The sequence below is a fragment of the Nannobrachium achirus genome (genome assembly GCF_963921795.1).
Source record: "Nannobrachium achirus genome assembly, chromosome: 20".
NCBI classification, from domain to species: Eukaryota; Metazoa; Chordata; class Actinopteri; order Myctophiformes; family Myctophidae; genus Nannobrachium; species Nannobrachium achirus.
In genome coordinates, this window is record NC_137827.1 from 29,549,679 (window position 1) to 29,680,542 (window position 130,864).

The 130,864-nt window shown below is 42.8% G+C and overlaps 2 protein-coding genes across 2 annotated transcripts in view; one reads left to right on the plus strand and one right to left on the minus strand.

Moving 5' to 3' along the window:
- meis2a (Meis homeobox 2a) overlaps positions 1-1,848 on the plus strand; it is a 132,919-nt gene extending 131,071 nt beyond the window's left edge. The window contains exon 12 of the mRNA XM_080750064.1: positions 1,346-1,848. Coding sequence (XP_080606190.1) covers positions 1,346-1,668 — 323 coding nt within the window. The 3' untranslated portion in view covers positions 1,669-1,848. The remainder of the gene's footprint in view (positions 1-1,345) is intronic.
- An 18,030-nt stretch (positions 1,849-19,878) lies between these two features.
- On the minus strand, positions 19,879-101,894 carry cdin1 (CDAN1 interacting nuclease 1). The gene is made up of 12 exons (XM_080750350.1): positions 101,846-101,894; positions 100,220-100,350; positions 87,883-87,928; positions 86,630-86,694; positions 84,380-84,440; positions 74,591-74,663; positions 65,155-65,234; positions 64,534-64,583; positions 61,676-61,743; positions 58,918-58,983; positions 58,013-58,118; positions 19,879-20,372 (listed from the first exon to the last, which is right to left on the minus strand). Exons 2-12 carry the CDS (start codon positions 100,318-100,320, stop codon positions 20,195-20,197), a joined length of 894 nt encoding a protein of 297 aa, XP_080606476.1. The 5' UTR covers positions 100,321-100,350; positions 101,846-101,894; the 3' UTR covers positions 19,879-20,194.
- Between the last annotated feature and the right edge of the window lie 28,970 nt (positions 101,895-130,864).

Genomic DNA, 130,864 nt, shown 5'->3' on the forward strand with positions numbered 1-130,864 from the left:
CAAACAAGTAGAAATCAGCAGAGCATCATCAGCATTTTCCTCTCCCTCTTTCCTCTGTCTCTCCATTCCTCCCCCCCCCCCCCCTCTCTCTCTCCTTTTATCTCCCTCTCTCTCCATCTCGCTGCTGTCTCCTGCCGTCTCTGTGCTTTAGCTGCTGTCGTCATTATACTCTGAGAGAAAAAGAAAGAAAGAAAAAAGATCCATACCGCTTCACATCTAAGAGCAGCACTTTGTTTTGGTTAAAAGTACTTCTTATTGAGGGGTAGGAGAGAAAAGAAAAAACAAGCTTTGAACGGTATTCTTAGACTGGCGTGTTGTGATAGTTAACTGAGCGCTAAATTATTTAATAACTTCTTTAAGGGAGTCTAAATCAAATATGTTCACAAAAAGCCACCATATCCCCATGAGGAAACGCCTATTCAGTTTGTCACTAAATTCAGCGGGGGAATTGACTGTTCCGCTTGTAAAAGTATTAACGCTTCTCCACATCAATACGGCTGGTGGGTTTTCCTCGCGTCTTCCAGGACGCTCGCAGTGTCTGTGACGGCGGAGGATCGCTTTCCGACCTGAGAAACTGACCACAACACTATTGGGCATCGTAAACCACTCACCAACGCCGAAAATAGTCTGGCGCAATAATGACTCTCTTTGACATGCAGAAACAAAAACAAAAAAAGCGCCGGAGTCAATGGATCGTGTCATAAAACCTTCGTTGGTCAAGCTGTACAGTAACTAAGTTGAACTGAGACAGTGTTTATGGAGAAAGGACCATGCAGAGATTAACTGCTTTACCATATTGCGGGGGTCTTCAACGTTTTCAGGCCAAGGACCCCTTAGTTGAGAGAGAGATGAAGCAGGGACCCCCACAACCTTTTCAGAGATTTCATATAGTTTCATTGTTTGACAGCGCCATCATCAGTGTATTTTGGATTCACTTCAATTTGTATTTTCAGATATTTAACTACTTGAATCGTCAATACTTTATGAAATTGACCTTTCACTCTGTCCTTATTCAGCTCTTTTTCCCCTATACACCAAACCTCTTTGCTGAAAATAGCCGATCTACAAGCTCACAGCGCCTCGCAGCACGAGGCGTTGTGAGCTTGTAGATCAGCTATTTTTGGCAAAGGTTCGAAGAATATGGACACTAGGGTTCAAGTGGTTAATATAAAAAATGAAGAAAAAAAAGGTTTCTATCACTCAAAGATTTGGAGGACCCCCTGTAGTAAATCTGAGGACCCCCTAGGGGTCCCGGACCCCCTGTTGAAGACCCCTGCCATATTGTATACTGTGTGAATGCTGCCATTTAGCTGACTTTCTCTTTCTCTCTCTCTCTCTTCCCCAGGTCTGCCAGGCATGCCAGGGGAGTACGTACCTCAGAGCGGTCCTATGGGCATGAGCATGGCCCCGCCCAGTTACACCCCTCCTCATCAGATGTCCCCTCACCCCTCGCAGCTCCGCCATGGACCCCCGCTCCACCCGTACCTGTCCGGACACCCCCACCACCAACACCACCACCACCACCACCCCCACGCCCACCCCGCCATGCTGATGCACGGAGGACCCTCCCCGCACCCAGGAATGACCATGTCTGCGCAGAGCCCCCCCTTGCTGACTCCTATTGACAACAGTACTGGAGGACAAGGCCTGGATATCCATGCCCAATAGTTATTATAAGGGAACTTTTTTTGCTACCGAGATGACAACAGCAGCTACTACGAGAAAAGAGGAAAAAGAATAAACAAACAGCAAACCCAACACAATAAAAATGCTATTTTGAGACTATTTTTCAAGAATGAAAAAAACAAACCCTTTTGACCAGAATTAGACACTAAAACACTAAAGAAACAGAATTCCAGATGAGCTGTGATGATTTTTTTTAAAAGACTTGTCAATTTTGTTACTTTCATCCAAACGGAGGACCAAGCTGGCAAGAACACTTTGTAACGTCTTGAGCTTTTGGTAAAAGATCAACGGAGGACGTTGATTGACGTACATGTGTGCAAAGGAATGGACAAATGCACACGCATGCACACACACACACAGACACACACAGACACACACACTCACTCAAGAAAAAACAGACACACTCTCGCCCTCTCACGCACATTTTCATAAACATGTTCAGTATACACTTTCATGTAACGCGCGCTCCAACGCTCCGAAAACAAAACTTCACTCTGGAAGAAGAAAAGAAAAAAATGTCAAAAAGACTCCAAGAGTTATAACTACTGTAGTATAAAAAGTATAGATAACTAAGTTAAAACTTTGTGCATTTTTTTTTTCGTTGAACACACGATTTATGTTTTCCTGATGAGCTAGTTCTAGAATTAAAGGTTAACCCTTTCTCTACTCTCTCTCACACTGTGTGTGCTCCAAAACCTGGAGGAGAAACTGTCCCTGGCAGCACAGCACTATAAGAGAAAAAAATAAACAAGAAGATGGAACATCTAAAAAAAAAAAAAAAGAATCACACACAAACACAAAAAAGGCTCCAAACGACAGAGGGCAATCAGGTCCTGTCCCCCCCCACCATAAGAGCAGGGCATGACGGGGAAAAGGCTGCTATAAACCACACCGGATCTCTCCAGAAGATTCAGTCTGAACATTATGTCATGCCCCGCTTTTTTTTGTTTTTCTCTCTCTCTCTTTTGGTTCATGAATGAATGTTGCCCTGTAGGTTTTAACGGAAAAAAACAAACATCTTAGTTTGAATTGCCCAAGCACTGGATTGTGTTGGTTTTATACATTTTTATTTTAATATTATTATTATTTTATTTGTTTTGTATCCTGGACTCTCGTTTGTAAGAGCCTATTGAAGGAAGCTTAAATAGTGGAAAAAGCAACATCCCACAGCGCTTCTTTTGTCTACGGATCAACATTACTTGCCAATGAGGACAATACTGACACAATAGTTGATTCTGTGGCGCTGGAAGAAGCAATTGATGGTTGATGCACCAAAAAACCTAAAACAAAAAAGGTGGAGAAAAAAATAAAAATAAAAAAAACTTAAAAAAAATACAAAAAAACTTAAAAAATACAAAAAAAAAATACAAAACAAAACTTAAATTATGAACTCAATGCTTTTTGGGGGGGAGGGGTGTGGGAAAGCTGAGAGAGTATTGTAACAAAACTTCGTACAGAGTTCAGTCTATTAATTGTTTCATGTTAGATATTCAATGTGTTTACCTCAATTGAAAAAGAATGTTTTTTGCTAGTTTCAGATCTGCTGTGGCATTGATATTGTATGTCCATGAATTCCTTCCTTTTTCAGCACGTGTTCCTCACTAGATAAGATGCCGTCTCCCTTAAGCTTTGTCAGAAATACATTAAATACTTGTATGAGGACTGTGACGTAATGTTTAAAAGGTGTTCAGTCACAAATGCTGTAATAAATATTTCATTTTTGATTTTTTTTGTTAGATTTTTGTGTGATTAACTGTGTTATAAACAAACCATGCCCAGTTTTTTTTCAATAATAGTTATATAATAACAATTTCTTAATATATTATTATTATTAAGAAACAATCATATCGTCACTGTCGGGCAGAAACCTCGTATCTCCAAGTTTCAAATTTGTAAATTTTTTCACAAAGTAAAGCACTGCTTCATCGTACAAGGCCATCGCACAAAAGTAGTGAAAACAGCTGATCTACAAGCACACAACGCCTCGCGGTGGCGTTGTGTGCTTGTAGATCAGCTGTTTTCACTAGTTTAAATCATTTTAAAAATGATAAATACAAAACAAACGGTTTTGGACATACAAGGTTTCCACCCGACAACGACGATATATTATCTCCCTGGCTGACTGTTTGAAAGTTCAATTTGTGTACACAGCATCATAAGACTGGAACAATTAGGTTCCTATTTTCTACGCTCCATTCAGAAAGACCAGTTAAATCTCAGCTGCCCATTGCTCTCTAAAATGACAATTATAAATTAGGGTTGAAAGATATTTTGCCATTGCAATCTATTCAGGCAAACGAATGTCCTCCATGGTGATAAATAGCTCTCTGATGCAAATGAGGAGCACAGACATGTGAAGCATATAGGCTTGGTGGTGTTTGTGTTTACTCTTGAATTGAAACATCTATTTGCAACCATCTATAAGCAACACATTCACAGTCACCGACACTCAATCTTACACCAAAACATTAGCTGCAAATTATAGAGTATACATGTATCCCTATAGGTCAGTGGTTCCCAAACGTTTTAGGTCAAACCCAAAAGAGAAATCAGACTTTTGCCTGGGACCCACACTAGTGAAAACAGCAGATTGTAGATCGGCTTGTAGATCGGCTGTTTTCACTACTTCTTAAACATTTGTTGTCTAATTTATGGAATATTCTTTTATTTATTAATGAAATTAATTAGAAAAAGTATTGCTTTTTTTCATGAAAATCTAAGCTTTTGGGGGTTTTCTTTTTTTAAATGTCTTGAAATGATAATAATTAAAAACACAATGTAGCAAACAAAGAAATTAAGGAACCCACAAAAATGTGTCCGCACCCACAAATGGGTCCCGACCCAGCGTTTGGGAACCAGTGCTATTATAGGTGCAATGGCTGTCCCTTGTAAGAGCCATGCTTGGCCCACATAACTGTGCGCCCATGTTGTGGAGCTATCTATCGCTCTGCAGCGACGCCTGTTGGCGTAATGTGGCACGACCGTGCATGGCCTCTCAGGCTATCTTTGATAGGCTATCTCTGTCTCTTTGCCTGTTTGCCTGCGGCCATCGAACTCATAGCCTTAAACCAGAAATGACAACATCACTTTGGCTGAAATATTCTCTGTCCTTCAAATAGGGATTTAAACTTTTACTGTGTTGTTGGCCTCTCATGTCTTGCAATATTTTTTCACAGCGGGCACTGAAAATAAATGCATCATTAGGTTTATTGATTTTAGAACAGGATAGGAATTACTTAATAATTGCAGAAAGTGTAACATTAAAATAATACAAATATCAAAATAATAACAATAATAATACGTTTAAATATAATGTGTTTTATAATTTCCGCTTTGTGCACCATACATGTTGTGTGTAGTCCGAATGTCCTTCAACTAATGGATGTTAGGTCTTTGTGAGATCTCTTCAGGCTACAGCAGGGCTTTCCCTTTTTATAAACCTGTTCGCCTGTATTGTAGCCAGTGGCTTGCTGGAAGGACACATCGTTCACATTTTCTAAAGCAAGCCACCATTCTTTATTTATGTATTTATTAGGTTATATCATAAATAGACTAATATTCAAAAAAAATCTAAAGGGGGGAAAAATATTAGTTTGCAGATGGAATTGCTTTGGACCGTGTTTGCTTTTATTTTACATTTTAATTCACAAAACCAAATGACGAATTGCATCATTTTGATAACGTGTTCTCATTTGATATGACACACGCATGGTGTTTGATGCACACTTGAGCGCGTTGATTTAAATGATAAAAAATATTCTCGTTTTTTATAACCATTTTAATTCTTTTTTTTCTTCATCTTAAAATTCTGTATACCTTAGAGGCATTATCGCTTGAATGTAATGCTATCTATTTTTGTGTCTTTCATTTTTGGCCAATATAAATTCAGTATAACAAGGCCCAAAACCCTTAAACATATCTAATTTGCTCCCTGTGCGTGTACGCGCAAATTCCCCCACAGAGTTCGTTAAACGCAAAAAAACAAAACAAAATGACAAAACTCATATCGCGTGTTTCCATTTATTTATAGGTCGGAAAACTGTATATTTATCATGTGCGTTACACCACCGTCCTATTGATGACCAGCGTGCTCATCCTGTCAACTACCATTCCAAATCTAAAACCTTTTCATTTCTTTCTTTCTTTCATTTTCTTTTAAATAATACATCATTCTATAATGTGGATGAAACGGAAGGAAAGAAGAAGAAATCCCCCGTTTTGTGCGGAGATTATCAGATGAAAAAGAGAGAAAACGCAAGGATTATTGTGGACGGACGAGGAGGAACTGGGGTGATGCGTGGTGGTGGTGTGTGTGGGTGTATGTGGGGGGAGGATTTTAATATTAATAGTTTTTTTTTCTTTCCTTTCTCTCCCTTTCCGATGAGACAGAAGGTAGATTGCCTCTGCTGCTTTCCTTTGCCGATTCGGTGTGACAGGGATGATGGATGATCTAGCCGAGCTAAACAACTCCTCCCCTTCATCTCCTCGCTGTCAAAGCCAGTTCGGTGCTCTGCTGCAGGAATAAAATAAGGAATATTCCCTCTCTGCACACCGCCCAGAGGCGTCCATTGGGGTATGGCAGCTGCCATACCTTGGCTAACATGGGGAAACACATAAAATGTACTTCTTAAAATGAATTCGTCGTGCCTGTTGCTAAGGTATGGCAACATGACTGGTGATGACCGGTCATGTTGCCATACCTTAGCTTTTGCTGAACTGACGCCACTGTGCTGCAGGAATAAAATAAGGAATATTCCCCCTGCACACCGCCGCCGCTGCTGCTGCACAATGCATGCAGCCTGCGCCCTCTTCCTCCTCATGCGGCTTGCAACAATATTAAATGTCCACATAAGAGTGAGTGAGTGAGTGTGTGTGTGTGTGTGTGTGTGTGTGTGTGTGTGTGTGTGTGTGTGTGTGTGTGTGTGTGTGTGTGTGTGCGCGTGTGTGTGTGCGTGCGTGCGTGTGCGCGCTCGTGCGTGTGAGAAGGGAGAGAGAGACAGAGAGAGGCAAGATGTTAATAATGCTTATGATGATGATATCGCCCCTTTCTTCTGAAGAGCATCTGGTAAAGTAGGCTATTCGATCTGCGAGGGGAGAGAGAGAGAGAGAGAGAGAGAGAGAGAGAGAGAGAGAGAGAGAGAGAGAGAGAGAGAGAGAGAGAGAGAGAGAGATTCTGCAAATATTTAGTACTTTTATAGATGCACAGATGCATCTGCTCATGGCTTTGGAACAATGTTGTTTTTTTATTTTTGTTAATATATATATTCCTATTTTCTATGGAAGAAGTGCTGATTTGGATAGTGGTCATTAAAACGTGCACAGAGTGTACAGGGGGTTTGAATGCGTGTCCTTCGCTCTGCAGCTGGCTCTACCCAAATGGCTTGCTTTGGGGGACCGCTCCCCCCTTTCTCTCTCTCTCTCTCTTTTTTAGAGCGGGTTGTTGTGCATGTAGGCCTGTGTGTGTGTGTGTGTGTGTGTGTGTGTGTGTGTGTGTGTGTGTGTGTGTGTGTGTGTGTGTGTGTGTGTGTGTGTGTGTGTGTGTGTGTGCGCGCGCGCACGTTGCCCTCCTTTTTTACATTTCAGCAGTTTTCTCTCCTCTTGCCATAAGGTGTTTCTATGACTACGTTATGTAGGCCCGTGAGTGTGTGTGTGTGTGTGTGTGTGTGTGTGTGTGTGTGTGTGTGTGTGTGTGTGTGTGTGTGTGTGTGTGTGTGTGTGTGCGCGCGCGAGGCTGGGTCAGAGGCGGGGGTCCCTGGGAGAAAAGGCTGCATTTGGGTGATCATTTATCAATGTCAGCCGCATAATGATTCTCCCTGCAGTCCCCTATTGATGAGGATAATTACATTAGCTCAGAGTGACTGATCAATAAAAGCCCAGGGAAAATGGTTTATTATAGCACCGCCGAAAAGGCTTTCTGGGGGAGGGGGTGGTGGTGGGGGTGGGTTGCTGTTGTTTTATTTTATAAAAGTGGGCAGGGGGAGAGTCGAGAGTAACGGAGTGGAGAGAGATAATCGAGTCAGAAGCAAAACTTCATTTTGACGTGGCTTTCGTTTAATGATTTTGCTGTTGCTCGGACTATACTATGCGTCACTGTCGGGCAGAAACCTGGTATCTCCAAGTTTCACATTTGTACATGTTTTCGCAAAGTGTAAAGCCCTGCTTCATCGTACAAGGCCGTCGCACAAAAGTAGTGAAAACATTTTTAAAATGATAAATGCAAAACAAACAGTTTTGGACATACAAGGTTTCCACCGACAACGACGATAGATTTCTTTCTTTTTTCTTTCTCCCAGTAGCTGTAATGCATGCAGGATATTTTTTATTGGTGATGCATGGTATTGGTATGATTTAGAGTGGTCTAGATTTAAAGATGTTTTTCTGTTCAGTGAAATTGTTAATAAGAGGTCTATAATGTGACAAGTGTATTAAGTCATATAGACCTGTACATTTTTAGGTGACTTAAGATGTTAAACTCACATTTTTTTTGTCTTCGCATAGTGACAAATAGCACCATGCAGTCACCAGTCTTACAGCCAGGAAAGTGGTTAAATAAATAAATAGACAAGCCAGTATAGCAAAACAAAACACAAAAAGCGAGGCACGGTTATTTTTTAACCTGGCCTTTTTTTCTCCACATGTTGATGTTCCCATGATGTGAAAAATATAGGTTACAAAAAACACACGAAGGCCACTGTTTAGGTCTAGGGGAACGAATGTTTGACTGCGTGCTGTTGTAGGCCACTTTCTCTCTGCGCTCTCCATCTGTGTGTGTGTATGTGTGTGTGTGTGTGTGTGTGTGTGTGTGTGTGTGTGTGTGTGTGTTCTTTAATTGTCAACAACTTATCCCCTGCAGGAATGTTGCTAACTCTTTCGCCTGCTTCTCCGTGGTGCTCCATGCCAGCTCCCATTTACCACTGATGAACGTGTCTGCAGGAGACAGCTCCATTATCTATTTATCATTTATGATCCCAGCGTCTCCTCCATATACAATGTATACAGTACATATGTATGTACAGCAATATGTTGGTATAGGACCAAATGCGTGTTCCCTTTGAACGGGCCTATAGCTTCTGTCTACTGTATATATATATATATAGGTAATAACACATTTATTATAATTATTTTATGAATAAATAAAATATAGTCTATTTATAAATAATGATCATGAATTAACAATATTTGCCATTTAACTAAGAAAATGAATAGCTACTTAACACGCATGATTAGAATTACAATAAAAAAAATGGGGACATGTTTAAATAACCTAAGGCTAAAACAAAAGTGAACACTTTTATTTTCTAATAGTAATAGGCCGTGTCTGCCTACACAACAGTCGGCTGTTAAATTCAAGATATTTTCTTAATAAAAGGATACACAGAGCGTTAACATGTGTGATCCATTGCAGTGCCTTCAGATCCCAGTATAGCTTAAAGCCAGCACATCATACATTATCTTAAGATATTTAAAATACGACTATAAAAAAGAGAGGCGAGAAGCCTATACTACTGTGGCTATTTATTTGGCATTAGAAGGGGAGAAATGAATGGCTAACAGGATACTATTGAGGGTTTTTTTGCGCTTTGCAAAGTATAGCCGGGTCCTCACACACACACACACACACACACACACACACACACACACACACACACACACACACACACACACACACACACACACACACACACACACACACACACACACACACACACACACTCCAGCCGTGCTCGTCTTCTTCAAAATGAGTGACAGATTTGTTTCCCCCCTCTCAGCTCCCGTAAAACTTAATGATGTAACATTGTATAATTAGTCAGATCACACGTAGCTGCAGGGGTGGCGATGGGCAACTGAAATTGCAATGGCCAGTTTGGGGAGCAGGAAAAAAAAACTAAAGGGGCATTTATGTATTTGTTTGAAGTGCAGAATAGATAAAACGCAATAAAATAAATAAGTGGAGTTTAGTCAAGCCGCGAGGTACACACTGGCCTTTATTTCAATCAGTTAAGATTTAATTAGGCAAAGCCCTGGGCCGGACGATCTGATATTTTCTCATTACGCTTGTTTTTACGCCGAGTGTTAGATTGGCCTAAAGGTTGTCAACATTTGACCAATTCTTCCACTTGGAATGATTAAGGTTCACATAGCTTCAGGATCCATAAGATCTGCAAATAAATGTCGCGTTATTGCATTATATAGGACAGAGCCAGAAGAAGTAACAGCGGTCGAACATATTTATCGTCTGTTTTTTCCCCCCAAGTAGAGTTTTAGAATAGGCGGCCTAATCATTGTATGTATTTAAACCAAAAAGGTTAGAAATATCTTGCGGGTAGCTCAGAGCAGCAAAGTGAGACATTTCACGAGAACGGTAAATAACAGGAGGAGGGCTGGCGATGGGGGAGAGAGAGAGAGAGAGAGAGAGAGAGAGAGAGAGAGAGAGAGAGAGAGAGAGAGAGAGAGAGGACATGCAGAAATAGAGTGCCAGGTTGGAAGACACGGAAAGAGAGAAAGACACGAGGGAGAGAGAGAGAAGAGAGCGCGCAGGGTGAAGCACAGAAATATTGAGAGCGAGACTGAAAGAAAGAGAGAGAGAGAGAGAGAGAGAGAGAGAGAGAGAGGTTGAAGATTCTTCCCCCCATCCTCAGCAAAGCTGCAGAAAGCGGACCCCTGGGTCCACTGTTATTACATCATGGCGACCCCTTCTGGAAGCTAAAGTAAATGTTTAAAGGAGCGAGGAGACAAAGCAGAGCTGTCTGATGTCCTCCTCCTCACACTTGTTGTGACACGCACTGCTGTGGGCCAATGTGGCTCCCCCCTCCACGCACGCACACACTCACACACTTGGAAATATTGAATAATAAGCATTATGTCGGCCTGCTACAATTTCTCAAATCAACTTAAATAAATAAATTGTTTACCCTCATTCATATTCAAATTCAAATCAGGGGGAAAACTGACCTCCCTTTATAGGTGACCTTTAAAGACTTCTGCAGACCGATATACTTACAGGTAATATGCATGTATTAGGTGGCTCCATTGATAGTATAATCGATGAAGATGGATCGTATATAGGCTATAGGGTCAATATTATGTTTTTACACCGGGGACTTGTTGCCAGGCTCTTCTTCCCTGCGTATGCGTGCGTGCGTGCGTGCGTGCGTGTTTGACTTTGGTCTGCGACTGCGTATGCGTTTGCTACAGAGGCGTCAATTGGGTATGGCAAGATATGGCAGCTGCCAAACCTTGGCTACAGGGGGAAAAATAAAAATACTTTTTAAAATAAATGCTATCGTGCCTGTTGCTAAGGTATGGCAACATGACTGGTGGGCGCGCGTGCAAGACACCAGTCATGTTGCCATACCTTAGCTTTTTTCTGAACTGACGCCAGTGGTTATGCTACAGTGGAAAAAAAAAACGAGCCCCCGCAACCAGGGACCACCAAACCATCTCTCCCCATGCATGATACAGCCGTGTTGAGGGGAGCAGCACCACTGAAGTCATCCAGCTCTATGAGACTGAAGGAGGCCTGCTAACACTGGCATCATTAATCACGGCCCCACTTGAAGATTATGACTTTAAAGGATAGAATCGGTAACCATTATCGTCTCGGATGGCACTCGAAACCGCTCCTTATTTTTCAAAACAAAGTAAAATGGTGGAGCCTCATACAAAATGACGGGCGAAAAAGGAGAGGAGAGAGAGAGAGTATTGGGGGGGCGCTAGGCAGCAGACGAGGAGGAAAGGGAGACCGTGTCACTCAGACGAGCTTACAGCCTAACATTTCCTCCTGAGGAAATATCAAGGAGACACAGAGAGACAGAGGGAGAAAGCATTGATTTGATTGCAGTTTCTAATAGCTGGAATTATTGTTGTTGTTATTATTATGATTATTGTTATCATTATTCATAGCCTGCTACTACCAATAATAATAACAATAATAATAATTGGTGAATCCTATTTATCTATTTAGGACGTATAAATTACATTATAAATAGGCTACGGATAAAACCATATTCGCATTATATTTTTATTAACGCAATTAGGCAAACGAATATTTCGTTTGGAATCTAAATAACGTGTCATTTGCACAAACGTGAGAAAAAGGATTTCATGAGATTAACATGGAACTAATTTAAAGTCAATTGAAATAAAACCTTAGTCCTGCATGGTCGTGACTAAATGGTTATACGATTTGAACCAACATTAGAACAAATCCAATCAAATTAGTCGCCCACCTTTACTCAATTAACGATCTCCCTGCAAAGAGAGACAGAGAAGGGATGATCACTAGAACATCAATGAAAAGACCTGAAAGCAGTGGCAAAAAAAATAAGATAATAAAATTAGGCAGTTTACAAAGAAATATTAAATGTGCTATTACAATTAGGCATATATAGGCCTATATATATATTTTAGCCGTTTGTAGCAAGTTATTTGCTTTCATATAGCACAGTGTAAGACTAATCGTTCAGATAAAATGCCTAAAATGATTTCTGAAAGAAAATAGTTCAAGTAATTTGTATTCAGATTGGGGGGGAAGAAAAACGTCACGGAAAGCAGCCCATAAGGCCGACTATTTATTTATAATACTACACTAGTCTGCTCAGATATTGCCAGGTGTTTTGCACGTCCAACCAGCCAGTGAAAAGTCGTTGGCATTCGCCTGCCATAGGAAACGATGTTATTTGAGAAGAAAAGGTTTCTTCATGATGAACGGCAGCCTCCGCCTGAGTTGGAGGCTATGTGTGTAATGTGTAGCCTATAGGTTATGTGTCAGAGGAATAGAAAGAGACAGAGCAAGCAAGAGAGAGACAATATAAAGTATGCGGTTGGTAGTATACAATCATTAGGCAAAGGTGCAACTTGCAAGAGAGAGAGAGTAGAGGGGAGATGGCTTTGCTGCTTATCCTGTGGTGGGAAAAAGTACTCACATGTCTTACTTAGGTAAAAGTATCGATACTGTAATGTAGAAAAATACTCTGTTACAAGTAAAGGTCAGGAATTCAAAATGTACTTGAGTAAAAGAACAAAAGTATTCACATGAAAATGTACCAAAAGTAAAAGTACAAAATGTTGGAAAAAAGCACATCTACAAGCTCACAACGCAAGCTTGGAGAACTGCTATTTTCATACAGCCCATGTATAAAATAGGGCTTAAGTGGTTTATGTATGTTTTATAATATTATAATTCATATCTGCAAAGTAACTAGTAACTAAAGTTTTCAAATAATTGTAGTGTAGTAAAAGTAATAGTTGGATCCGAGATGTAGTGGATCATAAGTAAAAGTATTTGAAATTGGAAATACTCTTTGTAAAGTACAAATATCTCAAAATTGTACTTAAGTGAGTAAATGTACTTAGTTACTTTCCAGCACTGATTCTCTGCTTATCTAATGAGTTAACCCAGTGACTTATAGCTCCAACATTTCCTAGCACAGGGATTTTCCCTGGGTTGGCTCTGACCATATTTGGGTCGGCATCTCTCATTATAGCTCACAGGTGATGTGAAGAAAGGGAAAGGTGTCTGTGTGTATTTTCTGTAATTCTACCAGAAACACATTAAAGACAATGGAGAAATAGGAACACTGTTCATATAATGTTCTGAGCAGATTTTATGTGATTGTAAAAACAACTGCCTGTGTGTGTGTGTGCACAACATGCATGCTTGAGTGTGCATGTGTGAGTATGTGCAGTGATATGTAGCCTCCCTATACCACACCATGGTGTCTGAGTCTGGGGAGGCAGGGCTATAGCAGAGAGATAGCAGGGGCCCTGTTAGCAGTCGGAAGCTTCAGCGCTGAAAAGCAATAGCTTGTGTCAAGAAGTTTTTTTTAACACATCACTGCAGCTGGTGGGAATAAATAGCATCAGGGGATGGCCGAGTTGTGACATAAGCCTATTTGGGTCCGTGTTCACGGGGAGCCAAAGCCCCCCCCCCCACACCAGACAATAAAAGCTGTGTGAAATGACTGTCAAACAAGTGCAACTTTGTTTCTCAACAAGGGGTATCAGCTGCTGTCAATATTCAGATAGCCTTCATCTGCCAATAATGACAAGTGGCTGGCTAGCTATCTTATCTGAGGCCAGGTATAGCGCCCTACCTGGGGGAATAACTGCTTTGCGATAAAGAGCGTCTGGGCCAATAGAAAGGCTCTTGTTTGACGACGAAGAGTTAATGGAGGACGCCACTGGAGACAGGAAGTCTTCAGAAAGTGAAAAGCACTTTATTGCTCACCTGAATGGCCTGGCTAGGGTTTCCCTCGAACCCAATGGGAAAACCACATTACAGGTCTTTACACAGGGTCATTACAACAGGGCATCGGGGGGTTCAAGTGATCCATTGCATTTGAATGACAAACATCACATCTCCCCATTCATTGCACCCTCTTGTGTGATCTGACTATGATCCCCTGTGGGGATGGGGATACTGTCGGTGAAGTGATGTGATGTGCCGGAGGTGCAAGATGTGCAGAATCCTGATCTACTCTTAAAAAAATGATAATCACGCCTAGTGTGAAGTGAGCGGTGCTATTTATGAGTTCATTTCATCAAGTGTCCAATGGGACCCTGGGCGTATAACCAACTTTGAGCCGTCTGTGCCAAGAGGAAGGCCATATCTAGACCAGATGTCGGCCACGCTTCAGTTTACTTAAGCCCCGGACATTTTTTAACACGTTTTTCCCATCGATTTTTGCCCGGGCAAAGCCAAATGTTGGAGCTATAGCTCCTGTTCCAGGAGCACCGCTCCAAAAAATCCAGACGCTATAATAAAATGATCTGCCTATTCACTGCTGTACAGTACATTTGTGTTGGCCCCTTTCACATGATCACTGCCTCCTTCCAGCAACAGGTTCATGGATCCATAACCCACAGCAGGCTGCAACATGACATCATCGCCTCTCTAAAAATGAACTGCAACATCGATCCCTCATGGGCCGACCTCCCATAAGTCAAATATAGAAGATACAGGATATGTGTTTGGATGGAGGTGTATATTTACCTGTCAGCTGGAACTCAAGGACATGGCTGTGGCAAGGTTGTATCCAGCAGCGGCCCCAGAGTGAAGTGTTTTTGGGGTTGAAAATGAGTTGTAAAAGTGACAAACGACCAACATTTCTCAGGCTGGGGAGCACTGGAGCTGGCACGATGCTTGCAGCCAAACAGTTAATTGCTCAGCACAGTGAAGGACCAACAAAATGCTCATAAAGCATCACAGGGAGAGAAAAAAAAAAGAAGTGGAGAAAAAAAGATGAGTCCACTCAAGCTCCTTCCCTTCTCCCTTCATGCTTCCTCCGGCTAGACTGCCGTCTCTGACCCTGCCCTCCACAATTTTCCAGCACAAAAATATTATGTTGCCAGTGGCAACGATTTAATAAAATAACCAATCACATCTGCCCTTTCAAATACTTCCAAAATTAAGCTGAGGCCGCGAACATAATGGAGGATTCCTCTCATCTGTGTTAGGATTGCAGGCCAGGATTTATTGCACGGTGATAAATGATCATATGGCTTGTTTTGACAAATGCAAGGGTACTCATGAATGAGTGTGGGCCTGGTGGCGCGCGCTGCGCCGGGCCCACTGTTATCAGCTGGATTAGTGGTTCTGATGATGTCCTGGATTCAGGCTCTGCTCTGAGAGCCAATCAAAGGCTGTGGTTGATGCATCCCATAATAACCACGCTCATTTCTCCATGGCCACCACCGCCCCCGTACTGTAGTTCCACCTCCTCAGTACATTTATTTCATAATAACGAGCTCGCGACAGCTCTCATCAGGCTCACACACACACACACACGCACAGAGAGTAGCGAACGAGTGAGCCTGGGTTTGTTTTTCCTGTATCAAATTCTGTCTCCAGCCCTCTCCCCCTTCCCTAGAACTACTGCCAGAATCATATTTTCCTACGTCATATTGCTAATCTTGTAGAACGTCAGTAGCGCTCCACCGCTGACCACGAACCCTGCCCACAGCGCTCTCTCTGCTTCAGTTACCATTCCTCTATCCTATGGCTGCCATCTAGGTAGGATGCCTCCCAGTCTCACCCATCTCTGTGCAAGCGTGGACCTGTGGATGTCACCAGATCTACACAAACCCCCCCTACCACCTTCCTAAGAACGGGAGATGACACGGTATCTGGGTCACTTCTGTCATAGTCCAAATGCCACTCATGGGGGCTGACCTTTCCAATGGGCGGCAGTGGAGCAGGCAGCGTCCATGCGGGCTGTCGCCCCTGCTGTCTCACAGCCACAAAGGCATGCTCCCACCATTTCTCTTTCCCTTTCATGCACGACAATGCAGTTTACAGCGAAACGGACAAATCAAAGCTGACAAGCAAATATAGCCCCTGTAAATATGGCTGATATATGGCATCTCGGTTAAACCGGGAACATTGTGGGCTCTCAACAGCTGCAGACACCCAGCGTAGCACCTCTCACTATAGGAGGAACTACAAATAATGCCTTCCAAATGTATTTGAAGGCATGGCGGTCACTTCCAGTTCCGCTCTTTTTACAAATGGGAACTGGAGCTCTAAAGCCATATCTCAATTAGCAAGAAAGCCACTCAACACTTTTCAAAATTCTTTAACTTACAGTAGCGATGCTGTCTGAGATTTGGGTTTCATCCTAACGGAAAGTGACTTGAGTTACCAGGAGGGGTTTCAAATGATACTCTGAGCTGCTCATTTAAGTCTGTCAGACAAATGTGGGTATTTCCGTGGTCAAGCCCTGGGTGCAAGTGATCTGGAGTCACGTCAGTGCTAGGAGAGACCAGGGTACTCAGATCTTCAGACCTCTCAAGTCCCGATTATGGGCTGTGTTTCTGCTTGTCCCACACTGTCAGTGACTCATACGCTACTGAAGTACACGAGACCCCATACTCTACTGCCCCCCACCACCCCAACTCCTTGAGCAAATTGGTTTCCCATCAAACATACCATTGGCCTTCCACCCTGTCAGTCAAACTTTCTCTGCTCTGCCTTTTTAAAAGCACCAAGGCAAGGACCATTTTCTCATGATCCATTGTTGTTCTTTAAAAAAAGAGGCCTCATTATAGTGCAGTGCTTGCTATAAAAAGAAAACTGAAAATGAAAGGAGAAATAGAAAACAAAGCTCTTAACAAATCAGAATCCATTCCAGTTCAGTACTCCTTTTTCCCCACTGCTGTTATTCAACCACGTTAAAAAACAAACACTTTCTAATTCTAAATGGCTCAGCCAATCTCAACTCTTCCGAGCACGGTTTTATTTATTTCCAACCCTGTGATGTCTGGCTGTCCAGAGGAGGCCGAGAGGATCCCCTCTTAAGAGCAGTGTGCTGCCCGGGGGGCAGAAACAGGCCACAGCTCTCCACATAAATAACCCAGCACCTTGGAGGAAGTCCGTTTGGTGGTCTGCTGGAGGGATGGAACCTACCCCTATGTCTCTCCCTGTCTCATTCTCCCCCGTCTCAGTGGGCTATCTGGCAGCTTGGCTGAAGAGGGATAAAACAGCAGGATTTTGGAAGGGATCGGGCCAAGATGTACATCTGAGTGGGTATAGTGGATTTCCAATAGCCTGCGGGTCCGAGCCAGATAGACTGGACACAGCGAGGAGCATCAGACTGATCTGACACGCGGGACTCTGAGATTTGACTTGGAAAGAACAGTAGAATGCCGAATGAAATGTGTAACTAAACAGTTTCCCAAATCGTTTCTTGGCAAATTCTGCAGTAGGCCAAATTCTAGTAGTGATTGATGGTTTCAAGTTATCCTCCTTCAGCCAGCATAGAATATCCCTAATCCCTGCGTGTTACTGAACACCCACATTTTTATGTAATGATTTTTTTTACTGTAGTGTTACTTGAAATTTGTGGGTGAAGATGTCAGAGCATTTTTGCTAAGTGAGTCTAGTTGCTGCTGCTCCCAGTGGATGTAGCGTGTCTCCAGTATCTAAGCCCAGGATCACATTACTCCAGGGCGGAGAGGCTCCTGGCCTCAGGAAGCAGCCTCTCCAGTGGCCTTATTTGGAGAGCGCTCGAGTGCCCCATTGTTGTGACAAGAACAATGAATCTAAAAGGAGACAGCAGACAAGGGCAAGGAAAACACAAAATAAAGACGTCTGGCTCTCAAAAATCATCAGATGGGACCTTTTCTTCCTATATTTGCGCTCGCATCATGGAAACCTCGTCAGCTGACGCGGGTGGCGGGCCCTTGCCTTTGAAGTGGGTTTAAAAAAAGCTGTATTTGGTTTGCATTGTGTGCAGAAACTAATTTATAGGAGTTGACCCCCGCTCCTCTTTTGTGCGACAGCCATCTTGGAAAACAATGGCAGGAAGGCTTGAAACCTAAGAGGAACTGAATCTGCTGTTTTCCATTTTTTTCTGTCCTTATTCAACACAGAAATGTTCCCTCTCAGAGTAAAATGTCTCTGTTTTTGTGTCCGAGAGGAGCCATAAACTGATGTCTAAGCATTCCACGAGCAGGCAATAGGGCCTAGTTTAACTGGACACATGGGGACAGTTGTTTTGTACCACATGGAGCAGGGGGCCTGACAGAGGAAGCCACGGCCGCCTGGTGACCCCGCGCCGACCCCATCGGCCTCCTCGTGGAGGGATCAAGGCCTAGATGGGAGCCGGCTAAAGGTTAGAGGTTTAAGGGTAACAAATCAAGCAACACTTTACTGGTATTTAACCCCCCTTACCCATATCTCTCCAACTCTATAGCTGGTACGCACGCACGCACGCACGCACGCACGCACGCACGCACACACACACAGAGTAAGGTATTATGCTCTTGAGGTGGGAGTGTCCCTCTCTTCAATGACTGTATGTGAGCAGTTCAGGTCTGGGTATGATTAGATTGCAGTGAGGAGGATGAGAGGGAGAGATGCAGAGAACAGGGGTGAAGGAGAGCTTATGATGATCTAACTCCTACTTCACTCTCTCAGCCCGAACCCGAGTCTCTCTGCAGGACAAACAGTACAGCGTTGACTGGAGGAGCCATGGAACCTATGGATCTATTCCAATTCTAAACTATACTATATCTCTCCACAGAGGAGGTAAAAAAACATGGTAAAATATATGTTTGATTCAGTCTTTTAGCTCCAATATGCTGTAACATAATAAAACATGTTACGTATTAGCGTCTCTGATGTGATGGCAGGCTCTCTAACTTTTCCACTTACTTTGGTCTTCTTTGTAAGTGACCAGAACAAAACGTGGACCCCCAGTGCATATCTGCCTCTAAAAACATCATTCAACTTTACGTTCACTTCTGGTTCCTCTGGCCCAGCTGTGTTTCTTCCATTAGGATTTGCTCATAAAAGGGACCGAGCCGTAAACATGTGCTACAGACGACGATTGCTCGGTACCCACTCTCCGCCATCTGCTGTGGGAATCAGGTGTTTTGATGTACCTGTACCACTTGTGTGGTTTATAAGCAGACTTCAATTGTTTCACAGACTGTATTCATTGTTTGTATTCATGGCAGGACATGATTCAAAATGAAGAATTATCTTATCCTTTATTTATACATTAAAAGCATAGGCTTACTGTACATACATCAAACACTTTGAGTAGAACAGAACATAAACACATGAATTAATTACATACTTTGTCATATTATTGCAGGAAACAGTCTTGAAACCAAACAGAAATGCTTCTGATTTCTCCACCAACACTGTAAGGATGCGAGTTAAATTTATCGCCAACCATTAACATTCACAATGAACAAATTGTACAGTGTACGATGGAGAGGTCATTGCGGGGTCTCCGACCCTAATCAGAATTGGATCCCGCCCCCCCCCCCCTGCAGATTGACTGAGAGGGCACTGAGTGACGTAGGTGAAAGTCTGGCCTCCGACGCACCCCTGAACCGCACCTCTCTTATCTGCCTACAGAACGGAGGAGGTGCAGGAGAAGGAGGGGGGAGGGAAGGGCGACGAAGGACATGGCTTTTGGGTTTTGATAAGGAAAAGGCCGTAGTGTCCTGCCACTGGCCTCCTGGCCGTCCACCTCCAGCGGGCCACACAGGGGGCAGAGAGTTGACCGTGACCAGGAAGCCCTCCGAAGACAGTGTTCTCACACAGAGGGGTGGTGAACCTGACCCTAAACCACCGGACCTGGCAGAGGTACAGAAAAGTGTACGTGTGTACGCAGTGGTTCGCCGAGGCGGGGTCAGGCTCGCAGAGACAGAGGGAGGGCGAACAAGAGTGCAAGCGAGACAGAGAGAGAGAATGGGAGAGGGAGGGTGAGGGAGACAGAGTGAGTGCAAAGGAGAAAAAGAGAGAATGGGAGCGGGAGGGAGGAAGAGAGTGAGAGACAGAGGGAGACACACAGAGGGTCAGTTGGAGTTCAGAGGAGATTTTCTTTTTTTCCGCCAGTAGCCTCGTGCTGCAGGAAAGCTAAATTGTTTCCGGGTCCACGTATCCACCTCTCCTTCCTTTCTCTCATCCTCCCGTCTCCCTTCCTTCTCTCTCACACCTCACTGACCTTTATTTTTCCCCTTTCTCCCGCCCTCTACCTCCACCGCAACTCCGTTATCCATCTCTCTGCTCCGTGCTTCTGTCTGGTGCCACCCCGCCGTCCTGACTGGGGCCGAGACACAGAGTGACGATATCAGTGGGGAAGCAGTCTTTGAGCAGGATGCCTCTGTCTCTCTGGCAGTCCAGCTCTCCTATGAAGCCGTACCAGTAGATCACAAGGCCCGGTCCAAACCTGTAGTGGAAAAAGGATACATAACAATAACGGTCAAAAAACACAAGTGTCTCACCTCCACCGTCACGTCAGTATGAGAGTCATAACAGAGAGACATGCAGACAGAACATTAGAGAATGAGAAACAGTTAAGGAACGCAGTGAGAAAAGAGATGGAAAAGAAGGAGGAGCTAAGAGTGACTGATTGATCCGCGAGAGAGATAAGGTCGGCGAGGAGCATTCCTTTGATCTCTGTCCAGGAAACTTGTGCTGAATCAAACAAAAAGCCGCCAGGGAGATAGGATCTTTCTGACACACTGATATGCACTCGATCATATTACAATAGGCACAGAAATAACAATATTCAGACAAATAACAAAAGCTCCAAGCGCGGCCTCAGGAACCACTCATCGGAAGCCTCCGGCGCTCCAACAGAGAGTTCAACAGAAAGGCTGAGGCCTAAACAGCACATCCGCCGAGCTTAGCCCGTCCAGGCCAACATTAGCCAGTCCAGCAGCATCCAGCTGTTTCATTCACTTTAAAAGCCGAAGCAACTTTGCCTGAGTTGGCGAGCGTCACAGTTCCCAAAGAGCTATAAATAATAATGACTCACGGAGCAGCTGAGAAGTCAAGTTCAGACAGTATTTGAATGTAAGGTGTTTCTCCTCCGCCTCCTTTCCTACTCCTAGTCTCATCCTCTCATCCTTCGCAGCTTTTGTGTCTTACAGGCCCTATCGTATATCTGAAGGGCCGTTGAAAGTGCAGAGGCAATTAAAATTGAGTATTTTTTTCCCCACTGAGGATGCGCAACGTTATTTCACTACTCCTCCTGACAAAGGCGATAAATCATCTTTCAAGCTATTTATTATGCCCCGAAGATCCGCCGGTGGCCCCCCTTTGCCTCGTATAGATCATACCTATTCTTTGAACTTTAGCTGCCATGCATAAAGACATGTCACAGTTGAACTCTTGAGAGTCGAGAGCCGCCTTGTCCCCCCCCCCCCCCCCCCCCCCCCCCCCTCACACAAAAACAGATTGAGGGGGTTGGGCCGTACGCTGGTCCCAGACACCATCCTCAGACAGTTAACAGTGTCTTGGGCTCTCCTGAGACCCAGACAGGAAGCTGTCCGAAGGGCCACGGAGAACATCAGGAAGTTCAGCCTCAAGGTAAAGTGCACAGAGAGAACTTAACTCGTCATCAATCATTTCCTATTACAAAATACTGAAATATTAAATACCCAAACACCCGGTGATACTCACATTAATAACAATTACAGGAGTAGTTAGTCATCCCACGGTGATAGTTTATGACCCTATCCAAAATAATCAGATGTATAACCTTTGAACTTTTACAAGAAATTTTAACAACATCAATAAGCGACACTGCTGCTGGAATAGGTTGTCATGACATCGTCACCTTCGTGCGCGTGCACTGCGCCGTGCGCACACACACACACACACACACACACACACTTTTTTTTTCTTCCACTGAGCCTCGAGGCAGTACTTGTGCTACATACATATGTGCACAGAAACAGACAGACACATGCATGAGAAAATATGCGAGCGAGCGCGCGCGCACACACACACACACACACACACTTTCTCCAACAGGCCCTTAAAGCAATACATGCTCCCGCACCCCGTCCTGCATTCCGTGTTTTACAGTGTGTGATTTACGGTGCTGTATCTATGAGCGAACGGGCCAAAGCTAACAGCCCCGGAGAAAGCCCACAGATGCACACTGCAAGTTCACCACAATGTCACACACATAGCTCAGCCTCTCAGCACTACGCACAGGGCTCTAGGCCCCCTTTCTCTCTCTCTCTCTCATCATAGCCCAGGTCCACCACTGCACACATGGACCGCCAACTCTTAATATGGAAATGTTATGGAAACAAAACCTAAACATTTACATTAGATGACTTTAGAAAAGGGGTTACGACGCTCCTCTTTATATTCCGCCGCTACGCTTCTACGTATTCCCCCACGTTTCTGGATGGGAGTGGGGATGGGAATGGGGAGGAGGGTGCGCCGTGCGGAGGAGGGCGAGGTGCATGGTGGGGAGTGGGTGGGGGGCGGGGTAGTTCGCAGAGAGGGGGAGAGGCAACCTTCTGAAAAGGTTAAAACTGTACATCAACAGATAAGGCGGCGGCGTGCGATACATCATGTCCCGGGCCTGTCAGGGAGGCCAGGCACAAATTGAAACAAGCAAAATTATAAACACAGGGGAGCAATGTCACCAAGGCCTTCTCCATACCGTAAAGAAAATAAATCGTCGTTGTCTCGTGGAAACCTCGTATGTCCAAAACCGTTCGTTCTGTATTTATCATTTTAAAAAAATGAACTGAACTAGTGAAAACAGCCGATCTACAAGCACACAACGCCTCGCGGCGCGAGGCGTTGTGTGTGCTTGTAGATCGGCTGTTTTCACTACTTTTGTGCAACTGCCTTGTATGATGAAGCAGTGCTTTACTTTTGCGAAAAGAAATTGCAAATTTGAAACTTGGAGATACAAGGTTTCTGCCCGACAGTGACGAAATGGACTATGAATCCGACTCAGAATTAATACAAGTCAATACCGCGGGACCTTGAGGTAAAATCACAGAGACGGGGCCAGAAACAATAACACTGGTTCTGATGGGGGTGGGGTGAAAAGGTAGGGAGAGGTCAGCGGGTCAAGGCTGAGTATGATGACTGCGGCACGAGATTCACAAGAAAAAGTTCTAAGCGGCATCCAGGCACGATCAGCGGAGGGAGTAAATATAAATATATGGGGGAGGCCCCCTTTATATACTTCCTCGAAAAGTTACAAGGGCTGACGCGGTGATTGGAGGCTTGGAGTTGAGAGTTTGTAGTGCTAATTGTGGCTTATTATGTGGGCTGGATCCTCTTAACCTGGTGCGTGCTTATTATACGCAGCGCTTCAGAGTACAAGTCAGCCATCTTCCAATAAACACCTAACCGTGTAACGAGTTGGTGAAATTGTTTGTGAAATGGAGCTAATTTCGGTGAAGGGGGACGCTTGACGAGCCTGGGCGTGGACCGCCGCTGCCAAGGCTTACTGTCGTTAGTGTTAACGAGCGGGTGGCGGTTGCTTTTTAAAGCAGGTGCCGGGTAGCTAACAACGGCAGCTTAATGAGAGCAAGGCACTCTGGAAACAAAAACCCTCTGAAGGAGACGAGAGAGTGTTATTAGTGCTGCCTGCGTGCGCACACATGCACAATACACATACAGTGCACACACACACACACACACACACACACACACACACACACACACACACACACACACACACACACACACACACACACACACACACACACACACACACACACACACACACACACACTTAATGCATAAAGAAAATTCGTGCAGGAAACTTAACACAATTGACAAGACTAAGTGTACGTTGTATTTTAAGTGCTTAAATACAGGAAAACAGTCTCGCAGACACACGTGCAATGAGAAACAAAAAGGAAAAAGAGAGAGGAAGTATTCTAGCAAAACATAAATTGCCAAACGAGAAAAACAAATAAAGATTTCAACCTTCCAAAACTTCATAAATTGATTTCAATCTCTATCGTTTTTTTTTAAAGTCTGAGCATCATTCCTAAATGGTTGAATAGCATGGTCTAAAATGGCCTGCATTTAACATTCCTACAGAACGGAGATCAAGGCTAATTGCATTTGTCACGTTCGGTGAGAAAGTCTAGAAAACTGGACTCCTGAAACTGGAAACCGTTCTGTCAAAATACATTACGCAACGTGACAAATTATCAATAAAATCCAGACGAATTTACGTGCGACTTTGACACACTCTCACCTCGTTCCACATACCACGCAGGGCAATTTTAACAAACGCCCCTGCAGTGATTTAGATAGCGTAAGCCTCCGCACGGCGGTGAAACTCGGCAGCTCTGAGGTCTCCCCACAAAGACCTCTTTGTCTCGTGCGTTCGTACGTCAGGCCACAAGGTAGGTAGAACCGGTAAAGGCGCTGCCAAACATTAGTTTTAGCCTGTCATTTCTTTACTTTCTCTCCCCTGAAATACTGGTCTGGAACCTGTTTGACGTCCTGCAAGTCATCTGATTTATACTGGGTTGCGTCGGAAATAGCCGTTCTGCAATTTCGCAACGCGCTGTGAGCTTGTAGATCTGCTATTTTCAGTGTTCGACACCAGCGTGCCACTAAGTATAAATCGGTGTGTGGAGGTGGGGGTGGTGGCAGGTAGACAGTTGTGAGGATGCATAGAAGGAAGAAAGTGTATGTGTGAGAAAAGGGGGGGCATAGTACAGCAAAACAGGAGCGTCAATTGGGTATGGCAGGGGTATGCAGCTGCCATACCCTGGGTCCAGGGGGGAAGATACAAGTTAGTTCCAAATATGAATCCATGAATGTCTCTTTGTCTATCTGTGCGGGTTATTATGTTGGTAAATTACAGTAAAATTACTACAAATGCCAAATTTTACAAAATGGTCACTTTAACAAGGTGTTATAATTATATTCTCCACACTTGTATTCTCCCCAGCTTGACAAAATGGTATATTCCCAGGTTCCGCAGGTCAGCTGCGCAGGTGCAATGCATTATTGTTAATTGTGGCACGTTTACTAACATGCTAAGTTTGGCTGCACTTGAAAAACCATTCCAGGCTGCCATATCCAGCCCAAGAAACCGTAGAAACCTGTTTTCTTTCTTCAGACATTGTGAACAGCGCGAGGCGTTGTGAGCATGTAGATGTGCTATTTTCACAATAGAACCGTGTTATCCAAAATGTAATGCCTATTTTCCATGAGGACTCCCATCTTTGCCATACCCTAGCTTTTTGCTGAACTGACGCCACTGCAGCAAAAAGACAGAGTGTGTGTGTGTGGGTTTTGGTGAGAAATGGGCCCGGTCCATGCTGTCACAACAGTGGTCAGTCCTGGCTATAGGCGGCTGATTAATAGGGGTTTATTTATAGGGTGTGAAGTAGGTAGTGGATAACTGTGTTTGTGTCTGTAAGGGGGGGGGGGGGGGGCAGCGATCCAATGCCTGCACACCAGGTGACAGGGTCCTCCGTGGTGTCACTATAAGTCTGTCTGCACATCCAGCTTGGCTGCGTTGGCCCCCTAGCAGCTGCAGCAGTGCTGGAAGCCTATAGTAGGTCAGACAGACGGATGATAAAGACAGCCCCTGATAACACGGACCGCCACGCACACAAACAGGATATTTAAAGGCTTGTCGTTCTGCCCGGAGGGGTGGCCTCGAACAGGGAGGTAAATAAGCCCTGGCTACATGCTGAACTATACCGAACATCCTACTGTCCATAAATAACATGCTGTGAATGGGAAAGAGTCAGTCGCCCCTAAGACAAGTTATTAACTATGAATAGAAACCGCCCCCCACCTCCCTTCACCGCTTTACAGCAGAGGAAAGGTTCAATTCCGAAGCGCAGGTATCCAAAACAAAAACACAAGGCGGACGTGATAGCAGATGATCTGCAGACTAAATGAGTTGCCCGGGCGTGCGTGAGCACCATAATTAAGAGGGAATGGAGGGCTATAAAGAATAAAACATCCTCTGCCAGGTATAATTCTCCTCGGCGGTTTTATGTGTTCTGTCAGTGTGGTTTGGAAATGGGACGTGGATTGTTGCGGCTCTTCTTCTTCTGTGACGGCTGTTGGTATCGGATGAGCTTGCGGTACACAATGAAAACCTCAGGGTTCGTTCAACTCCTATAGCAAATGTTACCAAATGGATGGCCCTGTAAGGGTCCATTGTAAGGGTCCATTTGGTTACAGGTGTACACTCTAGGACTTCAACAGGGGGTCCTCAGAGTTACTACAGGGGGTCCTCCAAATCTTCCAATCCTTTTTATATTAACAACTTTAACCCTAGTGTCCATGTTCTGAGAACTGTAGCCAAAAACAGCAGATCTACAAGCTCACAACGCCTCGAGTAAAAGTTCAAGTTTATTAGGTAATGACGGCTCAAGTGGTTAAATATCTGAAAACACAAATTGACATGAATCCAAAATACACTGATGATTGTGCTGTCAAACGATTAAACCATATGGAATCTATGATCAGGTTGTGGGGGTCCCTGCTTCATCTCTCTCTTAACACTTTCCAAGCCACGGGGAGCCCCTTAATATTAAAACCGTACTATATCGGACTTCCTAGGGGGGGGGGGGGGGGGGGTCCCAGCCGCTTGTCTTTTCCCGTACTTTCCCGTATTTACCGAAATAAATGATTTTCATCCGAAAATCGGCGATCGTCTAACCTTCCCTAGTCACCACTCGTGCATCGATAGCTCATGGCTGGTCTGACATGAAGCAGAAGTGATGTCATGGCCCTTTCCTTCTCCAAGGCACCTTCCCCCATTCGGTTACTGTCTGTACACGAGTGCTTCTACTGCAGTCGTGCTGGGGGCTATGCTAGCGAAAATTTTCAGTTCTACTCTTGAGTCACACGTGGATTATTTGAGGGGACATTTACGTGAACGGATCGCGCAAGCGAAACGCACGGGGACATGATGCGTCAGCCGAATCTCCCACTCTAAGCCAATGCAGATTGAGTTTTTCACTGGGAACTGGGGTGAGTATACAACGGGGGATCGCGGTATGGTAATGGGGGATGAAGACCACGTGATATAGCGCTGGATGTCTGGTAAAATGAATGCGTTCAGATCATAATATAATAATAGAAATTTCACGGCTAATCTACCAACAACCATTCTATTTCGGACGGCAAAGAGTTAACTAAGGGGTCCTTGGCCTGAAAACGTTGAAGACCCCTGCTCTAGGAGTTACAAATGGATAAACACTGAGGATTCTACTGCGTAAATGTGTGAGTGAATGAATGGCGTAATGTTGCCGGGCTAGACATAAGGGAGTGTGAGTGTCTGTAATAATGTGAGTACTAGGGGGCGTGAGCAGGTCAAGTTGAGGGAGTGTGTTGTGAGTTTATGTGTGTTGTAGTAGGAGGTAATTTACGCCCACCCACCACTAAGGGACATTCAATCTATAACCCTGGGGGAAGCACCTTGTGTGTTGTGATGATTGTTGTGTACATACAGGTATATACCAGTACATCAGGGGTCTTCAACGTTTTCAGGCCAAGGACCCCTTAGTTGAGAGAGAGAGATGAAGCACGGACCCCAGCAACCTTTTCATAGATTCCATATATAGTTTCATCGTTTGACAGCACAATCATCAGTGTACTTTGGATTGATGTTTTCAGATATTTAAACACTTGAACTGTCAATACTTGACCTTTCACTCTGTACTTTTCCCCCTCTACACCAAACCTCTTTGCCACAAATAGCAGATCTACAGGCTCACAACGCCTCACAGCGCGAGGCGTTGTGAGCTTGTAGATCTGCTATTTTTGGCTAATGTTCTCAAAATATGGACACCAGGGTTCAAGTGATTAATATAAAAAAGGAGGAAAAAGGTTTTCTACCACACAGTAGTAACTCTGAGGACCCCCTAGGGGTCCTGGACCCCCTGTTGAAAACCCTTGCAGTACATACATACAAGGGTGGCAACTTAGCACACTTTTGCTATCAAAGTAGCCATCAATATTTCCAGGTTGACGATAACAAGGAGATGACAGAGAGCAGCTAAGTGAGGCTTACAGCATCAAAACAACATTAGACATGATGAATTGACTTTAAATGTTCCTTTCTAATACAACACGTCCCTGCAGGGGTTTTCAAAGTTTTCTTTATGTCATGGACCACCAAATTGACTTTAATTAGGCCATATCAAATGATCCTGTCCTAGAGACACATGAATTATGTTTGGTTATAAATGAAATTAAAATGTCTAAATGCCCATACTCAAGAAACATTTTAATAGCGAGACGGATTATTAGAAGAGCCACTCGTGTTTTGTAATAATTAAAAACGTATTAAATGTAACGTATTAAATGATAGCACATTAAACGATTCCTCATATTGCTGGGTACCCCTGGGGATCCCCGGACCCCACTTTGAAAGCCACTTCAGTAGTAAACACTGTGTAGTAGGGCATTCACCAAATATTCGAATATTCAAATATCAAAGTCACTATTCAACGTTGTTCACCGAAGTCGAATATTCGCTTTTTTCTTTCTTCTTTTTTTTTGTCAATGCCCCTGGTGGATGAATTTGTTAATTCTCTATACCAGGGGTTCTCAAACCTTTTTAGGCTGTGACACCTAAAATAAACATATTTGAACTGGGGACCCCCACTCTGACAAGCACTTGGAATTGTATGTGTGTACATTTAATGTGACTCGGTTCCACAGATAAATATCTTAATATTTGCTTACTAAATATTTAACAGTTTGGCCAGTCCTGTCGAATATTCGACTATTCGAATACTTTGAGGTCGAATAATTCGAATACTAACACTATTCGTGAATGCCCTAGTATGTAGAACAGTAGATTCCTCCAACGGCTCATCGTGACCGTCTTCTCATTTTCCTAGCACCCCTCTATATCTCCCCAGGAGCCTTCATCCTCCAATCCCCCTAACACTCTCCCAGCACTATCAGCCGTCACAACCCTGACGCCTTCTGCAAACCCTGGGACACTCTATCTGCCCCTGGCATATTATCACATTCTCTGCCCTCATGGCCAGCCAGTGACCTCCTATCACCTCCACCACCTTCTCACAATTACCTACAATCTTATCACCCACCCACGCACTGTCCTGTTCTGTTTACGAGAAGCTGTATTGATAATTCGGTTGACACACCTGGGGCTGTCACAGTTATTACATAATCGTCTAATCGCAATTATTTGACATAATCGCAATTATTTTGTCATAATCGTGAATGTTGAAAAATGTTCATACATTTTCAGAAATAGTGGAAATAGCAGATCTACAAGCTCACAACGCGTCGCATGTGAGCTTGTAGATCGGCTATTTCCACTATCAATGTTATTTATAAGTTGTCAAATATGTCAGTCATTTCTTTGTGTATTTTAGGTTATGTGTCATATCTGCCATGTGCATCTTCAAAGCCTAAAATCCAAACAGAAATGTAATTATCAATGACAAAAACACAATTAAAATCATTAATCGCAATTATTTGAGTGACAATTATATCGGCATGTAAAATGTCATATCGTGACAGCCCTAGACACACCAAGCTGTGAATGAGTTCAAATTCTATCTAAAAGCTAAATATTTTGTTTAGAATTTTGGAGGTTCACTGCACTTCTGTGAGGACAAAAACGCACCAATTCACAAAAAGATTAAAATGTAAACACCATTTGGATTGGATTAGGATCAGAATGTTCCAAAATCAAGCTTCCCCAAAATTCTGTAGCCCGACGGGGGAGGAGTTAATGAATGTTTGGCACTTGTTACATCTCTAGATCTACGGTGTTCCGGTCAAACGCACACTGACACACTCTGGGCTCTTGCGGATGAGACGCAAACCCAAACAAGGTGTGGTCTGGCCACGGGCTCGTCTGTTTGGGGTTCAGAACTGTAATTTTGGTCCCAACAGCACCAAGGATACCGTGTACAAGAAAAACAAGCCGTCACAGACAACTTCATGATCCCCTTTTGACAAAACAGAACAATACACAATTCTGGTGGTTTGGAATTATAGGACAGCGCAAACCTCAGCTCCCACAAACCCCCCCCGACTAAGAAGACTTATGATTCTGGTTTATACAACCTTTCACTGTACTTTCGATATTATTCTTTCGCTAAACCTTGTTTGGTTCTCTCTCTCTCTCCCTCTGTCTCTCTCTCTAAAAGTCTACCTTTCTAGTGTTAATCCTCCTCACTTTCTTCATTTCATGCTCTCTGCAGCAGGCTTAACAGTCTGGCAGTCAGCATGCCCGTGAAGCTTCCCATCTCGGATATCAGTTCCCCGTCCCTCCATAATGGCCCTCTACATCACTAGAATGGACTGACCTCTTCAATTATGACACACTGAGTGGGTATTCATTAAGACTTGATGCTGATGCTCTTGGATTGAATTGTATTATGGCTGTGGCTGCAAATGGTATCCTCTGCAATACCGATAGCATAGAGTTGGACCAGGGTCACCTTACAATTACAATGTGATTACAGTGTCAATGTGCTATGTGTGTGTCAATTCCTTTCGGGAATAATGTTTCACGAAAGACTTTGGCAGAGTTCGCAATGTTTTTTGTTTTCTTAAAACAAGGGATACAAAAGTCACGGAACAAAAGACAAAATAAAAGCCTCGTCTCAAGAGGCGCTCACTGTTTTCAGAAAAAGATTATTACTCTCCCAAACCAACACTGGCCATAGCGCTAGTTTGGAGACGTATCCAGAAAGCCCCTCTGGCCTTTGATGAATCCCCATGTCTGTAAGCTCTGCTCCGAGACAGGAAGCTCCCCGCGGTGGTGGTTTTGTGTGTGTGTGTGTGTGTGTGTGTGTGTGTGTGTGTGTTTGTGTGTGTGTGTGTGTGTGTGTGTGTGTGTGTGTGTGTGTGTGGAGGGCTGGGGGTAGGCGTGGGGGTCTGCAGACAGAGAGGATCACAGCGTCGGGGGGATACACGCTCCTTTAACCTGTTATTGTGAACTCCCAGCAGCCCCAGCCGATAATTACCTCCCATCTCTGGGGAAACTCAGTCAAAGGCAGGCGAAGGAACGGCCATTTTGTTGTCTGCCGCCGTTCCTCGATCGAGCGCTAGTCCGCAGCCCCGGCCCTAATCCCTAGCCCTTATCCCAGCCGGCTAATGTGTTTTCAATTTGGGATGATCCCCCCACTACGGCCACAGCCCTAATCAACAACAGTTTGCACTGTAACCCTATCTGCCTTCGTAGGGGCTAGTTTGGCTGGCCTGGGCGCCTGCAAACTGATGTGTCCAGCAGAGAAATGGTGTGAGTGAGTGTGTGTGCCTCTGTGTGTGTGTGTGTGTGTGTGTGTGTGTGTGTGTGTGTGTGTGTGTGTGTGTGTGTGTGTGTGTGTGTGTGTGTGTGTGTGTGTGCGTGTGTGTGTGTGCGATATCATGTTTATATATGAGGTCATAGCATGTGTGCATGTGATATGCGTTTGTGTGTCTTTCTCATCTTGCTAATCTATGGAGATAAACATACACATCCAGTGTTGTTGACCACACACGGACATACAGTATACAGGCAAGCACTAATTTGAAGAAAGTGTACACCTTTGATGACTTTATAAAATAAAAGTAAACCACACACGCAGGGTGGATCTATCTAAATGGTAACAGGTACTGCATGTTTTGGAAACACATTTTAGAGACGTCCATTATCCCTGAAGACCGCATTCCGTTATGCTAATAATTAAAATAAAATAAAAAGAGTCCTTTCCTCTTATAGTGATCAGATTACATACGAGATATATGCTAATGGTTTATTATTCAAAATTAATTAATTTCACAACTACCACTAAGGATATCTCAAGCTGTGGCAATTGCACAACTTATACACTTGCACATTTGGTGCACATTGCCACTCCAAGACTAATCCTTATTGCTGTACATGGGATTGGAACTTCAATTCTATCAACACAATATGCTGTTTGTATTAATGCTCAATCCCTCTGTGAGAAGCGTCTAGGTTTAACTTTCCTCCTCCTTCATTGGAGGCTGAATCAATACTGGGGCACGGAGAGGCAGGTGTGAATGTTTGTTGTCTAAGGCCTTCTGGCCTCTGCATCTACGAGACGAACCCAGGCCCAAAATTAGAGTGCGGCCTCTAATGTCTCCCTGGGAGAAAAAGGGGGTCTGGCTTTCGTCCAAGTCAGCACCTTTGGAAGTGCAGTCGCGTTACCACCACTAAATCAACATGTCAGCACCCAGCCCTCTGAACTTCTCCACCCAGACTCTATTGCTTACAGCTACTTCACACACCTAATGAATCGGTGCAAAAGGCTGGGGTGTCTGCTAAAATGAAAATGGAAAGAGATATGGGGAGGAAAGAGATGGGGGGAAAATATAGTATATGTTCTTGTTGGCTCCATTTCTTTTGGTCCAACATTTGAGACGAAACAGTGAGACAGTCATAGAGTCAGATATTCAACTTGTACAGAGAGCTGCCATGACTAATTGACTATACCCATCAAAAACGGGATAGCTTCTATGTCAATGTAGATGTTTTCGCTGGCTAAAATAGCAGATATACAAGATCACAGCGCATTACTTTGTGGCGCGCTGCAAGCTTGTACATCTGCTATTTTTGAACATGTCTGAAACATCTCGAAAGTGTGAGAACAACCGATTCAGAAGGCATTCGTAGAATCTGCCTTAATGGGCTAAAACTAAACCATGCCAAGTTATGGTATCCCAGCCATCAACCTTGGCCTCTGATTCTGAAATGGAACTGTCCCAGTTTAGCGTGGGGGGGTGGGTGGGCATTTAGAGATGGACGCAGGCGAAGGGCCACAGAAAGCGCCGTGCTTACTCGGCAGTTTGTTTACATTCCTGAGGGTAATTTTAGCCCCCGGGGGGGACCAGGGCAGGGGGGGGCGACATGTCGTTGGGGCTTGTCAGCGGTTGACCGGCCAGGCTGGTGTGTTGGCGGCACCTGGATATGTGGGTGGTACATGAACACACGCACGCACGCACGCACACACAGACCTCCTACAGACAAGAGCATGTCTGATATCTCAGGCAAAGCCAATATATTTTTAAATCACAATTTACATTTAGTAGATTTTTATTAATTAATTACACACAAACACACACACACACACACACACACACACACACACACACACACACACACACACACACACACACACACACACACACACACACACACACACACACACACACCCTACAGACAAAAGCATGTCTGATATCTCAGGCAAAGCCAATATATTTTTAAATCACAATTTACATTTAGTAGATTTTTATTAATTAATTACACACACGCACGCACACACACACACACACACACACACACACACACACACAATTTCAATATCAGCTCACAACATATCACTTCACATTGTGAGCTCGCAGATTGGCTATTTTCACCATTTGTGGTACAATACCGTATACAGGGCTTAAGTGGATAACCCCTATATCCATATTCTAGGGGGGAACAACATTACCCAAAAATAGCAGATCTAGAAGCTTGCAACGCGTTACGAGCTTGTAGAGTTACTCAGGCTATTTGTGTTACTCAGGTCCGTTGCACTACCAACAGCGGGTTTAAGTGGTTAAACTGAAGCCTGAGGGCAAGTTAGAGTCTGGTGCTGATGAAGAGGATGGCTAGACCTCTTATCCTTAGCAGAACAGTGGCTATACATGTGGGACAGGCCCACCGCAGAGCAAACATTAGCGCTGGTCCGTGCAGGATATCCCCTGTGTTTTCTCTGATGATCTGGGGTGCAAATCAAATTTCATTGTAGTTTTTAAAAATTTGCTATGCAAACAAAACAATGATCCCCACTCAAGCCCCTCAGCAAGAGCTTCTGTGTGTGAGCTGGGATTTGCCCTTTTATTACTCACAGCCTCTGGCCAGAAGGCAAGTATCTATATATAATACTATATATCAAATATCTATATCTAGATATATAGATATAACATATTTTTAAATTATTATTTATATTATTATATATTTATCTTTTGCTTCTACTAGTTCTTGTTAAAACGAGAGTTAAAATGCTATACAAAGTGGGCGCCTGCTGGCCCACTGGTCCAGGCGCATACCACTTAGGCATTGCCACATAGGCATGGATGCCTGGCGCCGTCGCTGGTTCGATTCCCAATCCGGACGACCTTTGCCGCGTGTCGCTCCCCATCTCTCACCTATTTCCTGTCAGTCTACTGTCCTATTAATAAAGGCATAAAAGCCCCCAAACAAATCTTTAAAAAGAAAAAAAAGAAAAAAAAATGCTATCCAACGAAACAGATAAGCGGGACAAGAGCGGGGAGGCGAAGCTAAAGCGCTAAGCTGACGGGACTTCTCTGGGTCCGGTGGTCTCGTCTTGGCTCCTGGAGCCGGAGGAAAACGCCCCCGTGGCCGAGTCTTTTTTTTTTTACTCGAGGCTGAGCTCCCGTTTCCAGCGACTTTCCGCGGCGGCGCTCGTTTATAAAAATGAATGGCCGAAATAATCAGTTGTGTTTTTTATTCCGGCATCTGTGTTCGGTCTGCATTCGACTTTTAGCCGGCCACGGTGCGCTCGGCGGAGAACAGACTCAGTCCTTCCTCCTCCGCTCCTTTCACGTCTGACTGATTTTCCACATGTACTGTAACATACACACACACTCCATATTTGGGCGTAGCTGCATTGGGACCTCCATATATGGTTATGGCTGAGACATGGATGGTGGTGACGTGACAACGTAGTGACATGAGTCAGAGGTCCGCCCGCCCTTCCCTAAGCCAATGTTAATATGGGATATATATACAGTACGTAAAAACATACTGAAGAGAGATAGACACACACACACACACACACACACACACACACACACACACACACACCCACACACACCCACACACACCCACACCCACACACCCACACACACACACACACACACACACACACACACACACACACACGAGAGCGAGACCGTCTCAAAGCTCAGTGACGGGACCCAGCGAAACTAATTAGGCAAGGGATCAGGCTGGAAGTTAAATACTGGGCTACATGTAATGAAAGAAGCAGAGTGGGGGACATGGAGGGGTCAGGCCCACACCAAACAGTGGTCCTCAGGCAATCTGGTATTGATTTTCACTTGTTTGGGGATGAAGCTGGACAGGGGGAAGGAGGGAGGGAGCGATGGGGGAAGAGAGAGAGAGAGGTGCAGTGGGGGTGGGGGGGTTCCAAGGGTCTAGCGAGTTGTCAACTTGACAGTTTAACCCCTATTGGAGCAGAAAAAACAAACAGAGGGATCTCCGGGGCTGACAGCGTTGATCCGTCGCACCGATGACACTGCAAAGCCCCACACAATGCCCACACTGAGGGCAGGAGGAGTACAGAGGGAAAGAAAGGGAATAGCTGATATAGATATGCACGGGCACATTCCCTAAGCCTCAAGGAGATGGGCCAGCACACTGCTTAACCACTTTCAATGTGGAATCCCTGTGTCTGGCATGTCATTATAGGTGAACCTTTTCAAAACATTTGTATTTTTTTTATTTTTTTAATGTTCAAAATAAATAGTGAATAGCAGATCTACAAGCTTGAAGATTAGCTATTTTCTCTATTTGGTCTATGACAAAGAATAAAAGGGCTTAAGTGGGTAAAACCAGGAAACCCTACCTACCTTACAAACAGCGTGCGCCATTGAATGGCTGATTACTAGAATAAACACACTGGTGGAAAAACACAAGATACCATCAACCAGGTTGCACTTGTTGCTCGTTAATCCAAAAAATAAATAAATTCATTCAAATGCAAACGGACAAGCAAACCAAGCTTTTGAATGTATTTTTGTTACATAGATAAACTAGATAGATACCTTTATTATCCCAAGGGGGAAATCCAGTCCTTGATTCATTATTTCATTATTCATTATTTAGCCTTGAGCTAAAAAGATGGTTTGAAGGTGGTTCCAAGGTATGAATATTCACTGTATCAATACGATACACTGTTTATCTATTGTACGATGAATGTGAGGTTGGGAACGTGCCTCCGATTTGTTTGCAATTAATATTAATAACACCCATTCCACAATATTTTAAAGAATATCATATGAATGATTTTATGGAAACGTATAATAAAATAATTTCTGACTGATAATCCAACATTTCCATTCTGGTCCTACATTTCAAAAGGTTTTGTTTCTTTCTTATCCAACAGAACGGGTGATCGGCCTCTATCCCCCCACAAGCGTGCAGACATGGACACACAGATGTCCGAGATCCTCTCCCTTGTCAGTCACTCTTTGAAGGCCGTCACCCGGAGCACCTTCTCTCTCATGTCCCTAAACACTCCAAAGCCCTTTTCACTTTTCCCCTCAAACAGCCTCATCGCTCTGTCAGGATGCCAAAGGGGACTCCATTAGCCTGGCCTCGCCTGGAGCCCCCCCAACTCTCTCCGTCTCACTCACACACACACACACACACACACACACACACACACACACACACACACACACACACACACACACACACACACACACACACACACACACACACACACACACACACACACACACACACACACACACACACAAGGCAGTCCACATCAAATTAGAGTGGCCCCTATTATGGCTTGGGAAGGTGCCATCATGACGGATGCTACGGGGTCCCTCACTTGTCAGAAGTTGTCAGACAGGCGGGGAGTCTGGATACACATAGCTGACAGGTAATCTTAATGTCTTCAATTAGCCCAATTAGGCCTGTCATAAACAATTCAATAAGTGCCTGACCAACACAAACAGATGAACGCACGCACAGGCGCACGCAGGCACACACAGACAGACACACACCCAGGCCTGGGAGGCATTAATGAGAAGCGTAATGGGTATATCAGCGGTAGGACGGTTGACTTGTCTTTTGTTTCCAGGCGGGATGCGTCCCCGTCCCCACTGCTCTCAGCTGTGCACTGCTGGCTGCTACCTGGTCAGTTCAAATTGTACTATCTCCTTTCATTAGCGCATCGCTGGCTGAGAATCTGAAGGGCCATGACAAAATTCATTTAAGACGAGTGGGAGCAGATTGCCTGAAGCAGGTGCTATAAGGGAGATAAAACAAAAGCGGCGCTTGTGTGAAGCTCTCCGTGTGTGTGTGTGTGTGTGTGTGTGTGTGTGTGTGTGTGTGTGTGTGTGTGTGTGCGTGCACGCGTGCGTATGCAAGAGAGGCTCTTCCCTGGTCTTCACATTCTGTTCTTTTCCTTGCTATTGTAAATGGGTAATGACACAAAGGTGCTTCAGAAAAAAAGAAAAAAGAAATGGAAGGAGAGAAATCCGCCCAGTGCACACTTGGAGGGTTTTCCAAACTGTGGCGAAATCTAAATATTGTTTCTAGCATGACTAAACAGGCCAACACCTCTCTTTGCGGAAGACGTGCGATAGCTGACATTGTTGGGTTTCGATCTCTGGTCTATACTATCTAATCGCAGTACAACGGCGACACCCACACGACATATACAGCCTTTGTGCTCTAACACGTTCTTAATGCATTTATTTGTATTCGCTATCAATTAATTTTTCCAGTTACACAAGGCACGTTTCAGGAACTGAGAACTGTTTAAAATCACAGGGAACCCACAGCTTGCGCACACAAGACACAGGCAAGGTCAGCATCAATATTTGAACAAGAATTCATAACATCAACACTGCCTTGATGTTATGTACAGAGGGCCAGAATGCCCCACATCAAACACGCACACTTTGACACTTTCAATGGTCCTGACTTACAATGCTTTGCTCTCTAAGCATTAACCACATTAACCCTGGTGTCCCCATGTTAGGCAAACAACAGACCTACAAGCTCACAACGCGTCGCATGACTGGCATCAAACGATGCATTGGGAGCTTGTAGAGCTTTATTATTTGCAATTCTACATATGACGAAGGATATACTGTAAGGCAGGGGTCTTCAACAGGGGGTCCGGGAACCCTAGGGGGTCCTCAGGGTTACTACAGGGGGTCCTCCAAATCTTTCAGTGATAGAAACCTTTTTTGTTCTCCTTTTTTATATTAATCACTTGAACCCTAGCATCCATATTCGGAGAACTTTAGCCAAAAATAGCAGATCTACAAGCTTGTAGATCGGCTATTTTCGGCAAAGAGGTTTGGTGTAGAGGGGAAAAAGAGCAGACTAAGTACAGAGTGAAGGTGAAGTTTATTAAGTATTGACGGTTCAATAATCCAAAATACACTTTTGACGGTGCTGTCGTGCTGTCAAAAGATGAAACTATATGGAATCTATATTCACAGGTTGTGGGGGTCCCTGCTTCATCTCTCTCTCAACTAAGGGGTCCTTTGACTGAAAACGTTGAAGACCCATGCTGTAAGGCTTAAAGCAGTAAAGGGCAATGTTGTGCAACGGCACAGAAAACAAAAATATATATATTCACGGAAGGGGAATTCTGCAGAAACCAAGGGAATATCCCCCTAACGGGACAAATCCCCAGAGCAGGTGTTCTTATAAAGAGTCAACCTGTGGTAAAGCTAAACCTGCCGCTATCAACAAGATCTGTGACGGGCCTCTGTCTCCGCTACTGACCCTCACCTCAACTGACGGCTGGAATGTCATCTGAGGAGACACACACAAAAAAAAAAAAAAAAAAAAGAAGAAAAAAAAAGAGTGAGAAAAGCTGTCACTGAGAAGTTGTAATAGGAAATTGCTCTTGGCAACTATTTGTTCAAGCAGCAGATTTTTCTTCCTTTTTTATGCCAACCCAGCGAGCCCCCATTGGAAAACAGGGCAGGTCCCCCTAATGAGTAATCTATTTCAAAGCAGTCGTGTCTGGGCATGACAGTTTACCGAGAGGCTTGAAGAACTGGTAATTACCAGTGTTACGGGGCAATTAATGCATATTACACTGCGGCACTCATGGCGGCGACTGTCAGCTCCCCAATAAAAATGAGCACTCTTCAGCTAAAGGGTGACATTAATTGGGCCCTTAATGACTATGCAGAGGAACCAAGCCAAATAGGAACAAAACAGGGGACTTGCTCTGACTCTAGGAGAGGGCTGGAAATTGGACTAAAAATGAGATTAATTGCTGTTTAGAAAAAAAAAAGGGAAAATTTGTGGTGAGGGGAAGGGGGAGAAATAGGTTGGAATTACAGGGTGCAGAGTGCAAGGGCTGCTCATCGAGATGACAATTCCATTAATTATTTTATATTTTCTGTACCTTAAGGAGGCGAGGCAGGCTTACGGCCCATTTGCAGGGCTCGGTCTTCAGGTTTAATGCTCTTCATGCCGAATGCACAGCTGGAGATTAAATGAACATGGAAGCCTTCCCAGCATCACCCACACATGCACACATGCCATTGTGCATTCACTCAATAAAGTAAATACATAGATTATTTCTACTGAATTCCAAAGAAGCACACACAACGCAAAATAAGGGAACCCCAGATTTAGCTATGGTGATGCATCTCAAAGCGATCAGGTGGCAGTGCCCATCCTTCATGTGAAGCAGAGAAATAACCAGATTAAAAAGGCAAAAGTATTCAGAGTGTTCACTTTTCTCGCTTTCCCTTTAAAGCCTGAGGCCCAAAGCATGTCTTTCCACTTAAAATGGGCCATAAAAACATTAACCAAGCCTTTCATCAAAAGTAAATGTGCCAAATTGCAGGCCCTCCGCCCCCAGAAATGTTTGTTTAGAGGGAGATCAAGGATGCGGCGAGCACATAAAGTAATTCTGATTAATGTTGCTAAAGCCAGGCACGTACTGAACACTACCTGAATATGCAAGCCCTCCAAATCATAAAAATATCTGCATGCAAAACATGCCATCATTTGCATACATTTTAGATTTTTGATTTCCTTGCTATTTAAATATGCAGTTAGAAATAGTCCGGAGCTGCCTCTTGCGCTGTCACGCTGCACACTCACACTGTCATTGGTCCTGATAGAACTCTCCCGCTTCAAAGGGGGCTTTGCAATGGAGAGGAGAATGAGCAAATATTTGAATTGCAAAAACACATCATCTTCCGAGGGGAGAAAATTCGAGACAACTTTTTAGAGTTAACGGCACCCCAACCCCCAACATGCTTACCCTCTGCGCACAGAAAGAAGAACGCATTCATACTAGCGTAAGCACTCTCCTCGCTAATTTAGCATATCCAAATTTGTGTAATGGGATGTGACACATTGTAGAGGGGCTTGAGGAGGGGAAAACTATAATTTGAGGAGAGAACCATAAAAATATTTTAAGCTGCCCTTGTATTTAACAGGAATCCATCGGACAAATCCAGGTTCTCAGACGACCTGACACAGGTTTGATTACAGACTGAAGTGTAATTACTTAAGCTATCTTCTGAGAGGCTAGAGAGAGCTACACATTACGCTAGGTCGCTATTTCAGCAAAACAAAACGGGAGCCATTACACTCTCCAGGAATACCTTTCTCCTCGGTGCTCAGCACCATGATCTCACAACCGTTTAAACACAATCGCTCTATGAGAATATCTGGCCGTTTCCAACTTCTGCAGAAGTTCTGGGAAAAAGAGCAATAAATAACCTACATGACAAATCAATAATATATGAATCATAGCGTATTTGAAAGTATGATTTCCCCAATACGATTGCCAGGGTAAATACGACCATTAAGCCAAAAGTTACAGGACTGGCCCGAGAAGGCCATGAGCAACATTAACAGCAATAAATACCCATCTTCAGACATCTGAGAAAATATCCCAGCACAGGGGAAAATACTCATCTTTTCTGTTTATGATTGTACATTTATTTACCACAAGTACCTTGAATTTAAATGGAGGAAAATGTGAATTGCGCTAATATATCCACAGGAAATCTGTGGAACACATGCAGAGCTATGCAGCTAAATAAACTATGGAAAAAAAATAATTACTTTTTTTTTCCAATTCTGTCAGGGAAATCATATTATGCCACTCTTACAGTATCTGTACATTACGGATGATTTACAAAAACAAACCTTATACTGTGAGACAAATAGAATGTGGATCCCTATAGTAATTAGAGGGTCCAACAAAACACACGTTACAGCCACAAGTTAAAATCACATTTAACCACCACTCTAAAACACATAAGTCAACCCGGTAATCATTGAGCCTTTAAACGCTGAATTCATGTCATCTCCAAACACATTGTTATAGCATTAAAGTTCTACACGATAAGCCAGTGGTTCTCAACCTTTTCTGGATCAGGGCCCACTTGGAAATCTCAAAAGCGTTTTGCGGCCCCACCCACCTGGCAAGGCTCTTGAAGGCTGCCGCGTTAAGTGGTCACGACGGATGGGCTGCGTGCATTTTCAGAGCATGTTTATTTCAAAGTGTTATGGTTTGGATCGATGGAACTATCACAGTATTCCTATTTATCGGCAAATATATTATATTTTTTATTTTTACATTATTGTTATTCACATGATATTTGTCTTGGGTACCCAAGTAGATAACTTCACTGTTGATTACAGTTTTGGCAGCTGTTACGAATTGCATTGATTGTAATGCTTCCTATTTATATGTCATTTCCTGTTGTCTTGGCACAACGTTGACGAAGACCGAAGGGTCGAAACGCGTACGATGCTTCTGTCCAGTTGAGGTAAATAAAATCATGTGAAAAGGAGATTCCTTGAGTGCTAGCGACTTCCTCTTTGTCTTATGCTATTTTCAGCCGTGCACCGAAAAGACTATCTAACTTGGAGTTTTTGCGGGCTTTCTGCTATATCTTTCTCTACTATTTATCGGCATCACAATCACATTTTCAAGGTTTTAAAGAAAATGTTTACGTTATATTTATAATTTATTTATATTATCATCCTCAAAAAAACTTTTTTTTTTAAATTATTTGGGGGCCCACATGAAATACTCTCGTGGCCCGCTAGTGATCCCCGGGCCCACAGGTTGAGAACCACCGGAATATACCCTCCGCATTGCACCTCCCACCGTGCCCAAACCCTGCCCTGGCCACGGGTTCCTCTGCTTCCCGTGAGCAGCTTGCCTACGTGTAGACAACCTGGAGACAGGTCTGAGCAGAAATCAAACCAGGGTGATGGATAGCTTTACTGCACAATGACCTCTGTCACTGGGTTCTTGCCCTAAATCAATGCCGGCGATAAGGGCCCCGTGTGCCTACAATGCTCACCTTGGTATGTTCACCAGTAAGACCTTATCTGTGGCAGGAGGAAGTATGAGTAATAACCAAAGACAAGCCACGACAAAACCACTAACCCCACCTTGTCAAACACAATTTACAATGTATATACACCCCCTCTCATCTGCTGCTGTTAAAACAGCAATTATGAAAGCCAACGAGATATGGGACTAAGTAAGTGTTTGGAGGCTCAAGCCCGGTTCATACTTCGTTGTACGGCGGCCGGTGTGATGCGCCGAAAATAGCCGACCTACTGTCTGTGTTTTTTTTCCCCTTCGGTGTCACCTAAATGACACCGTCGTATGATGAAGTATATTGTGGTTACAATATATCTGTTGAAGGTCTCGGTGAGAGTGCTTTGCCGCTAGCTTTGGTTCCAAAGCAGGGCTCATATTTTGGTAAGCAGTCTGAGAGATGGACCCTGGACCCTAAACACTGACCTACCTACCCTACTTACAACACACACACACACACACACACACACACACACACACACACACACACACACACACACACACACACACACACACACACACACACACACACACACACACACACACACACACACACACACACACACACACACAAGATCCCTAGTTTTCAGTGGCGTCGGGTCCATGTGGGACAGACTCAGTGTCAGTGATACATGCAGGGAAGGGTTGGAGGTTGAAGTTGAGAGGAGGGCCGACAGGAAGGAGAAGCAAACACTTTGGGAAGATTACAGCGTCGAGCATGCGGAGACCTTTCAGTAGTTTTTCATTTGCCAGTGTGTGTGCGTGCGTGCGTGTCTGCGTGATTGTGACAAGAGAGAGCAAGAGTGAGCGAGCGAGGCAGCGAGAGAGCAGCAGAGAGGGAGAGTATAAGTTTCCAGGCAGTCGCATCAAAATGGGAAGAGAGACCAAACATGACATCAAACGTTGCAATTAGCTGACCCCTTTCTCCCAGAGTCAACGGTTTGAAAAGCCCCGCTTTAAAAGCCCTGATTAAAATATGTTTGCTTTCTCATTCGAAATGACATTTGACAAGGTTAGTAATATTTCAACTAACTGCAATAACATTCTCGTGGCCGTGATCATTTTTTTCCATCTCTTCGCAGGGGCACAGGTAACCTCGGAGCGAGTTTCCCATGAACTCAGCGCTGCGATCCGAAAACAAAAACGGCAGAGGGGAAAGGGGGGGAAAAAAGAGAAAAGGAAAAGAAGGAGAGCGGTTTAAGGTTTTTACGCGAGCGTGTTTAGTTTCACCCGGGCAGCTGAAGCAAAATGTTTTGCGATCATTATTCAGAGAATTTATCCCCTTTCTAATTCAAACCACAACGATTACTCAAAACAGAGCCAGTAGTCTTTTCTCTAACCACCAGCACCAGTCCTTAGCGAGGGACTCAGGGGGGCTGAGGACTGTCAGCAGCTCAGGGGATAGGGTTCCTCCAGCCGCTAAAACCCCTCATCACCAAATTAGGAGAGGTGTAGTCCCCTGGCCCCTCCGCTGGAAATGTAATCAAGAAACATAGTTTTCAAAATAAGATTTAAGTTAATGATGAGGGACAGCAGATATGTAATAATACTTTCTGGACGGGACGGACGGCGTCACACCGACCTTTGGTTAGGTCATAATAGAGGCTTTGTTTAGAGTTCATGTCAAGCCAGAGTAAAAGAGAAAACAACAAAACAAAGCTAAAATAACTAGAAAAAACAGCGAGTATGTAAACTTAAATAAACCAAACTCAAAAGTTGCATTAGACAGCGCTTGCAGAACTGGAGCTCTGACAACACACCAGGAAGATAAAACCATGAATAAGGTCTTCGAAAGGGGGAGTCGATTCACGGGATCAGAAATGGACAGGGCCTGACTCCGTCTGAAGTTAATAGTTTTCACATCCATTCTAGTCGGAGGAGAAGCGAATGCGAAGTGTCGGGCCGGACAGTAAGCCAGCCTAGGCTTAGCCGCAGCTGTGCTCAAATTGAAGTGGCACTTTCTATCAGAGGCCTTTCACCAGACAACTCTATTCTGCCCTCTCTCTTCTAACCTTCATGACACACAGACGCCAATAATAAAAAAATAAGGGTGGTCATTTAAAACGCGCAGCCGTCATTGAAGAGACAGACTCTGGGTTTAACATGGAGTGGGAAGATCCGCGGTGTGAACGTGCCAGCTGATGGAGTTATCCCTCAAAATGAGAAATAGATTACTTTGACGTTTCCATGGCCGCCATTCAAAGGGGGAGGGCAGCTCAAAGCTCAAACTCTGGGCAGAGTTTATGTTTCACTTGTTCAAAAAAAAAAGGGGAAAAAAAAGTCCACCCCTGTTATCTTGCATCAGTACAAAAAAAAAGGAGGATGGGGTATCGTCCGTTTCAACTTCCCGCCTACGATGAAACATTACATCGACGGCGGACAGAGCTGGAATGCGGATCATACTGCTCCACTCTTAACCCCTCAAGCGCTGGTCACAAAGGACTGTTCTATGGAACACAACAAGAAGAAACAAAAAAAGAAATAAGCAGCTCAACGTTCAAATGCATTACCTGACGAGGACTCCCGGCTCGAGAGCATCATTTATCATAAGAACTTTTAGATTAGTGGCCAAGTGCCTTTTATTCTAATCGTTTATATATACGTGCCACGGCATGGAGAGACAAATGCGTTGACCCGATAGATCTTGTACATTAGCCCCCAGAATTGATGAGTGAAATCAGAAGGTCAGCGCTTGGACGCCGGCTGCTCATGTGTCTTTGATTACACACTCCCACTGAGTACTAGGCAGGCAGAGATGTTTAAGCTATCAGGCAATCAGACCGGCGAGAGACGTGAAACTCAAACCAGAGACGGGAGAGGAGAGGACTGCATGGGAACCAGAAATGGGGAAAGAGGGTCTCAACGAAGCTCTTCAACAAATGCCAGGGTTAGAGAGGAAATACTCACTTGTAACTTCTATCTCGGTTTTTCTGGCAGGCGGATATTGCAGTGAAATGAAACTGTAATATAAAGCAATGTTCATATAAAAGCGAGTGACTCTGTATCTGGTACTTAAACGGGCTGACTTATGGTGCATCAATCAAAACAATCGCTATTGGAGGAAAAATAGATGCAGTATGTATTGCATTGCTCTACTGAAGCTATTGTGAAGTTTATCCCCAGTGCTAATTTCTGTTATCTAAAGGTGAGGAAAAGATACAAAGAAATAAAAGGTTTCAAACACAAGAAAATGTTTTAAGTTAAAATTTCAAAAGAGTATTTCTGCTCTTGATGTCAACAACTATTCTTCAGATATAGTCTAGATGTGATTTGGTTTAGTATGTTTTTATTTTCAGCTTTGCTTACAATCATTGTTATTATTTACAGATCAAATAATGTTAGGCTGCTCACTAATTGCGATTTATTGAGGAACCGCTATGAACAAGAAAACAAAACCTGTGGATTTGACTTTCTAAGGTTGGAGTGTAAAGAACGTCTTTCTAAGCCTTTCATCATAATGTTGTCCAAGGTCAACACACAGTCACACACAAGACACACATACAAGTACATTACATGGAAACCATTCCATGCAGTAACTGTGTGGCACTAGAGTGGAAAGGTGTGTGAACGCACACGTCTGTGTATGTAATAGGGATGGGACGATAAGCAATATTATCGTTTATTGTGATAAATAACACTCACAATAATCGTATCGTGGAGATTTACTTTATCGTGATATCGTCCTCCGTCATGCACTGGGATCAATTCACCTTTTTATTTGCCGAGCTGCATATCCGGTACCACTTAAACCCTCTATAATTGGTAAAAGGTACTTATAATATATGTACTTGATACAGTCTTTTTTCACACTCTATCAAATGTCTTTGCCAAAAAATGCAGATCTACAAGCTCAAATCGCGATTTCTTTTGTCACAATAATCGTGATATGAAATTTTCATATCGTCCCATCCCTAGTATGTACACAGTATGAATGACATTACGTCTGTTAGCTTGCACCAAATACGTTCCAGATCACCACCGTCCACACACTACAGTAAGTCATTCAGAACTCAAAAACTGGTAAAAGATGTCAACTGGTAGAAATAGAGTTTGAAAGCCAAACAGGAAGCTGAAATCACTGGAAAAAGAGAGAAAAGCGTGGGCGGGGAAAGAGGACAAGGTTACGTGAGGGACAGTGGGCCTATAAAAGGAAGCCTACCGTCTAGGTTATCTATAAGGAACCACTTATCACCAGCGCCCAGCCCCACACTGTGACTGATGGGCCTCCACAGACCGTGAGGAGAACGACACTATCTGGTCCACACAGCACTGCTCTTTAAACACAAGGGCAGAAATATGAAGCATTGTTTTCTCCCGTGCCACTTGGTGAACGCATTGTATGCATACTGTGTGGTCCGTGTTCTACTTGAAAATCAGTGGTCTTCAGCCCTTTTCATATCAGGGTCTACCATTTCATCACCATTTGATGAGCGCAAAACGTATAATATTTTGTTATCATTGGATAAGATTGGTGTGGTACCATAGGACTGATAACAGGTCAATCAAAATAACAGTTCTAACTAACTTCTATAATTGTGTAGACTTCTTGTAAATTAAGTAATTCAGATGTTTAACAATAATGTAACTCTTGAGAGAGTACACTGAAACCAAATGGACCTGTAAGGGTCTATAAGGGTCCAGGGTTAGACTCTCCATCATTTAGCTGGGGACCACATGGAACCCCCTCAAGGACCAGTGGTGGTCCCTGGACCACTGGTTGAAAAGCACTGCTTTAATTTGTTTCTTTATTACCAAGAACCACAATTATGGTATTAAAATGTAAAATAAACTCGGTAACCACTTGATTAACGTGATGTGCAAACTCATCGACTTTATGAAAAAGCTCAATTACTGAAATCTGATGCAAATATACTACTAACAAGAAGCACTGAGTAACCTATACCATACACTGACATGTATAGACTGATACTATCTGAGGGGGAAACAATCCCATGTGTGTTTAATGCCTCAATGGATAGATCAATAAATCACAAGAATACCCAGGGAAAGGTAATCCTCCCCAAAAAGCTGTTAAACACTTGCTGTGTCATGAAGCCAGCACAACCAGAACTAAAATATGCATTCCTCTGTCTTCACCGGAGAGAAATAAAAAAGACTCATTCCCCTCTACGCCTAATGCCATTCCTTAAAACCAAAAATGTTTCAGCAATGTTGGTTGATAGAGGAACAAAAGTCATATTTTCTGTTCAATTGAGTATATTTTAGCTGTAAAGTCAGGTTGTGGCATTGGGTAGGGAGTCGGGACCCGTTTTTTCCCCCCCATTTCATTTCCTGTGACAAACCACAGAGCTTATGGTTCATTTCTTTCTTTATTGCTTGGGAAGACATTGGAAGAATCATCTGATGCCTTCTAGACTCCATCGTCATCATCCATCGCTAGAGGGTGTTGTTTGTCAAAAAGAACTGATCTACAGGCTAACAATGCGTTGCGATCAGTTCTTTTTGACAAGTAACACTGTTGTACTCAATAAGGCAGGTTTGAAAGTCCTGTGATACAGATGCATGACATGAAACACAAATGCCCCATTTTAAATATTTGTATGTATCTCACTATCTTTATGTCTACCATGTGAGTGTAGGGGTGTTCGTTATGCGCGTGTCTTAAGAAAATAAAAAAGATAAGCCACTTTAAAATCCTTTTGGCCTTCAATGGCTTCCGTCAGCGTGGTAAAAGAAAGCCCAGTCTTGGTACAATAACAACCGCCCTATAATTATCTTCCCATCTTCAGCCATCTCTCTATAAATTTCTATAGATGTGGACGTGTCCGACAGCAATATGTGTGTGTGCAGGCGGAGAAGGCGTACGGTAAGCATCCGCATGCACACTATTTGTCACAAGGCTATCTGTGTGTCAGGAAAATAACACGACGCATATTCAGTCGCACTGGGTACAATGCAGCCTGAATGGGGGGGGCGTCGTAGGACGTAGTTTACTCAAACCCATTCCAGCCATCACAATTCTCCTGTTGGATTGAGTTTTACAAAGAGCCATTCTAATCCAGGCCCACTCCTCTCTGCGCCTGCAGACAGGATCTCGCAAAGATGACAAATGCTGCCGACTTCTTCCTGGAATGAAACCCGGAAGGTCAACTAGAAGGGAAAAAGAAAAGACAGAAAGAAAAGGAACGAAAAGGGAGGGAAAGGGAGTACAACTGAGAGAAGGGAAAGGGAAAGAAAAACACGCTCTACGAGTCTGATGACATAAATCACGAAAGCTGCTAAAAAAGTAAGTTCGTTAAATAAAAACAACAAAAAAATGTTTTTTTAAAGAATAGAAGTTCCACAGCAAAACCGGAATTTCTGGCACAGACAGAAGACAGAAATGCCCGTGACTCAGTTTACTTGCGTCTTTCCCTCCCATCTCAGAGTGCTGAAGGCAAGCGGGTAGGCGGTGCGGGAGGGGGGGGGAGTAAAGGGGGGTATATATCACCAGGGTGCCGCTTTGTGTCCTGCTCGTCGTTTCCACAGCGGCTGTGTCAAAGCTGCTAGCAGGCTCAAAGTTAAATGACAAATTTGGATAATGCACAGACACAACCCAGCTAAAATAAATAGGTGACATGGGGGCTTAGCCAGAGCTAAATCCCGGGGCTGCTGGAGACCTGAAGTGCACGGATTACACCCCAGACGCCTTAGACAATGTGCCCAAATGTGCATCCTTAAAAGCATGAAATCCGTGGAGCAAGCCGACATGTCATTTGCTGTTAGTATTTTAAGTTCCTTGTTACACCTCAGTGTGCTGCTGTGGCCCAAAAGAAACACTGGCAAAGCCCAAGAGGAACCTCCATTGTGGATCTCTATTTTTCTAGCTGCGAAATATTCACCAGGAGGATGTCATAACAAAGGAAACAATAAAAGAGGCCACGTTCCTGCTCGGCAGGGGGTATCCACCACATTATAAATAGGAGGAAGACAATGACACAGGCATTGACACTTCACCAGAAAATGCAGTTGGATTTGTTTACAAATTAGTGAGCTGGGCCAAATCAAGCCAGCAACAACCTGGATTTATTTACCATTAAATAACAATTTACTTGTAAATGTAAAGGAATAAAAATAGTTAAGACTCTCAAAAAGCCAAGTCAATCAGACTCAACACAGGTGACCCTACTGAGAAATGACATACTGTGAGACGCAGAGAAATCTAATACTTATGCCAATACGTTTAACAAAATACATCCTATTAGTGAATCGATATAACCCTACTGAAAGAAATACACAGGCTTTGAGGACAAACCACCATTATGTGGAAACCTATCTCAGTCTCTCGCCCCCTCATGTCTCTTTCTCTTGTCCACATCTCTGACTTTAGGGTGAGGTTTATTAGTGGCACGGCACAGGTCTTGAAGGTGTCACATCGCCTCCCAAGAGGTGCCGGTGCCCGTCCTTGGGGAAGGCCCTGTAATGTCCAGCCTCATTGGATCAGCAGTGGCCACGGCCCCTGGGCAGCCTCTCTCAGGTGACATCCCCTATCTGCTCTGTCTGCATGATGGCCCCGCTTCTGCCATGGCTTATGTTACCTACCGGGTGCATTCACCCAGTCTACCGCATCCGTCCCACATTACCTGTATAGCTTGCATGTACACACACATACACACACTGTAAAACCTATGACATATTTTAAGTCTGAGCGTGTATAAATGTAACCAAATTGACCAGTGATGGTCCATTTGATTACATTTGTACCCTCTCTACAGTATGTTACAAATGAATAGATTTACTGTGTATATTCAGATTTACACACACACACACACACACACACACACACACACACACACACACACACACACACACACACACACACACACACACACACACACACACACACACACACACACACACACACACACACACACACACACACACACACACACACACACACACACACACACACACACGCGCGCTTCGAATTTTGGTAGAATTTCACATGAAGTCTGCGACTTGTACAATTGCTAATTTATTTGTCAATTGTCAAATTTGTTACAGTATATTTTTACATTTTCCACACAGTTTTTATGGATTGTATATATATGTATATATGCTATGCTTTTTAAGCAGAGACAAGAGTTTATGAAAGTAAATGATGAAAAAAACAATATAGTTAAACAAAATGTCTGCGCAACTGACTATGCACAAAGATAACTTGTCCTTACATCTCAGAGTGTCTAGCCGTAGTATTTCATTCATGTTCAGAGATAAAGGCATTAACAGCTGAACTCAATAAAGCTTGTCTACAAAATAGCAAGTCATTACTGTATTAATTAGTCATTCCTGGTTTTACTGCTTTGGGAAGTTCAACAAAAATGATGGACATATCCATTAAAAAGGAATATATTATGCAATATCTAGCATCAAGGAATTTAATTTGATGTCAAGGCAATCAGATTGAGTATGCCTGAGCTCATAACAGCATTATCATGCAATTTCAGCTGTAAAACCTACGGCATACAGTACCAGAAATAATTGGAAAAAGTTCTCCAAGAACTGGAGATGTCTGATCCTGGCTGTGTCAACTAATATAAAACATCATATAAATCAGCTTTTATCTAGCTGTTAGCCAATATGCCAGCAACCAGATTAGTAATGTTGTAGTGCAAGTACTTGGATGGAGTTCTGAGAATAACGACTTCCACATTAATTGCCATTTTGCTTCCATTATGCATGGTGGAAAAGTGCAAAAACAAAAGACAAACCCTAATATCATTTCTCATAATCTCTCGCAAATCAGATTTGATCTGAAAATGATATGCACTTTTGGAGTGTGGGAAACTGCTTATTATTAATTATGGGTGGACATATTTGTATCCAAAATGCAACATCACATACGGTTTCAAAATCTCAAAGATGAAACGATGTGGACATTGTGTGCACATGCATCAACATCAACAAATTTCCAAGTGGTCAAGCCGGATGATGTATAATGGCAAACCAAAAAAGTCTTAACCCCCATTTCATACGGGGGAGAAATGAGCCATACTGTCCCATTATATTGCCATAAATCATTTTTTTGTGGACGGCTGACAGCTTTTTATCAGATCTAACCTTTTCAAGCCTCCATTAGGAGCGCTAACATTTTCAACTCTGACACATTTTGCAGTTTACGAATCTCACAGCTGATTAACTTTGGGAAGGGGCAAGCCGGCGACCACGCTCATTTCCACAAAGGCCGTCCATCGTCTCGGCCCAAGAGGAATGGAGGGAGGGGAGGGAGGGACAGGGTCTGAATCTAATTATTTAACTCCACATTTACCCTTTAATCTACTGTTTTGCGCTGCAAAATGGTTTGGTTGCAGAAAATCTCTCTCTTATCTCGGGGTAAAATGTTCAATGTGATAAAATCTATTATTTGAAAAATATGTTCCACTGTACACAAGCTAAGCACTGCAATGAAGGCACCGCCAGGTTCCCTGGTAATCTGACAAACATCGGTTCAGGGAAGACAATCACCAGGCTCAAAGAAGCTGTCACATTTTCTTTTGTTGTGTGGTTTGAACTTTGGTGTGGAAGGATGGGGCACTGGATTCACGTTGATATTCTGACAATGAATTGGCAATCATTATCTTGCTTTGTTTTTTACAGCGTGCGAAAATACATTTTCTATATGAAAGCAATAAGGACCGATCCATTATTAACCGATTCATCTTCCTTCTGCTTCTCCAATATAAATACACAGATCTCCAATGGCCATAGGGGAGTGATTCTAAAAACCACAGACTGACACAACATACTCACTGCGAGCAGCAGAATGTCCTGATTCATCATAAACAACAGTGCCAGTGATGTGACACGACACCTACTTAAATCACAAGTCAAACATAATTTCAACAAACGCATGAGACTCATAACAAATGCAAAATATCAAGAACAACAAGCTTTACTGGAGCGGTCAGTGTATGGATAGGTCCTGAATTCATGCGAGGCAAGTGAGACCGCTGTATGATTAGACAAATGCAAGACTAGATCATTTGCTGCTAGAGGGAGAGTTATAGGGGCACCTTTGCCAACCATAATTGATTTAAGCGCGCCATGATCAGGGAGGGGCAGTTAAGGTGGTGCAATGCCAGCGCACATATTTCATTACATGCTGTGTTTAACCTTACCCACTTCTCCTAAAACACACAAGAGGCTCATTATGTGTTTAATATTCACCAGCAGGTGAATAATTTTTATGCAAGTCTGATAGTTGGGAGAGATGGATAACTCAATTATCTGAACATCCGTCAGAGCAGAGGGCTTCGTCGGCTCTGGAACACCACCAGCTAAGATTGATGGCTGGGAGACACCAATGGCTGCTGCTCCGCCATCTCATCCAGGCACTGGGCCTGAACATGCCATTTGATTCGGCAGAAGACCGTTTTTCTCTCCCTTTTCCCCCCTCCTTTTCTCGGGAGCCTTGTAGGTGAAGCGCCATTACCCCTCACTCCACTGAAGAGGGGTTTATTATGAGGTTAGTGCGTTGGCAAGACTATTGTTTGGATGATAAATGCAGTTGGTGAGGGCTTTGGACAGAAAATTTGTTATGTGGGGGTGTTTTTTCTCCCTTCCCTTTCTTCTCTTTCTTCGCTTCCTCCCAAAGACACATGTCACCATTGCTCACTTCGTAGAGCTCGAGGGAAAACCGGTTACAATTAACATGGAGCTACAGGCACAGCATTTTGGTTAGAGGTAAAAAAGTAAAGACGAAATTCATGAAAATAAGCAAATCACTGGTAATGTCAGTCAGGGGCAATGATGTAATTACAATATGTTATGCCATTTCAGGCACACACACACAAGCCGTCGGACTTTAAAAACCCATGAAATGATACCGTTAATACGAAAAGGGAGGATGATGTCACCTCATCTTCCTCTCTCTCCTTCACTCCTAACTGGGTTTAGATCTTTGCGGCAAACAATGCCTTGACCCTGTATTCATCGATTTCCATGTTCTGCATACACATGCACTCCTGCGCACAAGCATGTGCAATCAGAAATGTACCGTACATGCATGCGTCCACAGTATCCAGACACACACACACACACACACGCACACACACACACACACACAGCTGCTAAGGAAGCAATGCATCCCCATCTACAATACATTAATTAAGTATAACAAAAAGAGAAAGAGGGTGCACATTTTGAAATGTCAGCTAGTAAATGTCAATTAAAAATTACAAGGGTGCTGCTGGAAAAGGTGGGGTCTGAACTGAAGGGACTGACATTTTTTTTTGACACGACAGCGTTTATCTGACCGGGCCGCCGGCTGACATGATGGGATCTACGTTGTCAGTTCCTTAACGCACTCGGACAAGGCCGCTGAAATGAATGTCAATAAAAGGCACCCATAGGCACAAATCTTAGGCTCAGTCCAAAATGTCCAACCAGTCCGTTTGTATCCTGATATCTTCATTTGATCTAGAATGCCATTGTTACTGTATCTCTCAGCCAAGAGCGGGGGGACAGACAGACACATGCCATTTTCCTTAAATCCAATACAGCAGGGGTATTCAACAGGGGGTCCGGGACCCCTAGGGGGTCCACAGAGTTACTACAGGGGGTCCTCCAAATCTTTGTGTGATATAAGCTTTCATCCTCTTTTATATGAACCACTTGAACCCTAGCGCCCATATTCTGAGAACTGTAGCCAAAAATAGCAGATCTACAAGCAAAAGAAAAAAAAAGAGCAGACGTAAGTAGAGAGTAAAAGGTCAAGTTTATTAGGTAATGACTGCTCAAGTGGTTACAGGTAAATATCTGAAAACACAAATTGACATGAATCCAAAATACACTGATGATTGTGCTGTAAGGGGTCCCACTCCCTGGCCTGAAAACGTTGAAGACCCCTGCAATACAGGGAAGCACATGGACTTGCGGGGAGGCATGTGGCGCTCTGGTTGTCGTGCTGCCTGTGGTACTAATCATGCGACCTAATGGGAATAAAAGATTCCCTCTTAAACTGGACTCGTATATCATGTCATGTTTGACTGACTGAGGCAGATCTCATTCAAGTGTTTTCTCATTAAAACGCTAGCAACGTCTCTCATGGTCTAGGAATGTTCTGGAGTCGAGGCCAAAGCCTTTTTTTTTCTCGTCCTGGTCAACAATTTTCTTACAGACCTTTAATGAGGCCAGCTAAAGAAGACAACCATCAAAGATGGACCCTTCTCAGAGAGTCACACCTCAGTGCATCTGAGTTCCGGGGGTCGCTAGCATGATCAAATGCTGCACAGATTTTCCTTCTGCACACAACAGGGCTTTTCCAAATAAAACTACATTAGACAGAGGGAATAAAATACACTGTTGATTATGACCTTGGCATGGTCCCCTGGTTCATTTTAACTGCACATTGTTATTGGATGAATCATCCAACCCTGGAAATCAGATGTATGGTTTGATGGCAGCTGCAGAGTGGACAAGGAAGTAATTTCTCTATAAACACGCTCAACATTCTCTAATTGAGGAATCACTATTGATGTTCATCTACTTCATTTAGTTTTTGACATAAACTTTCTACTGATGGCCAAGTAATCCAACTGTTAAATAATCTCCTAGAAGCACTTTTCAATGCTACTTCCATTGCAACAACAGCCTTTTACAAAACTTCCTGACTATTGTCTGTCAAAAAACCTCATAAGTCCAAAACTGTTACTTTTCAGGATTCAAATTCAAAAGCTCAAAACTTGCAGATCTGCTACTTTTGATGCTTTTGTGTGACACTGTAGCAGAGCATGTAGGTACAAGGTAGGGCATTCATTTAAGAAAAAACGCAATAAGATAAAATATGGAGATTGGAGGTTTGATTTCTGCCCGGCAGCAACGATATACTAATTTTCTTATACCAATGTCAACTTTCATAAGTTGACAATTGTGTGGCTGTTGCAGCAAGGTAAACTGCACAGATTAGCTGCATGACTTCATGTCCAACTCAATATGGCCTATATATGTAATATCTAAGCACTGGTTCAGCATTTGCTCACTTGTGCACGTGTGTAAGTCCCATAGGAGACTCAAAAAAATATATCTGCATGCTGACCAGACCTACACAGGTGCTTGTCTCTTGCACAGGGATGGGTACTTACTATCTATACTATAATTTTGCGAATGTCTGAGTGAGTGTCTGTCTGTCTGTCTGAGTGAGTGTCTGTCTGTCTGTCTGAAACAGCGTTTCTCCTCAGTGGCTGGAGCAATTGATCTGAAATCGCATCACCATTAGCAGATGAACACACCTAACATAACTGTGAAGCCCGTTTGTCACTTTCACAAATCATTTACTGTATATTCGCATTTTTATGGTGTATCTATATCTATTTAGCCTACAGTACCTTTTGTGACCACACATGTTAAGGGAGGGGCGCTGTTGTTCAGGCCATGCACAATCACACACAAACCCACACACACACACACACACGGGGGGGGGGGGGGGGGGGGGGTTCTGGCCCTGTTACAGATGTTGTCCAAAAATCATGCAGATCGGTACACAGTATCTCTGTAGCCGTTAAATGGAACGGGTATTTCTTACATTGATGCTCCTACATATTATCATGCAAGCACCAGTTAAAGTTACTTTCCATCCCTCATATACTGTATGCACAGTGCACATCCCATAACCCACACACTGCACATCATTTTGGAGCTCATATCTTTGAACGGGTAAGGGCTAGTTAACTAAACAGCCCGTTGCACACGCTTACAGTGTCTCTGGATGCACCACATACATACAAAACCACACCTCCCCATACACATTAAAGCAGTAATAGACACATGCTGTATACGTGTGCAGATAGATAGATAGATAAAATAGATGAGATAGACAGTATGACAGAGAGAGAGAGAGAGAGAGATTAATTCTCTGCCTGACTGTGCCTTCTCTGTGGACACAGCGCCTGGTGTCTGGGACCTCCCAGCACTCCAGAGCCATGTCACAATGTGTGTCAGCCGGCCGTCTGACACACTGAGGGGGGGTTGGGCGGTACCAAGGCCAGTAGAGGCAGTCTGGGTGACATTTGAGCTCAATGTTTCTGGAAGTCCTAGCCTAGTCAAGGCAGAGAGAGAGAGAGAGAGAGAGAGAGAGAGAGAGAGAGAGAGAGAGAGAGAGAGAGAGAGAGAGGAAGGATGGGGAGGATACAGATGAATACCCTTGCCCTCCCAGGTTCTCTCTCTCTCTCTCTGTGTTCCATGGCCTGACAACAACGAAGAGTCACTAAACTTGTTGAGGTCTCCATGACATCCAGTACTGTGGCACAAGCAGCGACTGACTTTGGCTTGGAAGTGAATTCCAAGCCAAAGTATAGTGAATCAATAAAAAAGTACGTCTTGAAAGCTTTTTTGGGGGGGTTCTACTTTTAACTTGAAGAAAATGAAAAATACCACTTTATTTATAACCCTTCAAACCTTTACACACCATTACACTGGCAATGCTGCTGGACTTTTGTTTTAAAATGATGAAACAATGTTTTCACTTTGGGGAAAACATGGCTTCCCTGTGACGAGAATGCATAGATGCCAGGAATTTTCTCATTCTCTCTACATTCTCTCAGGAGACTATGACATGGCTGCGTATATTGTGTAATGATGTGTCTTACTGTACCTCAACGCACGCACACACGCACGCACGCACACACACCCCTGTTCCCCCAGTGTGGGACCACGAAGGCTGATTCCTGTCAAAAGGTTCTCATGACAACAAATGCCAAGGATTAATCACCCGTTTTCCCTGCTTCCCTTTGCAAACAATGCGTGTACTCTGGAAAACAATCCTGCTCAGACAGGCCATTCAGACAGCGAGGGACTCCAGTGACCATAGTGGAGGTGGCTGGGGCTCCACAGTGCAGTGTTGGAGTGGAGAGGAGGAAGGACACTGAAGTGCAGTCACAGATGTAAAACGTGGAAGTTTGGGGTTTGTGTGGCATGATGGTGAAGGAAGTGGTTAGTTCTGTCATCAAGATATGAGCTGTTTACAGAGCGCTGAGAAAATGATGATGGTGAGTGTGGTCAAAAGAAAGGAGAAGTTGATAAATGATTGGCAGATGGAGTGCAAACAGTGCTGTGTGGCGCAGTAAAGTCAACAATATGCTTGCTAAAGATATAACAAAAATCGGACCTCGGTTCGAAGTGGAGCGGTGAATTTGAGCAGCTATACCCTATGTGTGTGTGTGTGTGTGTGTGTGTGTGTGTGTGTGTGTGTGTGTGTGTGTGTGTGTGTGTGAGTGTTGAGCATAGACTGTAGAAAAATATGGACGATGCAAAGCCATTGGTTTCTATGCAGCGCAAATGGCCCTTTTCTACCCCCTTGGAATGGGTGTCGCCATCATAGAATTGTAAAGGCCTCAGAGATGCTATTGGCTGCCAACGGTCAAGTGCAACCGCAGGGATACATGGGAGAATGTGGTCGGAGCCTCCCGAAATACAGCACACGAAGAAGAACACAGCCGGCTGGTATCAGTTTAGTTGGCCACGCCCCCCTCCCCCGCAACTTTATCATTTATTTTAAAATAAATTGGACCACATTTCGACAAAACGAATATGATGGTGATTGAAAGGCAATTTTTAACTAGCGATAGGAACCATACAGTATTCATGACAATGTTAATTAAGGTTAGAAAACGAAAGGGGAAAATGAATGGGATCCAATGGAGAACAATTCTTTTTGCGATCGGCCGGGGGGGAAAACAGCGCAACTAGCGGCCAATCATAGGAAGTTTTACTTCCGTATTGGAGTCATTTTAAATCGGCAGAACTATGCCCCTGGTGTTGAGTGTGCCTGGCCTGCTCAACAGCGCCCCTCCTTTAACGTGTGTGTGTGTGGTCAGCAGAGGTATTGACAGGCTACAGACATGTCCACCCACACATATAGCCACGGACATAGCTGTTTATAGGGAGCCGGTTTCACCGCTCCAAAAAATTTCAATATAGAGGAAGAGAAGAGAAGACAAGAGAAATGTATACAGTAGGTTACCTGTTCCAGTAGCTCCAGAACTGCTCGTTGAGGTATGTGCGATGACTGACATCGTCCCCAAATGAGGCTTTGCTCTCAATCCAGTGGACGATGTGTCCTTCCACAGCTTTTTACACAAAGAAACACAACAGCAACAATCAGAACTGTGAGGAATAAAGTCACACAAGCTAGATCTGGGGGGGACAAGTGGCATTTTCATCGGTAATGGACTTCACAGTTTCTTTCTGCAGTTCACTTAACCCATTTAGACCTAGAATTATTGAATGCTTTAACTATTGAAAAATAGCAGATATACAAGCTCACAGCGCTGCGAGCTTGTAGATCTGCTATTTTTGAAAATTCAAGATTTCTTTTTGCAAGTCTTTGAATATATATATTTAAAAGCGAACATTTGTAACTCAAATATTTGCTTCTGGGGGTCCCTGGAACAACATATTTTGAGATGGGAGTCCGTGGCCAAATACCTGCAATTTTGGGGGTCCTTGACAAGAAAAGGTTTGAGAACCACTGATTTAGAGGAAGGATTTAGAAGTCGGGTCAAAGATCAGGTCAAAGATATTCAAAGACTTGCACACATGTTCACGTTTTTTCAAAAATAGCAGATCTACAAGCTCGCAGCGCGGCACTCGGTGCCGCGCTGTGAGCTTGTATATCTGCTATTTTTCAATGGTTAAGGCATAAAATAGTGGTTAAAGTGGTTCAAATCTAACGCGACTCGGGCACGTTCCAGGTATTTGAGTGTTAAAAATCAAGCATAATTTGGTTTCACTCACACAAAGCTTGACAGTTGAATAATCATATTTGAGAAAACCGTTGAAGGAGTAAAAATTCTAAGCTAGCTGAGCTTAGCAAGGCAGCTGTTTCAGATGAAATAAAATGTTGACATTTGTAATGGAAATACAAACCAATTGGGACCTCCAGAATAATGTCAGGCGTTTTGTCGTAGCCCTTGGCTCTCAGCTGGTTTTCATCTACAAGGAACAGAAAGTGTAGCATTTCAACATTTAGCTACAGTACGGCGTATCCCAGTTAAGATTCAGAAAATAGTTATTCGGAGCACACTGGTAGGTAGGTAATAACAGGATAACAATGTATGCCTTCACTGCAACAGCTGAATATACACTGAAAATGCCTGTCAAACACATATCCTCGGCTACTAACCTCGCACCTTTTTATCCAAGGTGGTGATAACAAATCCCCCAGTGTTGGGAAAGCAGAAAACACACAGTAGAGGACAGGAGGCGCGGTCAAACCATTAGCTACATCTGCCACTTATTTGCTGCCACTGCACAAAAAGTCTGTAACGCCCAGTGACGGCGCCGCTATCCAGTTTGCAGTTTGGTCGGGCTTCATAAAGTATAAAGGCGAGGGGACAAGGTTGGCATTACAGCGCCTGTAAGCCTGACCCCTGCCTGCACGGGCTGCAGCCATTGTCCTTGACTCCTGGCGCGCTTCGGCCATTATCCCTACAACACCTGATTTCTCCATTAAATCTCAGGCTGACCAGGTCATTCAATTCCAGGGGCCTGCCTCTTCGTCTCCAGCCAAGCTCAACTAATGGGGCATGGAGGGGGATCTAGGGGAGGTGGAGAGGTGGTGGTGTCAGCAGGGGTGTCGCACCAAATTCTGGGCCCTGGGTACAAGGATTCACTGCGGGCCCCCCATGAATGTTCTTCATAGGGTGAGGGACTCATTTAGACAGGGAATGCATTATTACGCATTATTTCGTGCTTTAACTATTACAAAATAGCAGATATACAAGCTCACTGCGAGCTTGTAGATCTGCTATTTTTGAATATTTCAAATCCTTCTAAGGTTTTTTGAAAAAACTATGTTTCTATGTCAGTGGTGCTCAAACCTTTTCATGCGAAGGATGGCCAAAATGATATGGTATTTGGCCACAGACGCTTAAAAAATACATGTATTCAAATATCTGCACATATTTTCATGACTTTTCAAAAATAGCAGATCTACAAGCTCGCTGTGAGCATGCATATCTGCTATTTTTCAATAGCTAAAGTATAAAATAATTAAGGCCCCTCCACCTTGGGCCCCAGTAACTCAGTCCCACTTTTCCCCCCCTCGTGACGCTCCTGGGTGTCAGCCAGGGGTTGAGGGAGAGAGCCGAAGGTCTCAGGAAGGCAGCCAGAGGCCTGTGGTATGGGAAAGGGGTTAGGGTGTGGGGGGCTTTGCGGACCCTCTCCTCACACCTACTGGGCTGTTGACATTGTCATGCGGCGCCGATCGCCTTTTTACATCACCTTTGATTAAAATTAATGGCCCGTCCCCACTGTTGGGTAGCTTATTTCCAATCCATTTATCAGACGGGGTGAGGTTGCCTCAGTGGCCCTTTCGCCCCGCGAACTCTGACAGTTTTAGAACAGTCTGCGGCACCAGCCCTGTAGAAAGGTCAGCACTTCGGGCCCAAATAAATGATATGGTCTTAATGACAGAGGGAATGACTTTTATCCTTCATCACTCATCTGACCGGGGGGATGCGATGGGATAGGGATGGTGATGCAATGGGAAAGGGTAAAGAAAAAATTCCGTTTCACAATTTCACACCTGAACACTCTCTACCATGCCTTAGTATTCCTCAACGTAGCTGGTGTGTAAGAGAAAAGAAAATGGCCAGCAAAATATTTGAAAAACGGCAAAGGCTTCATCTTAAAATAAATGTGAGGCACACAAAAAAAAAAGAAAACCCTTGATTAACCGTATATAAACAAATGACAAAATCCTTAATATTCTAAAGAACAGTATGACTATTCCCTTCACCGAAATATCTCTTCAATGGCAATAAAAATTGTACCAAAATTCCTTTCCATGTCCATTTGTCCTTCAGCAAGCTAGGGCAAGCAATCAATCATAACACAAAACATGTATCCCAGGAGAAACTGCCCTATTTTGTTCATCTAAGAAGTAGGGATGGGACGATACGCGATATTATCGTTTATCGTGATAAAAAAACACTCACGGTAATCGTATCGTGGAGATTTAACTTATCGTGATATCGTCCTCCGTCATGCACTGGGATCAATTCACCTTTTATTTGCCGAGCTTCATATCCGGTACCACATACACGCTCTATACTTGGTAAAAAGGTACTTATAATATACGTACTTGATACAGTCTTTCTTTTACTCCCTATCAAATGTCTTTGCCAAAAAATAGCCGATCTACAAGCTCACAACGCGTGGCATCGTGACGCGTTGTGAGCTTGTAGATCTGCTATTTTTTGGCAAATGTTCAGGCTGCAGGATAAGGGATTTTGATTATCGCGACAATATCGTAAATCGCGATTTCTTTTGTGACAATAATCGTGCTATGAAATTTTCACATCGTTCCATCCCTACTAAGAAGAGGAAGGAAAAAAAATTACACGCTGGCGATGCAACCTTAGTCGATGTGTACATCAGAGCCAAACAAACATTAAGGACTGCTTTTGAAGCCCTTATTTCTTTAAATATTCATTATGGGCTAGTAGATAAATTAAAAATTCAGGGATATTTGATAACAGTTCCTGGTCGTTAGCCAATCAATGAGAGATAACACCCGCCACATCAGTCATGTCCAGGTCTCCATTTACCTACAGTAACTTACAAACAGCGTGACAAGAGGAGCTTGGGTAGCACGGTGTAAAGGGTCAGAGGGATGGCTTACCTAGAAACGATAGCTTCCTCTCCTCCAGCTTGTCCCGTAGCAGTACCTCGTGCTCTTGACCAATAGCACTGAGGGCATGGAGTCAAGGATTCCAACGTAAAGTGATCTACAAGCTATTCCGGTGGTTCTCAAACATTTTCAACATGTCAAGGACCCCCACATTGCTATGTATTTTGAATTAGGGGTGGGCGATATGGAAAAATACAATATCACAATATTTGACCAAGCAGTATCACGATACACGATTTTATCACGATTCTTTTTCACATTGTTTTTTATGGTTATTTTTCAAGTTACTTGACAAAAACTATACTCTCTGGGTTCCTTTTGGGAGGTCTAATTTGAACTTTACAAGTATGTAACTCTGACAGTATACAAATGAAACCAAATGGACCCTTACGGGTCCATTTGGTTTAATTTGTATACTGTCATTTTGAGAACCACTGATGTATTCTATATTCTACAGTATGAGACGAATAGAATAAAATATTTAAGCAAACACAAAGAGTTCATCTCAAAAACGGAATGCTGAAGAATCAGACCATTTTTACCTGTCAAATAGGTTGCTATGGAAACCACAAGCATGCTGTGGCTTGTGGGTTGCTGTGGTAACAATGTGAAGAGTGCAGAGTTGAGAAAGTGCATGCTCTTGTGAGTGTGGGTGAGAAAGAGAGAGAGAGATAATATAGAATATCGTCACTGTCGGGCAGAAACCTCGTATCTCCAAGTTTCAAATTCGTACATTTATTCGCAAAGTAAAGCACTGCTTCATCATACAAGGCCATCGCACAAAAGTAGTGAAAACAGCCGATCTACAAGCACACAACGCGTTGTGTGCTTGTAGATCGGCTGTTTTCACTAGTTTAGTTCATTTTTTAAATGATAAATACAAAGTGGGTTTTGGACATACAAGGTTTCCACCCGACAACGACGATATGTTCCCTTTAATCATGTTCTTTCCCATGTACAGTAGATGTACTTTAGTTTACCCTATGCACAGCAAAGACACAATTAAAAAGGTTTTCCGGTCAAATTCAATCAGCTTTTGCAACAAATCTCCAAAGTACATTACCCAAATGAGCAAGACAAAACTTTTAAGGAAACAGAAGATTGAACAAATGCCAATTTGGCAAAAGGCAAACAGCCCCTGGATTACTCATTCCAGTAAAATATATCAAAATGCTTTTACAATAAATGCCATTCTGAATCAGGAGACACGGCAGCAGTTGCACACATTCTGCATTCGCGAAGAAGGCCAGATATCATATGCATAATTAGCTTTTTTTGAAAGAAAGAAAAAAAAAGAAAAGAAAAAAGATGTAACTCCTGCAGGCATTATACCACCCACGACACACACACAAATCACTCAAAAAGGCCTAGCGATTAATACATGCATACCCTAAGCAGCACACGTGCATCAGAGCCAATCTTCTGATGTGGAGATGGAGGCGTTCCAAAGCAGTGGGGCGGTTATCATGAACTCTCTGTGGCGGAGTGAGTGAATGCAATCTGACACTGAAGGGAGGAAGTGTGAAAGAAAGGTAAAGAGAGGGGACGAGGATGGAGGGCAGGGCGGGACAGGGTTGACTGGCTACGAACAGGGGACCCAAAACACAACCCCCCCGCCACACACACACACACACACACACACATGCAAGCATGCACAGACACAATAACACACACTCACACACACACACACACACACTCTTCTCCCCATACACACAGTCGCTCCTGGTCTGCTCCCCAGCTGTATGCCTCTAAATAGCCCAGACTCCCAGCCCCACCCTTACGGTCCAAGCCGTGCCCTACAACACTATGGAGAGACTGTAGCAGTAGCAGACAGTAAAGGAAAGAAAAGAAAGAAGGAAAGAGAGAGACGGGGAAAAAAGGTGGCAAGTGGAGGGAAGGGGAGATTTTTCTTCTACAAAAGGAATAAAGCAGTGGTTCTCAACCTTTTCTGGCTGCGACCCCCAAAATAATCATATTTGAACTGGGGACCCCCCACCCTGACGAGCACTAAAGGTTGAGGAATTACATTTTGTATAACACGGTTCTATTGTGAAAATAGCAGATCAGAGGAGTTGTGAGCATGTAGTCTGCTATTTTCACAATTTCTGCGTCTATTAGGTATTAAACAGTTCACTTTAGAAATGTGCATACCCTCTATAAAATTACATTTTATGCTGGCTTGTTTACTGAGTGAGAAAACAGTGTTGGACATTGGGAGTGGGGACCCCCAAAAATAATTTGGGGACCCCCGACCCACAGGTTGAGAACCACAAAGAAAAAGTAAAACAGCTAAAAAAGACAGACGAAAGATGAATTAAAGATGGTTTATGTTGGAACGACACGTCAAGAACTCTCCATGGTGCTGATGTGTTTCAGAAAATGTCACCACTAAAATGCAACAGCGTAGTGAATCACTGATGATCAAACACGAAAACAAATGTGATAAATGTTAATTATTATGTCATTTTCCATTATTATTATTATTATTATTTAAGGGCCAATGAATGGAAGCATTGGCAAACAAAAGAAAGGGGCATATATGATCATAATATACCACCAAGGCTTATAAACCAGATCTTTTTTTTTTGTTCTCCCCCCAGTGGCATAGAACATTGGACCTGCTTCACTATGTGAACATGGAGATGCATTTAGATTAGTCTCCCCCCTCTCCTCTCCTCTCTCCCTCCACCTCCTCCCAGCGCCTTGTAACATGATGGCGGGGCGGCAGGCGGGGATGAAACACTTCCTCTCTGAAGCAGAACTTTTATGTCAGGTGAAGCCAGACACATCTCATCCCCTTCAATAGCTCCTCGTCAATTTCAGACTTAAAATTTTATGGGATAGGATACTGTTTGATGCAGTCTACCAGCGGTCCATAACAGCAGTCATTTATTGTGCACTGAAAAGAGAGAGAGGGGAGGGGGGGGGCATTATTTCGTGAAGGAGAGGGGGGGGGGGGGGGGGGGGGCATTATTTCGTGAAGGAGGGGGGGGGGGGGGGGGGGGGGGGGATACACCCGTGTGTAACGGTGCCGGGGAGGGAGAAAACACGGGAGACACCGGCGCGGATTGGCAGGCATGACCGCCGGCTCTCACGTGGTTTCATCGGCAAACATGAGCCTGACACCCTGTCTGTCAGCCAGGTGGTACAGCAACATTAACACTCCTGACTATACGTGAATTAATTCATTTACAAAAACAATTTAAAAACATGGGAAAGGTAGTTGCACTATTTCCAGTAAAACACAGCACTGAGTTAGAACTGTTTGGAAGGAAATTATTATATATTATTATTATTTATTTATTACATAAATTCATTCTTAAATGTACCTGTAAATGTTTCTTTGTTCATAATTATTATTGTATCGTGCAACTATATTCTTTTAGTTTTCAAATCCACAATGTGATTACAGCTTGATAAAGTACAGTATTTGTCCGTCTGTCTTTTGATTTGGAGAATAAGACACTTACCTGGTAGATGTGATTGGCTAGAGTTTGGTTTAGGATTAATGATGGCTCCTTAAGCATGCTGTTGAGGACTGACTTACAGGCTGTGAACAAGACAAGCAGAGGGAGGAGGGAGAGAGAGAAAGACAGATACACACAGTGAGACACATTGCCATGCAAATGGCACCAAAAAGGCATAGTTTGTCTAACCTTTACACATCATGCGCACTTTAAAAATGTAACATTGACTGGAGAGCGACAAAGACAGAGTAACAACAGGGAAGATATAGACACTTAAAAGAGGTTTAACATAATTCACCACACCACTGTACGTGTAGTATATCTGCCCTAGTCCATTGGCTGGCTGCTGGAAGCCCGTACAGATCTTCCATAGATAAATGTTTCAGTCCAGAGCACATGAGCCCCATGTAGTTTATCTATGTTATGAACGATGACTATTTTGCATCTTTCATCCCCATCCCTGCTCCACTAACATTATAAATCAGCATGCGAGCCCGCAGGATTGATTTCCTACTACTGCAACAGCAAAAAAAATCCTTAAATCATTTCTTAAAAAGATTTGGATTAAATGGATTGTATCATTGTGTGACGAAATGGTCCAGGCATGCCATTTTAGTGATATACACACACAGTCCTAAAAGGCATTACTGACAATACCAGGAATGTTTCTATTCACATTTCAAGCATGGATGGATGGAGCCTATACTAATACTGCATAGTGCTTCGTCCTAAGCTCTCCTAGCACAGATATAAATGCTAACAACAGGACAGCTAATTTGAAGATTTATAGAAACATATAAGAATAAGGAGTTAAAAGGCTCCCAATGAAATAAAGTCAGCTTAAAGGACTCAGGTCTAGCTTTTATAAGTGCTGACTTGTGATCTATGAGCCTGTATTAAATGAACCTTATTTTGAAAAAGATCTTTACTAGAAAACATAAAACCATCAGAACATCCCCTCCTCCCCTATCTTGTCTTGTTTTCCCTCTCTCTTTTTCATAGGTACAACCCTTCCAAAGACTATCAAAACCTCCGGCGCCGGTAAGGACAAATACGGCACCACGATACCTCATCTACTCCCCCTTCAGTTGAAATAAAGACGGAAGTGGGTGGGAGGGAGATCCCACCTCCGTCAGCGCTAAACCTGATTTATACTTAGTTGAGCACTTTGTGTCATGCACCGCAAATAGCAGATCTACAAGCTCACAACACACCAACAGAGCGACACGCCGTGAGCCTGTAAATCCGCTGTTTCCCGTGCACGACAGGATGCGCAACCAAGTATAAATCTGTCTTTGTGTGCATCTCTCTCCCCACCTTTCTTGCACACTCCTTTCTGTTTCTCCCCCATCCATGGCCACCCCCTGCTCCTCCTCCTCATCCTCTCTCCTTGCAAGGTACAGTACATGGCTGTGCTTTATTTCTTTGCTCATTTTTCCTCTGAGATCGGTACCTTCGCACGCAGATCCATACCATGTTTCCCATGCGGTGCGGGCGGCAGTGAAGAAAGAGGGTTATATTTTCCCCTTGAGTTAGGACACCTCATGACAAATGATAATGGATAATCAATAAAGCTGGGAAATATGAGGCAGCAAACTTTATGAAGCCGGGAGACATATTACTCCCCAACAACACTGGTTTCCCTTAACAAAGTCACTACTCGACTGTGCCTAATAATCTGAAGGAAAATCAAAGGCCCCGAAACCACATCAGCAATATTGGCAACTTATTCCACTTTAATGGCATTTTGATTGATTTTTTTCCCCTTCCTAATGGTCGTTTTATAGATTTGACGCTGCTTCTGCAAAACAGTAGTGTGTAATAAACCTCCCTGAAGGCAAACGTTGGCCATTAAAGCTCTTGTCTTACTAGCGCTCATAATTGGAGGTTGACCACCACCACATTTCGGTCTCTCACATAACAAACACACACACACATGCATTCCTCCAGGTCTAGACTTCTCTCACTCAGTCTGTTCAGGGCTCTTCAATGTTTTTCTGTAAGATGGCTGTGATAAGCGATATGGTTCCCTTCCTCCTGCTCTCTTTTGAGGGATGGGGTTAAAAATAGCCATAAAGAGGTGACCTTGGCGCTGACATTGTGGAATTTCAGCCAAGCATTGACCTGATGAAAATGGAAGGCCAGGCCGCTAATAAATCAGGCTGCTTTTAAAATGAGTTTACCCTAATGCTCATTCATCACAGGCTGTAATGCCATTTGCAGGGCCCGGATTCGCCGCTGTGCGCAAACACCGCAGTAAATAACAACAGGGCCCTTGCATCTCTCGCATCACTGCAGCCTCCCGACATGAGCATACATTTATTAGGAAGACGCCTCTGCCTTGCATGGCAGCACTAATCCATGCCACCCTAAGCTCTTCCCAGCCACACGCACAGGTCTTTAAATATACACACAAAAACGGCATTTGCAGACTCGACAACAAAAAGAAACGCGCACAAAAAAAAGGAGGAAAGCATAATCTGAGGAGCCCCACATGCGGAGAACAAAGCCCTGCGGCACAACTTCGCACCTTGTAAACATTCTGCAAATTTACTGTAATTGTCCCATGTTGGCATAAATTCTGACTGAGGCGCCGCATCACATCGTCAACATCTGAACAGCAGGAGGAACACAGTGGAGGGGAATAATAGATGGGGGAGACGCTACGCCTCCATTGGGAATTGCTAAAGAAAACAAGCCAGTGTAAACAAATCACAAAACATCCTGGTGTTAGCCTTACTGCATTCATACACACCTACCACAACAAGATAAGCTGTACATGGGGAAAGGTAATAGCGACATAACCTTGGCTTGATTTCTCATCCCTTACTTGTGTCATTTGTAACAACTCCTCTTTTTTTCTCCACCAGGGTGAAAAAGTCATTATCTCAAATACGAAAAAATGGCGAGAAATCTCATTAGACGGCAACATTTGTTGAGGGAGGACCATAATAAACAATAACGGATGACGATCGTTATTGCCCCTGACACTGATGAGCTCCTCTGCAAGTTTGTTTATTAATTAAAAAACCCACTTTTTTTTCTAGGGTGTGTGTGTGTGTGTGTGTTGGGGTGGGGGTGCATGTGTGTGTGTGTGGGGGGGGGGGGGGCAGTTACATCCTCTACGCCCCCCCCCTTGTTCCCATACACAAGCCATTGAGCTGTGGAGGGGCGCTCGTTCATCAAACTTCATGGAGCAAGGGAGAGACGGGTCCTGATAATGCGCGCCGCTAAAGCTGATTTTCCATGATGAATCTCGGAGCATATAAATTGGCTAATATCTGAAAACATTTACAGATACTAGAGGAATTGACTACTTGTGGGACATGATGGATGAGGCTCTCAGACGCCGGCCGACAGCTCTGCAAATCTCTGCGGCTGCCTAAAGCCCTCATTTGATTTTCCAATTTACTCCTTTTAAATTTATCCTCCTGTATTGAAAAAAAAAGAAAAAAAAAAGGAGATGGGAAAGAGAGAGTGGATGAGTCAGAAGAAGAAGAAGAAGGGGGGGTTGGTTATGGGGGTGTTGTGTTGTGTGTGTGTGTTATTTTTATGTCTGTGGCTGTGTGGTGGTGCTAGTTGATGATATGAGCTGGTATCTCCTGTGCAGGAGAAGCCCAGTCCCTGTAGAGGTTACTGGGGCAGAACTGATCTGCTTCCACCTGATTCTCCCTGATAGAAGTGAAATGAGACTTTGCGCGCACGGCGCGCGTGTGTGCGTGTGTGTGTGTGTGTGTGTGTGTGTGTGTGTGTGTGTGTGTGTGTGTGTGTGTGTGCTCGTGCACGCACGTAAATACGTACGCACAGTAGTAGCAGTAGTAGTCGTAATAGTAGGTCTGGGCTAGCTCTGCCATATAGAGAAAGGCTCCCTAGGTCAGGCCATTAGACTGTGTCGGAGGAGGCTGACTAGAAGCTCCTCTGCTGAAAAGGAGTAATTAGTATACTTGTCAAGTGAAGTGCCACGCCGCTGCTTACCTCCCCTACACCCACCCTGCACGCATGCTAGCATGCACACATACACACACACCATGAACCGCAAAGACATACACACACACACACACACGAGTGCGCACGCACATACTTCGCTGCTCCTTCCTTACTTCCTCCTTGCTAATGAAGGGCCCTTGCTCTCATTATGTGAAGAGAGACTACAATACACGCACGCACGCACACACACACACACACACACACACACACACACACACACACACACACACACACACACACACACACACACACACACACACACACACACACACACACACACACACACACACACACACACACACACACAGGAATGATGTGTGAGGGAGGAGAAGGAAGCAGTTAAAGAAGCTGCAAGAGGAAGAACCATAACAACTAGAGATGGGACGATACGCGATATTATCGTTTATTGTGATAAAAAACACTCACAATAATCGTATCGTGGAGTAGGGCTGTCACAATTATTACATAATCGTCTAATCGTGATTATTTGACATAATCGTGATTATTTTTCATAATCGTCATAATCGTTTACATGTCAAAAATAGTGGAAATAGCCGATCTACAAGCTCACAACGCGTCGCTTGTAGATCTATTTTTTGGCAAATGTTTCCGCCACAGGATAATGGATTTTGATTATCGTGATAATATCGTAAATCGCGATTTCTTTTGTAACAATAATCGTGATATGACATTTTCATATCGTCCCATCCCTACTAACAACAACGCCAGATACTGAAGGCTGATTTTTACTTAGTTGCTCGATTTTCGGTGCAGAACATGCGAAACGGTGTGCAACCAAGTATAAATCAGGTATGACCGAGATATTCTACTTTTGGAACATAATACCGTATTCAGTTATCGACACCCCTGATCTGCAAAGCACTGATGTCATTATGAATTCTGTCACAGAACTGAGGGGAACATCGTGGTGGACCCACCACCAGTGTTCTCACAGTGCGAACATCAAACGGTAAGACATTTATAACCTTGCCTACGCGGGCTTCTGTAAAGGAATGTGACAATAAATCTCAAAAGGCAGCCGAATCACATAGTTACAAAACATGGAGCAGCAATCTAATCTGCCGTTGGGCCTTGGGAAAATGGAAAAGGTCAAATAGCTTGCAAAATTGCCTTCACAAAAAAAGAAAAAAGGAGAGAGAAAAAAAAAGTACTATGTGCTATGTCTAAATCTAGAGGCACATCATCAGCTCATGTCAGAAGAAGAATACAGTGAAAGATGAAGAGATAGAATAGGAGGAAATAAAACACAGCAGGAGCTCCACAAATCTACTTTTTGAAAAGTAACGTCTGTTTGAGAATCAAAACAAGGCTGAATATAGTGAAAGTGAAGGCCATTGGTCGAGAGCTATAGAAAAAATAAATAGGATCCTCTCTTCTAGGGCTGTCACGATTATGACATTTTACATGACGATTAATTGTCACTCAAATAACTCCGATCAACGATTTAATTAAGTTTCTGTCGTTGACTATTACATTTCTGTTTGGCATTTAGGCTACAAGTTGCACATGGTAGATATGACACATAACCTAAATATACAAAGAAATTACTGACATATTTGACTACTTTATACTTAAAAAAGAACATTGATAGAGGAAATAGCCGATCTACAAGCTCACAACGCGACGCGTTGTGAGCTTGTAGATCTGCTATTTCCACTATTTTTGACTTAAAAAAATATATAAATATGAACTTTTTTCAACATGGAAACGATTATAAAATAATCACGATTATGTCAAATAATTGCTATTAGACGATTATGTAATAACTGTGACAGCCCTATACAGCTCATAGAAGACAGATACATAACTGATAATACAGTACAATAGATACTAAATAACATGGTGTCACGACAGACGCCATGTTATTTTGCTGTTGGTCGTTCGGTTGGTTGTTTGGCATCTCATGGTGAGTGCTCTTACGACTCGCCCCCTCCCTCCAACGCAGTCCTGCTTTCATGAGACAAGGAGCATTATGGATGTTGATATAATATTCAATACGTGATAAAACTGCTTTGAATGTATTGATTTATTTACATGTGCCACCAGATAAGCTTTCGTCCCTGCCTGACTGATGCGCTCTCCAATACTTTACCAGCCAAGAGGGGGGGGGGGGAGTGAGTGGGTGGGTGGGTGGGTGGGTGGGTGGTGGAAGTAGAGGTGGGAGTGTGGGGGGGGGGGGGGGGGGGGGGGCAGCAGCCAGCCAGCAAAACAAAACAACAAGGAAAAGACAGAAAACAATTTAAAACTCTGTATCGATCCAGCGCTAGTGATTGTACATATATTCCACAGTCCCAAAGGCCCCATTCCTGTGTCTCTTAAATGCAAAGGGAAAGAGAAGGGGAATAAAAAAAGATGGTGCGAGGCAAAGGCAAGCCGCTCACCCAGTTGGGGGTAATGTCCCTTATATAGAAGTCTATTGATCTTCTCAGCCCGCCTGCCCGCCCTCCCACTGGACACACGCACACGCACACACACACACACACACACACACACACACACACACACACACACACACACACACACACACACACACACACACACACACACACACAGGGCTGTGGGGCGGGGGCATGATGGATATGCCTGCCAATAGCAGTGAACCAACCTGTTAGCTAATTGCCAGCAAAGACAATTATCCTTGCATTGTTTCATAATGGAAACACATTACAAAAGTCTAATATACACACAGGGAGATTGGATGATCTGACCGTGGTGCCCATGCAGCCAGCATTTCATTGCCACAGGGCTACGCAGGTCGACCGCTGAGACCCAGAGCCACTGAATAAACACAACTCACGCTCACAGCCACCTGCTAGCGGTGTAGTGGAATTCTGTTTGACTATCTGGCTATGTACCTCGCTCTCGTATGCAACTGCACTCTTCAAGTAATTGAAAACAGCAATAATAAAAAACTAAAAAAAACTAAAATAAAACGCATTTGATAATAAATAATTGTATCATTTTCATAAGCCTAAACTGAACTGTATGTTAAATGTGCTGGTCGCATATCCAACAGTGGTTGGAAAAACTGTGAAACCAGTTTAGGGGCTGCAAGCACCACTGGTTTCTATGGCAGTACAGTCAAGTCCAATATGGTCACAAACAATATAGTTTGGGAATACTGTCATTCCCATGATCAACCAGGCGGTTTCACCAGCAACAAATCTATTCGGAGCAACATATCGTCGCTGTCGGCCAGAAACCTCGTAACTCCAGGTTTCAAATGTGCATGTTTTTTTGGTAAAGCTCTACTTCACCACACAAGACTATCGCACAAACTAGTGAAAATAGCAGATCTACAAGCACACAACGCCTCACGGTGTGAGGCGTTGTGTGCTTGCAGATCGGCTATTTTCACTAGTTTTAAATGATTTTTAAAGTGATAAATACAAAACTAACGGTTTTGGACATACAGGATTTCCACCCGACAACAACGATATTCAAGCCTGGCTCCAGTGTATGGAGATGGAGGAGTAAGTATTTTGCTGGTATCTGAGACTGAACGCCTCTCCTGGGCGGATGCCCTGTTCTACAAGCTGCTCAGACTAGTATTTTGACAGGCAGTGGATAACGGTGGGTCCAAAGCAATCACATCTCTGACTTTGACAAATGGCTGCGCTGTGGCGAAGTTGAAAATAACACACATCCACTTTAATCTCTTTCTTGATTAAATCTGAGGCACGTCTTTTCGACATCATGTGATTCCCGCTCAAAAGGCTAGCTACCACATACGCACGTGCAATCGTCGGGATGAGTCTATTGAAATTATATTGAATTGTGTGCATGTGAAACTGGGAGTATTTTTCTTTGCGAGAGAGGAAGACAGAGAAAGTGAAAATGAATAATTTCTTTGTCATTCTACAGAATTGGTAAATTAAAAATGGCATAAGGTAAAAAAAAAAAAGAAAGAAAAAAGAAAAAGGAAAGAAAAGTGTAAAGTAACTTTAAATATCAGGACCGTAATCATGACGCCAAAGTAGCACACTTGAGAAAATATCCAGCCGTGAGAGAAAACAGATCATCAACCACAACGAACCCGACAATTACTCACACACACAATTCCTGGACAATTTCTGTGAAACTTTTCAAGCAAAAATATTTGTGTCTGGAATCTGGCTCTCCCACACAGTGTGTCCATCAGCGCTGCCCAGAAACCGTTTGCTTTTTCTGCCACACTTTCCCCCTCAACTCAATTTCCTTAGTGGAGGGAGGGAGGAAGTGATGGGGTGGAGAAGGTGAGTGAAGAAGAGATGGTGAGGGCTGGGGGACGGATAGCATAAAAAGCGGGGTGTTGGGGTGTATAAATACTGTAAGCCAGGGGTCTTCAAAAGGGTGTGCGGGACCCCTAGGGTGTCCTCAGAGTTACTACAGGGGGTCCTCCAAATCTTTGTGTGATAGAAACTTTTTTTTCTCCTTTTTTATATTAACCACTTGAACCCTAGCGTCCATATTCTGAGGACTTCAGCCAAACATAGCAGATCTACAAGCTGTGAGCACGTAGATCGGCTATTTTCAGCAGGTTTGGTGTAGAGGGGAAAGAGAGCAGACTAAGTACTGACTAAGTATTGACGGTTCAAGTGGTTAAATATCTGAAAACACAAATTGACATGAATCCAAAATACACTTGAGGATTATGCTGTCAAACGATGAAACTATATGGAATATATGAAAAGGTTGTGGGGGTCCCTGCTTCATCTCTCTCTCAACTAAGGGGTCCTTGGCCTGAAAACGTTGAAGACCCCTGCTGTAAGCTGACGAGGTGAGCAAGCATTGAACCAATAGTTGAGAGGTGGGTGGGTGGTCCTGCCAGCGATAATTGCCAGTCATGTGCCCGAGTCATCTGTGTTCATTTAACAACTTTCAACCTGATGAATTTTGGGCATGACATTATAGGCAAAGATTTTTTAATTGGCAAAAACAACTGATCTACAAGCTCTATGTAGGTAGTTATGTGACACACTGTGAGCATGTAGATCATCTATTTTCACTTTTTGTCATACAATAAAGTATACAAGAAACAAGTCGGTGGCATGCATCCAATGTAACTAACGTAGTATACTTATAGTTCTTATTTAATGGTATCACTTTTACATTAAAAGTAGTGTAGTGTTTTGCAAATTATTTGGGGTCCCACTTCGGCCCACCCTCACGGCCCACCAGTGGGCCCCGACCCACAGTTTGAGAATCACTGGCAGTGGTTAACTCTGGGAGTCTCAAAATGGGTACACTCTCAGGGTTAAATAAACAGAGGATCTCACTGTGTCCAAGTAAACGTGGTCTGTCTTTCATTAGCCTTGGACAAGCTGAAGATACACCAACTTACAGTGGTCGCCAGAACTGGAATTAGAACTTTGGAGCAATCATTACAATTAAGACTGAGAGGAGGGGATGATGGGAAAGATAGCGAGGCAAGCGGAAAGCTGTTACTCACCGACTTCACCCTCCTGCTCCTGAAGGAACCTGTCTAAGATGAGACGAGCCATCAGCGCTGGGGACAGGTCCACCTGGACACAGATTGAGCAAGGAAAAGCAATAGCTGAATTAGGCCTAATAAAAGCCAGGCAATAGCTTCAATAGAGAGTTGGGGAAGGTTATCTCAAAATGGAGATGGTTTAGAAGACCTATTCTCCTAGAGAGAATGGCGCCATTGTGAGACCTTCAGAATAACTCCCACATATCCAGTTTGAAAGGAAGTGTGAACATGTTTCAAAGAGATTTCAAACAGCTCGAAAATTACGCCACTGAAATAACACAGCCAGTCAAGCCCTGAGCTGATGTCACATAGCTTAGATAATAATGATTCTAATGGCACTAAATTATATTGTCCTGTTTCGAAACCTTGACCCAACTTTCGACAAGCCCCTGCGCAAATTGGTCTTTTTTGAGCCTTGCTTTGCACTAACCTTTCCCACAGGAACAAGAGAACGCTTATTATGCCGCCAAGCTATACAGCCGAAATGCCCTCACCTCTGTCAAGACCAAATAGAAGACAAAAAAAAAAAAGAAGACGGTAGTCTCTCATCTCATAAGAAAAGCAGCGTAACAATATTGCCCAGGCTCCAGACACTGAAGAGCTTTAATCGTAGGGTGATTATTAAGGCAAGAACCAGCAGGACATACCAGAGGGACTGAGGAAAAAGCAATCTGCAAGAAGAAGGGGATGCTTCATTTTTTTCTTTTCTTTTTCTTTTTTTGAACAGTTGAGAGGTGAAGTGCTTGTTTTGAGATCAGGGAGAAGTCAGGACAGAGAGATGAGCAGTACAAATGCTACTTTCCACACCTAGTCACACCTTGCTGACTGTACAATATCAAAAGCTAGAACCCTATCAAAACATTCCTTCCCATTCCCCATAGTTCAGACAATAATAGAATGGCATGTAAGGAGATGATGTCATTTGCTAGTTTCTGGAGGCTTTTATTTGGCCGATATTGGCCTATCAGCTATCAGTGTATGTTGTCTGATATAATGTACCTGTACATAATATGAAAACCTTTTATTACAGAATCAAAAGCAGAAAAATACGAATGGGGTAATTTGGAAACTGTTCTAATATCAGTATCAAAATCTTTTACTCCATAATATCAGTATCGGTCGGGCTCGGTACAGTACAATACAATTCAATTAACAGCCAACACAAAACAGAGTCTAAGACTACATCTACAAATTTATGTATACAGCATGCATGGTGTTTGAGTGAAACAATTTCAACATTGTATCTGGGCTTTGTCTAAACACAATATTGTATGCAAATAAGAAAATACATAAAATGACTCGCTGCTATACTAATTACTTACAAAATCCCACAGCCTCTTAACTGTTGAGGGGAAGGAAGAAAAACCCTAGCAGACTTTGCCTTTCTCGGCTACTTCATTATGAAACACAACGTTCTTGCAGCCGAGAATTTTTTTTCTCTTGTTAGCATAATTGGGGACCAAAAGTGGATTTGCCCTCAGCCTGTAGTGAGATTGTAGTGTTTTATCTTTCCTGTGATGCATCATGGTAGTGCTGGAAGCAGAGGAAGCTTTCCGTCTCTGCACAAAGTATTTTTCATTAGCGGTCCTATTTGTTAACAACTCCATGATATTGCATGAGCAAGGCGGCTCGCAAAAAAAAAAAAGGCCAAACATGTCTATAATTATTACAGGGTGAACAGACATCATCTTCATCTTCATTAAGACCTCATCTGCAATAGCAACCCGGAGTTAGCTTACGTAGCCCGCAGCTAAAGCGCGCTCCTTTCTCTGTTGTGAAACCCTCCCCCCTTTCTTTCTCCCTTCTTGGTTCATCCCTCTCTGTGCTCATTAGGGATGGGACGATAAGCGATATTATCATTTATCGCGATAAAAAAACACTCGCGATAATCGTATCGTGGAGATTTGATATATCGTGATATCGTCCTACGTCATGCACTGGGATCAATTCACCTTTTATTTGCCGAGCTGCATATCCGGTACCACTTAAAGGTGATACTACCCAGGGGGCAAAGGAAGGTGTGCTGCATTTGCCCCGACATAAAAGGTTGTCCACCAGAAATATTATCTATGACCCAGTAGGATCACAACCTATATGGACAACCCGGTCAATTTGTACGGCAAAGTTCCAATATGGCCGCCTCAATATTAGCCCCTATTAGTTTTAATGGGGGGTGAATAGGGAAAAATTTTAAACTGAGGGATATTTCCACAAAACTTCACAGGTTGATCAATGGTATACATATGAACATTTTTTGTATTGCAAGTTTCCATGAAATCCAATATGGCCGCCACAATATGGCCGCCATAATGTAAGGACCCAGAAAATAGGTTTTGCCTCTAACTTCTGAACCAGATGAGCTAGAAACGCAAACTTGGTGTCTATTTCATGGTGTCTGACCATGGGAGACTCAATGGAATAGCTAATTTTATTATTGGGTGTGTCTGGACCTTTATTGTGCATATTTGCAAGATGGTGGACTCCCAAAATAGAGCTTTAACATAATTTCTACCATGATTGTTGACTGCTTTTGCAAATACAAGCAATATGAATCCATTTGCTAAGATTTATGGCACAGAAGGGACTTATACCTGTATTATTCTTGAGTTTGCATGTTGTCAAAATGGGTGTAAACGAGATATTATATTTCCTGTCCGATTCTACTGTATGTAGTTGTAGCAATGACTTCAGATAAAATCAGAGACCAAAACAATGTATCTTAGAAATTATTTTTTTATTAAAAAAAATTAATAAAAAAAGAGAGAGATTATCTCAATGAAATGAATGCAACTGCCTTTTTGGGTCTTTCACACATAGACATGCACATGCTTTCCAACAACTTCAGCTTCAGGGAAATTATAATGAACACATGATTAAAACAGGCTGCATTATAATGCAAATAATTGCTAGTCACTATCACTGTCATGTGTACCTATCCTGCTGCATCTTGTCTCCAGTCCTTGGCAACGACACCCCAAGTAGCATGCAATTCCCTTCTTCGCACATGAAAAGTTTTTCTGGCAGCCTTTGATACAGCTACATGATATTGCCTTGTCCATTGATATAGGCCAGGCTGGCTCTGTAGATGGACAGGGGACTGCCTTCCCATGGCGGCAGCATGATATAGGCATCTATATCATGCTGCCACCCACCTCCTAGACCTTCCAGAGCTGTGGGTGAGAACAGAGCAGGATGCATATCTTCCTATCCATCACATGGTCTCAGCCCTTGGACTCGCACAGTGTCGTGCCCTGCCCTTTATTCACCAGCTATCCCTTTTTCACTGGAAAGAAGGCATGGTTCAAGACCAGCATGGGTCTAGATCTCCCTGCACTTCAGGAGTTTGGTGAAAATTCCTCTTATTCCCTCTCAGAGGATGTCAAGAATCAGGCTAGAGACCTCACAATAGCTGTATATGCATCAAAAGCTGACCATTCGGAGGACTTTGACCTGGCAAAGCTGAGAGTGTACAAGTTCCTAAATATCCGATCAACCCTGTTGAAGCTGCTGCCACCTACAGAAAATGCCTTTGGCCTGCACCTGAAAAGAGCTGCTCTTGCAGCCATAATAGATAAAACTGCACACATCGCGAAGCCAGACATCCCTTGCTTCACTGAATATGGATGGTCTCTCAGTGATGGGAAGGCAGTCCCCTGTCCATCTACAGAGCCAGCCTGGCCTATATCAATGGACAAGGCAATATCATGTAGCTGTATCAAAGGCTGCCAGAAAAACTGTTCATGTGCCATCCATCCATCCATCCATCTTCAACCGCTTATCCGGAATCGGGTCGCGGGGGTAACGGTTCCAACTGAGACTTCCAGATTTCCTTATCCTGCGTAACTTCCTCCACTCCCTCTGGGAGTATACCGAGGCGTTCCCAGGCCAGTCTGGAGATATAATCCTTCCATCTGGTCTTAGGTCTGCCACGGGGTCTCCTCCCAGTGGGACGTGCATCGAGGACCTTCCTAGGAAGGCGCTCGGGGGGCATCCGTACTAGATGCCCGAACCACCTAAGCTGACTCCTTTCCAAGTGAAGGAGCAGCGGTTCTACTCCAAGTCTCTCTCGGGTGATTGAACTTCATGTGCGAAGAAGGGAATTGCATGCTACTTGGGGTGTCGTTGCCAAGGACTGGAGACAAGATGCAGCAGGATAGGTACACATGACAGTGATAGTGACTAGCAATTATTTGCATTATAATGCAGCCTGTTTTAATCATGTGTTCATTATAATTTCCCAGAAGCTGAAGTTGTTGGAAAGCATGTGCATGTCTATGTGTGAAAGACCCAAACAGGCAGTTGCATTCATTTCATTGAGATAATCTCTCTCTTTTTTTATTAATTTTTTTAATAAAAAAATAATTTCTAAGATACATTGTTTTGGTCTCTGATTTTATCTGAAGTCATTGCTACAACTACATACAGTAGAATCGGACAGGAAATATAATATCTCGTTTACAGCCATTTTGACAACATGCAAACTCAAGAATAATACAGGTATAAGTCCCTTCTGTGCCACAAATCTTAGCAAATGGATTCATATTGCTTGTATTTGCAAAAGCAGTCAACAATCATGGTAGAAATTATGTTAAAGCTCTATTTTGGGAGTCCACCATCTTGCAAATATGCACAATAAAGGTCCAGACACACCCAATAATAAAATTAGCTATTCCATTGAGTCTCCCATGGTCAGACACCATGAAATAGAGACCAAGTTTGCGTTTCTAGCTCATCTGGTTCAGAAGTTAGAGGCAAAACCTATTTTCTGGGTCCTTACATTATGGCGGCCATATTGTGGCGGCCATATTGGATTTCATGGAAACTTGCAATACAAAAAATGTTCATATGTATACCATTGATCAACCTGTGAAGTTTCGTGGAAATATCCCTCAGTTTAAATTTTTTCCCTATTCACCCCCCATTAAAACTAACTAGAAGCTGGGCCGCCCTTTGGGCGGCCCATTCATGCCCACAATGTAAATAGGGAATGAATGCCCCGCCCTTTAATGCAAACCCCATTATACCTGTTGTCATAGGACCCGTTTTGACCATCTGTTTGCCTGTGTCCATTTATGCCCATATATGGAGATATCTGTTATCTGTCTGTCTGTCAGCGTCCATTTTATGTCCATATATGGAGATCACTGCAGATATAGTTCTGGGTCCATTTTATGCCCATATATGCCCATATATGGAGATATCTGTCTATTTGCGTCCATTTCACGCCCATATATGGAGATCTCTGAATCTGTCTGTCTGTGTCCCTTTATGCCCGTATATGGAGATCTTTGTGATTCTGCGTAAATTTTATGCCCATATATGCCATTTGCGTCCATTTTATGCCCATTTATGGAGATCTCTGTATCCGTCTGTCTGTGTGTCTGTCTGTGTCCCTTTATGCCCGTATATGGAGATCTTTGTGATTCTGCGTAAATTTTATGCCCATATATGCCATTTGCGTCCATATAGTTCTGGGTCCATTTTATGCCCATATATGCCCATATATGGAGATATCTGTCTATTTGCGTCCATTTCACGCCCATATATGGAGATCTCTGAATCTGTCTGTCTGTGTCCCTTTATCCATTTTATGCCCATATATGGGGGCATTCATTTTATGCCCATATATGGAGAACGCGCGTGCCCGTGGGACGAACGGTTCTCATATGGGGGCATTCATTTTATGCCCATATATGGAGAACGCGCGTGCCCGTGGGACGAACGGTTCTCGAGATACGCGGATTACCTACATACATACACACTCACAGAGATTTTTTGTTGACTTTGTTGACTCATGTGGCGTACGTGATGTCAGAGCCTTTTATGAAGTGATGTCACAATGAGTCAGAGTTTTCGCCGATTTCCTCAGAAACAGCCTGATGTCAACAATCAACCCCGCATAAGGAGATTCCGAACGTTTCGCGCCGGTTCGGGAAAACCGCGCGCCGGGTCGGGTCGAGGCGCGGCACTGCACTCCGTGCCGCGGCGGGGAACGCGCGTGCCGAATCTGAAGCCGGTGGGACGAACGGTTCTTGAGATACGCGGATTACAGACAGACACACACGCAGACAGACAGAGACTTCTCGCATTTATAGATAGATAGGGGCTAATATTGAGGCGGCCATATTGGAACTTTGCCGTACAAATTGACCGGGTTGTCCATATAGGTTGTGATCCTACTGGGTCATAGATAATATTTCTGGTGGACAACCTTTTATGTCGGGGCAAATGCAGGTTTCCTAAAAAAAGGCTGGTTTGCCCCCTGGGTATACACCATGAAATTTCACTTTTCCTATTTTAAAACCTTTTTTGGGGTCCCACTAGCACCTTCTATCCTCACAAAGTCCCATTTCTGACCGTTGTGTCTTTCCCTGGTTTTGAGAAGGTGAAGGTTAAAAGTATCCCATGGGTTCTCAAAACAGGCTATCCAGATTTGCTGCCGATTGTGACGTCATCTGCCGATTGTGACGTCATAAAAAATAAAAAATAAATCAAAAACATTTTTTTTTTTCAAAATCATTTTTTTTTTATCATCAGGGGGGGGGGGGGGGGGGGGGCAGTTCAGGCCAAAGGTGGTACTGCAGCTGAAATGCTCTGAGAGCCATTCAAAATGAGAGACGCTCTCTATTCAGGAGTGGTAATTTAGCCTCAAACCTTTTGAAAAACGTTTTTGGGACATAAACAATATGACATAAATACTTTTTAAATGCATGGTGTATCACCTTTAAAGGAGTAGTTCACCCCCAAAATGACTTTTTTTCTATTGATTACTCAGGCCATGGAGAGTAGAGATCAATAATATTTTTTGGTTTTTGTCACATTCCTAAGACAAAAATGTGATAACAATACATTTACCCCCATTGATTCCGGATGGTGACCCGTTTCGAAACGGGTCACCATCCGGAATCAATGGGGGTAAATTTAATCGAATCAAAATTTTGTCTTAGGAATGTGACAAAAACCAAAAAATATTATTGAACTCTACTCTCCATGGCCTGAGTAATCAATAGAAAAAAAGTCATTTTGGGGGTGAACTACTCCTTTAAACCCTCTATAATTGGTAAAAGGTACTTATAATATACGTACTTGATACAGTCTTTTTTTTCACTCTCTATCAAATGCCCTTGCCAAAAAATAGCCGATCTACAAGCTCACAACGCGTCGCAACGCGGCGCGCTGTGAGCTTGTAGATCTGCTATTTTTTGGCAAATGTTCCACCACAGGATAATGGACTTTGATTATCGCAATAAGATCATAAATCGCGATTTCTTTTGTCACAATAATCGTGATATGTAATTTTCATATCGTCCCATCCCTAGTGCTCGTTTCCCTGTGCTCCATTCACACCTCTGGATAACAAGAGAGCGTCGCATCCCGAGTAACCCACATCAGGGCTGACACATGAGAAATGGCGACATTACCATCGCCGGGCCCATTCTGAATAAGGACTACCTGATTAGTTCAGGTACTTGCGTCTCCCTAATTTTCATATTAATCATGGGGTCCATCTCGCTTCTCAAGTCAGATCGCAGCACTTCACGAGTTTAACATGTGACTAAGACTCACGGGCGCTTGAACACCCGCTGAAAATAATTACTGTTCAGTGAAAACTCTGGGTCCCGGTTTTATTAGAGCTCCAATGCTAATGGTTGTCACGGGCGATCTTTCTGCCTCTGGCCTAGGCATGTATGTTTAACTGACCTTTACATGAAACACCACATAAAATATACAAAAAATAGCAACTTTATTCTTTAGAATCCATATTCATAGTAGTTATGGTGGTGGGGGGCAAAAAAAGATAATCCATGAATAGTTCTCATCATTGTTAATCATTTCCCCCTGTTGGAGATATATTGTCTCATAAAGGGCTGAAACTACATCAATTAGCTGTCTGGGAGACCATGAGTGCTTGGTTTAAATGTTAAGTAGCGTATTAAAATGACAGTTAAATGGTTCATAGACAGTTATCTCTGAGCCCAGTTTAATCCTTTGGAGGAAAAAAAAATCATATGTCAATTAAATGGAGAATGAGTAATGACAGTTAGCTTTGAGGTGTCACTGATGCATGCAAACTATTCTGATTTCAGATTTAGAAAGAGAAGCCTGGCATCTCATTGGCTCATTTAAATATAGAACAAAAAAAACATTAAATTGACATTTAAATGTTGAGAAAAGGATATGTACAATTAAAATAAGGAGCCCCCCACCCTCCTACACACACACACACACACACACACACACACACACACACACACACACACACACACACACACACACACACACACACACACACACACACACACACACACACACACACACACACACACACACACACACACACACACACACATATATAATGATATAAATATATATAAATGTACATACACACACAACTTAACCAGCACTTAATGCAGCAAACATTTTGATATTATATCAGTTAAACACTATGTGTAAATAAACATACAACATTGATGTAATTCTCCCCTTTATATATATAAATCAATTTCCTTCACCGAGTAAGAAATGGATGTGGTAGAATCTATCGTGAAATCTGACTTAATGTTAATCTTAATTTGCTAACTAGCAGAAATGCATAGACTAGGTCTGGGCGATACGACTTCAAATCAGCATCAAGATTATTTCAGACTTTTACCTCAATAACGATTAATCATCAATTATAAAATTATTAAAAAAAAAGCAGATCTACAAGCTCACAATGCACCACGATGCGATGCGTTGTGAGCTTGTAAATCGTCTATTTTCGATTTAGTCAATTATACAAAATAAAAAAGATTGAAAACTTGTGTCGATTTGTTGATATATAATAAATAAATAATATAACCATTAACCGAACATACATGAGCAAGATTAAGTCAGTTAATGGTTCTAAATATCGGTTTTGATATATTTTCGGTTAATTGCTCAGCCCTAGACACTAGTGACCAAAGAGCAGATTCAAGCTGATAATAATATGCATCAGCTTGGCCAGGGGTAAAGGTCTCTGCACAATGAGTCCAAAGGGATTTTTTATTGGTTAATCAGTTTTTAAACGCATCTGAAAAAAACGAAGGACTCAAACTGGGTCGGATTGGATTGAAAAAAATGACGTCCACCACATCGCCTGTTTCAAAGAGGACATAGAAAAGCGTGTGATCATAATAAATGTTTTTTTGTCCATTGTTTACATGCAAATAAAATGGGCTCTGTAAGCAAGGGGCTTAACGGTGAGGGGCCCCAAGTACTGGCTATGTTCTAATAACTACCCAAACATGCCACACTCATCTTTTAGAGTTTATGCTGCAAAAAATATATCTCAAATGCAACTAATACATCAAGAAAGAATGAAAAGGCTAAGCTGAGCTGCTGTTGCCAGCAATCGTGATGAAGTGAGGAATTGACCACTGGCCCTGCCATCACCTGTCCGCAGTTTGCCGGCGGCGAGAACATCAATTTGGAAAATTACATAATAAAACACCAAAAGTATTTTCACATCTGCCTAAAGGACGTGAGACCTAATTACATTAAATAATTGATAATAGGGCGGACCATTTGACCAATTTTCATAATCACTAACAGACAAGGGTGGGGGTGCTCATAGGCTGCAGCTAGCTCTTTGAGTAAAGGGCATTGTGTATTTTCTAAGCCAAATTTGTTATGCACTTGCAATGGAAAATAAGGTAAATACTGACGTAGGCGAAATTCTTGAAGTGAACCGAAAAGGACAAAGGAAAGAGGTCACGCCATTACCTCATTGGCCAACTCCAACAGGACAGGAGCAGTGGGACGTGCCTTGGCTTCAGTCAGATACCTTCATTAGGACAAAGAACAACAGCAGAGAGTTAAAAAAAAAAAAAAAATAGAAAAAAAAAACATGACCCACAAAAGGCAGACAGAAGGGGAGAGGGGACTTGATCAGGCCAGCCAAGACATGTTAATGTCCCTGATGACTTTGCCCTAGGTGGCATATGGCTGGCTTGGTGCAGTTAAAACAACACTGCTTGGTGAGCTTCAGATTTCCTTCAAGCCAGACAAGCATGTCGTCGCTGTTGTCGGGTGAAAACCTTGTATGTCCAAAACCGTTCCGTTTTGCCTTCATCATTTTAAAAAATGATTAAAACTAGTGAAAATAGTCGATCAACAAGCACAAAACGCCTCGCACCTTGGCGCGTTGTGTGCTTGCAGATCTGCCATTTTCACTAGTTTTGTGCAACAGTCTTATATGATGAGGCAGGGCTTAATTTATGAACAAAAAAAACATGCTAATTTGAAACTTGCAGATACAAGGTTTCTGCCGGACAGTGGCGATGTCGTCGCTGTCTGGTGGAAACCTGGTATGTCCAGAACCGTTACTTTCCAGGAACCTCTGTTCCAATGGATCCATTGTAGTCATCATCTAGTCACAAGCTCTTACGTGTCACTGGTTAAATACCGGTATCTATAAAACCCACCCAGACTTAAGTACTTTCAACCTGGCGTCCCTATATATTTAGTAATTATGAGCGCTTGTAGATAGGCTATTTTTGCGACAAAGTATAACATTTATGAAAAAGCATAACAAATATCGTCACTGTCTGGCCAAAACCTTTTTTGGCATAAATCAGGGCTATTGAACATCCTTTACATCTGATAGTTAGTTAAAATAATATTGAACCAATGGAAAGTAGTAAAAAGTGCTTGGGACAAAACCTCCTAACTCCACACTTTCTGCTAAACCAGCTAACTCCACCCGATTGGCCTTCTCTTTTTGTCATAAATATGAGCTATTGAACACCCTTTACGTCTGTGTGTTGGTTAAAATAATATTGAACCAATGGAAAGTAGTAAAAAGCCCTACGGCCAAAACCTCCTAACTCCACTTGAGCTAATTTTCCCGAAAATTTAAATTTTGGAGTTAGGAGGTTTCGGCCTGACGGCAGAGATATGAAATATGGAGATACAAGTTTTCTCCCACTCCCAGACAGCTAACAATATGATAGTTTGTTAACTCCCACAAAACATGCAGCTGCCCTCAGATCTTACCCAGATCATCTCTGAGGTTTGCTGTAATAAGTGGATTACAAGTGCATTATCCAGCCTCGTATCCACAGAACAATGGCTTAATAAGCAAGATAAAGGCTAATTGTCATATGCAAAGAAGCTTTCTCCCCCAACGGCCTGTTTTTTTACATTTTTGTTATTCATTCATTAAGTGAATTAAGGATAATCAGCCCATCGTAAGCCTGCATAAGGCAAATGTCCACTTGCCATTTATTTTCCTATTTACCTAAATGTTCTTCTTCACTTTGACATGGAGAACAAAGCGGTAGCTTTGTGAGGGCTAAGCAGGTGCAAGCAGAGGTCTGGAAGGAATCCTGTGGGTGGTGATTTGTTTGGAGGAGATTATATCTGTCATGGTTGCCCACCTACTCCCAACCCTGTCCACTTCCTGTCACATGACTTTAGCAATTCCCTTCCTTAGAGAGGGAAAGCGGGAGGCAGAGTGTGTGTGTGTGTGTGTGGGAGAGGGAGGGAGAGAGAGAGAGAGAGAGAGAGAGAGAGAGAGAGGGAGGGAGAGGGAGAGAGAGACAGAGAGGGAGAACAGTAACACAGAACACTAGGGCTGTCACAATTATTACATAATCGTCTAATCGTGATTATTTGACATTATCGCAATTATTTTGTCATAATCGTGAATGTTGAAAAATGTCAGAAATAGTGGAAATAGCAGATCTACAAGCTCACAACGCGTCGCATCGCGACGCGTTGTGAGCTTGTAGAACGGCTATTTCCACTATCAATGTTATTTTTTAAGTATAAAGTTGTCAAATATGTCAGTAATGTATTTGTATATTTAGGTTATGTGTCATATCTACCATATGCAACTTCAAAGCCTAAAAGCCAAACAGAAATGTAATTATCAACGACAAAAACACAATTAAATCGTTAATCGAAAATTATTTGAGTGATAATTAATCGTCATGTAAAATGTCATATCGTGACAGCCCTAAAGAGTAATACCTTTGATAGTAGCTCTCAATGACCTCTGGAGCGTGGTGTCTTGACATGGTTCTCTTGATCCTTTTCTGTCCCAAAAAATATATACCGTCACAAAATTAAGCGCATAGTAAAATGCCCTGTGATAACTGGTTGCAACACGAACTGAACCCATGGGTAAATTTGCATGCTCTCAGAAAATGTACACTTAGGATTTCACAGTGTAAATAAAATATTTTAACAATATCAATTGTAATATAGAAATGTCCTCTAAATCTAAATAATAACAATAATATATGGCATAATGACAATGTTTTATTACAGTGTTGTATATAGTCTGAGACAAAAACCATAATACTTTTCCTGTACGCCTGAACATAACGCCAGAGTTGTTCAGCCTAGAAAGCTTTATTGTATATGAACAGGCATAGGAGAGCCCGGGTCATAGTCATTTAATTTCAATAAGTTTGCCCAGGGTCAAAGTGAGTCGAGGCAACCTTGTTCAACCCCCAACACCCCCACTCCTCTGTATTCAAACCTTGTATTCATTTCCCCCTTTTCCATCAAACAATGACCCCATTCCACATCCCACGCACCCCGACAACATATTTCCATGCAATTCAATTGCCATCTTAAGTGAAAGGGGGGAGGATGATAGAGGATAGAGGGGAAGAGCATTGGTTAAAAAACAACTTATTTAAAAACTACTACACACAAAAAAAAAAAATGTAATTCCGCGGGGACGGGTGGTGTGAGTGACACCTGTCACGAGGATGATAAATGACTCCATTTTCTGCCTGTGCTGCCTTCTGCCACTGGCGGCAACGGCCATTTATCATCATCTGCTGTCAGCCGTGGAAAGCAGCAGTGACAGTGCGAGTCAGCAAACATTTAGCACACGCAGCCGCACTACACGGGGAAATTATTATTGTCAGAATAATAATGGTTTAGCATAATTTATTACAGGTCCACCAAATAAGCAGGGGCTAGATGTTATTAGACAGATGGATGGGAGCGCTTGGCAGACATCCACTGAGACGCAGGCAAAGGCAAGGGCCCACAACCGACGTGAGCACGTTGGAGGGAGGGTGGAGGGAGGATGGGTGGGGTGGGGGGGAGGAGGGGGGCCGCAAGGTAAAGGGGTGCATGGGTGGGGGTTGAGGGGGGCATCCTCCGAACCAATCGGAGAGCTGGCAGTTCAATTACAAAGAAATAAAGGGACATTCATCATTCAATTAGGCACCTGTCAGGGCTCACAAAGGAAGAAAACTTCTAACCTGGTACTCCAGGGAGAAGATGCTCAGAAGAGTGGACTGCGAGTGACTGGAACAAATAAAAGAAGGACAAAGTTAATTACCAGAGTGCATTGCACAGAGACAAAAGGGAGAGGGGGGGAGCTTCAAAGCTGGGGCCGGCTGCCCTGTAATCTAAAAGAACATGAAAACAAGTGTGGCAAAGTTGTTCCAGATGAACACCTCCGACAAAGGATTCCTGCCGCGATGGTCTGGGGGTGGGAGAAAGAGGGGAGGTTGTGTGTGTGGTATGAGATGAGAGAAAATATAGCTAGCTGGGGATCTCTCCCCCATGCAGCCAGCCAGCCAACCCCCGAATTCACTCACACCACCTTCAATCACCCTCTCTGCCCAAAGTAGACCATCATCAACACATTTTATACCAATGTAAAACCACACACAAGCAGTAACGGTCATAACACGGCAAATGCGACAAAATGGAAGAGAAATGAAGCTAATTTAGGTGAATAATTGATAGGGTTCAATTCCATTAGCTGAGGCTGCACTCAGTGGAAAGGGTGAAACACACAGTAAAATCTTTAGTGTTAAATTAGCTCAGAGAGTGCGCAAATTTAACCAAAGGGACATTTAGGGATCAGTTTGGTTACATATAGGAGTTAAACAAACACTAAGCATTTTACTGTGTACTGTACTACTGATCCCTCTTTTGGGGGGCGTTTCCCTGAATTAATGAAGGCTACACAGTGTTTATAAGTGCACAATACTGTATGTTTGTGTGTGGAAGGGGGTGGGTGGGGGTACAATAGATAGGAGAAGGTTTGCCTCCCTCACTGTCAGCCCTGGCATATGGGACGTACTGGAACCCTCCCACGGCAACTGATGGGCTTTGAAAATGGAAACTTTCACTGCAGGAAGCTGGGACTCCCAGGAGTCGGTCAATTCCATGGGTTGCCATAAGCTACATTCATCTCCAGCTCCAGTCAATGTCAAACACCTGGCAGAGCAGGGAAACCTGGAAAACAGGCGTCTCCGATGGGGATTCACAGCTCCGACGGTGCCCCCCCAAACCCCCCAACCCCTAACGCTTCCTTTGAATTGAAAATAGTTAAAGCAATGTCGGATTTCCTTCTAATTGGATGATACATAGACCCACCCCACATATTAACAAAAGAATGTAGGAATGCATTGGGAAAGCTCAGACAAGACTCGGTGATGGCCTCCAGTGGCTTTGTGTCTCTATATACTGCTCTCAGTACATTTGATTGTTAAACTTAATGGACTTTTCTTTACAAGTCACCTGAGAGTGGTATGTAAATAGTGACTAGGAGCCCCAGCTTCCTATCTACATTGAAATATTGAGTCCATATAGGCTTTCCACATCAATCACAGTAAACCATGAAATGACCGTGTGACGTGTAAACAAAGACAGCAAAATCTCAGGCATCAATTTTAGTCTGGAGTCTCAGTCTGAGACCATATCTTAATAAAAGCACTTCAACCACTGGAATAGTTTAGCAGTTTATAATAACCGAAGCCCAACAAAGCCTCCATGTTAGCTTCTCCAGATGTCTGCTGTAAACAGTTTTACTGCTCTGGCTACAAAGCAGCTAATGCTCGACAATTCAAAGCCCCTGGAGCTGCTTGGCCCCTTGTCATATGGATGTGTACCGTCAACCACCCGGCAATAAGCAAAGTTAGAAAACGCGACTGGGAAGGAATAACAAAACAAAAGTAAAAAGAAAATGTTTGAAGACAGTGAAAAAAAGAAAAAGATCTCTGAGAAAACACTGCAGCCTCAGCGTTAATTTACAATGATACATAGGGGCTGAGGGGCCACTGCAATTAAGTGGGCCATTAAATGGTCAACTGTCAACATGTGGACACTTAAGGGAGAAAAAAAAATCTTCTTCCCCACTTCAACCTTGCACCTGAGCATTTCACCAACGTTACAGCATTATGCCTGATTTATACTTTGTTGAACACCGGTGTAGCGCATGGAAAATAGCCGATCTACAAGCTCACAATGGCCGGCAGCACGACACGTTGTGAGGTTGTACACCTGCAATTTTTGTTCCGAGTGGGACCCCCACCTTCCCCCTGACGGAACAGACATCTGTTAGGTTTTAAATGGATTACTCTGTATAATGAGCATGATTACTGCCTAATTGCTAAATCTTTACCCTGTTAAGTTTAAAGAGACATAAACTGCTCTTAATATCTGGGAAAACATATCTGTTTCAAACGGTACGGAATTTTAAGGACTTTTGTTTTTCTTACTTGGCTGATTCTGCCTTTCACTCAACATCAAAAATTATGTGGAAAAAAAACTACAAAGCATCCAAATAATTATTCTAATTACTTGGTTAGATATCAGGAGGACATTTGAAAAAAAAAAAAAAGAGAGAGAGAGAGAGAGAGCAAGCAATGAAGAGATGAGTGCAGCTGATAACTGGATCGAAACCAAAGGGTTGTCTGGATTTTATAGAGTCTGTCAAGTTTTACACTGTGGCCATATTGTATAATGCCCCCTTTTCCATTTAACAGACATTAATAGTAAGTTATTGCAGGCTTTACATTAATGTATATTCAACCTGTGCTCTCCTGGGCACAGTCTGCTCAATCCATGCTAAAATATGGAGCCACGTGCAGAGTCTTACAAAAGCAATCTGATCTTCTTGCCTGCTGAACAGTAGCATTATATTTCCAATGTAATTCATCTCCGCTCTGCTTCATAATGTGGGGATTTAGGGGTTCTATTCTATCCGAGTGATAATGGATAAATTAAAATGAAAAACACTCTGAGCAGAACGGTCAGGCTCTGTATACATCAAGTATTATATTATGCTAAGACTTAAGGAAGTTAACATAAAAGAAGCAAGATTTACTGCTGGATAACGAGGTTGAAGTGACAAACATCTTTAACATTCTTTACTGATTCCTTTAAGTAATTAATTCTAAAGTTGCAACCCTCACTGTCGCAATCCACAGGCAGAATCCCCCCCCCCCCCCCCCCTTCAAATTGGTTCAACATGGATAAAAATAAAACAATAAAAATAAATAATGCTCTTTTATTATGCTCTCTTATTTCAGAACGAGTTCTTGGCAAATAAAATCCAACCTGATTTAAAAAAATAAGACATCATGAAGATATCCATTCCAAATATATTCTTTCCCAGGCCAGAGTAAACCCTAGCATCCCTATTCTGGGCATGTCATAATAATTGAACATTCAGTGGAAATAGCTGATCTACAAGCCTGTAAACCGAGATTTGGTGTAGAAGGGAGAAAAGAACGGGACCAAGTACCCTGGGGGACCGCAGTCAACAAAGTATATAGGTTTAAGTCGTTAGCTGCTAACAGTATCTATCTAGGTTATATCAGTACTGTACCCGAGTTGACCTGAGGCCTGACTGCACTGTAGATAATCAGAGATAAAGCGTAATTACTTAATGTCTAGATAAGACGGCCAGATAAATGAGCCTATCTGTCCCTGTCCTTAGTTTATCTAGTGACTGGAGTGAACACAGCTAAAGTCTTTAAACCTAACAATACACATTTGTGAGACCCAAAATGACCAAACAAGTTCAACACTGCACTGGTTGTGAGGTGTAAAAAAAAAAGTCGAATTGTCCTGTGTTTCAACCTCGCGTCCCTATTTTGGGCATGTCATTATATCCGAAAAAGTTTTTAAATAGACATTCTACACTCTACAGGCTCACGGCGGCTAATTTTGAAGTGGTAAAATAAACTTCAGTTCATACATTTCTGTATCTATCAAAAAGTTATTCAAGTACATTTATATTTGTTTGCCCTTTTAGACAAAATATCTGTAAATCAGTAATCGTAATCGGTGCTCTAGGTCTAGGACAGGATCGGCCAAAACAATATGGCATCTGTCGGATTCTGCTTAATATAGCTGTATGATCATTTAAAAAACAGTGAAAGAGTCAATAACAGTGCAACACATCACTACATTGACCTCTGTGCGAGGGGGGGCCTCCCTCTTAGATGTAATTTAGAACATGGAGAAACAGAAGGTTGGGAGACAGAAGGGTGGTTAGGGAATCATTCACTCTCAACCTAATTACCCTTCCCTACAACGTAAGACAGGGCATTAATATGCACTGGCACCCAAAATAGTAAAGCAGCAGATTAGATTAAAACAATTAGGGACTTTCACTTTGTCAATGTGCTGGTACGGTTGTCTGGTCAGTGCTTTAGGCTTTATTAGGCAGGGCAAGCCACTAGCTATGAATGTAGCGCAGTAAAGACTTTGAGTGTCGCATCACGATAAGCACATTGCTGCCTCAATTCAGTTTGAGTTCATCACTGCTTTCAATTTTGTTATGTCGTAAGCGCGCGTACATGAAAAACAGCAGTGGAAAAAGGCCAATAAGAATTTCTGAGCAAAGCTAATTAATTGGAGGGGCATGTCTCCAAGCTATCAATTATATTCAAAATCTTCCTATTTACAAATAATTAATTATAAGCGATAGCAGTAATTTAGATAATGAAAGCCACCTGGCTAATGGCATTGGTATCATATGCTGCGACAGTACTTAGCATTTGGTGGATCTGCATGCAGAGAGTGGTGTGTGAAGCACCTCTTCAGGGCATGGAACTAGCTAATTGAGGCATGACGGCAGATCTTTCTTTCTTACTTTCTACATTTGACATTGAGGATATTTTGAGGTAGCAAAAATGCAATATTCTTGATTCCATATTGGAAGGTTAGGTCACACTTGTGAAACTTTTGCATCTTAGTCACTACGGTGTATAAAGTGCAAGTATTAGGCACATTCCATTACAGAATGTTTGACCTTTGTGATGGATCTTATTGATGTAAAGTAGTTAGGACTTTATAAAGTACAAGGTTCAGAATTCACAAATGAAAGCAAAATGTACGCTAGCCTTCCCTTTCCCTACTGTAATTGTATTTTCTTTCTTTAACATCAAAATGTTATACAGAGGGAAATAGCTGGATGTGCTTTGGTTAAATACTCTGCATATGCAAATGTCTCTAATTGCACATGCTGATAGGCAAAATGCTAACATCTGTCTTCTCAGCTAAGACTACCGTCATCAGCAGCGAGACAAATGCAGAGCGAGAAAAAAAAAAAGTCTTTAGACCTTAATGTATAAATGTGATGCATTTTGACAACACATAGAAACAAACACAGATCCAAGAGTCACGCAGCTACAAACAAATACTTGCACAACGAACACACGTGTTTACAGTTCCAAGTAGATCTTACTTGTTTTTCTTAAGCGCTGCGTACATGCAGCTCAACATCTGTATTATGGTATTTAAAATCTGTACAATATTTATACAGGTATAGCTTTATTGAGAACTAAATTGCAAACAAAACAAAGCAGTGATCTTACAAACAAAGCATCATAATTCCTATCTACTACAGTCAGTTACGGCTGACTTATACTTGGTTGCGCATTGTGTCTCGCACCAAAAAGAGCCAATCTACGAGCCCACAATGCGTTCCTCTGAGGAACCTCCAGTTACTTGAGACAGCCTTCCAGCCTGCAGGGGACTGAGGACAGAAATGGCTTTAGCAGATGCTCAGTGGGACATCTCAGTGACTACAACCCCCTCATGCACACACAAACTCCCCCACCTCCTTTATTATAATCTTTATCTGTGTCTTTTTGGTCGTGTCCTGAGATGTCAGGACTGTTACATAATGATGGTAAGGAGAGTGGGACTTATAATACAGTCACCACCCTAATTGTGATTCTTTCTGATAGGTGGGGGTCCTTGTGACGCCTTCTGTGACAAAACACATTATAGCAATAATGGCACATTGCTATTGTTATAGCGCAATTACTATCATTGCTGTCTCTGCAAACTCTCGTGGAAAATTGAAAACGAGGCCCAAGTTATACGTCAAGTGGCGTGCGTACCCTGGTCTGGCAAGGAAACACATAACACTGACCAACTGCCTACTCCCTCAAGCGCGGCCAGAGTACTTGTACCATTCTGGGCAATTTGTTTCATTCTTCTCTTGCAATTGATCCGAGTATGCAAACAGAACCTGGGGCTAGAGAGACTCCAGCATAGCATCCCGGCTATATGGTACTGTGCAGTAGGTTTTCCTGTGTGTGTGTGTGTGTGTGTGTGTGTGTGTGTGTGTGTGTGTGTGTGTGTGTGTGTGTGTGTGTGTGCGTGCGTGCGTGCGTGCGTGCGTGCGCGCGTGCGTGCGTGCGTGCGTGCGTGCCTGCGTGCGTGCGTGCGTGCGTGCGTGCGTGCGTCTGTATGGTGAATACTTTCCCTTGCCTGTACGCTGGTTTAGCATTATTTCGTTTTCTTAAAGGCAACTTAACTTATTCAATAATATAGTGCAGAAGTTGTTAATTCCCTTATACTGTTAACATTATGCTGTTTAATACTATGCATGGTAATGCAATAATTGCAACCTTTTTGAACTCTGGGGATCAGTAATCGTCCCTTCCCCTCCCTATCGTCCCATAATCACCATAAACCGCGTCCTACTTTAGCAATTGGCTCCTTTGAGCTTACCTCAGTGTTTTTAGCCCAATGAGCCGAAGAGGCTTTACAATCTAGCGAGTGTGCTTGGACAACGTCCGTACGATATGAAGAGGAAGCAGATCATTCCTGTGCTTCCTAATCAAGTAATTGATCACATCTATTATTCATGAACTCCTTAGCCTGACATGAAGTTGTAAACTCAGCAGTCTCACTCCTCCTCTTCTCTCCCTCTTTCCATCCATCCCTTCATCCTTCCAATGTTCGTCCGATCACGTAAAGCACTGTAATTGTTCCGTCAGTTTCTGAGAAGGTTGTGCCCATAAGCCCCGACCACCAGCCTGTGTTTGGATCTATAAAGGTAGACAGGGGTGTGAGGCCGTGCACTGGAAGCTGCTGGGGTTGCCCTCTTAGCATCAGCATAACGTTGCTGTCAGGTGGAAACCTTGTAGACCTATGCCTAACCGTTACTTCTTGCAGGAAATGGGAAATGTTCCAATCGATCTAATGCAGTTATTATTTAGTCAGAACCTGTTGCCGTGGGCAGACAGTTTTAAATTGTGGTCACTCAGTCACTAGACGGTGAGTGGACAGTTTGTGGAAGTCAAATGTTATTAGATTCCAGCATATCGACCTAGAGAAACGCAATTGGTAATGCTTTATACCACCTTTATTAACTTTATAGTTATATTAACTTGTTTCTCCATATTTAATTTTTATTTTTCATGAATGAATACCCTATTTTAGTAGTAGTCTGACAGTGTGTAGTTGACAGTGTCACACAAAAGTAGCGGATATATAACTGATCTATAAGCTCACAAGTGGCAATGTGTTATGAGTTTGGCTATTTTTGAAAACCCTAAAAAAAAGAGAAAAAAAAGAAGACAACATAGAATAGACAATTTTCATCACATCAGTCGTGGGCGCCGCTGACCGCACACCATGGTTTTCACCGGGAAAAGAGTGGAAGACGGAGAGCTCCGACCTCGGCACAAAATGTGTTAACAAGAGCTTGTGGTTAAAGAGTTTTTTAGAAGTTTTCCCCAGACAGGGATTATATCACATCATCTGTTTAACTGTTGTAAAAGCATTGTTACAGAAAGGCAGCTAATCGATTACATTCTGGTGATTTAATTCATATAACACATCAAAATAAGTATTGTGTCTCACTATGCAAATTATCTTGGGAAATATGGATACCATGGGGCGGCCATGTGGGCGATCATGTCGTCAATGTTGATGTCCTACGCTACGCCACGAGTCACAGAATATAATTTTAAGTCACCAGTTCTGCTGTAGCAGCTGCGATGCAAGACAGGGAAAACATTGTTGATTTTACTCCGGAAACAATTTCCCAGAAATAGAAAATGTTCCTAAGACGTTTCGTCTTAATCTTGAAATTCAGGCATACAGTGTAGATAATTGGCTGGCGTTACATGATTATTTGGCAGTGTTCGAGGTCAATCTTTTTTAATCTGAGCAGCACTAATGCAGGTCAGGGACCCGTGTGTAAGCTTTTATTAATTAACATTTGGGAAATAATCATAATGAGCTAAAGAAAACAACTTTAGTAAAAACAAGGAAACAAGACTAGGCAATTTCAGCCCCTGGATATAGCAAGTCAACTGGGGACTCTTCCTGTTACAGTATCTATGTATATGTAGGCCTACTATATATATTTCAAAAAGAGAAAAAGGAAAAATCATTATCCACCATTCTTACCAAACATGCAACACATGCTTTGATATAATAGAAAATGTTACAAATGATCAAATGATTACTTTGAATTTATATGGACTGTTGTAAAGAGGCAGCTCCAATGTTGCTACCAGCTGTAATCAAGATACTAACTAAGACTAACAAAATAATTGAAAACTGAAAGCAAGTACAGGGCAAGCCAAATAATTTTAGCATTACTGACCTTTCCTTTTTTACAGCAGACTAGGTGATTTGAGTTATTATTTATTTGTTTATTGTCAAATACAAAACTTCTGTCTTCTAAATGGAGACTACACTAAAAAGTTGACTAACAGGAAAAAAAGAAATACAAATGTTTCTGAATCCACAAAGGCAAACTACTGTATGTTCATTGTTCATTCAAGCCTTTGTAATTTGCCATTCTCAATCTGTCATTAACGCAACAGAAACACAAGCGTAGTCCAATTTAATGCACTGAACCCATTACCAAATCCTTAGGTTTAACCAGAATGTAATAGAGAGATAAACACCATACCATAACCAACCACAATAAATAATCAATGAGCAAGTCCTCCCTAAGCCTGAATATTATCATCAAGAACAAAGTGCATGCAGCCCAGAAATCACCATATCAATGGCACATGCTACAACAACCATGGCCTCCGCTTTCCTACCCAAGATCATGCTAGATAAACCCCAAATAACAGAGAAATTAACAAATGCTTGACATTTGCTCAACATCCATTATTCTGACACTTCTTCAGAATTTCAAAAGGCTGAACGCATGCTTAATCAACATTCATATTCCCAGAGCGAGCCACGGCACCATATTGCAGCCCGCCTCACTGCTGATGAAAACGGCACATTAGGGCCCGATTCGAAAAACGTTCAGGGACTCCTCGCCAGGGAGCTGAGTGTGAGAGTGCGTGTGTGTGCGCGGTGTGTGTGTGTGCTCTCGCACCCGCACGCACAGAGAAAGAGCGAGAGAGAAATAGGGAGAGAAGGGAAGTGGGATGGGGAGGGGACTTCACACTTTTCCTCCTCAGCAATTTCCAAAAAAGAGGCATCTGTCCCATTGTACAGACCCACCCTCAAACCCTGCCCTGAAATTTGCGAGAGCCATATGTATAATGAGCTGGATGGCATTTTAAAGAGGGGAGTAATCATGCCATCCAAATTCATTCATAATATAGCACACAGGGAGCCAAAGGAGTCTCACTTCCCCTCCCTCTCTCTCTCTCATTCCTTACACAGCCTCTCTCTGGGGACACAAAGAGTGGAGGGACTAGGGTTCCCCTCTGGACCAGAGGGAAGCCAGGCGAGGCCGCGGAGAGCAGCCCATCATTTCCAATTCTAATATGTGGCAAGAGAAAGGCCTGATGGGACTGATGTCACATTCCTCCCCTTGCCGGCCTGCGATCAGCCTCCCCCCTTGCCGCCTGCCTGGCTCTCATTGTAGCTGCTAGCCACAGTCCAGACACTAGGCAGGACACCACGGCTGGCTGAGACAAGGGGGTGGGCAAGGAAGAGGGGGCAAGAATGGGGGTTGATATTTGCATGTCCCTCCATTGTGAGCGGGGGTAAAAAGTGACAGCACCGTGTCCAATTCTTTTCCCCTCAGAGCAGCTCTCCGCCCGGCAGGAGAGGCCAGGCTGACAGATGACTCCCAACATCTGTGTTATGCAGGCGTTACAGATGAGGGATTGCACATCGCCCTCTCTCTCTCTCCCTTTCTATCCATCTATCTGACCCTCCTTCTCTCCTCCCACTATCAAATATACCCTTAGCCAACCAGACTGACAGACCTTCCGTGGAAATTACCCTGAAATGGCCTATCACAATCAAAACTGTGACTTTTTGTCACTTTGACTACCCAATCAAAAGGTATGATTACCAAATTCTTTGTACTCAAAGAAAGGGGTCAGAGATGTCAAAATGAATGGCAATGAATATTTGAGTTACTTAAATCTAATGGCGTAATCCACAACAAATATAAGCAGAGAGTATACTGTGTGTGTGTGTGTGTGTGTGTGTGTGTGTGTGTGTGTGTGTGTGTGTGTGTGTGTGTGTGTGTGTGTGTGTGTGTGTGTGTGTGTGTGCTCGCGCGCGTGCGAAACTGGGCCATAATAACACACAAAGCTAAAGATCACAACTTAAAATTGCATCAATTCTGAATCACCCAGTGTTATGTAAAATGATTTGATATGTAGATAATATATACCTGTCTTCTCCACCCGGCTGTATTCTATTCCCCTTCCAAACCCATGCCCATTGCCAACCCCTTCCCCCTTTCGGTCCAGCCAACAACACCCCCCCCCCCCCCCCCCCCCCCCCCTGCCAGCTCTAGCCTGGCCAATATTTACGCAGTGGCAGGGCTCCCACACAGTCCGAGGGGACAGGAGGGGAGGGGGCAGGGGGCGGTTGACTGCCGTGCCTGAGCGCATGCTAAGAGATGATGGATGGCCTAGTCGATATGTTATGTCTTAAGAGCCTGATTTCCTGCCAGTCCAATCACTAACCCTCCAGAGCCCCGCTCAGCTGATTGGACAAGCAGAATAATTTTGCAGGCTGTGAAAACACTGCTGCCGTGCCTGTCTGTCAGGCCCAGTGACGAGACTCTGGGATTTTAAAGACCAGGGGCCTCCCCGAGATCGGTTATGGCGAACGAAATAATAACAATAACCGGCAAGACTAAACAAAAGAGCCAGCACCTCTGGGAGAGCCTGGCCATGCGGGATTATTGGGAATGAAAACGGTCCAATGTTTTTCTTTAATTATTACCACCACCCTCAACAACTCTTTGAAAATGCTTTTTGGAGGGATAAACCTTCTCTTGGTTAAAACATGTTTTTTTTAAACGAAAAGTTTGCATTAGGAAACAAATACCAAGAGATCTTGCAATAATCACAGTAGGAGGGACTTTCTACTATTGAGAAAAAATGGTTCCTAAACATGCTGGATGTTGTATGCACTTTGCACTCATAACATATTCCGCAAAATGCTGACAGTGAGAACAAAGGCAAGCTCAAGGTAGGTTGTGTCCCCCTTGGGGACCCGGTACCTTCTTCTAGAGCGGTGATTAGGGCACAATGGAAGTAGGAAGCTCCAAATACATGCGACTTTGTAAGTGACCTCGGCGGGATCAGCCGCGGTGTCCTGGCGGCCTTGGGGGATTACACGTGTTACATTCAATAAAGAGAGGGCCCTCAGTGTCAAGGAGAAACGCAAACACAACCATTAACCCCTCACTTCGATTTCTGAATGCACAGCAGCTGCATGGCAGAACAGTGAACAATGCTTGAACAGCACCTTATGCAGAAAAAAAAACTGTGCAGCACCATCAGTGGTTAGAACATGTGTTAAGTTTAAGAAGAAAGTGGCATCGGTAATTAGTGATGGCAAATGACAATATGAACAAACAATTAAAATCACAAATCTAAATTTGTGACCAAACTCGCAAAAGTTCTCCATATTCATATTGTGCTATTGGTGCTTTAACAAAGATATTTACACAATGAGATTTTTGATAATTAATCATCTGTAACGTCTATACAGTAATACCTAAGTGCGTAAAGCTAAACAATATAACCGCTAGAACAATTATATTCAAGTACAGAAATGTAATACATCAATTACTGCAGCCTTTAAAATCAGCACAATACAATGTTTTTGCAATATATCAATAATAACATACAGAACAATATCTAGTCTCACTCTCATATCACAATATCAATATAATATATTGATATATCATTCCCAGTCTTGACTGGAAATATAACAATAATATGAACTTTGAAACAAACATGTATTGAATGATGACACGTGTATAAACAAACTAAACAGCTCCCAGGTTGTTCAGTTGCCAATACAACAACAAGGCTACCAACACATCTTCCAACCAGGCAGCTTACTTCACACATACACTGACACAAACACACACGCGCTCACACACGCTCACACACACGCACACACACACACACACACACACACACACACACACACACACACACACACACACACACACAGACACACACACACACACACACACACACACACACACACACACACACACACAGAGACAGATGCACGCACAAACACACACAGGACACAGCTCCCTAACAGTAAGTACTATATAGTAAATACATCGGAGGAATGTCTACTTACTTTGGAAATCTTTCCTTCAACATCTTCATGCATTGACGCGTCGGTCTGAGTTGCTCGATGCATCTCACTATCTCTTTATATTCAGCTCGGGACAGCCTCATCTTCTTTTAGTCAGCTAACGTTGTGTGTATCTAAGTAGAGAGACAACGATTTGATCAAATGATACAAACAACTGTTAACATTATATATCTATACAGGCAGGCGAGGATATGATCAGCTAATAGTTTGGCAACAACGGTTAACATTGTGTATCTAATCTATAATACAAGCAGACAAGCATTTGATCAGATGATACTAACAACTGTTGTTGATATTATCTACTGTATATAGGCAGACAATGATTTGATTAGCTCAGTGTCAGTGGTTCTCAAACTTTTTCATGTCAAGCACACCCAAATTAATATGTTGCGGCTGCGGACCCCCATCTGAAAATTTGTGCCAGGAATCTACATCAAATGAGATTTGAGCTGTTAAAATATTTCAAAAGAATTCCAGATTCTTTTGAAAATAGTTGATCTACAAGCTCACAATGATATATAGTTAAAGCGGGTTAAACATTTTTTGATGTGAATGTTATTGTTAACACATTTGCTGGGGACCATCTGGACAACTGTTGACGTACTAACAGCTGTTGACGTTATGCATATAATACAGACTTTTAAATTTGTTCAGCTAATACAAGTGTGGTCAACAACAGCTAATGTTATGCAATATGCAGCCATCTATACAGGCAGACAAGGATTTGGTCAGCTAATACTAACAACACATGAGAGAGAGAGAGGGGTGAGAGAGACAGACAGACACAAGAGCTAGAGAGAGACAGACAGACAGACAGACAGACAGACAGACAGACAGACAGACAGATAGATAGATTTGATCAGCTACTAACAGTTAACAACAACTGTTATGCATATACGTATACAATATTTGATCTCCTGATATTACTTTAGTGTGGTCAACATCTGTGGGATGCTGACTGACAGCTGTCTTCACAGCTGGTCCTCAGGCTGCAAAGTGAAAGGCTGACTTAGCTTCATGCAGTGGTGTAAACTACATTATTTACTCAAGTACTGTATTGTATTGTACTGTGCATAATGAATGAGTAGCCTACTTTCTATACTTTTGGGACTTTAAGAACATTTTGATGCCAATACCTTTGTACTTTTTAATCAAATACATTTTGAATTCCAGACTTTTACTTGCAGCAGAGAATTTCTGCATTGCAGTATTGCTTATTTTTCTTTTATTATTATTCAAAACAATTTGAGTACTTTTTCCACCACTGACAACAACTGTTATTTACAAAACTGTTATCGTTGTGCATATACGGTATACACACAGACTGGGATTTGATCTCCTGATATTACTTTAGTGTTGTCAACATTTGTAGGATGGTTAACAACGTCCTGGCTGACTGACAGCTGTCAAACTGTCTTCACAGCTGGTCCTGAGGCTGCGAAGTGAAAGGCTAATACCTACTTAGCTTCATGCTGTGGTTTTAGCGCTAAACAAGGGCATATAAACAACAGCGTTCAAACTCGAGTACATTTGAGCAAGTGCACGTATTCAGGAACACGTTATATATGTTTCTAGGACACGTATTGCTGAGCAAAAGGGTTTATTTACCTTACATAGGTCGCCGCGGACAGATTCCTGATGGCTTCCCGCGAGGAAGTTGAAGCGTCAGCGTTCGTCCAAAGAGCTCGCTGATTGGTCGACTAGAGGCTGGAGCTGAGTATGGCGGTGCGCTATAGGCTGCTCGGCCCATATGAGGGCTGGATGCACTGCAAGCTAGACCACCACTCACTGCACTGCACAGCCTGTGATGTTTACATCCACAGTGTATCCATCTGGCATCTGCACAGAGCACAGTCGTCGCTTCAAAGGTTACAAAACCAAACCAGGTATTAAAAATGAACTCGCATTATGGTTTACTCAACCCTCGGCGATATGTCTCAAGTACAGTGGTGTGTGTGTTTGAGGGGCGGGGGGGGGGGGGGGGAACGTTGCACTGTGTGAATGAATGAGACAAAAAGAGTGAAACGGAGAGTGTCAGTTTACAGTGCTTGCTGGTACTGTAACTGGACTGGTAGACTACTGTGGGTGCGAGTGGAAGAGAGACCTATAAATGACAGTACTGTAAATGTAATCCAGTTTCCCAAACACTGGGTCGGGACCCATTTGTGGGTCGTGGACACATTTTTATGGGCCCTTTCTTTTCTTATTTCCTACATTTTTTTTAAATTATTGTTATTTCAAAACACAAAAAAAAGCCAAAAACTTCCAAAACTGTCATGATAAAAAAAAGTAATTTTATGAATAAATAAAACAAAAAATAAATACATTCCATAAATTAGAAACAAATAAGAAGTAGTGAAAATAGCCATACTACAAGCTCACAATGCGAGCTTGTAGATCTGCTATTTTCCTGCTATTTTCCTGGGTTTGCAAATTTGCCCCAGAACCTCTTTTGGTTCTGGGGCTAAAAAAATTGGTTACCATTGCTGTAATCCAGTCGCAGTACATTTGGGGCTCAGTCAGGGCACATTATTCATCCAGCAGCAGCACTGCATTGTTTATTTCACTCCACCGCCTTTTAATACTTTGACATTTTACAAAACAGTATGATATTTGTATCATGATTATTACTGTGTTGCTATTATTATTATTATCATCATCATCATCTTATGGAGATCACAACATTCAAATGAACACACACGGTTGAAACTAAGCATTCATTTACTCTCTTCCATTTTGTTATTTCCCTCTCTTAAAATAGTCAGTGTTTTTCTCTTTGGACTTACAGTATATCCTCTAGATGGCTAAGAGCTCTGAGAGAATATCATTTTATGGTTAGAACTGATTGAAAACTAGAAGCAGTGCTCTTCCGAGCACAGGTCTCCACCAGGTGGGGATTTTTTGTTGTGGGTGTGCAAAACTGTGCATTGGGTGGTTTTGAATAAGGTGCTTTTGAATGAGTGGGGTCAAATGCAATCCAAGGTGAGTGCACAAGTTAGCTTCAGAGACAGTGAAGTTATGGCAAACAATAGTGTTCTGGCATGAATATTTCAATGTGAAAGAAACTGCGCCACACAAAATAATGCAATGATATTTATTTCAAAACAAGTGACATCAGTTGTGCAAGATCCTTATAGTAAACAAAATATTTGTGTCTTTGATGAAGTACAGTAATGTATACAAGTTGTAAGCCATATCTAGAGGTGTTTGGAGCCTGCCCCCAGTAGATAGGGCTTGTGCTGGTGGTGTCTGCTGTTGAGTGGTGTTTGCTGTGGTACAGTATGTGTCATTGTGTTATGTAGGTTTCTCAATTCCAGTTATTTAGTCTTCGTCTTCTTTGTATGTGTGGCGCTGATGAGTATTTAAGGTAACTGCAAGGTTATGTGGATGAGGTCATGGTCAGAGTAGTAGGTATCTACCACATGTGTGGAGACTTTGTTGGGTCTGTTGACATATACATGGTCTAGGAGTGAGCCGTCATCTGTAGTTGGTGTGGACACGAATTGATCAAAGCTATACTGTTGCATGATTTGTAGAATTGTGTGTTGGGGGTCAGCACTGAGGTTGTAGTTGAAGTCCCCTAAAATTACTGTCAAGGTATTCTTTTCAAGTGATTGCAGGAATGCATGAAGGTTGTCTGCAAATGTTGTGGAGTTCATGTGAGGTGGTCTATACAGTGTGATGAGGTTGATTGTAGTTGCAGTTTTGTATAGTGTCAGTGCTGTGTGCTCCACGTTGTTAATTGACTTGTTGAGTTGTGTCGGAGAAAGGTTATTTGATGCTATTGTGAGGATTCCGCCTCCTTTTTGTGTTGGTCTGTCAGTTCTGAAGCAGGTGGAGTCAGGTAGGATGAGGTCAGCTTGACCAAGGTTTTGGTGTGGTTTGAGGAACGTTTCCACAAAGGTTAGCACGTCAAGTTTTGGCAGTGTTGGATCTTTTTTGAGGTCAGGTAAATGTTTCAAGTATGATCTGATGTTCAGCATGGCGATAGTCAGGGTGGAGTCTTTTGCAGGAACTGGGATCTGTTGGGGTATTTGTAATTGTGTGTTCTGAAGTCTGATCATTTCCTTGTGTACTGCATGGTCACTTTTGATGTGTTTGGCATGAAAGTCTAGGAGGTAAAGGCCTTGTAGAGATGTCACTCTGCTGAGTGCTACATAGACTTGACCTGGGTTGAAGCGGCCCTTTTCTTCTATGGTGACAACAATTTTGTCCAGTGTTTTTCCTTGGACTTTATGAATAGTGCATGCCCATGCCAGATTCAGTGGGAATTGTACTCGGATTGCTTCCACAGTGTTTCTGCTACCGGCATAACATTGCACAGTGTGTCTTTGTATGGGTACTGCATGAGGAAACTGTTCTCTGTATTGACTTGCTGCTTTGGCAGCTTTTCCTACACGATCACTGTCAAAGTTTACCAAGATGGTTTGGACAGTTGTGTCTGTTTGCTGGATGTGAACAACTGTTCCGCATACTCCATTAGACAGTCCATCGGCGACATTGATGTTGGTTGTCAACATGACTCTGGCCCCAAGTGCAACAGAGACAGTCTCTCGTAAGCCTCCTGTTTCCGATGGGTTGTTTGATAGCTTAATATCAACTAGTTCAGTCTTGCAATCTTTTCGTGAATCAATGGCGGGGATGTTGAATATTTGTGTTGGCAAGGTTGCTAGCTTGTCATTATTGTGTTCATCTGTGGGTATATTCCTGCTGAAGACATGCAATGCTTCACTTGGGTATGAGGGGTGTGTTTTGGAGACAATTCTGGTGTGTAGCAGCGCAATGTCTTCTTCAGAGCATGTGTTTGTGCGAACTCTCATAAGTAGCTGTGCATAGGGTTGGTCGTCTTTTTGGCGCATTGTTTCTGTTAGTTCAAACAGTTGGAAGTTTTCTTGCCATAAGGAGCCATGAAGTTTGACATAGGGATCAGAGGGGGTGGAAAATATTGGTTTGGCCAAGACTGGTGGAAGTTGGTACAGGTCACCAACTGCAAGGATACTGACATTACCAAAACGAGACTCTGGGTTGTGTATGCCTGTGATGTCTTGAAGGCGTTTGTGAATGTGATACAGAAGATCTGCACTCACCATGGAGACTTCGTCAATGATCAACAGTTTGAGCTTTCCTAGCCGCGAGCGCATTGTATTTAGTGCATCGTGTCCTGGAGGTTGGTATCCTTTTGATTTAGTAATAGGTTTGAAGTTGAGCGCAGAATGAATTGTAATGCCGTCGATGGCAAACGCTGCTGTGCCAGTGAATGCAGTCAAAAGTACAGCAAGTTCATCTGGTTCAAAGTGACGAGACAATGGGTGGAGTAGGTGCATGGTTTCATAGTGGATCAGCTTGATGATGTGACTTTTACCGACTCCTCCTGGTCCGCTCAGAAAGACTTGGTAGGTTGGATGTGGTTGATGAGTTTTGAGTGCAATGATTGTGTTTTTGCACCATTTCCTATGGAAGGTCACTATTTCCTTCTGTTTTGGAGTTAGTGATCGCATCATGGTCAAGTATTCGTCGCGAGTCATCGTTGTTTTCTGCTGCTCTGCAGTGTAACGTGCAATTAGCTCAGACTGCACAGGTGGCTGATTGTTTTGGAGATCAACATTTGAATGGTTTGCTCCTTGTTGTATGTCTCTCTCTATGATATTGCCTTCATTTTGTTGTATGGCTCTTTCATGTTCAATGTTGGCTGCAATTGAGTCCCAGGCATGTTGTGGTGGTCCCATTTCTTCAAGGTCTTCCATTGCTCGCTCCAGCTCGTTTGCGTTAGTGCTGAACATGTTTTCATTACGCTGGATGGTTTGCTGAACATGATTGTAGTGCTCTTTGAAAGTGGAGTAATCAGCTAGCAGGTCTGTGTCCTCTTGTTGCCAAGGTAAGTACAACATGAGTAAGTTCCTGTATTTTTCTTCTCCCTCAGATTTTTCCTTGTGGAAACGAATGACGCAGTGCTGCTTGCGGGCTCTCATTTCTCCAAGGTGGTTCTTCAGGGTGATGGGAGATGGATTTGTGTTTTGATCGTTGGCGTTGACCAGTTCGTCATCCTCGGCAGTGGTGTCTGGGATGTGGTCAATGTCATTGGAAGTGTCTTTTTGGTATGCTGGTACATAAGTGGCGGCAAACTCAGCTAGACACATTCCTTTAAGGGAGTCTGGTCGTGCTGCATACCTGTCGAGAAGTGAAGTGCAGAAGATGTTTTCGTCGTCATCGGCCATGTTTTGTAATGTGCTCAGTGGTTTAAGTAATGAAACTCTTTTGTGTTTGGGTGCTGTGTTGACAAAGATGACCTTTCTGCTTGCCCTTTTCAATGGTAGGGAAAGCAACCTGTAGGCTGCTTCTTGTGCACTCACTTCTCTGTTGTTGAGAAAAGCAGAGCCAACTTTCTTTAGTTGTGTGGTCACATCTTCTCCTCTGTTGTCATCGGCAACCTTCTTAAGTAGTTCGCTCATGGCTCTTTCAGTTTTTAACATGTAGCTGGTCATGTACATGACGCAGGAGTATGCATCCAAGACAAATTGAATGTCCATGTTTGCTTGCCATGTTTCCAGGATTCTTGCATTGTAGTAATTGATCCAACGTTCTGCTGGTTGGCGTTTGAGTATGATTTTTTTGCCAGACTTCATGATTGAAAGTGCCCATTGGTAAGCTTCTTGGTCCACACACGCATGTTGTAGCAAGGATTCTAGTGAGATATCTTCAGGATTGTCCTTGTTAAACATGGACGTGGCCAATTTGTCTATGAGCACGCGGCTTGTTTCAAGGAGTTTTTGTGTAGTCTTTGGGTCTTCTTCAGCAAGTTCTGTGGCTATTAAGGTTTCATTACTTGGAAGGTGTGGGAAGTTGAATCTGCAGAAGCCTTTTTTTTTGCATGTTGTAGAATGTGTGTGTTTCTGTACTGATAGGACTAATGATTTCAGTACACCTTCTTCTTCTGGGATTGCACATGTTATATGTCTGTCAATGAAGGCAGTTACTTCAGCATTTGTGTTCACGCCGACTTTGGGGGCATCTTTTATCCACAGTAGGGTGTGTGCGTGGGGAGATCCTCTCTGTTGAAATTCTATGCGTATGAAAAAGTCAACAAGTTCATCAATTGGATTAGACTTGTGACGAATGTAGTCTTTGAAGTATGTCTGCAGGCGATAGTGAAATTGGCGTGCAGCTGTTACTGGGTTGTTGCGTAGCCATTTGCATTTTTCTTCATAACCCATGTTTTTGACATCATCTGCTGTTAGAGTTGTCCCATACTGACGTGCAACACTTTGAATGACTTCAGGCCATCGCATGTCTGCAGCGCTGAGTGTTAAAAAGAAGGCTGGTATTCCTAATTGTCTGACTATAGCAAGTAATTCTAAAAGTACATTTTGCCAGTATGCTGGTGAACCTCTTGTGTTTTTTAGGAATTTGAATGCTATGTCTGTGCGCAACATAGCTTGCACATTCAGTGGCGATTTGAGTATGCCTGCATTCACCCTGTGATTTTGGAATGTTTGACCACGGCTTTGTCGTAGGGAAAGTTGAACTTGATCTCTGACTTGTTGTGCTTCTACTATGTACTGAGCTGTCAGGAGATAGTCTATGTCTTTAGCAAAACGGCCATCCAAATGCAAAAGTCGTTGGTGAAAATATTTTCTCAGTGTGATATGTTTAGGTCTTTCTGTTTTTAAACCACCGCGGCCATAAGGGTACTTTGAGGGGTTTGCCAACTCTTCAAACTTGTCATCTTGGTAGAAAGCGCGTGGTTTTTGGTGTTCTGCAGGAGCAACTGAATATGTCGAGTCTGCATCTAAGAAATGCTCTTCTTGAAGCAAAGTGTCATATGGGAGTCCTCGTAGTTGACTGGTTTGTTCAAATGCTTTTCTGTCTTCTTCATCTTCAATGTCTTGAATAGTTTCAGTACTTGATTGCTGTGTTTGCTCTGTGTCAATTGTGTCATGTGGGAGTCCTGCTAGTTGACAGGTTTGTTCAAATGCTTTTCTGTCTTCTTCATTTGGATTGTCTTGAACATTTTCGGTTGTTGATTGCTGTGTTAGATGGGGGTCAATTTGCTCCAGTGCTACATAATGTATTTGAGCAAGGTGGCCAATTGTGACAGTATTAATACTTCGGCCTTGTTGTGGGGTCAATTCAACTGTATAGTCCTGTTCTGTGTCACTGTTGTAGATGAGTATGTTGATGTTTAGCATGTTTGCCACTGCATTTACTGCAAGGTTGTCGGCCCAATCACCATTGCGTATCTTCTCGATGAGCAAAGTCATTTCCTGCTGTTGTTGAAGTATAAAGTCAGGTGAATTGATCGGCTGTGCTTCAACATTGGGCAGTTCAAGGAATTGCATGTAATGTTGCTGGACATTTGGGTCTTCTAGAAAGGTAACCAACTGTGTGCGTATGTCAGCACCTCTGATAGTTTGTATACCTGCTGTTTCAAGTGTTGTTGCTACAGCGTGGTAAAAACAGTTCCCATCGCCAGGAACATCGTAGATAGTCAAGTCATTGTGCTTAACATAATCTGCCAATTTCTTGTACAAATTTACCAAATTGGGTGTAGATGCAGTTGCACTGGTGGTTGCATTGTTGTTTGGGTAATTCTGTTGTGGTGTTGTCATGGCTTCCCACAATTCAGTATTGTCTTGGAGCCAGCGATCCTCCCAGTCCTCACAGATGTCGATGTCACTGTACAGAGGATTGTGTTGTTTTAGCCAGCATAGAGCTTCAAGCACCTTCTTTGGACGCACAAACTCATGTATGTAGTGCCCCTCGTAGGCAAGTTTGCGTTTTAGTTTCAGGGCAACAACTTCAGCAGTGTCAGGAAGTCTTGGCAGTAACTTGATAATAGTGTCAAGGTTAGATGGTACATTGACTGCATTACCGTGGATTGCCTTCTGTCTGCCTCTTGGCAAGCCAACCAGCTTCATGAAGGCAATACGTTGACTTATTAACCTTTCTTCTAATGGGTGTAAATCCTGTAGTTCTGGGGGAATGGCGTCCAGTAGTAAGTTGTTTGCCCAAGCCTGTGTGGGGAGTTTGCCTATTTTCAGGGAGTGATGACATGTGTGGCAGATCCAAGTTTTGTTTTCATTTGTGACAGTTGGCTCTTTGTCCAGGAGATTTGCAGTGTGGATTGTTGCATTGTACTTTTCAAGTTTTAACTGTAGCACTGTCTCTCTGTAAAGCATTCGTTCGCAGGAAAAGCAGACATAATTGGGTCCGCTTTCTGACATCTTTTTTAAGAATGCAGCTGCAGCATCATCAACTGTTTCCACCCGTTTTTTCTCCAATGATCTACAGCGTCTTTTGTTTGCAGTGTTATATGCTGTCTGTTGTTGTTTTTTTTCTGGGGATTGGAGCGATTTGCGTAGCCTCATGTTGTGTATGTTGGTAGCACGTTCTTGTTTTTTGTCGTCAGGGGATTGGAGCGATCTCTTGTGCCTCTTGTTGTCAGCGTTGGTAGCACGTTCTTGTTTTTTGTCGTCAGGGGATTGCAGCGATCTCTTTTGCCTCTTGTTGTCAGCGTTGGTAGCACGTTCTTGTTTTTTGTCGTCAGGGGATTGCAGCGATCTCTTTTGCCTCATGTTCTCTGTGTGGGTAGCACGTTCTTGTTTTTTGTCGTCAGGGGATTGCAGCGATCTGTTTTGCCTCTTGTTGTCAGCGTTGGTAGCACGTTCTTGTTTTTTGTCGTCAGGGGATTGCAGCGATCTCTTTTGCCTCATGTTCTCTGTGTGGGTAGCACGTTCTTGTTTTTTGTCGTCAGGGGATTGCAGCGATCTGTTTTGCCTCTTGTTGTCAGCGTTGGTAGCACGTTCTTGTTTTTTGTCGTCAGGGGATTGGAGCGATCTCTTGTGCCTCTTGTTGTCAGCGTTGGTAGCACGTTCTTGTTTTTTGTCGTCAGGGGATTGCAGCGATCTCTTTTGCCTCATGTTCTCTGTGTGGGTAGCACGTTCTTGTTTTTTGTCGTCAGGGGATTGCAGCGATCTGTTTTGCCTCTTGTTGTCAGCGTTGGTAGCACGTTCTTGTTTTTTGTCGTCAGGGGATTGGAGCGATCTCTTGTGCCTCTTGTTGTCAGCGTTGGTAGCACGTTGTGTTTTTTTGTCGTCTGGAGATAGCAATGATCGTTGCCGTTTCTTGTTGTCTGTGTTTCTTGTGCGCTTGCGACCTCTTTCATCATGAGAATCAAGTGCTGTTTTCTCTTTCTTAGGTTGGGCTTCCTTTGGAGATTGTGCTTCTTTTTCTAATGTTGACTTCTGTTGTTTTTCTTGTGCCGTTGCTCCTTTATCAAGTGTGTGACAAACATTTGCTGCTTCTTTCTTCTGTGCACTGCGCATTTGTTGCATATGAAGCTTGCGTTTCTTCTTGCGTGCTGCCGCATTGGCTTTGTGGCGAGGTTTTTTGAAGACCTTTTGCTGGTTTGGTGAGGATGTGTTCAGGGAGTTGTTATCAGTCAAGGTGTAATGTGTGTGCAAAGTCATCGGAATAGTATATTGGTTGACTCTAAAAGTTTCAACCAAAGAGATAGTGTTTTGCACATCTGTGTTAGTGACTGGAAGCAAACTTTCATAATGTTGGCCGTTGTAAGCTAGGACGAGTGGAATGTCGATGTCTGGAGCATTAGTTGAATCTAAGACATTAGCATAAATGACATTGATTGGTCCAGTGGCACTTGCGTTGTGCAGTTTCCATGGTGTGTTTATAATTAAAATGTTTTTTTTAATGCAATGGGCGCAATTAAGAATAATTAAATCACCAAAAAATGGGATGTTGTATTGTTTTGTTGTTGTTAGGGTGTGAAAAGCATCATTCCACTGTCTTTCTGTGAAGTTACCAGGGTAGAGTGAAGATGTTCTCAGTGCATGCTGTGCGTCAGTGTTCCATGACAGTCTATAATCAGATGCAGATGCATTGAGTTTAGTAATGAAGCAAGGTCTAGAATTAATGTTATCAATGATAGATTCATACAGACAGTTCCCATCAGCGTTGTTGGGGTTACCACTTTTAAGTGTGATGTTATGTTGTGCAGCAACATAAATGGCAGTGGAAAATATGGAACTATCAGCAGCATGAGCTTGTGTGCGTTGTTGTGCTCCTGCATGTGTGTGTGTAAGTGGTGGTGGTGGTGGTGGTCTCTGTGGCAGTGGTGGAAGTGTTTGAGTGTGTTTATCAAAATTGTCTTGGACAGTCAGTACATGTGAAAGGTTGTGGGAATGTTGTTGTGGTGTAGTTGAGGTGTCATTTGCTATGTGAGGTGATGGTTCCTGAAGAGTGTGGCCTGGGAGTTGCTGGCAGGCAGGAATGGCAGCTTTAGGCTGTGAATAGAATGAGAGAACATTTAGAGCATGCCATGGTATTTAACAGGAGGACAGAATGAAGTTGATGTTGCTGATGTGTGTGTGTGTGTGTGTGTGTGTGTGTGTGTGTGTGTGTGTGTGTGTGTGTGTGTGTGTGTGTGTGTGTGTGTGTGTGTGTGTGTGTGTGTGCACGCAACGTACCTGGTAAACGTGGCTTTCTGTCTTGAAATGGGCTGGCCTTCCTCTGCGTCTGTGTCTGTTTTGGTTTTGTGGTGTTGTAACTGTAGATGTGCAGATATGGAGACAGTGCAATGTTACTACAAGTTGTCAATGAGCTTTGATGATGGTCAGCATGAGTGGTGAAATGGTAATAGGAAATAGTCTTGAGCGGGAGCGGTAGTATGTGCAATTACCTGTAGTGTAAAAGGGAGAGGCTGGTGATTGTTGGTTGGATTCAGCTGGACGAGGTGATGGTTTGTGAAGAGTGTGGCTGGGCAGTGGCTGGCAGACAGGAACAGCAGTCTTATGCTGTGAATAGAATGACAGACATTTAGAGGATTGCATGTTATTTAACAGGAGGACAGAATTAAGTTGATGGAGATGAGACATGCATGTGTGTGGTTGCATGGATTGTACCTGGTCAATGTGACTTTCCATCTTGAAATGGGATGGCCTTCCTTTGCGTCTGTGTTTGTATTGGTGTTGTGGTGTTGTACCTGTAGCAGGGCAGATATGGAGAGAGTGGAGTGTTATTGCAAGGTGACAATGAACATTGTTGATCGTGAGCATGAGTGGTGACATAATAATAGAGTATTGAGCAGTAGTAATTGCAATTACCAGTTGTGGAAGGGGAGGAGGCTGGTGATGGAGTGTTGGATTCTCCTGGACGATTGTTGTTTTGTCTTTCAGCAGGGTGTATAGCATCCTCCACAGGTAGGAATGATGGGTAGTATACGTGGATAGGTTGAGGCTGGGAATGGATTATGACAATGTAAGATGGACAGAGTAGCATAAGATGAGGATGTAATTGTATTGTTTAAACAAGTGCTGTGAATGTGTGTTGTGGACAGAAATGTACCTTGTAAATATCCATGAACATCTGTTGTGCCACATGCTGTGGGATGCGGTGTCGCCAAATGGCGGGTCTTGTTCTTGTATCTGGAAAGAAGCATAAAGGTGATATAGTATTAAGCTCATTATGTGGTGGAATAGAACAGTGGTTCTCAACATGTGGGCCAGGACCCCCAGGGGGGGTTGCAAAATTATTTAGGGTGGTCAGCAGATGATTAGATTAATGTGCAACATAGGTTTGTCACTCAAAAGTAAACAAACAAACAAACATAAAGTTTAAGTGTATAGATGGTATGTACACATTTCTAAAGTGACAATTTAAGGACTTTTTAATACCTCGATAAAATCAAACATTGACCAAATTGTCAAATATTAGAGGCTGAAATTGTGGAAATAGCCGATCTACTCTTAGTGCTTGTCAGGGTGGGGGATCCCCAGTTAAAATATGGTTATTTTGGGGTCACGGCCTGAAAAGGTTTAGGACGAGTGGAATAAAAGAGTTGTCAAATTTGTCAATGGCAGAATGATCGCACTCACCTGGATCAGAAGTGGTACGTGGTCGGTGACTGGTAGGAGGCTGGATGTTGCACTGGGGCTCCAAACTGTGCTGTTGTTTTTTCTTTTTTTTTTTCCTTTGACGGAATTGGACTGGATGGATGTGGAGTGGAGGATGATGTACAGGGACGTGTAGCGCGGAGTACGCTGTCTGCCATATGAGATCTGCCAGTATGTGCATCCCGTACTGGTCACTCAGGTGAACGCGATCCTGAGACCACAGTTGTCTATGAGAAAGAGAAGAGCATGTTGTGTAAGCAGGGAAGTAAAACTTGTAAAGTTCAAAGAGGTTTTTAAAAGAAAACTCTGTAGTAGTGAAGAGACATCTTATAATGTAGTGTAGAAGAGGTTATGTAATGTTAAACATAATGTAAATGTCACTTTTGCTTTTGTGCAAATAGTCCTTGCAGTACAATCATTTTCGATAGCATGACACACAAATGACAGTTTTGCAGTGTTTTTTTGTGTTGACTTTTCATAAGCCATGAAATAGATAGAACATGCAGCAGCATTGTCAGTTATAGTACATTTGTCTCTCAATTTGTGTCTCAGTAGTGATTAGTAAATGTTGTCAATGTTCTGTAAATCTACAGAGAGGCAATTGGGAGGGAGTCAAGAGTTACAAGTGCCTCCTGAGGTGTTGATGTAACTAATAGTAATGGCTGTGAACAGAGTTACATGACAAGTGGCTGTAATGATGTGTTAGTGTTGTTATACATGGAGGTAAAACATGCAGTATAATAGAAAGCATGTGTGCATACCTGTTATGCAATGGGAAGAAATCTTCTGTGGAAAAGTAGCGGATATTGAGTTCTGCAGCAACACGGTGGTATTGTTGCTTCAAATGACGTTGGTAATCCAGCGGAATTCCTCCATGACGAATGGGAAAGTCCAAGACAAAAATCTATGAAGAAGAAAAATGTGTGAATTGAGAGGAGAGGTGTGTGTGTGTGTGTGTGTGTGTGTGTGTGTGTGTGTGTGTGTGTGTGTGTGTGTGTGTGTGTGTGTGTGTGTGTGTGTGTGTGAGAGAGAGAGAGAGAGAGAGAATGTGTAATTGTAGCACATTGATATTAGGTGGTAATGGCACACGTACCTGTGGCCAACGATATGAGGCAGTCTTTAGTAGAGCTCTGAATTGCTCTCCCGCCATGTGAATTGTGCCTTTGCTGAGATTATTGGATGGAGCGATTAAGCAGACCACATCGGGCTTGAGTGGTGGATCAGCTGCATGGCGTATTTCCTGCCGCAAGATATCAGCATCAGCGCCAGGTGTAGACATGAAGGAAAAGGAGAAGCGTCCCTTTGGCATGTGGACAATGTTGTCCACAAAGGCTCTCAAATGTGAATCTCCCACAACGAGTACGACCTGGAATAGAATGTGCAACAAAGTTTAACGGCAGGTAAGTATGCAATGTATATTGATTGTGACTGTCTGGGGTTGATTAGTAGCAGAATTGTCTTTAGCATATTTGTATGTACGGGTTAACGCTTTTTGGTTGATTGACTCTCACAACTTGACAACCATCACAGTTGGACCTGAGTGTGGTAGGAGTTGAAGCAAATACTTTTTATGTGCATATATGGAGAAGCATGTGATGTCATTGGAGCCAAATCCTTTTCATGGGCATGTGTGTAGTTTTCTAAATTGAGGTTGCTTGTGTCCCTCATGTGTTAATGGTAGCTGTTACAGAGACTTAGTGAAAGTGGGTGTAGCATTGGCAATAGTATAGGAAATCTCACCTCTTTCTCGTTGGGTTCCATTTGATGTGGATAAAGTGTTTTGTGTCTGTGATTGGTGATTTGTGACAAAGGCCACTCCATCACCTTATGGCGGAATCCGAATCCGGCCATGGCTGTGTACACTAGGGGGAGAAAAAGCAAAGGGTGAGGTGTTAATAGATGGTATATAATATTGTCACGCATGCCTGTACAGAGCACTTCAAAGTCCTGTGTGACAGGAGCAGAGGTGTAAGTAACAAAGATGTTTAGTACTATTTGACTTGAGTTTTTGGGATGTTCAATGCTTATAACACTTGTAATTAATTGTTTGTTAATGTGTTCTTGTAAAGTGTTGAGGTGTCAGGCAAATGACGATGCAAATGATATGTCGCTATGAAAGAAGTGTTAAATCAAAGAGGGGTTGTTATTAGATATGAGAAGCATATCTAACTTGCATTACAGTCATACAGCCTAAAGGTGTACTGTAGCCTATTTTCTATGTGTCTTGTAAATATATCAGTTTGTAAATGATTGTGTTGGTATCATTCTCTCTGTGTAGGCAACATTTTGGTGAAACATTGGGGTGTTTTGATTTTTGTTGAAATAAGTGCATGAAAGTTGTTTCACCGGTATGTGTCTGCAAGCTGTCAATACTAGGCTAGAGTGGGGTTAAAGGCCCTCTGGGGTAATAAAAGCCCCACCTGTATTTGTGTCCAGAAGTGCAAAGCGGCAATGTGTGTGATTTCAGTGCTTTCTTGCCATGCTTAAATGTTTTTTAGGTATAACATAGCATTGGTAGCTAGCATTATCTCTGTCTTAGAAAATGTGAATGAACATGTATTCCTTTGTAGCGTGTCTGCATGTGCAGTCTGCATAAAGTGTAGAGTAACTGTCAAACACACACATGTTACGTACACAGGTAATTTGACAGTTTTAAAAAGATGGACTGCCCCACACACACACAAAAGACAAACATTGACTGATGTACACACACACACACACACACCCAGAGTGGGTTAATGATCTTGCAATTTTGGTGGATATAGTAAAGCCCATAAACATGCAATTTGAAACATGTATGTTTTGAACATGTATTCCTTTCTAGCATGCATGCATGTGCTGTCTGCAGACAGTGCAGAATACCGGTCAAATAAACCCTCCTGAATCATTTAGCCACTTTGCTGTCTATGTCGCTAATGGAAATAATATGCACAGAGAATTGGACAAAATATCACAGCTGCCAAAATAGTGAGCTTCAGAATCAAAGTTTAGATGTAAAGAAGTTCACTGGAATAATAATTGTAGTGGAATAAAATACATCTACCACTGGTGTGTGCATGGGTACAGTCCCCCAAAAGGCCAGTTAAATGCATTTGTGTGGATTTACTATAATACATTTTTAAATGTTGCCATAAATGCAAGAAAATATTATTGAACTCAAGTCTCCATGGTGTGATTAATCAATAGGGAAAAACTAATTTTGCCGGTGAACTACTTTGAGGTATTTGCAATGTATTGTAAAACATTCTAACTACTAGCAGCTGTGCTTGTCATAGCATTGCATGTAGTGAAAGTTGACTTATTTACGGTATAAAAAACAATTGTAAGCAAGCCATGGCAAACCATATTTAGATAGCTATGCGCACCAAGTAGGGACACAATTGATATCTTACTGATATGTGCCACCCATAACATCTGTTTTAGCAATAGGAGGAGGGGGGGGGGGGCATGTGCAAGATTTGCTCAGGCTCGGCCCCAGGAAATAATAAGCAGGGGGGCTGTAATTTTTCCAGGGTGGCCACTAATATTATATATATATATATATATATATATATATATATATATATATATATATATATATATTTATATATATATATAAACTATACAATAAACAGCAACACAGTTGCCAACACCATCTCTGGCAGGAGAGGAATCATTCAAATAATGGTCATAGACATTTGCATGCATTCATTAACCCAGCAAATAGCCAAATCTGAGCATATTTCAATCCATAAGGCCAAATCAGAATAGTATGCCTTTAAAAGCCATTTAAGATGTTTATACAACTAGAATCTTTACACACATGCTTCCAGATAATTCATTATATAATTCCACAGCACAAACAAGGTCATTTCAATAATTCAATTAAGCTCTCATTCAGTCTGCGCTGCACTGGTCTGAAAAGAGCTGATCAGCTCCCAGTTTAAACGCTATAACATGACATACATGACATACAGTAGGCTATGTCCTCACCTAGTCTACTGCACTCATCCACATTCCTGCTACTTGGCGATTTTCACACCTACTCCCATAGAAATGCAAACGTGAGCACCCCATTGAATAGAGAAAAATCAACGCCCATGAGTCGACATCTCCACAGCAGGAGGGGGAAAGCACTGCACTCTTCACTCAGACATCACTGTCAAACAGGTAATTTGACAGTGAGAAAAAGATGGACTGCCCCACACACACACAAAAGACAAACATTGACTGATGCACACACACACACACACACACACACACACACCAAGAGTGGGTTGATGATCTTGCAATTTTGGTGGATATAGTAAAGCCCATAAACATGCAATTTGAAACATGTATGTTTTGAATCTTTCTAGCATGCATGCATGTGCTGTCTGCAGACAGTGCAGAATACCGGTCAAATAAACCCTCCTGAATCATTTAGCCACTTTGCTGTCTATGTCGCTAATGGAAATAATATGCACAGAGAATTGGACAAAATATCACAGCTGCCAAAATAGTGAGCTTTAGAATCAAAGTTTAGATGTAAAGAAGTTCACTGGAATAATAATTGTAGTGGAATAAAATACATCTACCACTGGTGTGTGCATGGGTACAGTCCCCCAAAAGGCCAGTTAAATGCATTTGTGTGGATTGACTATAATACATTTTTAAATGTTGCCATAAATGCAAGAAAATATTATTGAACTCAAGTCTCCATGGTGTGATTAATCAATAGGGAAAAACTCTTGTGACATCATCACAAGAGTATTTTTTAAATGTTGATAGTATTGAAATCCTTGACCAAAATAATCAATTCCAGCTCACAGCAAAAAAGGCAAAAGTAAGTCAGGTTGATAATTACATTCCCCGTTCCCCTTGTTCAACTTCTGAACTAACCATAGAAGATACATTTTTCATGCACTATATGACATCATAGATACAGTAATCTCCAGTGAATGAATCAGTCACATTTGGAATCAAGTAGTCTATATTGGAAATACATACTGTAGCTGACAGAGTAAAGAGAAATCTACAGGGGTCTGCAGCAATAATACACACTGGGGCAAATAATCAAGTACAGTACAGCGATCAAGGCCAAACAAACTAACATGCAATGACATAGCTTACAGCCAATCAAAGTTGCTTCTAATGAGAACACTAAAAGTAAGCCGCTTTACAGAGAATGAGTGTACCAAATGTGATAACCGAGCAGTAACTTTTCCAAAAACGCTGTGTTATTCTCACTATGGAAGACAGAGGGTCATGTATCTCAGCCTGGCCTGCTCTCGCAGTGGTGGGAAAAGTACTCAATTGTTTCACTTACGTAAAACTATCACTACTGCAATATGGAAATACTCTGTAAATGCAGTGGAGTAAAAGTACAATATTTGGATCCGAGATGTAGTGCAGTAGAAGTAAAAGTATTGGAAGTTGGGAACACTGATGTAAAGTACAAATACCTTAAAAGTGTACTTAAGTATAGTACTTGAGTAAATGTACCTAGTTAGTTTACACACCAATGCGTTGGAGAACCGTCAGTATGTAGTTGTATAAAAAGCATTAAAATGTTGAACTTACCTTGCAGTTGTGTAGACTGTAGTTTTCCTGGGCTGGAGTAAAGGTGAGTGAGTTGTGATGCTAGCTAGTAGCTACACTGCAGTGCAAATGACCCACTGCACCACAAGGCAGCCTTTATAGGAAAAAGATAAGTTGCCACCCCCCCATAAGTGATTCACACCTTACACACACACACACACACACACACACACACACACACACACACACACACACACACACACACACACACACACACACACACACACACACACACACACACACATTTTTATATCCAAAGTTTGCTTCTGGGGTTTCCTCTCAAAACATTTTGAGATGGGGGTCTATGGCGAAATACATACCATGCAGAGTTTGTTATCATGAGCATTGATTGATTGAACACTTTATTAGAAGTTTACATAGGAAAAGGTACAGTCTTATTAAGGTACAGCTCACTGGTAGAAGGTCTAGAAAAAGGAGATACAAGGAAAGACTAAGCTTATTTCCACAGGAAACCATTGAAATATATCATATCATATTGAATGACAAACAAATAGAACAGTGTAGCAAGTTTGAAAAGCATTGATAAGACAGTGTGAAGACGCATGAAAAAGGTAACCTCGTAAATATATGTTATTAACGTAGTAATAACTGTGCAATACTTTGTTTTTGTTAAAGTAGATGTTACAAAACAGTATCAAATCCAAATATACCCTTTAAACTGTAAGCTGTAAATGTGTAGTCCTTTGAACAAAGATAAATATGTAAAGGTCTACGGTAAGTCTCTGTATCAGTTTGTAAGGAGTGAAACATCTTTAGATTGGCATGTGGATAGATTGATTAATTGTTTGATTGAAAACTTTATTAGATGTTTGTATAGGAAAACACAACGGTATATTTTAGTGGTACAATGTAAACTAAAATGACAAAAGTAGTTTGTCTTATTTACATAGGTAAACATTGAAGTATCTTATATAACTTAGAACACATAGCCTAGAATAGTCAGGCAAACAAGGGATATAAAAAATACAGTGTGTGTGTGTGTGTGTGTGTGTGTGTGTGTGTGTGTGTGTGTGTGTGTGTGTGTGTGTGTGTGTGTGTGTGTGTGTGTGTGTGTGTGTGTGTGTGTGTGTGTGTGTGTGCACCCCACTTTTCAGGCTATATCGACCTATTTCCCAATGTCCCAACGTCCTCATTGTCTTGCTAAATCGCTGCTGGGGCTTGTGCGACAGCCAGTCACTCATGCTAATTGCTTCCAATACACACGTCTGTCTGTAATTACATGTTCAATCGGTTCTGATGACGGCCAGGCTGCAGTGGTATAAAGTAACAAATTACATGATACTCAAGTAGCCTACTGTATTTACAATTTTGAGGCTTTCTCAGAGGCAAATATTGTAGGCTACTTTTACTCCACTACAAATATTTGAAAACAGTTAAGTTACTTTGCAGATTTCGATTATTATAAAGGCATACATTAACCAGTTCAGTCTAAAATACAAGATCACAATGCGACGCTTAGCTTTAATTGTGAGCTAAGATCTGCTAAAATATTTGTATCTATGTAGGCTACATTTGTGAAAACCTGTGAAATGGGACATGCTGCAAATGATTATGTTTTATTTCTACAGTACATTTTGATACCAAAACGTCATTATGCAAGTAGATTTTGGACATGGGTCTTTTACTTCTACTTTGATTTACTTAAAGGGATATTCCACTTTCAACAGGGAGCAGTGGTAGGGCTTCTCTCCACATACACACCCATTGTAACTTCAAACTTCATTTAGCAGGATAAAACGAGTTTATGTATTGTGAAAAGTTTAATTAAATTCTTTATCCAGAGCTACTTATATAATTGTCATCTAACAACACATTGTGCTAGTGATTGTGATAGTTATGCTAATTTCTGAAGTGTACGTTTGGTTACGGTTATGACGTCACCACCTGGCCACGGCCACACCACCGTCCCCTCACTATTTTACCACTGTGCTGTGTGTGTGTGTGTGTGTGTGTGTGTGTGTGTGTGTGTGTGTGTGTGTGTGTGTGTGTGTGTGTGTTGTGACATGGTTTCTGTAACAAGCCCTGTGGTGGTGTGATGCAAACAATGAGGTGCATGAGTGGAGAGAGGGAAAGGTTGAGTTTGGTGGGAAGGACCTGTAACCTGGCTTTTATTGTAAAGGTGATAATGTCCTCATTGAGAGCAGTGTTCCTGAGAAATGAATGGGAAACGGAGTGATCTGCATAGGGAAGACATGCTAGTTTCCCCTGGAGTTTGGTCGCAGTTGCTCTAACAGAGATGAAACTGGGTTTTCTTTTGAACCCTAGGAAATGGGGCTCCAACTCCCTGGCTATAGGGATCCACAAACAGGGAATGTCTAGCCAACTGCCTTACATCCCCTTCATCATTATTCAGAATGTTCAATAGGTGGGAAATGCGCATACTGACATAAGTCCAAGACACATTGGGTACACCCAGGGCAAACCACTTGCGTGACACAAACACACACACACACACGCACACACACACACACACACACACACACACACACACACACACACACACACACACACACACACACACATTTTTACATCCAAAGTTTGCTTCTGAGGTTCCCTCTCACAAAATATTTTGAGATGGGGGTCTATGGCGAAAGACCTATCATGTGGAGTTTGCTATCATGAGCTTTGATTGATTGAAAACGTTATTAGAAGTTTACATAGGAAAATGTACACTCTTATTAAGGTACAGTTCACTGGTAGAAGGTCTAGAAAAAGGAGATAGAGATACTGTGTACCGATTTGCGTGATTTTTGGATAAAATCTCAAGGAATAATAGGAAAAAATGTGTTTTACATAAGTCGGCCTCCTGCTGGCGCTATAAAAGGCTGATGTGAAAAATGCAGGGAAAGGGATTTGCCTTGGCCTCTAGGGAGTGCGCTTACAAAGTTTGAAACTGATCGGTGGAGTTATAGGTAAAACCACAAATCGGCCTGTTATAGCGCCACCATGAGGCTGATTTAAAAACATTGAAGTGGCATTTCTTCCTCGACCTAGTGGGAACGTGTGTGCGCGATTTCATGATTATTGCACTTTGCGTTTGGGATTTGAGGCCTTTTGTTCCAAACGGCTCAATCCTACAAACTTTGGAAGCCAATCTTGGCCAATCAGGATGGAATATGCTAAATCGGACAGATCCATGTCGATCACATGACTGTTGAGATACTGCCTACCGATTTGTAGGATTTTTGGACAAAATCTGTCAAATTAGTGCACAGAAATGTCTTTTGCAAACATCAGCCTCATGGTGGCGCTAGAACAGGCCCATTTGAAAAATTTAGGGCAGAGGTTCTAGATTGACATCCAGGGAGTGTGTGTGCTCACTTTGGCAGCGTCTGGGCCAACAGCGACTGAGATTAGGTGCTCACAACGATGGAGTTATAGGTAAAACGACAAATCGCCCTGTTATAGCGCCACCATGAGGTTGATTTCAAAAATGTTAAGTGGCATTTCTTCTTCAACCTAGTGGGAACGTGTGTGCGCGATTTCATGATGATTGCACTTTGCGTTTGGGATTTGAGGCATTTTGTTCCAAACGGCTCAATCCTACAAACTTTGGAAGCCAATCTTAGCCAATCAGGATGGAATATGCAAAATCGGACAGATCCGTGTCGATCACATGACTGTGGAGATACTGCCTACCGATTTGTAGGATTTTTGGGCAAAATCTGTAAGAGTAGTGCACCAAAATGTGTTTTGCGAACATCGGCCACTAGGTGGCGCTAGAAAAGGCCCATTTGAAAAATGTAGGGCAGAGGTTCTAGATTGGCATCCAGGGAGTGTGTGTGCCAACTTTGGCAGCGTCCGGGCCAACGGCGACTGAGATTAGGTGTTCACAAACTGTGAGGACGGACGGACGCACGGACGGACGCACGGACGCACGGACGGACGGACGGACGGAGGGGAAAACATAGTCTCCCCTCAGCCTTCGGCTGGTGGAGACAATAACTTGGTAGGCTACTTGATTCTTAAACTCCTATGAGATAATTAGAGGGGACCCCTCAAAGACCCCCGGGGGCCTCCCCGGACCTCGGACCCCACATTGATGTCTTACAGTATTAAAGAACTAACATAACTATACCTGCAATGGAAGGTAATCTACTAGCCTAGTTTTAATGGTGTAGCCTAGCACAGCAGTAAGTGAATGTGATGATCAAAAAAAACCATTTTGAAGTAAATGTAAATAATGTTATCTTAATGTATTTAGGTTGTCGTGGAGCCTATACAGAAAGATTTCAGTTGCCTCTAAGCTGTTTTGTTCAATTCTGTTATTGTTAATGTTAACATTTTCTAATATCAAATGATAAATTGGTGACAGTGGTCTCTCCACATAGAAGAGACCAGTGGAAACACAGTGGCTTCATTCTATACTAATGTTACCTCCAAAATCCGGTATTTTAAACTCTCCTTTCCACCAAGTAGACAAAGATTACTGTCCATATGGAGCGCATTAAAGAACTTAGCCTTTTCACTGTATTTGGCAGGACTGTATGGCTCTTATGAAGACTTAAGAGTGTAAAAAGTTGGAGTAGTAGGTATGCAGCTGAGACATCACTGATGTGTTATATTATCTACTTTCAACTTGTGATAGTTTATACTCTGAATGCCCCTGGCAGGAACACTTAACTGTGGATTGGGGATAATCATATACTAGAAAACACTCAGAAGATTTGTAAAACGAGTGTTATTGAGATTAGCACGTAAGTGTGCACTGTGCCTCAAGTTAGAACACTTAGCTTGTGTCTATAATGTGCTTACATTTCAATGGAAATAACCTACTCCAGGGCTACTCCAATTTAAGTGTCCATCCATATATGCAATCTGATCTATGAAACTGTATTCGCTATCTTCAGAGATGTTTGCAAATAAATTATTAATAATTTATATTCGATTTTGTTCCATGAAATGGAAGCCTTTTTTGTTTATTTGTTTTAGGAAACACTAAGGTTATAGGATATAAGTGACTAAACAAAATGTCCCTGTAGATAAATATCTACAGTGGTACGTATAATTGTTTTATAATTGTCTTAATTACTCTCTGAACAGTGCTAAACCTCATTTCACTTTCACAATGTCGTTACAGATACAGCTGGATCAGTTGAGGGTCATCATTTCAAGGTAAGCTTGACTTATTACTTGTAGCTTATTCCCCCCTTATTGTATGGGTAATATTATCCTTAAAAAAACTACATTTTTCCACAGTTGGGAAAAATGTCAAATCCTGGCAAAATTATCAGCCTAAACTTGTCTCTCATCTCGAGACCTATAGGTCTACATTAAATAATCCTTTTGTAGATTAAATATATTTCTTGACATCTCTGTTTGGTGCCTTTTGTGGGCGAACAATGCACCCGTGACCAGGAGGGAATCTATCTGACCTGTGGTGCATCAGAAGATAGAGCTCATTGTTATTGGGCAGTGTAGTATGATGACTGAGATGAGCAGAGGTCTGGGGCAGCGCGCTCAACGGCACACAGTCTCCGAGTCTAAAAGGGCTCAGCGCTCCATGGTGGCTACAAAAGGGAGCTGTGTACTGGGATTGGTATGACCAGATAAGATCAGGGCCTCTGAGGCAGTCTGGTCTGATTGGTATAAAGGGCCGAGGTCAGGGGCAGCAAGAGCAGTTTATTCATCTAGGTATCAGAGGATCAGGGGGTTTGGTGGGGAGCGGCGTGTGTAATAGGTATAAAAGGATCAGTGTAATGTGATGGTATAGAAAGATAAAAATCAGAGAAGGGGTTGGAAAGGCAGTGTACTGTAATGCTCCAAAGGCTTGGGAGGGAGGTGGGTCAGAGTTTGAATGCCTGTGTGTGTGTGTGTGTGTGTGTGTGTGTGTGTGTGTGTGTGTGTGTGTGTGTGTGTCTGTCTGTCTGCACGAATCAGTTTTACGTTTCCGTGTCTCATCTTTGATGGCTTCGTGAGCCACGGCGGGCTGTGATGTGAGCCGAAGGGGGAGCTAGGGAAGCGACGTAAGGGGACATGGGGACATGGGGAGAGATTGTAGAGAGGAAAGAGGAGAGGAAAGAGGAGAGTGCTTTGGAGACGGCGTGTAAACAGGGCAGCGGTACACACACCACGGTGCCGTTAACCAGCTGTGAAGCCTGCTCACAGTGGGAGATGAATTTACAAAGGATGTCTCCCTCTGATATCCAGGAGATGCTGCAGTGATCTCTGCTCCACTGCTCCCGGCACACCATTGTAGTGCTAAGCACTGTGCCGCTAATGGTACTTATATACCTTAATGCCTTGGAAACATTTACATTTCGCTCACAGCACAGGGCAGAGTGCGGAGATGTGGAGGGCAGGAAATATGTTTGTGTGTGTCTGTGTCTGTGTGTGTGTGTGTCTGTGTGTGTGTGTGTGTGTGTGTGTGTGTGTGTGTGTGTGTGTGTGTGTGTGTGTGTGTGTGTGTGTGTGTGTGTGTGTGTGAGAGAGAGAAAAGGCAAGCTTTTCTGTATCGACCATATCTTCAGCACATGACTGTTTTTAATCTGAACATTTGTGAGGTTGGGTAATTTCCCTTACACATCACACTGTTTAAGGAAATTGCACACTCCTCCATCTCCATACCTATTAGCCCTGCCTTACCATATCCAGTAATATTACTCACCACACAAAGAGCGCATTTTGTTACGCTGGATCGTCAGCAGGACTGTCAGTAATGTTTTTTCTTTCTTTTTTTCCCTCTTTTTGGCGAAGCCAGTGACTTCACTCCTCTCCACCGCAGAATCACTCTCCAATCTTCAGGGGAGTCTAGTCTATTGCCACAACCCCCCCCCCCTCCCAAAAAAAGAAAAGAAACACAGTTTAAACATGAGGCAAGCAAGCCATAACCAGGAAATGCCTGTAGTATTAGCAAGGTATCAGATTCATGCGTGCCCCCTCCCACCCCAACAGCATGACTGCCCCTGAAAATCCCACATCCATATTTTACATCAAGGGAGACAAGACACATGTGTTTCACCCCAGCTTTGAAAGCTGTTTCTTCCATTTATTTTATTATCCTTTAATGAATTTAATTAGAGGGCAAGTAATTAAATGCAATTGTGCTCAATGAACTCCCTCAAAACACACACATACTCACACACCTCTCTTTCCCCGGTTGTAAATTGCCCTAAACAACATGTGCGGTGTGAACACATTTACTGGATTAATAGGGGATTGATAATATTTTGGGATTGTATTTCACACTAAACGGCTGCACGCGGAAACAAAGGCTGCAGCCCAAGCTCATTAATCATAGTCAACGGGTTGCCCGGGTGCAATTTGCATGACGGAGGTGGCAGCACATGCTGCCGTTCGGCCCAGGTTGCCTGGATCTGCCTCGGTTTGGCCAAACCGTTAACGCCGCGTCAATCAAGGATAACCCAGTAATACTCCAACAGAGGAAGGGGGGGGGGGAGGAAAAAAAGAAAAACATTTTCTCCTCATTACCCCCCACCCCCTCTCTGTCTGTCTGTCTGTCCTCCCAGCCCTGTCTACCAAACTTCTGATTTCAGTTACCACTAATTATACTGGCTTGATGGGAGAAAAATAGAAACCAATTTGTTAGGCTATACGTTCGTTAAAATATTCAATTGATTGTTTTTCAAAATGGAGCATCTTAAAAAGGCATTAAGGCCTGCAATGCTTCAGGTTTGTCCCATTTTATAAAGGGTTATAAATATGTAAAAATAATAATAATACGTTACATTAGTCTAAAGACGTAAGATGATTGTTTGTAGTATATCTTTAATATGAATTACATCTACAGTAACTATGCGATATTCACTTACCTACAAAGAAACTTTTTCCCCCTCTGGATTTTTGTCACTGAGTGCATGCATCACAGCTGAGAACCTCACTAAACCATTTTAACTGCAGATAATTGGGTTCAGTCTTGATGCAGTGAGGTTCAAAATGAAGCACATTTTCACAAAGCTGTAATCTCACTACTGGCTCCACTCACTGAATTCTAATTATCTCCTCATGAACTTTAAAAAAAGACAATGTTTAATGGCTTTTTAACTCTATAAGAAGTGTGTGTGTGTGTGTGTGTGTGTGTGTGTGTGTGTGTGTGTGTGTGTGTGTGTGTGTGTGTGTGCGTGTGCGTGTGCAGTGTGCGACTGTGCGTGCGGTGTGTGCATGAATGGATGGGTGGGAGTGTGGCTGTGTGCATGCATTCATGCATGTGGGTGAATGCACACAATGCATGCATGCATGTACATACACACTTGTTTGTATTCTTGGTGCTGCCTCCCCCCTCCCCCTCCCCTCACACCCTTCTAAGGGAGAAGGGAGGACAGCACAGACACACACACGCACAGCACACACACACGCACACACACGCACACACACACGCACAAGCGCACACACACACGTACACATACAACCACACACAGACACCCACCATCCCTGTCGCCACACACACACAGACATGTGAATGCGGCTTGTGTCTGGTCTGGTTTCTCTACCTAGCTCTGTTGCTGAAGCGCTGCACGCTGTGCTCGCTCTCCCCATCCCTAATATCCTGGAGGCATTTTTCTCATTATCAAATATTGTTTGATGTCTTTCTTTCTTGATGATTAACCGTGGTCACCAAACACTGGTCTGGATTGTTTAAAATTTAATTTGGGTGCTCTGAAGTACCTGCAGAGTGTGGCTGGCTGGCTGGTGTGTGTGTGTTTGTGTGTGTGTGTGTGTGTGTGTGTGTGTGTGTGTGTGTGTGTGTGTGGGGGGGGGGGGGGGGGGTGGTACCCCATATTTTATGTATGCTATTTTTCATGCTGAAATGCAAGAAGACACACGTTGAAAAACACAATGAATCCTGGAGGAGAATCATTAGCAGAATACTTTGTGGTTTTTATGGGCATTGTTATTCAATGCTGTATCGAGGTGCAATAAATTATTCTGTTTATTATGGGTTTATGGATCTAATCCCGTTTTCGGAATAATTATTTTGTGCCACATTCTGCACACCTTTATCTTTCTATTTGCAGTTAAATACATATGTATGATTGCATAGTTGCAGGATTCATAGTATTAGTTGTGTCAAAATGTTATTCGTGCATCTTTTGCATATTCACTATGTATGTAACAATATAGACCATCTGGATATATCTGTTGTAATTTAAATGCCATAGGGACAGACATCTTGCCTTACAAGATTTATGGAACTATTGACATTGTAAGGAAACAAATAGGAAAACAACAGTCTGCCGTAATGTCAGCATGTCAAAACTATATTGAATATTTGAAATATCTGTGTATCTGGAGCTGAATAGCCGCCACCGTATTGGTCTAATGATATTATCCTCTGAAATTTGGAGTGAAAGAGAAATGGCAGAAATGAGCGGTACAATTGTCTGCCCTGTCTTATTTAAACAAATCGCAAGAGTAGAGAGAAAAAGAGTGAGGGAAAGAACGAACGAGGGGCGAGAGAGAGACTGAAGACCGAAGGAAACAGAGAGAGAGAGAGCTCTGGAAATGAAAGGTTATGCTTCGCCCCGTGTGTTTGTATTGTCAATAACTGGAGATGGCTGTCAAGAAAGTGGAAAGATAAAGGTCAATAACTCAGGCAAATGTGTTTGTATGTGTACACTCCTGCTGATAGCACAGCAAACGTCAGGGGCCATGTCTGACACCACACAACAATAACACAAATAGCGGGGCTAGCACTAGAATAGTCATTATTATTGTCGGTGGTGGAAAATGAGAGGGAACCTCAGCACATGGCTTTGACAGCCGGCACGGTGTCACTCAAACATGTCACTCCATAATGAAACACACTAGAGATCATGAAAAGGCGACGATAAATTGTAAACACAAAGAGATTATGCTGCCAGATGATTTCGCTATTTGTCTCATTTTGCCTTCTCTGTGCAAATATGATTGTTAATATATTATTTCTCAAGGCCTTTGGACGTATGCAAACAACTTAAGTAAATAGGGATATTCTTCTTTTTTTTCTCCTTTTAAAATAAATCTATAATTTATTGTAAGATACAGGCCTACAATTTCTCATTGACTGATTTCACATTGTGTTTCCATGTAGCATGCTTGCTGTGATCGGTACATTTATTCTATTGTAGAATGTGTTTTCCAAACATGTCTGATTGGTTGACTTTATATTCTTGCAAAAAGTATGTGTGTGTGTGTGTGTGTGTGTGTGTGTGTGTGTGTGTGTGTGTGTGTGTGTGTGTGTGTGTGTGTGTGTGTGTGTGTGTGTGTGTGTGTGTGTGTGTGTGTGTGTGTGTGGGGAGGGGGGGGGGGGCAAACACAACTGCATTTAGATAGCAAAATTGTATTTGCCTTATTTTTACATTATGAAATTAAGCTGTAAACCTAAAAGCCTAATTTATTTTTCATGATTCCTATACGTGGTATTTTCTTGCAGAGCCATTTAGTGCATCTCTCTGTGGCCACGAGTGTAATAAATGTGCAATTAACAGACTTAACTAATTCATGAGGAGCATTGTGAAACTAACGAAGGGCATAACTACTGTATAGACGTCGTCTTCATTGGTGAATATTGTTATTGTTCTGCTTTTAATTGCGGCGGGAGGCGGAGGAGGAGGAGGAGGCGGCGGCATGTTTTGTGTATATGTGCTGGGTTGCCATAGCAAAAACGAAACACTACTTCCTTCCTGACAGTTTTATCTAACGTCAGAGGTACACAGAGGTGTTAACTCCACTGGTTAAAACAGTTACCAAACAACTGTCCCTTTTTAATCCCGTTTAGGCCTAGAATTATTGAACGCTTTAACCAGTGAAAAATAGCAGATAAACAAGCTCACAGCGCGGCACCGAGTGCCGCGCTGCGAACTTGTAGATCTGCTATTTTTGAAAAAAATCGTGAAAATGTGTGCAAATCTTTGAATATATGCATTTTCAAAGCGAACGTTTGTAACTCAAATTTTGCTTCTGGGTGGTCCCTGGAACTAGATATTTTGAGATGCGCGTCCGTGGCCAAATAAATATCATTTTGGGGGTCCTTCACATGAAAAGGTTTGAGAACCACTGACATAGTAGTCTCTCAAGAACAGATTAACTGAGCTCCAGTTAAGTGAAAAGGACCTTTTCTTTGACGATGGCTGGCCAGATTGCTGACATAGAAACATAGGTTTTTCAAAAAGTCTTAGAAGGATTCAAAAGACACTTATAGAATCGGGTAAAAAATTCTAATGTTCACGATTTTTCAAAAATAGCAGATCTACAAGCTCGCAGCGCGGCTGTGAGCTTGTATATCTGCTATTTTTCAATAGTTAAAGCATAAAACAATGATACAGAATAATGTGTACCCGTTCTGAATAGGTTAACATACGATATAAAGAGCACAGATTTATGTCATAGTGTCCAATGTATCTGTGTGAAATGCTTGTGGGGGTGCACGATAAGCATTCATCTTGATCTATGGCCATAGAAAACAAGCATGTATTTCTGTGTCTCATTAGCGCACCAACTTCCCATTTTATACTAGATGTAATTTCGGCCTGGGTTTTTTTACGCGTTTCTTTGTGGAATCAGCATATTATAGTGTGCCCATTTCTTCAGGTAATTCTATTAATTAAAGCTATAAATCATTTCTGTTGAAAAATAAATAAAAAAGAAATCTAGAATGCATTACCTGTTTAAAATTGATAGCTAATATTGAGACTGGGGCATGCCTCTGAGTATTCTTGAGAAGCGTATTTTCTGGTGAATAATCGACAGGGAAAATTCTAAATTTACAAATGTTGTCCTATTGTTGTGAGACAGGAGATAATATAAAATGTACTTTTAGTAAGTATATAAAGTCCATGGGGGAAAGTGGATCCCTTGTCTCTCTCTCTCTCCCTCTCCCTAGTCAGTTTGTTTGTTGGTGATGCTGCCTCTTTGTGGCTTACATTTCACATGATTATGTAAATCCGGAGCTGTTCCTGTGCATTATGGGCAAACGCATTGTCGAGATCTTTTGTAAGGCAGTCAAGTAGCTATTTCTGAATTCTTTTATTATGTGAGAGTACAACAAAGAAAGTCTTTTGTTCACAGTTTGCCGCACACACGCACACACCTACACACACGCTGCTCCCCGTCCATGACTTACTACTGTCCCCTAGTGGTGTATGACTCTCAGTCTCTCTGCCACCCAACTTCTCTCAACTTTCCATGCTTCCATTCACCT

Coding starts and splice junctions, on each gene's coding strand:
- cdin1 (XM_080750350.1), bottom strand. CDS start 100,320: ATGAGGCTGTCCCGAGCTGAATATAAAGAGATAGTGAGATGCATCGAG. Junction 58,119..58,917: donor TATTCTGGAGGTCCCAATTG/GTTTGTATTTCC, acceptor TTGTGTAAAAAG/CTGTGGAAGGACACATCGTC. Junction 20,373..58,012: donor TTCTGGAGCTACTGGAACAG/GTAACCTACTGT, acceptor TTTCCACTACAG/GTTTGGACCGGGCCTTGTGA.